The sequence below is a fragment of the Neopelma chrysocephalum genome, unplaced genomic scaffold (assembly GCF_003984885.1).
Source record: "Neopelma chrysocephalum unplaced genomic scaffold, ASM398488v2 Primary Assembly neopelma1_96710, whole genome shotgun sequence".
In the NCBI taxonomy this organism is placed as follows: Eukaryota; Metazoa; Chordata; class Aves; order Passeriformes; family Pipridae; genus Neopelma; species Neopelma chrysocephalum.
This window is the reverse complement of record NW_020925354.1, coordinates 829,919-969,006: the sequence shown is the minus strand read 5'-3', so window position 1 is coordinate 969,006 and position 139,088 is coordinate 829,919. Positions and strand designations below refer to the sequence as shown.

Here is a 139,088-nt window from a genome sequence, read left to right as displayed (position 1 = left end):
GGGGGAAGTTTGGTTTTTCAGTTCTTACCCCCCGAAACTCTGTCTCTGCAGTGGCTCAGTTCTCTTGTCCTGCTTTCTGCTGCTGGCGCTTTTCTCTCTTTCCTTGCAGGAGTTCTCTCTGTGTTGCTGCATGCTGGCTTCTGCTGTTTCTTATCTCTTGGCTCACTGCCACCATTTCTCCGTCCACTGCTGCTCCGTCACCACTCCCAGCGTCTCCCACTGCTGCCTACCAGGGAGAAACTCCCCCAGCTCCTAGCCACAGGTACTCAGCCCAGTCTAACACTGTTCCGAATCCCTGCAGCCCCCCCAGCCGGGGCTGGGGGTGTGGGGGGGCAGAGCCCCAAGGGGCTCCGAGCCCCTTCCTCGTGGCCTCACAACATGGCCACTTTTCTACTAAACCACCAGTACCACTGCTTCTTTTCCGGTCCAGAGATATATGTTTATATTTTACAGGAGCACTGATTGGGTCAAACCCCAAGGGCCACCACCCCCTGGGGGTTACAACTTTCCTAGTTTCAGGGGGAAAACCTGGCTCAAACCACTACATTTAGTGAGCCATATAGCAGTAGGTTGATGGCAGTAACTAAAAACAGAGTGACAGAAGAAGCAGTTCAACCAGTTGCCTTGTTGAGGTCCCTCTTTCATTTTAAGTCCACAGTTTTCCCAAAATGGACAATATGAAATATACAGATAAGGGAGATAAAACCAGATGCCAGAGATACAACTCTGACATATCTTCGTCTTTGACATAGGAAGAATTCATACTGCTGTCATAGCTGAGTGCTTTGCAAGTTTTAATGCCTTTAGCTCTTTATCCCTGTGATAAATTGATTTACTTGTATGGATGTATGCAGCTAACCTTGTTCACAACCAGCCCTAGCTAAGCTCAAAATATTGCAAATATTGGCCATTTTTTTTCACAGAAGAAAAGGTACAAAATCCTCCCTTACAAAACCACACTTACTATGATAATTAAGATATCCGGTCCTGAACACCAGAAGGGAAGTGTGATCTCTGCTGTCTGGTCCTCATCTAGTTAGGTGTTTCCTTCTAAGACATAAACAACCCCCTCAACTATCTCTATCAAAAAGCTATCTCTGTGGGTATTTACTAGCATAGAACTAAAGCTTTCAAATACCCTTTTTAGACTAGATATGAAGGTTCTCCTCATCAAAAATTGTGTTATTTATTTTCCTTGAATAAACAAACCACTTCATATGTAATTTTCTCTGATCAAATTAAACAATTTCTTGCTAAGGCCTAGATGTAAGCTAAAGTCAAACATATGAATTCAGGAACATTTTGTTCTTTCTGACAATGAAATATTACCACAGCATTCAAAACAATATAAATCAGTACACTATTTCCCAATTAAGATAATTTTGTTAAACAAGTTGATTCAGTTGGCACCATAACAGATTTTCAGTCTTTTGTATGCTTTTTTTCTTCTTAATAGCAAAATAATTTAATTTTGATTAAATAGTCTTGGTGAAGGTGCAATTTCTCTATTTATTCTCTGATAAAACAGGAGTCAGAGCCACACTGATTTGCAATCTCAGCCTTATCTAGTCTCTGTGATGTATTTCCTTTGCAGCTCTGGGTCCCAGGACAATCATAAGGGTCCTGCAGTACTGTTAGCAATTCTGTCACTTAAAATCCTGAGTTCTTTAAGAATGGGGAGAAGTTATTTGTGAGTTTCGACTTATTGCTCATTTTGCTTGTATTACTCCTGTGTCCTTTGCCTTTTGGCATTGAGGAACACATTTGGTGCAGGTAGCTCAGTATGCAGCTGAAGTGTCAGCTGCAGATTGAGCTCTGGGTACAAGTCCAAGAGAAGAGCCGTGAACTGCTGACCCTCTTAATAACCAAGGGCATGAAGAGCAGTGGTACCAGTCAGGTGGATGGACACTGGGAGACACAGCAGGAGCAGAAGACCTGGGAAGAAGAGCAAGACTCGCACACACTTGGACTGTGATGGTGTAAAAGCTTAGGGGTTCCTTTGTTTGGGGTCCCTCCTCAGAGGCACCAGCTCAAGCTGTTTCTGTTATTGTGCCAAGAATAAATGGCTTTATGGAACAAGACATCTGAGATTCTGTCGTGGGAAACCTGGTGTGGACTCAGTAAGGAAACCTGGTCTGACTGTTTGAGGGATGTGTGGGGAGCCCAGTGGGAACCACCGGGTCACTGGAGCTGCCCGCAGTGAAGGGGCTTCAGTCCCAGTAGTGAAATTCTCTGGCTTTGGGAGTGTGACTGCCACAGTCTTGTGAATGGTCAGGCTGGGAAGTTTCCTCAACATCAGTTTGATACAGATTCTCTGACTTGCTCTAGAGAAGGATTCTGATAAGAACTTCCCTACTACTTCTACTAACAGAATTTAAGTTACAAACACATTAGGAGGGTCATGAATACACACATAACTAAATACCTGCACAACAGTTCATATGGCACCATACTATTTGCTGAAAACAAAAAAGCTTGAAGAACAGGCAGGATTCAGGGTTCCATGTGTCAGGAAATAAATTAAACCGATCCACATACAAAGCAGTTACACCATATTGTAGTTAACGTACTAATGAACTTGGGCAAATTTTAATGTCCAATTGAAATTTTTCAAAGTTTTTGGTTTGTTCATGTGCAGCACAATTTAATGTATCAGAAGTCAGCAAAATGCACTGAAGAGTTCTTATTATTTAGGAGCACTTGGAGATTGGTGGGGTTAATACTTTAATTTTCCAACTCTTTGAAAGCTATTCAGATGCTCAGGCAATGAATGTGGCTGTGAAAGGGTATGGAGCTATCACTGAGTCTATACTCCACATGTGAAGTAAGAGTAGTTTCTCATCATTTGTATCACTTTACCTCTGCAGCTAATGCATTTCTTTTACTGTTTAAGTACTTAGTCATTCTTATAAGACTCTAACCTCAACACTTTTCAATAGAAATTACTTACTACTCTATCACAAAGCTCTGTGACATTTCACTTTCAACAATAAAATATATTTGGAGATGCACAGATGCATATGATTTTATTAAATAAGATTAAATACAATTTTGTGTCTGTCTTTATACATATAAAGGTTGTCACACTTGAACAAAACCACAGTTTCAATATATGGAGAGCCCAAGAGGCACCTTTTCTGTAACAACAGTAGATTCTTAATATCAGTAATCAATCCAAACACCTCCTTTATACACCCAGTCCATGGCCCTTTGCTGTTCCCTTCCCTCCCACTCTAGGGACTTTGGCTATGAGGGCTCCCAAGTTCTCTAGCTTCAAGTAGAAGTCATGGGAGAGGGGGCCTGTGAATCATCAGACTGGCAATAATTATCATGTACCTGTATTCTGATCATAAGGGGTCTCATACTTTTGTTACAAAAGTAATGTTGACAGTATTTACCAGTAAGTATTTACCCATTGAGTTCCATTGTTTTGACTAGATAAGATGGAGATGTTGTGGATATTTCTGAAAGTGGCACCAGAGCCACTTCCCTCAGCCAGGAACTTTAACTAGCATTGGTAGCCTCCATATCGGGAGATTTTCAGGATAATTCTTCTAAGGACAGATTGATCTCTGAAGGGAAGATGTAAGGGTAAGAAAACATGTGTGAAAATGAATGAGAGGAGTTCCTCCAGCTTTACCAGCTTGGCAGTAGTGATGAAATCACTGAGAACAGTATGGAGAAAGCTATCAACATTGTGCTGTTATGAAGAGGCAGTTTGGGGTTACAGCTGCTCTGCCCTTCACGTCCTTGGGTGAAGGGCTCAGCATGTACCTTGAAAGCTGTTCTAACAGACCAGCAGCTAAAAGGATTCTGTGACTGGTGGGAGGAGGGAGAGGTACAGAAGTATTCTAAATCATAGATCTTAGAGATGGCCTGACAATTTTAATGTGTAGCCTCCATGCAAAACTGACAGTGAAGTGGAAATCATAAATATTTTTTAAGCTGTGTGTATGGTGACATGTATAAAAGGGTTTATATGGTTTTATAATGATGAAAAAATAATAGCATTCAAACCATCGTGACTTCACTTAGGAACTCAGTAGGAATATAAATTCCAAAAAGGTTAACCTCAGATAGGAACTCAGAGAATCTAGCTCTTAGGAAGGGAAGAAACTGCCTGTAGTATTTTCCATAACATTAGAAAAAGACGGTGAAAACCCTGTCTTAAAAACAAGTGAGCTCTCTGATAGTCTAGACTGAGAGACATGGCCTTTTCTGCAGGGCAGAAAAGAAATAACACATGTTATGTGAATCCTTCTTACATGCTGTAACATTATTTTATTACAAAAGTCTTCTAAAGGAGGATCTCTAGGACCTGAGGATTCAAGACTTTAAGAAACAAATTTGAGCTAGCCTGAAAGGCATTTCAGGTTATCCCTCTCTAAAATTAGAGTTGCATTATTCTTGAAATGGAAGGCATACAGAACAAAATCCCGAAAAAATAAGAAAAAGACTTACTATTCAGCCAGCTGAACATGAGCTAGCAATGTGTCCAGGTGGCCAAGAAGGCTAGCAGCATCATGGCCTGTATCAGTGTGGTCAGCAGAACGAGGGCAGTGATCCTCCCCTGTACTCCACACTGGTGAGGCCTATGTCCAGCTTTGTCCCCTCAGTACAAGAGAGACATTATGGTGCTGGAGCATGCTCAGAGAAGGGCAATGGAGCTGGTGAATAGTTTGGAGCAGAAGTCTGACGAGCAGTACCTGAGGGAACTGGGGGTTTTTAGCCTGGAAAAAAAGGAGGCTCGGGGTGACCCTATTGCTCTCTACAATTGCCTGAAAGGAGGGTACAGCCAGGTGGGAGTCAGTCTTGTCTCCCAGATAAGAAGTGACAGGACAAGAGGAAATGGCCTTTGATTGGATAGTAGGGAAAATTTCTTCCCCGTAATGATTGTGAAGCATTGGAACAGGCTGCCCAGGGAAGCAGCAGACTCACTATCCCTGGGGGCATTTAAAAGATGTGTAGATGTGATGTTTTGGGATATGGTTTAGTGGTGCACTTGGCAGTGCTGGGTTAACATTTGGACCCGATGATATGAAAGGTCTTTTCCAACCTAAATGATTCTGTGTTTCTTTGATTCGTACACACACTTGTGTGATACAGCGTATCCACAACCTATGAAAAGCACTGAAGGACATATGATATGTAATAGGATATGTTAAGAATAAGAGCATATCAAAGTGTCATCGGTATGTGGTAGTTCACTGTGGAGGGAGGCTATTAAAAATCTTCACCTTGGCAGCCTTTTGACCTCCTGATAAGAGAATGACTGAACTCAGATGCTAAGGAATGTTTCATCTGCAGCTTGTGCAAGGAGAAAGCCTGTTCTTTATCAGCTGTCTCTTTTCTACCTGGTTTAGCCAGTTTGTCTGGTTGCCTTACAGATTTTTACACTTGGAATTTACTGCTCAGGTGAAGTTTTAGTTTTGTTGTTGTTGCTGTTCATGACATCTGGTTTTGTACAAATAGTTGGTGTGAAAAAACCAGTCATGGATAATGCATCCTTCATACTTTTTTATGTTTCTCTGGAGTTATGCTCTGGAAGATAAGACACTGCTGTATTATGCAGCACATACACCAGTGGTATCTTTGCCCATTTGCTGAATTTTACAGCTCAGTCTTGGCTTTGAAAAGGCACTCCTCGGATTTCTTAAAGTTTTTCCTGTATGGTAATCCAAGTGAAGGTCTGGAATGGGAAAACACAACAGTATAGGCCAACTTACCTTCTGGAGAGCTAATGACATACACAGGGTAGGGTTGTGTGGCAGTTAGTGTCACAGGAAGGATGCCAACAGGCATCCTGGGAAATGTAGTTCATGACATTCTATTGCACATGCTCCATGGAATACTTGCATGTGATTGGTTGAACATCATTTGTTACTCTTTAAACTGCGTATATAAGATGTCGTTCTCAACAAAGCTGATTTGGATGCTTGTCACCTCAAGCGTCAGGGTCTTTGCCCACAGTGCTGTCAAATGGCGCCCGAACAGGGACATTGAGCAAGAGGCATCAGGTGGATGTCTACCGGTGGCACCCCTGGCTAAACTAAAAGAAGAAAGGAACTCCTAAAAAGAATTGCGTGTACAGTACCTGGAATTGGGAGGAAGGAATCTTACGGTAGGAAGGAATCCTATGTTAAGAGAATCAAGTCACAAAGAAAAATAAAGACAGCTTCAGCGATTGGGTATTAGGTAAGCAGCCAGGATGGGGGAGAGTGCTTCCCAAGAATTAAAGAAAAATGCTGAAGCCTTAAGCCAAATACTTAAAAAGTACTCGCAAGAAATCAAGGAAGCCCAATTAGTCGAGCTATTAAAATGGATTAACAGAGCTGTACTGGGGTTCCTGCTGGCTGGGACTTTAAGCATCACTACTTGGCAAAAAATTGGAAAGACTTTAAGAGATAGAACAATGCTGGGAGACGTGGAGGCATTTAGAAACCTTACTACCTGGATGGAGGTCATGGAAGCCTTAAAGTGCTCACAGAGGAGATCCAATCCCTCCATGGAAATAGACTCTAACTCTCCTGTTCCCCCCATGAACCCTGACAGATGTAGAATTCTCCTAGAGACTGGGCTTAGAAATGGGGGTGGGGGGGAACTGCCGGGAATATGGGAAGGAGAAGGCACGTTCTTGGAGTTGGTATTGTATTCCCACAGCCAAGGAAGGGAGGGGGATGTCACGGGTGGTAACTATGTGCTGAGTTTTCGTGGGCACGCAGGACCTGGGGAGCGAACACGTAATTCAAATGGTGAGACCGTTACCGGGGGTGGTTCCCAGATTCCCGCCATGAAATGGAGGGGTGACCTTGGCCACACGGCTGCTGCAGAGCTGCGGCCACGTGGCAACCACATGGTTGACTGGGACTGCCATTTTCTCCTAGACACGCGGTGGAAGAGAGTCCTTCTCTTCCAGTCCAGCGGCCATTTTCTCGCATGCCCTTATTGGAGACCGGATGCCTCGGTCTGGTAGGGGGTGAAATAATGGAGGATGCTGGAGAGGGGTCAGTCGTAGTCCCTCAGATTGAGAACGGAGGCGTGGGTGCAAGTGTTTCCGTAAGCAGATGGGAAAAGTTTCGGGAGAAGGCATTACGAGCTGGGGACTGGGAAGTGATAAATGCATGTAGTCTTCTGAATGACAGGACAGAATTTTAAGCAATCTTCTGGATTCAGAAGCTGATAGAGGATAGCTGATAGGGATGATATTACATCCCTTACTATACTTTGTGCTCAGGCATTTGATTTCTTAATTTTCAGTGATCTGGCTATATTCAACTGTCATTGTTGAGATTCCAGATAATTTTATTGCCAATTTCATTTTTATATCTTTTTGGTTTTTTTCCCTAGAAGTGTAATGCTGCCTCAATGGCTTCTGGAGAGAGAGAGACATGGGAGGTTTTTCACTGGCTGAATTTTTGCACAATATTCACTTAATGTCAGACCGATTTTCACTTATCTCAAAACCAATCTTCCTTTTATCATTAAGTTGCACCATGGTAGGCTTAGATTGGATATTAGGAACAATTTTTTTCACAGAAAGGATTATCAAGCACTGGAACTGGCTGCCCAGGGAAATGGAGTCACCACCCCTGGAGGTATTCAAAAGACATGTAGATGAGGCACTTGGGGACACAGTTTAGTGGTGGACTTGGTAGTGCTGGGTTGTTGGTTGGACTCAGTGTTCTTATAGCTGTTTCCAATGTAGATATACATTCATATTTATATATATGTAGGTATCTGCATGAATGTGTATATATACACCATGGCAACTGATATCAAATAAATGCATATTAATAAGAGATCCACATGTTGTTCAGCATGTACAAAAAAGATGCTGAACAAGGTCTCAAATTCTGGTATCTGGGTAATGTCATTCAAAATCATCATCTCTGACAGAAATGCTTCTGGAGTCTAACACCCACATAGATATGCAGATATATTTCATCCTACATAGATAGAAAATCTGTGTTTGACTGGCACAACTTGAAAACCAGAAACACTTCTTGACAATAAACCCTGATTATCATTGCAAGGCACCAAGAATGGCATATGCGACTCTACTCCAATTACTGCACGTGCAGTATACTTTTAGCTCCACACAAAGGCTTAAGTCACTACTCACTGAGCTGGTGTCCACTGCTGTGAACTTCTGCGTCAGCACTTTCAGAGCCCCACACTTGCCCATCAGGGCTGCACAGAGCCCATGGGGCTCTGACACATGGAAGGCATCAGTGCTCTGCTTCCCAGAGCAGCAGTGGAAAAGGGTAATTGCTGGTCTTCCTGTATATAGGTTGAGAAATTGATCAGCTGAGTAAGTTGCTTCTTTTTTCAGGAGACAAACAATCCCCTGCTGAGATGGTCCTGGTCAATCAAATTGTAATGCTACAGCAAAGCCAATGTACTCAATTCATGCTGAGATGAAGAGAGCAGTGGCTTCTAGCAAACTTGCCCTGAGAAAATCTTATAACATTGGCCCCTAACCTAATAGCAATTACTTTTAAAATTATTGTAGTCAATGCAAGAAAATGAAATAGATTTTTACACTCTATACTTCTTTGGGTGTTGCTCCAAAATCCCTGCCCAGGAGCTGCTGCCCAGCCACTACAGTTGGGGGCAGACCTGCAGTTTCTGCTGTACTCATGCTGATCTTGTCTCTGCCCTGGTCATGGAGAATGGGATGTTTTTCTTGGTATTGGTGAGGGAGCCCAAGCAGCACTCTCAAAGACCTGGCAGGTGTCTAGCTGGTGGGTACAACCTGTCACACCTCTACCCCAGCATCCTGCACCAGGAGCATTGCTGGCAGGTCTTTCAGGACCTTGTTCAGATTTCATCTGACCAGTTATAAAACTGTCCTAAAGCCTCTCTTGCTCAAAATGCTTCCTTACTTTTAGAAGTATATTGTTCAACAGTTACACATCATTCTTGTGTAATAATTTAAACAATTATATTATATTATATAAATAAATTATTTAACTGTTTTCTGAAGTTGCCTTCCGAGGAAAGACCTAACCTCTGGAAAAGATGCAGCCATTCACACCCCCAAGGGACGAGGCAAGTCAAACTCCATCACCCCTGATTTCTTTCTGGTGACTGGCTGGAAGACAGAGCAGTTTCAAGACTAAGATCAAGCCTAGTTACTAATGAGCCCAATTTCTACCTGTCACTGGAAAAGTGCCACAACACCCACAGGCCCTACCAGGAATGTCCCCTCACGTGTTAAAAGTAGTACTTGCTGAGCAGTTAAGCAGGAAAGTTTAAAGTTGTAATTTTCTTTACATTACCTGCCCTGTTTAATTTTCCCTGTTCATTAAGAGTAGGGCGGCATCCATACCATCTGTACGAAGAATGCCTGCATTAAGAGGTTATGAAAGAAGTTCAAGGTTCTGTTTTTGCACACGAGTGTGATTAGTACTTTCACATGAACACCAGCAAATATCCTGACCACAACCAGCTCTACCTGCAAAGCTTGAGCAGGGATCAGCAGGGAGGAGCACTATGTTATTGACTCCTTGGGACTGGGCTCTGCTGCTGTCTCTCATTGCCCTGGACATAGAGGTAGGGGACCCTGACTAGGTTATTCTCACTTGTGGTAGCTTGCCCCCCCATTCAGCAGAAAAGCTGGTTTTCTCTGCTGGCCTCTGGTTCTGGCAATACTTTTTCTCAAGCTCTGCAGCTGAGCAGGCTCATAGAGTCTTTTTTTGCTATTGCCATCTCAGTTTAAATGCTCTGAGTGCAATAGAGATGGCTAATGTGGTGCCTGCTTGCAGAGCTCCTCATGTGTAGCCAGTGCCAAAGTGGCAGTTCAAGCCTGGAAAGACTGCTGGCCTCGTGTGCTCTGCTTAGAGGAAAGCAGTTCCCAGTGTGCACTTTCTGGCCAGCAGACATGATCGTGATTGCTCAGTTTCTAGAAGGCTCACTCTGTACTACCTGATAGACAAAGCTCAAGGTCTGGTGAGTCTGAGTTCTCCTGAGTCTGAGTGTTGCTGCGAAAAGTAGGTCTGTGATGGAGAACACAGGGTTCTTGTTAGTTGAGTTTTTTTCTTCAGCAAGGACACCTTGCAGGGTTTGGTATCGTTATTTTCTCATCTGTCCCTGCTTATGCTCACCATGTATGACTGTCATTAACCAGGGTCACTTCAACATATAAGCAGCCTGGAGGGAATGTGAGCCAACAGCAGGCAAAGCTGGGTGCCCAGGACATGGGTTGCTCCCCAAGCTGTACACAGTACCCCTGTTGCTTCTGTCTTCAATGCAGAGCACTACTTCTCTGCACTGTGAACTGCTGGACTGTATCACATTGTCTGCTCCCTCCCCTTACCTGCGAAAGGGGAAGGTCTGTGCAGAAATCAGCTGATTTAGGCTTGAGTTTTCATGGAGTTTAGGGTGAAGAGGGAGAAGATAAACTGGTCTTGCTGATAGTGGGCAAAGACCTTGGAAGAGTGGAACAGACAGAAGTGGAAAGGAAGGCCCCCACCTCCAAACTCCCCCAAGCACAGACATGCTGCTCAAACACAGATCCATTTGGCAAAGTAGAACCTGAGTAGGTTCTCCGTGGATGTGTTCATCCTTGCCAGGTGCTGTCTTGGCACAACAGCTCAAGGTATTTGGGGAATATGAATGGTGAAGAATTTAGTTAACTTTATGTAGTAGCTGGACATAAAACCATTAAGAGACTTATATTTGTATGATTTGGTTGTCAGAAATGCTTAAAGATCTTGCTCCTCCCTACAATGTTTCACTGATGGTTTAAAATCATTCAGGTCAAAGTGTATTAGCATAAGCAGCTCTCATGAATTTAACCAGTAAAATATAAACATCTTTTTATAAAGAGTTTCAGGGTTCTCTTAGTGGTTTATGGAAGACATCCTGGTCTCTCAAAACTTTGACTACCTACCCTGAGCAGGAAACAATACAGGATTAAAACTCCTCCTTAGTGTAAAACAGACAGTCCCTTTCAATGGATTGTTAGGGTGAAAGATCCTCCCCAAAGTGCCAGACAACCACATCCAAATACATTAAAGCACATTTTTTGGACAGAAACAATGTATTATTTAGTAAAAATACAACTGCTTTAGTTGTATTAGCTCCCATGTCAACCCCCCCCACCCTATAATCCACATGAGAACAGCTTCAAAAATGTAAAGATTTCACAGGAAATTCAACACCAGCAACTTATAGGACTATTGACGGAACATTAATTAAAACAACTGTTTAAAAATTTGGAAAGGAATATTTTTTTGGCATTCTGGAAAAAACAAACAAACAAACAAACTCTAAGAGCTCAATTCTAGCTTTTTCTACTAGGATAACAGTCTCTATCTTCTACATCCCTCTACTTAAATGGTTGTTATAAATTCACTAAGAAATTTATTTTATTTTATCATCTCAAAATGAGTTCAGGGTATTAAAGTGTACTACAGTGGAGAACAGACAGCTGCTACGTAGTCTTTATAAGCCTTGTTTTGAGAACAGTCCTCTTGGGAAAGCTGCAGACTTGGCTGAGCAGTGTTTCTGGCTGTTAAAGAGTATCTGTAGCTGCCAGAAACTCACTTATACTAGGATCCTTACTACAATTAATGTCAGTGAAACTGAAGCCTCTTAAAAGAGGATAAATAGATGCCCCTGTTTCCCTCCCCAATTTTACATGGAAGACAACACAAATAACTATTTAAGACCAACTATTTTCATACTAGTTGATTTAATTTAATCTAATTTAGCCATTAAATCTGATCAGTATTGATTCCCATTTGAGACACACCTGCCCTAAAGCTTTTCTCTCCAGAGGTTCTCTGAGGAAACCTACAATAGATGCCCAAAGTTCAGATGGATATATGAATCCCAATCCAAATACATATGTAAATAAGTGTCTAGTTCTAACCCATGAATACCATGAATTTTAAATAAAGTCTTGCCAAGTCTGTCAGCAATTCATAAAGATGAAAGCAAACCTTCTGAATTTAACTTTGAAACCAAAACAATTAACCATTCAAGATCTGCCACTACAAAACTTCCAGCCTTTTTTTTTTGCCACAGTTTGGTATACTTTTTTAGACATAGGTCATTGTAAAAAAAGGGCAATAGTCATAGTCCTGCAAGTTTTTTAGAGAGTCACAGAATCATGTCCAGGCTGTACTGATGACAGGAAGAAAGCCTTCATACGGGAGCTCAACTCACCCATTATCTGCAATTGTCCAAAGTGAATGCCAACTACATGATTTAAGGACCTCAAAATAACTACTTTGTATCAACTTTGATTTACAATTTGTACATTGTTTCTTTGACTTGAGTCCCTGTAAGGGCAGGTACTCTCATAGACCATAGCACCCTCTCCCTGGCTTGGCCTGATGGGAGGTTTATCCTCACGCTCTTTTCTTAAGCAGAAAAAGGCGCTCAGTTATGCATTGCCTCTGGAGCACATTGCCTCCATTTAGTCAGCAAGTGATTACTCTGCACTATAATTCTCTTTCTTGACATCTTTCTGTCACAATCCTTCTGTCAGAAATCCCTGCTTTATCCTTTCACATTATTCTGTTTGGCTCCACAGGCTAATGTGATATCAGGTGCTACAGAAACCCCTATCCAATGTACTCTTACTTCTTATCCTTCACACAAGAATGTCTCCTGCATTTTCTCCCTTTCCTAGAGGCTATCCTCTTTCCCCTTTGAATGGGGGCAACTGCCACAGCTTGCAAAGACAAGCAGGGACCTCAGTTCCACACTATTCCAGGGAAGCACAGAGCACAGACACTAATGAAAGACAAAAGATTTTTCTTTGACAATCAAGCAGAGAGGTAAGAATAGGATTCCACCTCAGCTGTCCCACGCAAGTAATAGAAAATTCAAGGAAAAAAACCTAAAAGTCATGGATCTGTTTCCCCTTTTTCAGATTCAGAAGTCTCCAGAAGGAAAACAGATTCTGACAACTTCTCAATGTTGCAATGGGGTTTCACACACCAGGAATACTGGGCATATAACAGCTTCTGAAGTCCACCAGGACAAAATTTCCAGATGACACAGCGGAGGGTATTTGGATTGGTAGACCAAATCCCATTTAGGTGCTCAGGTAACAGGTAAGACTCCTGAAGTTAGGAAAACTTGTTTCAGAAAGCAGAATTCCATTTTTTTGTCCTGCCTATGTAAATCAGTAAATTTAAATTCAGCTTTGCAGTGGACACAAAACCAATTGGTATCTCTATTGTAACTTACTATTTGAGTAGCATATCGAACAAAAAACAGAGCAGTTTTAATATAAATTAACCAGAAAAGATAGGAAATAGAGCATTCATACTGTAAGGTCCACCAATTTACCAAGTAGCTCAGAAGACCAGCAGGGTTTACACAAGAAAATATATAATTTTGTGTAATTAGATTGATTCCAAAGCTCCCAGAGATATCAATAACGAAATCAGCAGAGAAAGACTTGGGGGGGGTTGGTTAATGGAAAACTCAACATGAGCCCATGTTGAGCTGGGCCCAGAAACCAACTGCATCCTGGGCTGCATCAAAAGAAGTGTTACCAGCAGGTTAAAGGAGGTGATTTCGTCTGCCTACTCTGTCTGGTGAGACCCCACCTGGAGTGCTGCATCCAGCTCTGATGCTCCCAATGTAAGAAGGACATGGAATTGTTGGAGCAAGTCAAGAGGAGAAAGAGTCACAAATGTGACAAGAGGACTGGAGTACCTCCTCTACAAAGACAGGCTGAGAGAGTTGGGGCTGTTCAGCCTGGAGAAAAGAAGGTTCCATGCAGACCTCATAGGGTTCCACTATTTGAAGGGGGCCTATAGGGAAGCTGTAGTGGGACTCTTCATCAGGAACTGTAGAGATAGGACAAACAGTAATGGGTACATACTGATGGAGGGGGAATTTAGGTATAATATTAGGAAAAAATTCTTTACTGTGAGCGTGGTGAGACACTGGAGACGTTGCCTGGGGAGGCTGTGGATACCCCAACACCGGCAGTGTTCATAGCCAGGTTGGATAAGGTCTCAAGCAACCTGGTCTAGTGGGAGGTGTCCCTGCCCATGGCAGGGGTGGTTGGGACTAGATGATCTTTTAAAGTCCTTTCCAACCCTTAACATTGTATGACAAGTAACTTTTCACTTACAACATGTATCCAGAACTGGACATGAGCTTATCTGGCTCTTCCTCAGATTTCCTTAAAAGACAGTGACTGCTATAACTCAACAGCATACAGTGGTTTGGGTTGCGGATTTTATTTTCCAGGCAAGGCTTCTTTATTTTCTTCTGCTTAAACTATTAAAATCCTAGTTTGTAAAAAAACAAGACTCTAAATTGTTTCATATTCACTAGATGCTAAAACATTTTGATTGCCATTGGCCTTCAGAGTACACTGCATTTAAAAAAAGGTCCAGTTTCAACTGTGATCTTCTATAGACATGAACTCCTCAAAACACATTCCACTTTCAGCCCTTTTCTTTCAACTCACAGGAATCTGACTTAAAGCAGCTTCTACTTCAAAGATTCATTATGCAATAGACACAATGATTATAGTATTATCAGTCTTATTCACTAGAATAAACCAAATAAGTTGCTTCCACAGCCTATGGACAATCTAATAAAATTAATGAAAAATACGGGAGGAATACTTTCCATTTGGGTTATGAAAAGAAACTGATTTCAAATTTTGTGTTATACAAAAAACAAGTTTAAACTTTCTTCAGAGCATAAAACCAACTAATAATAGGTGGCAGAACATCTAACATTTTCTCATTGTCAAAAATGAGAAGTTTGCAATGTTCCTATGTAAAAACTAATACAGATGGATTTGAAGCAATTTTATTGATGTGACTAGAATCTGGAGAAAGATTTAAGCCAAGCATCTTTTCCAAGTAAGGCTTGAGAATGAACATTATAAACATAAGAGACATAAAAAATCTAATTAAGGTGGGCTGGGTGTTATGAATGAAAGTTTTGTATCTGTCCCTCAGCCTCTTTAGACATTGTGTTTTGTCTAGACGTAAGTTCTATCACCTTGAGCAAAATTTTATTGAAAATAAAGCCATATTTAAACTCATACTGCCCCCTCTTCTACAATCAAGTTTAATTCTGAAAATCTCCTAATGCTCTGGAACAAGTTAAGCCTAACATAAGCTATATAAGTAGCATTAACCTAATTTTACATATCCCTCCACCCTGATTGTAGATTCTGAAGAGGTCATTTAAGCACCCCAAAAAAGTTCTCCTTATATAGTCTTATATCCACTTGACAATAAGAAAATTGAGTTTTGAGAACCACGTTTACATCCTCAAGTACATAACACCATTAACCTTTCAAGTGGGATTTTAGTAAAACCTTAATTTTTCCCACACAGTCCCATGACATCAGCACTGAGTATTCTTCATACCATGGCCTCAGTGAGGTGTGTAGTGAATCTGGCTCATTCAGCTTGGATGCTCTATGATTTTCATGGTACGAAAGACCTGACACGGACAAGACATCTCCTACTGCTAATGTGTTTGAAGAAGTTGTTTCTTTAAACGAGTGACTAAATCTAGGAAGGTATTCCTAGCTAGGATTATTAGCTGACATGTGCTTCTCCACAGACTGAAACTGCATGCTTACAACTTCTCCAAAAAGGAGAATATTTGATTTTGCATTCACTAAACACTGAATTTGCTATACTAACCATAGACTCTGATTTTTTTTAGCCTAGAGGCTACTCTTCTACCAACTGCAAAGTTCAGAGCCACAATGTTTAAATTTCTTTATGAAACTGCCCTCTATAGGACCTATTAAAAATTGAGTAAATTTTTAGATTAGGAAAAAAAAAAAGCACCAAAACTCCACAACTCCCAAAACATCAGCACCAAAACAAAAGCAAAACAAAACCAATCAATCAATGAAAAAAGAAGATAAAAAAAGGCAGAAAACACAACACAACAGAAAAGCCCCATAACAAAACAAAGGTAAGGTCCCAACACCACTGATACCTTTGCGATGGGTGGAATACAGGAAGTCCAAGTGTTGAGCTGACCAGATGATTATAGCTTAGAGTTAAAAATGTAACAACTTTTGCCAAGCAGTTGCATGAATGCAGATGTAGTTCTTATTTTTGTGTTTATAACTTTCTTCAGTGTGTCTTCTTTTTCTATTCAATGTGCTTCCTTTATTCAACACTCTGCAAACACTCTAATCTAGCTATAAAAGGTTTTATTCTGGACTAGTATGTCTAGTAATTGAGAGTAAATTAGCATTCTACAGGCATGCCTTAGCTTTTCTGTGAGCTAAGATACCAACTATCTCTCTACTGTTCTTATGATAACCATAACTACCATACTGATAGTTCAAACCATGGTAATTAAGTTGACCTATTTGCTGGGAAGCATCAGGTAAAATTACATGCAACTATGGAAACATTCAACCATGCCATATTGAAAAATAACTTTGAACATTTACTTATTTAATTGCTGAATCAAGCCCTGTAAAAAGATTTTTTTTCTTCCTTTTTTTAATGTTGGGATTTTAAAAGAATGCTAGAAGTACATTAGGTATAGTCCCCACTGAATTTAATTAAGTAACTAAGAAGAGAGTGAGTTAATTATTAATCAAGCCTGTATTTCATAGCATTTAACGGTATTATTTTATCACTGGTGAGAAATTAAGATTAAAGTGGTTTATTTTATATTTGCTATCTATATTTCAAAAGACCCTTTCTTTCCAAGACAGCATGTTTAAACTCAACTTTTTTGTTGATATTGCTTTGATAAATCTCAGCTGAAGGTTCTTTATTGTGCAACTAGAATACAATGCCTAATTCAGCAGTTGGTAGCACATGCATAATACGTGATTTATTCCTTCGAAGTGAGAATCCATTTCAATGCATCACAATGAACATTTCTACATTTAAACCAGAACATACTTCATTCATCATCCTCTGTTATTCTGACCTTGTTATTTACTCAAGTACCAGATATGAACATGTGCAAACCTCAGTAGTTTAGAAGCAAAAAAACTGCAGCACCAGAGCAAATATAAACATTCTTTGTTGAACTACGCATTGTAAGAATATACAGAAACAAAAATACATGAAACATTAAGATTAGTAATAAAATAATTGCAAAGTCTAAGTTGAATTTGTTATAAGAAATTACTTATTTTACACATTACTTTGCAAGGCATTTTAGAAGCAAAACAAGATCTGATCCTCGTACATTTTTCTGGCCATAAAGTGCTACACACAGCTGTGTATTAGATCACATACACAACAATCTTGCGTCAGCTTTCTTTTGACATGCATTTTTTCCCAATTTTTGCTAAAAACTGATGAGCAAGGACATAAAAACCATTGTACAGTGATCTTTCACCAACAGATTAACATCTGAATGATATGCACAAACAAGAAGTTTTTTGTAATAGATTCTAAGTAGGCAATTCTTATTCAAAGAGGAGCTTTGTCATAAAACCAGGCTAATTTATTATTGCTTACCTTAAAAAAAATATACATCTATTATCAAAAAGATGTAAATGACCTTTTCTCATAACCTATCTATGTAAGTTTAGCCTTGTGTGCCTAAACTTAACAAATTAAATTTGCTCTTGTACATATTATAATTCCTAGTATTATTGAGAAAGGCTATATCATCATAGGGAAAATGCTTTGCTCAGTTTCAAAGTCTCAGCACAATATTCAAAATTCCCACGAAGATGAGCAAGTGAGGTGAAGATTATAAAGAGCAGTTAAGACTAAATCAGAGCTATATTTAAGGCCCAGTATAGCACTCAGCAGAATAAAAAAAAAACAAACACAAAATCAAAACCACCCCCCCCAAAACAATGAACCAACAAACCAAAAAAACCCACAGACCTTTTGTCTGAACTCTTAGCTACAGATCACTTAACTCAGACATAATGTCCTAAAATAACACTGCACCGATGACATATTGTATAGAGGAGACACGCGCTTCTTCTGCAGCGTTTGGAAAACCAAGCATCTCTTACAGCTCTATAGAGATCTACTTTAAGTGAAGGGTTAAAAATTGCTCTCACATGTACTGTTAGTAAGTTGGAAAAAAAATGTCCAGAATAAAGCTTAAAGCAAAGCAAAGCAACGTGTAATTTTTCTAACAAAGTTTGGAACCACAGCACAGAAAAGGAGACAAGCCCTAAATAGTACTTAACAAACTAAGTGTAACATACACAGGGCAATAATATTGACTTCAGAAGGCTGAACTGAAAAAAATAAAGTTGTTTTTTAGTCTCCCTTCAGTCAGTGACATTACTCATGGAAAAAAGTACACTGTGACATGACACTTTGCACTAAACTTTCAAAAAAACACTAATGAAATACTAACTGGAAGACACTTCCCACAAAAACCAGAGATCAGAAACTACTTTATGCTCCATCCTGAGAGTCTGTAGTCCCAGTTCTAACTCTTCTGTAGAGTGAAGTACTATTTGAAACACAGATTACAGAAATTTTACCTGCAATTGTTTCCACCACCTTCCACAGGAAATTGAAGCAGTCTCATTTGACTGCCAATATCCAATAATCAGATCAGGCCAAAGTAATCCTAAACTGCACATGTAAATGCCCACTGATGTATTAAAAGTATTGTCTGTTTATGCTGACTACAGCTTACAATCAGACGTATAAATGGATAAATAGAGAAGTCAGTTGGCAGCATACGCTACTCTCTGTTTTGTACTTTAGCTACAGTCAGTAGAGTATATTTTAAAATAAGCATGCTTATTTTATCAGTGATTCAGTGTCTTGGGTATCTCTAGCTTCACACCTACACGTGTATAATTTTACACGATAACTTAGTGACACATTTACAGTAGGCACAAATCCAAACCAGTGAAGAAAACAGACTTTGGATCAGGTTTCCACTTTGAAAGAACCATTTTGTTTATTTAGCTAATATTTTTAAACCCTTACTTGATCTGTAAGTATGCCACTCTATTACAGAATTATAAGCAATTAAATGACCCAGTTATTTATAAAGTCATAGAAGAAAGCTGTGCTCTCAGTCATTTGAGAATAATAATGATTGCATTTACATTACATTGACTGTTTAATTAGGAACTTCAGTTACTCATTTACTAAAGATATACTTTTCACCTACTTCTTTTGTCCCATTTTTTCTTAGATGTGAGTTTAGGGCAGCGAATCACATACATGAGCACAGCTGCTATGAATTTACATGCAGAAGTAAATATACTGGCATTGATAAAATATGGAAATGGACAAGTTTTGCAGTAACTAGTGAAAGAACAGTTACTGAGTGTATACTTAAATTAAAATCAAATATATTCTTATTTTTTAAAATAGACAGATAGAATCTGCGTATCTAAAGAAATCAGAAATTCAATTTGATACTGCTATTCCCATATTATCACGAAAAGAAAAATGCATGCACTTATAAATATTTCAATTTTACTACATATTTTTGGTAGAAATAAGATTAGAATATGTGCATTTTCTTAACTGCAATTTTAAAAGTGGATTCCCTTTTCGATGTACAATCAAATTCCATTCCCATAATTAGGAAAATATATATGTTCCTCAATTTTTTATTTATTTTTGTTGGTATCCAAGAACAGAGAATACCAAAAAGGGTGCTAGTCTTCATATATTAAAAGATTGCTTCAAAAAGGAAGAGAACAATCCTTTCTCCAGATCTATAACAGGGAAGATGGGAAAAAACTAGTTTCAGTTGTACCAAGAATTACTTGGGGTAGACGCCAGGCAAAATTTCCCGGTCTTTTTCCACTGGGAAAAACATCCTATGTAAGTTGCAAAATGAATGTTTTCAGTGCAAGCTTTTTTTTTTTTTAATTGTTAAACAAGTCAAACAAGTCTGTCAGGAACAACTCAAGACTGTTGATTCTGCTTCAGAACAAGGATAACAGAATGATCTCTTATTGACACTTGTAGCCATGCTTTTCTATGAATGGAAAATATCCCCTGTAAGGACTTACTTCGAGTGAAATAGACCTACAAACACAATATAACTGTAGTCCTGCTTAGACTCCTCTGACAATGTAAAAATATTGCACTTTAGACAGGTTCATTTTGTTCCCAAAATGAAATTAAGTCAAAGATGACAAATTTTTTCCTCTGGAACACAAATTTCAGAATAGCTTATGCCAAATGTGGGTAAGGTTATCTGCTTTTTTATTCCAGAAGCAAAAAGGTCTCAAGTGTACTGCAGAAAATCAAACTTTCAAAAAATGCTAAATTATTACCAGTTCCACTGCTTAACCAGAATCTGTTCTCATATAAAAAAATAGTGTTTGCATTAAATTTATTGCACCATCTTTTTTTTTTTAAATATCCCCCATTTAAGTCAAACATTAAATTATTTTTATCAAACAAAATATAAGGTCTTCTTTAAAATAGCAAGTAGATACAGTGTAGGCGCTATACAGAAAAAGAAGTCTATGGGAATGATATACATCAAATCAGAAATGACAGAAAATAATCATTATGTTCTTTTCTATGATTAAAAAAAGATTGCAAAAAGATTGTGTAGGCTATTTATTGTATGCATGAAAAGTATCCCTCCTCATTCAAGGTGTTGAAGCAGGTGACATCTTCAAGCTGTCAAGTGCTGCATGAATTCTGAAGTGCAACCTGGACTCCATAGAGTATTCTTTGTAGTTGTTTCTGCAAAACATACAAGTTATTTAAAGAAAAAGATGTTTAAACTGGATTATTTCTACTTCACACATGCAAGGAAGTACCAAAGTTAACAGCCTTCATTCCTTCAAGAGGAAACAGAGGTTGACACAGATACAAGTTACGAGACATTCAAAGCTTCATCCACAAACTGAGCAGATAAGCCTTATATCAGTAAAAAAATTAAATGTCCTGATAAACTGAACCCATGTCTTACAGCGCTTTCGCTTATTTTGATCCTTTTAACAGTCCTCCCAATTAGTGCAGTTTGCTGTGAAAAGACAAGCCAAAATACTACAGAAAAGTAAGGCTATTAACTGAAAGTGTATGTTCTGCCTCAAAACACAACTCAGCCAGAGTAATAAAACACAGAGAAACCACATTATGTAAATGTACCCCCCATCCCACACCCTCCCCACTGAAAAAACCCCAAAAGCAAATACAAACTGCACCGGGCAAAAAACTATGTTTCTAAAAATGCTTTTGTTTCTAACTCACATTTACAACACCATTGCATGATTGGTACACTTCTCTGTACACACAAGGGACATTCTACCCCATACAATCTACAGATGATGCAAACATGCTGCTCCTACAGTAAATTTAGCTTCAGCTGCTCTTCTGTGACAGGACGTGAAAGAGAAAAGGTGTGTGGTCAGACGTGTACTGGCTTTTAATCTACTTCTACTAACACCTTTAGCGCAGCAGGTTTAGGCCTCACAGCTGCTCTCTGGGACAGAATGGTACAGATCCTTTCTCTGGACTCTCCAGCTCCATCCCATGCATGCAGTGGAGCTTCAGCATCTCTGAAGCCCAAATGAAGAGGAAATATTTTCCCTTCATACTGTGTCTTTTTTGATTCTGTCTACACTGTGTCTGAAGGAGAGAGTTTCATGAAAATGCAAAATTCAACTATACTGGACAAGTTCTCCAAACCAAGAACACAGATTTGTAAAGAAGCTGTCAGGAAGAAAAAAACCACACGCCTTCATTGCTACAAATATTCAGCTATTCTTAATTTACAGGGTAATAAAAAAAATAAATCCACTTACTTTGCAGTTTCTATGTATCTTATTGCTTTTTCTCTCTCATCCTGTTGTTTGTACAGAAGACCCAATTCATATAGGGTGAACGGCACCAAGTAACTATCGTATTTTATTTGCTTCTCACTAGAAACCAGAAAAATACAGAAATGGTTACTTACAACCTTGTCTCAAGCAACCAGTTAACTTCTAAATGCAATCACTGCCTCTAAGAGCATGTAGCCAGAGAAAACTCTCTGGAACCTTTTTTACTGGTTAGCTCTGTACACAGTAATTATACCTGTACACAGTTGATGTAAAATACTGCCAACATGACCTTCTAGAAGTACAAATTTATCTTTCCTACCTTACTTTTGTATTGTCATATGTTACCCAAGCTACAACAAACACAAGACAAACAATGATCCTATTGTGTGACACACAGTCCAAAAAAAACCAACAACCATTCAAAGCCCTACCCTGAGATAAAAACATTCATTAGGTTATGCAGTATAATACAAATACTGTATTTCCACACACAGAATTAAGACTGCTTTACTCTAGCTTGTGTGAACAAATTCCAGAGAAGTAAGAAAATTCAACTTTTCCTCAATACAAGAAATTTTCAGAATTACTGAAGGCATCCCTGAAGATCATCCAATCCAATCCCCTGCTCAAAGTAATGCCAACAGCAGCAAACTGTCCAGGACTGTGGCCACGTAACTTTCAAATATATTCAAGGACGGAGACTACACAGTCTGGAGTCTGTGCAACCTGTGCCAGTGTTTGACAAGCTTGACAGTAAATTAAAACAAACAAACAAAAAACCAACCAAAACCCACCCCTTTACGTTTAAACAGTATTTCCTATATTTTAGTTCCTGCCCATTATCTCTTGTTCTATCACTGGGCACCACTGAGGAGAGTTCTCTCCCTCTCTCTCCCTCCCTCCCTCAGTCTTATGCACTCTTTTTAGGTCTTCTCTTCTCTAGGCTGAACACTCCCTGCTCTCTCAGTTTCTTCTTATAAGAAAGATGCTTCAATCCTTTAATCATCATTGTTAGACTTGTTCCAGTGTGTACATGCCTCTCTTATAAATAAGTCCAAGTCTAGAGATGGTACTCCAGATGTGGGCTCACCAGTGCTGAGATGGGAGGAGGATCACCACCCTGACCTCCTGAGGACAGTCTTCCTAATGCAACTCAGGACACTTCGTTGCAAAGGCACATTATTGACTCATGCTCAGCTCCAGGTGGAATATGACACCCCACATCCCTGAGTCATTTTCTGACAAGCTGCTCTCCAAGCAGTCAGCCCCCAGCCTGTGGTGGTGCATGGGGATATTGCTCCCCAGGGGTTGGAACTGATTCCCACTGTGGAACTTCTTGATATTACTGATAGCCCATTCGTCCAACCTGCCCAGGTTGCTCCGAACGGCAGCACATCCTTCTGGCTTATCAATTACTCCTCCCACTTTGTATCAACAGCACATTTGCTGAGCTTGCATTTTGTTCCATCATCAGCTTCTTAATGATGACGCTAAAAACTACTGGCCCCAGGACTGAACTCTGCATTGCTCCACTGATGACTTCATGCTGCTTATCACAGCCCTTCAAAACCAGCAGTTCAATCAGATTTCAACTCACCTCATCATCTACTTATCTAGTTGAGATTTCCATCAGTTTCTTTGTGGTGACATTGTAGGTGACTCTTAAAAACCTTTCTAAAGTCAAGATAAAGAACACCCATCATCTACTGAGTCATTCATCTTATTGTGGAAGACTATAGGGATGGTTAGGTATTATTTCCCTTTCATAAATCCATCCTGACTACTCCACCTTCCCAGGGACTGATGAGAATTTGATTGGCCTGAAGTTTCCCAGATCCTCCTTCTTGCCCTTCTTGAAGATAGAGGTGATGTTTGTTTCCTTCTGGTCTCCACGAGCTTCCCCTAATTGCCATGACCTTCCAAAGATAATGGTGTCACAACGACACTGGCCAGCTCCCTCAGCACTCATGGATATATGCCAATGTCCTATGTACTTAGATACATCCAGTTGCCATGGACACATGTATGCCTAGTCTGTTCACACTTTTCCTAACCTGACCCTCCTCCATCAAGGGTAACTCTTCTTTGTTCCAGACTTCCCCACAGGTTTCACGGATCTCAAACTCCTGATCTTGCCACTAGAGAATGAGGTGAAGAAGATTATCACGTTATCTTTGCCTTTCCTGTGCCTTTTACAACCAAATCTGATTCTTATCTGGACAGAACAACATCAACCAATACTGCAGAACAAAAAAAGTTCTTAACAAGTACTGGGAAAGCTCTCGACATTTTCAGCAGCACTTCTACAGAGGCACCTCATCTATCAAGACAAGTCTTGATGAACACAAAGCATGTCTTTGAGCAGGGGGACTGCTGATGTGATAAACAGTCTTAAAGCACTGTAGCAGCCCTAGATATGTAGAAAGTAAAGCTGAACAAAATGTATATAATTTACCAGAAACCTTCTCCTCCTCCCCATGCAAAACAAACACTTTATGAAGAACTGTTGTCTTTAAATTTTTTTGAATATCTCAGCTCTAAAAGCCTGCACACTGCCAACTTTGGAACAAGGTTTTCCAGAAATACCATACCTTTTACTTGCAATCAATCAAAACCCACTGCCTTGTAATTTGCAAAGTGTTTGACTAAACTCACACAGGATCTTAAAAATGGTAAAAGAAAACAAAATGGCAAGAAAATTAAAACATCCAATACAATTATACATAACAAATTCTCCTGAAGTATTAAATTTTGTAAATTACTTGTTAGAAAAATTGCTCACGTAAAAATGCTTTTTCAGCCCAAATACTTTAAAACCAGGACATTACTCATGTTTTACAATGAGAAGTTATTACAGGAGATATGGATCTGACACCTAAAGCATTTAATAAATCTGTAACACAGGAAAATCAAGTTTTCAGCTGAAACAAGTAGCAACAACAACTTCTCATCTACATGGGGAAGCATTAACTAAAGTACTAAATCCTGAGAAAAACCCCAGGAAACCTAAGTGAATTATCTTTACTTCTGCAAGTACAATTCCAAATGCATTTGGATGTGTTTGATTTATGTGGTCTAAAACACAACATATATAAAGCTATATAAATGCTACATTGCTACAGAAAAATACTAGCAAAGTTTTGTGGTTCTCTGACTGCTTTCAGAGGTATTTTAATTCCAGATCCTTAAAAGGATGCTGAAATTTAATTATTCAAAATTCTAACATGACAATTTCCACAGAGTATCAGAAATTTCACCAAAAGCTATAAAATATAAAGATTTAAAGTATATTTCTGTTACTTTTTTACCTTTGAATTACTTTACTGAAACACAGTTCAGCTTGCATGAGTCTTCCCAAGTGTTTCAGGCAGAGGCCCTTCAGTAGCTGTAACATGCACACATCATCCATATAATACTCATTTGGATCTAACAGGAAAAGCAAGATATATCAAATTATAAGGCCTTGTGAAAAGGAAAATTAGATTTTCAGTACGGAATATGTATTCAGACTCAGGATGTTGTTTCTTATGTTTTATACCCCAAAACATACAAAACCTTCATGTACAATTTAAAATATTGTCTACTAAAGAAGATGTGTCCATAACATCTGCATCTTTCTCTTTAAAGAGAGTCAAAGAATAAGAAGAAATTGAAACAGCCAACAAACAGGCACAGACTGGCATTAAAGATTTCTGTACTTATAATATCTAAACCTACAGTGACATAGGAACCACCACATAATCTTAATAGCTTCCCCTGTTACACAGCACTCGCAGACCTCCAGTAGCACCAGTAACATGAAAAAGCACAAAATCACACTATGACTCTGTCCTATAGAGCTTTTCAGAAGCACTGTTTTGCAGTACAAATTCAAGAAACCATACGAATTCCATCATCTCTAATGATTAAGAAGACTCAGTATAATGAATAACATTTGAAAAATTCAATAAAGTTTTACCTTCAATAGGACTAAAAATACCAGTTGAAAGAAGGTTTTTGAATCAATTCAAAATTTACTTAACAAGTCTGGTCCTTTTTTGTTCCCTTAGTTTATAGCATTTGCTGTGTGCAAGGAGGGAAAAGAAAGGAAAGAGAACACATATGGATAGACAGATGGGGGCACATATATTAACAATTCCGGAAGCAAAACACTCTCCCTTCAGATCATGTTCTTTACAACTAATTACCAGCTCTCTAAGGTCACGTTAATTTTTTTCTTAATAGTCTGCCAAAGAAATCCTACATAAACAGCTCTGAAACATGCAAGACTAACACATTTTAGGATTCAACAAGTGCTTTACCACTACATTCACTTATTTCTGTCTGTGTTTAAACCTAGAAAGTCTCAATAGATAGTAACTCACACACTGCACTTTTAGTGGCATGCAGAAGCACAGAGGATAAGTACTTTGCATTCTCTCTAGCCTGTTTTGCTAGGCTAAGGTACTGACTTCATGTGACTATCTCCTGAAGGACTTATTCATCGAAATCACTGAGGGCATGCACTCATGTTAGTAAAGGCTCACCAGTCTTTAACAACTACAACTACTATCTCCCTGGTTTTTCCCAAAAGAATAAAAGCTATTATGCCAAAACAATAACAGTAAACAACAACAAATGCACAGATTTAGTACAGACAATCTAGCAATCAACCTGGGAGAACCATCTTCTTGCAGTCCTCTACACCGGAGGAATTATCACTATCCAAATTACTAAACAAGAAACAAATTAATTTTTCTTGAAGTTACATATTCCTTTTTAATACATTGGAAATTACAACAATGGAAAAATAAGATTTCAAGAAATCCTGAGGGGAAAAAAATGAAAAAACCACATCTGTAATATCTTTCATCTGTTCCTTCTACCATCTCTATTTTCAGCTCTATACAACATAAAATTACTTGCAATCCTTGAGAGAGTCCTTGCTGTGACTGTTCATGTGAAGCAAATGAAGTAAAAACAGCCCTCTCTAAGAAGACTCAATCCCTAAATGACCTTTATGTATAATCAACACACTTTTTTACAATACTTTAGCAATCCTTCAACACTATCTAGTACTTAAAACTGTCTCTTAAAGTAATATTGTAACCTTGTCATGCTCTGCTAATAGCCTTAATCACTTTTGCTTTGGGTCTTAATTCAGCAGCAATTCTGGTAATTAGAGTCTTTATCTTGTCTGAGTCTATATCTTTAAAAGCAAATCAGGGTCACATAAGCAAAGTCCAGAACAGAACTATATTTGGCTGAAGTTATTACTAAAAAAAGACATTAAGACATTACATCCTATTTGCAAACAGCATATTTCCACAAGAAAAACAATTGTTTTATTTCTGTTCTTTTATTTTGGTACCTTGTACATCTCTACTTAGGGATTTGAAAGGACATTTACTTTATCATTACAACTGATTAGTATTTATAGCACAAGCCTCTGCATGATACAGCACTGGATTCCCAAGAGGTTCTGCCAGAAGCCTCCATGCAGAACTCATGAAAACATTATTTTATTGGCAAATATCTTGCATATCACTATGCAATGTTTCATTATGACAACAGCAAAAAAAAGGCAAACCACTTGAGATTTAAGAGGGACACTACTGATTCTGCAGAGAAGCAAAGACCATAAAAAAGTTAAGGGATCCAATTTGATCACGGCCTTCCAAGTTACTCTCATTTGGTTTATTATACTATCAGGACTTTACCCCTGTGTATTTCTTGTATGTCCTTGTATAACTTTTTATGCATCACCTCAGTTCATACTGTAAATCATACTTAGATATATTTTATGAACCATAATTGATGTTTTAACCATGTGGTAAAAGTAACTTGCTATTGTTGATAAGTGTGACTAAAATCTGGGTTAAATAGAAATTATTATTAATGAGTTATCATTTAAAAAGCTTCACGTGCAAAAGATAACATTTATTCATTCTAGAAAAACTCAAAGGAGTATTCTACCAAGAAGTTCACATGACAGATGACAGCACCCACCTGATAAAACCAGGTACTTGTGCACTAAACCTGTTGCAATAATGGAATTTAAATTCTTTCAGGAGTAAGCTATGGGCTAATTCTCTAAACATTAACCTGAACATCTATGCTTCAAATACATCAAGATGCAAAAAACTATGGTCAAATTTTAATTGTTAAGTATGTTTTATTTTACAATTAGCAATCATGTTTTATTTTCCCAGAAAGTAAAAAACCAAACAACCAACCAAACAACCCCAACAAACTCATTCATGCATAGCACTTCATCATATCTTTTATACTTTGTCATATTCTGCTCAGTATGTGTCCTCTGTAGTAAAGTTAAATGTGGTGTAAATTCGCTTAGAAAAAGTATTTTTCAGACATTTAAGAAATTATTGGACTATACTCCAAGAATACTCAGAGACTGGAACAACTTAGCAAGAACCACCCATGTTCTGTTACTAATAACCTCACATCCTTGAGTTTTCTGTATTCTTCTGCAGCATCAATGCACCCAGATAAATAACATATTGAAGAACCACTCCTAACTTTCACATGGTTCCATATTTAATGGCACATTGCCCAAATCAACACTTACCTCACAGAATATTAGTATACAGAAGCACAGAAAAATGTCAGCATTTCTTATGGATTATTAATTCCACCTTAACTGATCACTTACAAGTTTCATTTTGTAGAGCAGTTTCTTCTTTTTCAATTGTTACCAGTAAGTTTTCAGTAAGGTCTGATCTTTTGCCCACAATTGCAAATCCATTCCAGACATACATCATTTCCTGACCAAAAAAAAAAAAGAAAAAAAACCACCAAACAAAAAAACCACCATAAGACAAATCATGGAATTGCATAAATATTTAACTAAAGAGAACCTCTGATAAGACTGTTCTGGAACATAAAAACACTATAAAAAATTGTTTTAAACAATACCAAAGTTCTACAAACAGGAGACGAAAAATTACTTTGAATGTGTGTTGACAAAGTTAACCTGGGTTTGTAAGTTTTAAATGTTTTGATACCTTTTTAATGGATTCTACTGTCATGTATTTTCACAGATCTTTAAAAATTACTGTCACCCAAGTAACACATCAGCAAAATTGTGTACTTTAGGTTAATTTGTCGCCTTTACCATATGAATTAAAGAAACAGCTGAAAGTAGTTATAGGTAAATTTGGTATGCATTTCAGTGTGTGCATGTATACATTTATATGCATGTACCCAAACACACACTCATGTGTTTATATATATATAGATGCTCTAATCTGTAGATTGTCACCTTCCATAGAGCAAAACTGCAAGTAGACACAACTTTCTGGATAAAAATGTGGTTCCAGTATGCACACCCAACACATGCTTTTAATATAATTCTACAAAATCTGATTAAAAAATCCCCAAGGCAAATCCTGGGCACAAAGCTTCCCAGATGCTTCAATACAATAGTAAGTAATATGCTTGTTTTGATACATTATCACACTGTAAAACTTAAAGAGAATGAGACAATACACAGAGTCAGTGCTAACCAACATTAAGCTTTGCCAAGATCTTTACTCAGTCATCACAAAAAGGAGTATACTGTATTTGAATTGTAATTACACCTCTGAAATATGAAGTCTAATGTCATTCTGAAGTTGATACAATACATTGTTGAAATATTTGCACTTGTATTTGTGCTGTAAATATGTGCAATTTAAGAGAGAGAAAAAAACCTGGCTCTATAAAAATCTGAAGCAGTGTTATTGACACCAGCAACTACATCATGGTAGATTTGTTTCAGTTCTGCAGTCCTGTCTAATTTATGCTTACTGCAATAAACCATACACTATGCTTGGTTCTGCCAAACCCATAACGAAAAAAGTTCTTAAATTAAAAGATATTGAATTTGACAGCAAGACCAAATATATATATATACTCAACTGCCAAGAACTGTGCTGTACAAACCTAATACAACTTTATTACTTAGTCCTTGACATGCAATTTAGTATAGAATGTAATTTAGAACTGTTAGATAAATTTTTTTGACTCCTCTTTCTATATCAATGAGCTTTAATGTAAGAATCTCCTTCTCCAATTATGTTTTCCATCTACAGTTGTTGGTAAATTATGCATGTACGAAGACTTTAGTATACACATATGAAAAGTATCACTGCTGTGCACATATAAACAGAATACTAATGTCTCTGAAGTGAAAATATGGAAAATTAGAAGAGCATTAGTAAAGTATCTTTAACTTCTGCACATTTTACTCAGATTAAATATAAGATAAAAAAACCAAAACCCAACCATCACTCTTCATTTTCATCAGAATACAAAGTACTGAAGTACTCCTTAACTTCCTAATGAGTCTAGAAGACAAGGACTGAAATACTGCCAACTTAATAACACGAACAGGTTCCTAACCGAAGGATGACTTTTGGCCTCATGTGGCAACAACAACCAATTCTCTCCAAGACTGAACTTCCATGTGAAAAAACTGGCTCTGGTTTTGGACTACTACTAGTTGGTAGCACAATCCAGTCTCTAGTACATTTCACAAAAAATTCCATTGCATGAATGCCATACTTCTTTAAAAAAATAATTATAAAATGTAGACACATAATACCCTGTATAATGAACCATACTGTTTTCTTTTCTGTTTGAAAAGGATGAAAACAAAGCAAGAACAAATACCAAGGCAGGTAATATCAGCTTCACTGGTTGAGAACTTGCATAGCGTCGAGCTTTCCTCACTGCAAACTTCTCAGTTGGGATAGATTTTCCTGCAATTCTCTGTTTTAGACCATCCACTTGTCTACAAGAAGGGAGAATGGAAAATAAAAATTACAAAAAGCAACTTCTATTTCATCTCATTTCATTTAGTAAGATTTACTGTTTGCCTCTGAAGTACAACATCTTAAATTGTTCCACATCACTCAGACCACAGCTGTAGGATGTGTGTTTGCTGAACAGCATTTTAAATATTCTGATGCTAAAAGTAAAGAGAAAAACTGAAAAGTTTATGGTTATAAGCAGGAAGTAAGTCATGCAAGACAAAGACATGGGGGGAAAAAGACTGCACATCTAGTTGCTTTATAAATTTTTACCTGAATAAAGACACAATGTCCTCACCAGTCCTCTTCAAATCATCCTCTGGAAGCATACATAGAATTGCTGCCTTCTGGAATACATATATTGCCTATTTCAAAAAGAAATAGCAACATATTATCACATCTAATGCACTGTTTTCAGTCAGTACACTAAGGACTCAAATCTCTCACCCCAATTGCTGCAGTGAAGTGTTTCCAGTAATTCTTAGGCATGGTGAACTATAAAGTGTAGCATTCCCTTTGTCACATGATTTATGCTATAATTTTATTTTCAATGTATTTATTAATATTTTAAGTTAGTGAGTCAGAAAGTTAAAGGTGTCTCCTGAAAAGAACAGGAGAATTTATTATGCAAACCACTGTTAAAGAGATGAGGTTAAATGACATAACTATGCTAAAGTTCGTTACTGTTACTACATGATCTATTATATGTAGACACATGCCTAAAAAAAAAAAAAAGAAAATATCTGAGTACTGACTCAAGGAAAATCTAATAATTGGGTTATTAGATTAATTAATAGAAACATCCGTAATTCTATTCAAGACATTTGCACTTCCTGTTTAACATACTATTCTCTTCCTCTTTTGTCACAAGTTGGATGTATATCCTTTTTTATTAAGCCTAATAAAACTGTAGTCTAGATAGGAACAGACAACAACAATTCATCAAGAATTATTGACACATAGCGCTTGGTTCATACTTTGAGAAACATTTTTACAAATCAAAAGCTGATAGCCCAACTTTCTCATGAGACTCTGTCTCCAGCAGCCTCCTCATGTCACAAAGCATCTGCTGAGTAGGTATGCTCTTTGTTTATAATTAACCAAACGCAGTCTCTTCAGTCAAGTTTTACTAGTGAGTGCTAGAACTTGACTTGAGATTCAAGTCATCAGTTTTCCCATACATCATCTTTTTCACAGCTCTGGTAAGCACCTCCATTTTTGGAGAGGGCAAAACACTGCTGCTTTATGGCTCTGGTGCTTCAGTAAGTGAAAGAAAAATTCCTCCTTAACCACTCAGTTAAATATACTATTTTGGTTCCATTGTGCCTTTACTTATGAATTTTACAAGAAGGCAAAAATTACACCTATTCTGCAAACTGAAAAGTAAATTTAACTGTAGAGAGACCACTGGTATATCACAACAACGTCCACCTGCCCATTTACCTTAGACCACCTGCTCTCTCTGCTCAGCAGGTCTGCATATCGATATGCTTGAAGCCAGTCCTGCTGGAAGGTGTAGCACCACATCAGTTCCCAGTAACAGAGATGATGAATCTGTTTCCACTCTTGCTGGGCTGCTATGCAGTCTTGGAATCTTAACTGTGCCTACAATGTAGTTAAGTAAGAATGATGAAAACTGGCTCAATTACAGCTCCATGTGAAAGCCATGTCTAATCACAGGGCAAATTCTTAGTTAACAGCCAAGTGGAGAACACCTGATAGTAAAATGAGATAAACCTCCCTTTCAGTCTCACAGAGAGAGGGCTGGAATCAACATGGACAGTGAACATGAACTGAGTATAGTTATCAGTCCAACTAAAAGAAGTTACTTAGATGAATTAGTTAATTTTCCTCCTCAGTCTGAACACTAAACAAACAAAAACCTTATAAAGAAAAAATTTATTTACCTTTTCAAAATTTCCTTTCAGTATATCTATTCTAGCAGCATAAAATAGAATAATGGAACCCTTCAAAGGAGATGAAAAAAATAACCAGTTAGGATTTTAAGCTTAGGGAATTACATTGCTCTTATAAAATTTATTGAAAATACACACATTTGGAAATTTCTGGAGGTAGGGTTCAAGAAGACTTTCTGCTTCCTGAAGGTTGGCTTCCCCTGTACCTAGAAAACACAAAAAAACCAACCGCACTCAATGCACTTAAAAAATCCAAGTTTCATAGAATAAGATTTTTTTCCAAATTATATTATGACTGCAATAGATCAAGGGATTACTGCTTTTATGAAAAAGCAGAATTATTTCATCATGCTGTGTTTCTATAAAACTAAATTCTTGTCCCAAAGGTACTAAGTGCTTTTAAGATACTAAATGTCTGTAAGTAGAAACAGACTAGAATTACAGGAATATTCATTAAACTGTTCCATTATAGATTCTAGTTATATTTTTAAATCCCTGTAATTGCTTTAGCAAGCCAGGAAAACACTCCTCAGCTGCCTCTTTTCCTAATTTTGAGCTCAGTAATGAAGTACAAGTGATACAGAAAGAAATGAAGTTCTCCTTAATTTCCTGATGAGCCTGAGGGACAAGGACTAAAATACTTAAAAATGAAAGAACATGAAAATATACGGCAAAAAAGCACACAGAATTAATTATAACTTTTAGCTCTAGGTGGCAAAAGCAATTCTGTACATGTATGTACTTCCAAGCAAATTGTTTGGGTGTAGAGGCTTTTTTTCTGGACATAGTTTTCACAATATCTGATGTTAATTTATGCATAATGACTTCTCTTAGCTTAAAACTGTTTTGCAATATTTTGCTGTCACATGTTGAGACAGCCCTGCAAATGGAGCAAGATGTTGGTATAATGTCATCTATCCGCACTGTTTCTGCAGACATAGCTTTGCCAAGAATATTAATTTCAGATCATAATTAAGTACATAGCAATCTCCTATTTGGCCACAATTTTGAAATTCGGTTATAAAATTAAATCACAATATCTATTATAAGGTGTAGCATGACTGAAAAGCTACACAGTGGGTCTCACCAAGGATTAAGGAGACGTAAGTATGATAAACCAACAGGGTGAAAGTACACAGAATGGCCCTCAAACTGCTGCCAGATGCGCCTTCCCGTAGTTGGCAGAGGCCCAACTCCTAAGAAATATCACAAACACATGCAGAATTAACTATCAGTATACAGAGTTACTACTATTTGTTTCTGGCTAACCAAAATCCAGCTTTCCTTTCATATATAAGTATTCATAATGCAGCACTTTATCATTGCAAATTCAACACAACCCACTACCAAAACAATTTTGTCACAGCTAATAGCACTCAGGAAGGAGAAGACTAATCTAACTCTGAATAAAATTACCCATGCACTTCAGTGCTATGGTGAAATGAGAACACCACATGAACCATGCAGACACACAGGTCTACATCCCTTCCCCATTTTTTTCTGGATATGATCCTGTCAGAATAACATCTTTCAGTCTGTGTTCAGCGAGAACCTCTCCCAACTGCTCCAACGCAACTTGTTGGTGTGAGTCTTCCTTCACAGAGAACCCTGGTTATCTTCCATTTTCTTCCACCAAGTCAGCCACTATTTTGAGGTTATGATCAAAATACTAGCTCTGCTGATACATCAATGACTAAACACAGATCCAGATTCATGGAGACTTATTCAGTAGTAAGACATGAGATTTCTTCCACTGCTTTCCAGTTTAGGCCAATTACATGACAGCTTCACTGCTTGGGGGGTGTAGAGACAAGCTGAGAGTTCACCTGCTCAAGAGCAGCAACTCTTCAGAAACATATCAGAATTTAAAAATTTTGCCTCAAAACAAATATTAACATATCAGTTCTATTGCCTAGCAGCTTGATGAGTTAAAGGAGAATTCAAGTACCACACAAAAAAATGTGGTGATATTCCAAATTTGTTTGTTCTTTTCCTTTCAGTTTTTACTGCCTTTTCAGTTAGGGCAAACATGTTATGGAAGAGCTTCAGTATGAACCAGGTCTTTCAGAGGAAGAAATGAACAGGTCTCTACAGAAGTCTAATTTTACAAAAGAAGAGCCATGTCGTGGACAAGCTAACAGAATAAGACCATATGGTGGCTCTGTAGCATTAATAACTTGAAGTTTAGTTATGTACAATTCTGTGGGTTGTTTTGATAGGGTTCTTTTACCTTTTTTTTTTTTTTAAATTTCTTATGGGCACCAAAAAGAGTTTTAAAGAGCTGTACAAAACAAGGCTAGGTTTAGAAAACAAGGCTATGGTTACAAATACTTTGCTCATCCATGAGAAAAAGATGTACCTAGACTTCAGGGTGGCATATGATATTGAGAAATTCTTTTTTCCAAAGAAATGGGCTGGGATTTTGGATGGAAAAATGTAGAACTGTGATTCTTCCCTCAGTTACTCTTATGAGGAACATTAATTTCTGACTGAATCAAGGTATCACCATTTGTGCTTTTATGCCTCTTAACATCTAGTCCATTTGTCTTTTTAATAACATTAAAAGACTGATAAACAATAGCAATCATTATACTTTTACTGTGAAATACATGACATTAAATCCATCCAGACTTTATCTGAGAAAACATTAATTTGAAAAGGTAAGTATCAGATCAAATACCCTATTGCCAGAAAATCCAATAAATTCTAAAAGTCGAAGGATCCTTCCTGGTAGAAGTGACAGCATCTGAAATAAATTAGAAAAAAAAAAAGATAAATAAAACCATACACATTTCAAAAAAAGTTAAAACTATTATAAACTTGAACCAAAAAGGTCAGCTACTATGTTACATGCTATTACATATTAGAAAAAAAAGTAAAATGCAAAAGAATTCGAAAGGGGCCATGCATGCTCAGAGTTTTGATGAACATCCAATATGAAAAAAGCAGAACAGAGACTAGCTGTGTTTGTTCAGATAATGACAGTTTTCCATCTTCAGCTGATCAGAATTGTTTGAAAATTGTGGGTCACTCAGAATGAAAGTATTATCTATTTTGGTAGTACTTACAACCTACAATTGCCATCTTCCTTTACTTCCAATAAAATGGTATAATGGAAGTCCTACTTGCTCCTACCATGGGAGCACCGAATTAGCAGACCAGTAAGCATAACTGTTTTAGAAATACTACCTATTGTTATCATCCTTAACCCTCTATTATATGCATTTTCGTTCCCCCATTCGGAGAATATGCATTCTCTACATTCTACACAACAGAAAACTTAAAAAGATCATAACCACCTTTTCAATGAGCATTCCAAGAAGGTCTACTTGGAGATACTACTTTAAAAGCTCCATTTACCCTAATACGTTCTGCCAAGCAGAGACTTCTTCTGTTAAGTTTTCTACTGAGGAGAATACATGAACAATAGGAAAGGTCAGAACACTTATGAACAGACATCTCCCAGTTGCTTGAATTTTAAAGGCTGATGCAGATAGACCTGAGTTCTTCTGACCATATTAAAAATTGGCCAGCTCCAGTTCAGAATGATACAGAGATGAACATACCAGCAGAAATCAACTCTCACCATTGCCATGATGGATGTGAAAGGGTAATCATAATAAATTGTGAGGAAAACAGAGTCTTCACAGTCTTCTTTTGCACAAACTCAATAAACTACTGTTCATTCTTCCAAGTGTAATTATGTATGCAAATCTATAGTACCAGTGAAGCAAAAGAATGGTATATATGGGGGAGTTAGAAATAAACAGTCACTCCAGGTATCCTGTAACCAACAGCATAGGCATCCTAAAAATTACTCCTATACACAAGTATATGTATGTAGCAGCGTTTCCACTTCACAATTACATTTATTAGTTACTTCAAGAGAATGAAACACAGTTCAGAATAAACTAGTAGAAACATCCTAGAGAGCATGCATGCCAAAAGCCTCTGCTATTTTCCTATTGCATAAATTCTCCAAGGCTTGCATCTCCATTTTACAAATGGGCAAATGTTAAAACAGAGTTAAAGTACTGCATATGCAAAGAAAGACACTCCTACAGACTTATCCCAACGGCCTTTCTGTAGTGTGAGGAAGTCATACCAAGTTGAATGCTCCGATTCCAAGTTTTACTCCTCCTTCAAACTGGTAATAAGTTTCATTTCTGCTTTTGTTCCCCTGAGTCATCTGTAGCACCTGATGACATTCTCTTTTGATGCAGGAAAAAAAAAGAGGAAAGGGGAAACATGACTTAGAAATTATATGGAATATAATCACTACGATTGCTATAAAAATATTTCGTTTTATTTTGGGGGCATTACTAACACTCCAACTGCTTATATCAATGTTGAAACAAAGTGTTTTCTAATGGCTTACTTGTATATTTGGTAACTTGTCCTAATTTTGAGTCCACCTTTGATAAAGTTGATCATATTTTCATCCTGGAAGAAAAAAATTTAATTGTACAAAATAGTGCATTCAGCAATCACACATAACACATACATGAAAATGTTCCATCTTTTATTTGTATCTTCCATACATTTATTTGTAACTTAATAGTCATTGGAAACATTAAAAATGCTTTTTAGTTACTAGACTCTTTTCTAAGACTAATGTTAACACTTGCTTTAAGTTGTCAGGGAAACACTTCTCTGGTGCATGTTACAAATTTTAAAACTTAAGAGGGAGGTGAAAAAGAGTCAAAGAGTTACTTTTAACAGAATTTCCAATGCATACAGAGAAAGCTTTCCACCAGATGGTGCTGTAGGAACTTTTTACAAAATTTTGAACTGGCAATTCTTTCACACACACAAGCAAGCCCATACAGAACGTGGAAAAAGACAAACCGAAGAATGCTCTGAACAGACGAAATCCCATTGCTGATCAACATAAACCACATATACTACCCAGAATATGTGTTCACTAATCTCTAGAAAAAGCAAAACAAACCCACAATTTAATAGCCATCAAAACTCAATACCTGAAAAGCAAGACAGCTAACAGTTTAACGAGATGTAATTTTTTCTCTTAGAATTCACACAGAAAGGGAATATGTACAGGCAATTCAGAAATGCATATTTAAATACTCAGGGACAGCATACATGATATGGAAAATGAAAAAGCACTAAAAAAGAAAAAAGGCTTAGAACCATCAACCAAAGGAAATTCTGGCTTCCATAAAAGGGTCACCATTTCAAAAGACCTCATCTGTTTTGTCTGCAAGTCTAAACACTGAAATGCAAGTATTTTAGTACAAGCATTTTAGTTCTGCCTTTCTGAGTGGTTACAGTTTCATTCTCATCATCATTCTCAGAGGAATCAAGGTCAGCCAAGGATGAAACATATGGGGCAGGACTACAGTCAGCAGAGTCGGGTACTATAGTTAGCAGCAATAGAGAGGTGCTGCTTTAGAGAAAATATATATCTAAGGATTTTTAGAATTTATTTTATACATTCCTAAATTCATCTACTTCAACAACTGTTTGAAAATTCCTTTCATGCTTAAAAAACCCTCACCCACACAATAAAAAGAAAAAGTTGCTTCCATTTGGTTGGTAAAGGAGAAAGCCAGGAAGCCAGAAGAAAGCCAGTTATAAGCATTCCATTAATACTATTTCCTGACACTTCTGGCCAAAGTACTGTATTAAGTGGTTTATAAATATCTGCCAAATGAACTTATCTGATCTTAGTGCCTTGCTCCTTTCTCATAATTTATATCAGATTATCTAAAATATATTCAATAAATTTGTAAAACATTTACATACATTAAAAAACTATGATTAACAACTCCTGTTTTCAGCAATCAAATTTCAAATCAAATCTGAAAACACTGTAGCATGAAGTCCCTTAACCACAATCTAAACCAGTAGCACCAGCACTGTATTAAAGACCAGATCTTTCTGTGGACTGAACTGTTAGTTGAGCAATGCTAAGGGGTATGCTTATTTTATAATCATTCATTACCATATTATTCCTGACACCATGTCAAAAGTGCATAGAGAGCAAGACTGAATTGGAAATGACAAGTGTGCATCAGCTAAAGTTCTGTTAGTTGTGAAACATTCTATTTGCAAAAAAAAGGCTTGCGCTTTCAAACAAGATACTTCCTCATACTTGAACATATTTTTACAGAAGCACTGGACACTGTACAGTGTGATGCAAGTCATTTAAACATAACACCTGTATAAACACTACAATATCCCTTGGTGATACCTTGGTACCTGGATATTAATAACACCTTTGGTTATTCGTATAAACAAAGAGAGGGCTTTGATGAGTAGCACAGTATTTACCATACTTTGAATCACTGCCATGAAATAACATTGACTAGCAAAAAGTTTGGTTTTTAAATACCATATCTAGTGTTGGAATGATGTTATACAAATACTAATCTCTCTCCAGTACACTGCTATACAGAGACACAAAATCAAAAATTGACTTTACCTGTACGAAGGTGAGAGCTGCTTTCTGTAATAAGCATTCAGCATAGCAGATTTCAGCATGCATTTCCTCTATATAAGAAAGAAAAGTTATTTAGTATCAGCAAAGTTACTGTCAGCATTTTCTTCTTGGGGTCAATGGAACAAATAAAATGCTGCCAAGACAAGGAAAAAAAAAAAAAAAGGCAAGATTCTGATGTTGCCATTTCGATAACTGCTGAATAGTAGCTGTAATACACAAACCCCAACAGAAGTCTTCTATTTCTCTTCTTCTCAGACAAAAACTTTGAACTTGACAGAGCTGACTTTGGTCTGTGGTAAAAGCTACTTGTCATTCTGGTGGATCGTCTCCTGTACTTTTCATTGATCCTAAGCTTAACAGCCTACAGCAACTAAGTCTTCCAACCCTCCTTCCACGTCTTAGAAGAAACTTTTTCAGGATAATGGTAACCCTCACTGAGGTTCAGACTTTTCCTACATCTAGTAAGACATTATGAACAGGTTTTCACCAAGTCATGCTCAACAAACTGAAAGCCCCAGGCAAACTTTCTGTCTTCATGCAGGACTAAAGTACACTTGATTTAACACACATGACACGAGTTACTCTGCACCCATGCTGCAAGACCAGCCACATGCACAAGGCTGCTGTATGTACAGTGCATACGTGGTGAGTTTGATGTGTCCAAGTATTAAAGAGGATTCTTGTGCCAGGTTAGAAAAAAATGCATACTTGATTCTGCCTGAATCAGAAATAGGAGATCAGCATTTTCAGAGCCATGAACAATGTACTGATACCATTTCCCAAAACACCTTAAGGCAAAACAGACAAGCACAAAACTTGTTAATATATTCAGATTCCAGTGCAACTAATGATAAGGACGTATTCCACTGCATCAATGATTCTTAAAGTTTTGGGAGCTGTCTTACGTCAAAAAAAAAGGAGATCTTTCTTCAGTCCTATAATGTGTTGTGAAAGGCATTCCTTCCTTAATTCATGCATGCTCAGAGCCAAAAAAAAAAGTTAGGCTGAATTCCCCATTTTGGGAAGCTTTACGTTCAAGTTTAAGAAGGTGACCACGTAGGTGGTTTGTACGTTTATTTGTTACTGTAAGACACTAGTCAAGTTACAGAGTCACGCATATTCATACACATTGGTAAGGTAGTTTTGAGCTTTTTCCCTTTTTAATTTTAACTGTATTATAAACCACTTACCTTCACTCAACTGATCCACTGACTGTTTTGAAACTAGATTGGACAAAGATTCCACCACTGTGCTTCTTTTCCTGAATCTAAATCAGTTGTGCATGGAAGAAAAGAAATCCACATATTTCAACACAAAACTGAACTTAATTATTGGAATTCTTAACCGTTTCCAACTAAAATTAATAGAGATTACCAACAGTTTCAATTCTTTGAGAAGTCTAAACACTTTTATGCTTCTAGGCTCATAAGCCTATCCAACCTTAAATACATGCTCACAACATCAATTAATCTACTTTAAGTGTATAGTAGCTTCAACCCCACTTCCACGCACCAGCTGCAGAAGTGTCTCTGATGCTGAGCAAGACACCTGAACAGGACTTCTAAGTTTCACAAATTGCTTTTTTCTGTTTCTTAAACTTGGACACAAAATTGGAATAAAAAAAAAATCAAATGGTGCTCTTTTTTCAACATAAATGCTACAGTATTTAATGGTAGTTTATGCCAGATAAAATACCAAAACAATCACATAATTTACTTCCAAATGATCTCAACTGTACATTATAATTCCAAAAATTAGTTTGTTAACTATTTACAGACAACTCAGCTTTATGAAGAAGCTAAAGAAAAAATTCTACATTCAGAAAAGGAGTGCATTTTGTAAGCCAGAGAGTCACTGATTATAAACACTAAGCATTAGCTTATCATTTGTTTACACTATTCTGCACATTGACAAGCGCAGGATCCTGACAACAAGATTATGACACTACAGGTTACCATAATAAATACAATAAAAGAGTCAGGGAACATGTAGTTCTGGCAATTCTTCACATTTGAATGTTTGATCGCCTTTGTCTTGCATTTTTATGAGTTTCGCGACAGACTAGACCAGAGTACTTATGCACTAGAGTTCATATCCTGCAGAGATGAAATTCTGCAGGAAGCTGTCTAAACTACAGGAGCATCTAATCTTCAGACATACTAAAGAACACAATTCAGATGAAACTGCAAATTGATAGCACATCTGAAAAAGATGCAGAAACTGCTGATCTTTTATTTTCTTCAGACTGACATGTGGCAGTCATCTCCTTGAAGACAATTTTTGACAAATGATGGCCTAACCAATATGATGAAGAACCAGTACAGTAGAATTCATTTCTATTTTTGTCAGACCCTTGTTAAACACTTCAGCTTTTACAAGGCATTTTGTTGGTTTTTTTTAAGTAAAAAAATAAAGGTAACTAATAACTTTTATTTTCTGTTCTATTTCATTGTTGTTCAAAGAAATACCAAAAGCAAAATGTTCAGATCATTTCTGATGGAAATAACGGCTCTTTCATTTTAAGGTAAGCTAAACACATTTGTATCAATAATAAAAAAATTTGTTTTTTGGAAAAAACCTTAGTACAAGCTTAATTGCATTAGATATTACTGGTTCCACCTTTGAAAACAACTTTTTCAAAAGACTGTTTTCATGTTGGAAGCGAAAATTCAAAATACAGAGCTTTTAAACTGGGGGGTCACTGCCGGCCGCTCTGTGAAGGTTTTCAGGGCTGGGATCACCCCCCCGCCGCCCGTCCCTCGTGGCAGGGACAGGCAGCGGAGGTACTTAAGCCAGGAGACAGAGACCACGTAGCACGCAAGGAATCCAGTAGCGAAGAGAGCTTTATTCAAATTTCCCGCAGCTTATAAGGGCTGCTGGGCAAAGGAGGGGATTGGCCATTTGGCTAGCCAATGCAAGGAGACAATATAATAACTATGGCAACACAGAAACCAATGGTAGACAAGTGAGTTAACAACTTCAAAACCCCGGCATTAAACTGTTGGAAAACAAAAAGTCACAGTTGGCAATAGCTCAGACAGTTCAATCATGTAATGTCTGCTTACGTGTAGGTCTACAAAGTCAACCAACCATTTAACTTTAGCAGCTATTAATACCCAGCCACAACAAGCCTGTTGTTTCCACGATACTCTGTGGAAAAATATCCTCACCAGTAATAATTGTGTAGTAGGACTTACTCCACCTTTACAAATTTAGGCCACTATCATACTGATAGGAATCAGTTTTAAAAGCATAGAGAGAGCTGGGGCACCTTACAAAGAACACTTAGTGGATTAAGTATCTCATAAACGTTCAGTGCTTGGGCATACCTTTGGCAGGTTTGCAAAGCCTCCTTCATTGTAGAAATTCCCATTTGTATATCCTGCTGTTCAAAGGTCATAGCAGCTTGCATAACTAAAATAGTGCTGTATCCAAGTGCATGGTACATGCTATCTTTGGACCTAGGGAAAACATAAATCTTGTGCATTTAAGCAACACTTCACATTACAATACAAAACTAAATGCAGAGACACTTGCATTAATTTGTGAAAAGACAGAAGAATGAAGCAGGTAATTAATAGACATGAGAACATAAACTAGCAAGTATCATTTTCTATTGGGTGGTACAAGTCTGCCATCACAGCAAGTTCCAGAAAATGTTCTACTTGAGTTACACAAACATTTGCACTTAATTAAATACCATTTATAGTCTGCTGGTATATCTTTTTAATTTAGTTAACTAAGTCTTGACATAAATACTTGTTTGTATGCTTTCACTTGACCTTCCTCTAAGGTAAGGACCTAAGTAAGGACCTCCTCCTAAGTAAGGACCTCCTTCTAACATTACTATGTGATCCAAAGACAAAATCTGTATTTGTGTCATAGAAATGTCAGTACACAAATGCTCAGTTCTACATAAAAGACTACACTGAACTAGTCTGGCTTTCACAACATAATTATACCATTACAAAAAAAAAATTGTTGGAAAGTGTCTACAGAGGTCACATACTCAAAACATACTAACTGCAACAAACAGCACTATTGCTAACATCATGTCAGGCAAACTCAGGTTTCACCTAACCAAGTTTCCAGAAGCTCAAGTAAATGAAGACTGCATACTGCTTCAGCAGCCTCTCCGGTACTGTACTAGCCAGTGTCCAGTTTGAACCTTCTCAGTCTCAACTTGTGGTGACTGACTCTTTTTTTACTATCTGATACTATGGGGAATGGTGCCTCTGTCTTTGCAACTTCCCTTCAACAGATTCAGACCACTACTGGATTAATGCCCAAGTCTCATTTCTGTCAAACTAAAACAAACCCTTCTGAATAAATCATTCGTTCCAGTCTTCTAGATAGGCTTCTAGTTCTTTGTTGGATGATCTCTAGTTTCCCTAACATTTTTTCTTCCTTCTAAATCAAGGAGCCAACGACCAAACATAGTTTTGAAGACAGAAATCCTAAGCAGAGTCAAGAAAGATGACCTTTGGGCTGTCTTTATTTCTCAAACCTATCAACACTTATCCTAAAATTTTTACATTATTTAAGGACTTAAGTTTAACTTTCAATAAAAGGCTATTTTTCAATAAAACAATCAGACTTTTGTTTTTAATAGGCAACTTTTTGGTTTTTTGCAATAGGTCAACATTTGCAATGTGCTATATAATAAGCTCAAAATTTATTAGCAAACATCAACTACAAACAAAAAATTTGCTGTACACAAAAACACCATGACAAAATAAGGGGTTTTTTTGGTTTTACAATGCAAAATGAAATATATATCAAATGCACAGAAAACATTTGGGCAATATGTGTGTGCGTGTATTTAGCAATACACTCATGCACAATCCTTGCAGGTAGAACTTATTATTTTGCAATATTACCCAAAAATAGTTTTAGCATATACACAAGTGCAGGTGGGCCTTCTCAAGGCATTTCTCTGTTTCAAATAACACTATACAATGCTCAGAGAAGAGAGTTGGAGAGTAAGTGTAGCTAATTTTAAAAGCCCTCCATACTACTAAAGTATGAGAGCTCTCCATACTACTAAAAGCAAACACTTGATAGCTGTGTCATCCTACTGAAGTTTCATTTAACGGTGTTCTTGAACTCGTCCATATAACACCAACCTATCACTCTTAATCCATCCTTACTAGCACTAAACTGCAGAGCAAGAACCTTACCTTGCTCTACTAATACAGGCTACAGATCCCTCTTGCCAAAACATCCCTCAATATCATACGCATCTTTGAGACACAGGTAAGAGAAGAACAGTGAATGGGATTTAGATCCCAGTCCTGAAGATCAGCCACCCAAGACTGCCTCCCCCAAAGTCACAGATAAGCTAGATTTGCCCTATGAACCTCTCCATATTCTTTAATTCCTTACATCAGCACTGCCACTCTTTTCTTCTCAGTGGAAGAAAGGCAACAGGGAAACAAGCAGAATTAGTCAGAAGATCAAAAGATGGGCTTTAAATGTGTGACTCAAATGTAATATAAAAAACAACAAAAAGAGTATTCTGGAGTTTTGTTCCAGATTTTCCCTCTTGTCAAAAGCAGTTCCACTGTACAAATTCTCTAATCAAAGATACATTAGATAAGGTCTTGCTTCCCTGCTTTTCCCCTCTGCACGAGGAAAGACAGTTCGAATGATTAACAGAACAATTCAGTGGTTCATCAACAGGTTTTGAGATGGCCTTAGGGAGACAAGCACACTGCTAAAACCCCAGTATACGGATAAATGCTTTTGGACAAAAGGGAATAAATGAAAACTACTATCTTCAGAGGCCTTAAATAATCTTCAGGTACTAGATAGCATACTTTACACTATCTGTTTATAGTAACTTCAGCAAAAAACAGGACCTCACCATGGACGAAGTAGTTCCAGTGCTTCGGAGAACTTATTGTTTAGAAATAAGTTCAGTGCCATTGAACATTCTTCCAGAGCACATTTGAGATCCATCTTGGATGCCCTAAAAAAGATTCTTAGTTTACTCAAACTGTAAATATAAACACAAAATGAAAACATGGCTTTTCCTTATATAACACTGAAGGTCTTTTATAGCAATTTTATTGTTTTCAGAATCTACCTTTTCAAAAACAGTTTATATGCTTAACAGTTTATGCATGCTACACAGGTGTGCCCCCTTTACTTATTTAAGTGATGTTTATGGCTTAGCTCTCCTTTTCTTACTAGACCAATTCTCAAAACTTAACACTGTGTTCAAGCTCTCAATTCTCCCCATCAATACAAACACTGTTTAGACTCTGTATTCATATCTGCATCTCAAAGAGGTGACAAAATATTTTAATCCAAAAAAGTATTAAACAGATGCTCCCTCTGCAAACAGCTATGCTAAAAACAGTCCTTTCAGAATTCTGTAGCTATGCCAAAAGCCTTTGTTCTTCCTAATTCACTACAAGTAAAATCACTTGTACTTGCTTAAGTGGTAGTCATCTAACAAAACTGCTTCTTTGGCCAGTTTTGTCTGAAAGACTCAGGAGCATTCACAAATTGCTCCATGGGCAGACCTAGGGACAAACTGGACAATCATAGTAGTGACTAACAGCTAGAAGCTACACAGCCATCAATATGCACAGCTGGAGCTGGAAAAGATAATCTCTCTACAGCTTTAAAACAGGTTTAAACTTGATAATGGGCTTTATCCAAGTAAGGTTAAGCAGTGGTAAGCAACAGATCCTGTCAATGAGATAAATATTTAAGAACTGACCAGAAGAGAAGAACTCGGAAGGAGGAATTTAAGAAGAGACACAACAGAGGAGTGCAGCTGCTCTTAATCTAACAGTAACACACACACACACACAAAACAAACAAAGAAAAATGTGCACGTGACAATATGACTGGACAGGCGGGTTTTTTTACTCTCCAAAGAACAGTGCTAAGAAATTCAAGAAAAATATTTATAACGACTAAAAGTTTTAGAAAACACTCATTTTTATTAGCTAATTCTATGAGTATCATCTGCTAACAAATAATTTTCAAATAACTAATTTTAGCTAGATTTAAAGTCTGGGGGTTTTTCCTAGTACACAAGTAAGGAAGGACCTGACTTATTCTGTCAATAACACATCATCACTACCACTGTGTATCCCCATGCTTCTGTAATCTTTTTTCAGATTTGTGTTTTAGAAAACTGTTCTACTTAGTCTGTGCCTGGTTAAATTACACGTTCCATTTGCTCTGCCTTTTCTAACAGGAAGAATGTGTTAGCTGCCTTCCATTTCTCAAGAAGGGGAAAAAAAAAAGGGCAAGGGGGGAGGGTGATATCTACTAGACAGCAAGAATGAATTTTTACTCTTTCATACTTGCACACTACAACTATTTTGTTACTAGCATCAAGGCAGTGCCCTGTTTCAAGTGTCTTCCCATACAAATGCCAGAGACCATATTAAAGTATGTGGAATCTTCAAAATTACAGAGGACAGATGGACCTTCTGGTCCTCCCCCCCTTACAGCATGTTTATTAGTTTTGTTGTGGGCCAAGAATTCTTGTCAGCTATGGGAACAGAAAAACTCAACGCAAGGCAATGATCTGCTATACAGAGTATGGAGAATTAAGAATAGTCATCTGAAGTAAGGGAGGGAAGCAAATGGCAAGGGAGACATGTATAACCACACAGTTCATAAAACACTCTAGGGGAAGGTAGATCATTCATAACCACAGTTAAATTAATAGTTGATGACTGCTTTATACATTTAGTTACAAGGTATTTGTGTTAGGCCTAGAAAGAGTAAGAAAGTTTCCTACTACTTCATGTGAGAAGTAACAGCAGATAAATATATTAGTTTTACAGAATCCCACCACTGCAGCATTTTCTGAATGCAAGGATCAAGGTGTAAGGGCAATGTCTTGTTTCTAACTGCTTGACTGGGCCTCATTGTAGGCCCAGAAAAACATTTCCTGTACTTGTATGCTGTAAATCTGCACATTTCCTATCCTGCAATCAGAAACTGCAGGAAATTCCTCTGGAAGGAAAATCTAATCTTTATTTTGTATTACACAGCCATGAAGATGCTGGCTTTTTAGGTCTAAGTGAGGAGTGTTTGCCATCAGGCTCCCAAATGCCATCACACTCCCAGCTCTACCATCAACACCATCACATATCAATATTTGTAAAATGATTCCATAAACAAGGCTCTTTAAACAACCTGGCACCATGTCAAAACTACGTTTTCCTACTTAAATGGGTAAGCAGCTGATCTCTTCAGCACTTGGCTGTCATGTTTTCTTTCCTGTATTACAGACTAGTTCCCCTGAGGCTGACTTTATGTGTGACCAAAGCCTGCAGACAATGCAAACAGCATTCCTTATGTTAATATATGTCCTGTTCCATACATCAAGCAAGCTTATGAAGTTATTCTGACACTTCAGATATAAAACTTGGGAAGTTAGCTTTCTCAAACTGTTATTTCTGGTAAGTGGATCATACTCTCTATCAGAGTGTCGCATTGTGTTTCATTAATCTTCATGTGTATTTTCTACTGTTTTCCTACATCCTGCAGCAGAGGAAGATAACCAAAAGGATTCACTCCAACTCAGATTCATAATTTGATACCACAACAGTCAGAAGAAAGGAGCACACTGACTCAGAAGGAACTTGGCTATCTTCACTGGCATTTCTACACAGAGGCTCAGAAAAAGCACATTTTCTCCTCAACTCCCAAAACATCATAAACCAATTTCTACAGTAAGTTACCAGACTGATGAACAGTTCAGCAAGCAATGCTGACTCACTCTTTCTGACTCATGTTGTTTTCCTTCTAACTCAGTATTATATAGGCAATCTTATTTTTTCCCCTACGTCCACATACAGTTTTCCTAGAACTGACAGAAACTTTACACATTTTATCACATCAGATAAGCATATTCTTTTATTTACCCCACATTAAATTAACACTACTTCAGTGACATTACTACACATTTTACAGCTACTAGCACAGTTTAACCCCAGTCATCAACCAAGTCCCACGCAGCCGCTCACTCACTCGCCCACCAGCAGGATCAGGGAGAGAATTGGAAGAGTAAAAGCTGGAAAACTCTTGGGTTGAAATAAAGACAGGGAAAGCAAAAGCCATGCGCACAGGGAAAGCAAAACAAGGAATTCATTCACTGCTTCCCATGGGGAGGCAGGTGTTCAGCCATCCCCAGGAGAGCAGGGCCCCATCATATGTAATGATCATTTGGGAAAACAAACACCATCACTCCAAATGTGCTCCCTCTTCCTTCTTCTTCTCCCCATTTTATGTACTGCATGTCATATGGTACAGAATATCCCTTTGGTCAATTTGAGTCACCTGTCCCAGCTGTGTCTCCTCCCAACCTCCCATACCCTCCTGGCCCCCTGGCCAGTGTGGCAGTACAAAAAGAAAAGGTCTTGGCTCTCTGTAAGCTCTGCTCAGCAATAACAAAAGCATCTCTATATTATCAACCCTGTGTTCAGCACAACTCACTCCAAAGCACAGCCCCACACTAGCTACTGTGAAGAAAATTAACTCTACCCCAGCCAAAAGCAGCAAAATACTGCTAACTTCTAGGGAGAAAAAAAAAGAATGGAAAATGTGCTATATTGAGTGTTATGCAAAGAGAATAATGTCACATTACAAGGAGAATGAAACAACACTGTGTTACCATCAAGGTCCTAAGGATACTTTTTCCCAACACACAGCTTTTTTTATCTTCTCACTTCTATTTCAAATACGTTTTATGAAAAAAAGAGTTAATGTTCTGAATTTCAGCAATAGTTTGTCTATCTTGAGCTTGGTGCTCATGAAACTGTTCCAATACAGTGGAGATATATTGTCCATATGCAAGTTCTTCACAACTTTAGTAGGTTCTTCTAATCAACTACTTGGAGCTGTAATAGAAACACAGCATAAGAATGCTGACTTGAAAACCCTGAGACGTATTGGAATACTCACTATTAAGATGACAATCCTCGAGATGCACAAAGAGCAAAACCACTCACAATTTAAAATGTTAATGTAGATTATAGCTTAAGTCACTTTCCTCGCCCTCTCCCCCCCGATTAATTAAAAAGGGAGCATAACTATTAGCCTAAACCAAGTGAAAAGTCACTGCATTAGTATTTAAAAGTTATTCAAACACGTAATGAGTTATACAATATCACCTATCTCTCCACACCAGGCCTCAGTGTAAAAGCATTCCTGAAATGCCATTATATAGCTAAAGTTACACATTAACTTGATGCATGCCACTGTTTTTGTATCTACAGAAGACTTAGTCAGCTTTTAACAATCATTTCAGGTGCAATGATTCACCAACTTTTCTCTTAAGAAAGGGGATTCAGGAGCTAGAAATGGGAGAATTGCAGAAAAAATTACCTTTAATCCAACAACACTTTCACATTTTAAATCACGTACTGAGTTCCATATCACTTTATTAACATCAGCTGCACTTAACGTTCCAGCAACATTCTGCATAAATAGGGATTGCAGAATTTAGTTTTTAAACTTCTAAAACCTTCTGTCAGCTCTGTACAACACAGGCAAAATAATCAGCCTTATCTCATGAACAAAATTTAATTGCCAGCAAATTGGTTTTGTTCAGCTACTGTTCTTATTAACTGAAGTCTCACTGGGCTACTGATATTGAAAATACTTGTAGTTATTAGTGGGAGCAAAGCAAACCTTCAAAGAATAAAGACCACAAAAATGTGAAACTAACAATAATAATTCAATTTTATGATAATCATATTAAGATGGAAATATGATACAAAGAAAAAGGAGTGAAAATAAGGTCTTCTAAAAATTCAGGGATACAGAGAGGATGCTATTTTGATTATAAGTATCAAGGAAACCAGATGCATTACAATTAAGACAACACTTTCCCAAGGCATAAATACTTCAGCAAACAAATGACCCTTAACATTTACAGAGGCTTCATCAGAAAAATCTTGTAGAGGCATTTGTTTCCACAAACTCAAATAAAAACCATCCTGTGTGTGAACTACAGTATCAACAGGTAGGGCAGAAAGAAACTACCATCTGTAGCACTCTACTTGAACAATTGTCCTGGGTTAAAAAAGGGTTTTCCCCTGGAATTGGAAAGTGGTTAACTCCAGGGGGGTGGTGTTTCTTGGTGTTGACCCAATCAGCGCCCCTGTAAAATTAAAACATATCACACCAGACCGGAAAAGAAGGATGATGACATAGCTGGAGAGAGGCAGCCATGGTCTGAGCCACGAGGAGAGAGGGGCCAGGGAGCCTGGCTGGGGGCTGCGGAAGCCCAGAACAGTGTTAAAACTGGACCGGGTGCCGTCGTCAAAGGCTGGGGGAGCTTCTCCACTATGAGTAGCAGCAGAAGACTGAAAGCAGCGGCGGAGCAGCACTGAACAGAGAACTGTGGTTGAGAGCCAAAAGAGATAGCAAGCAGTGAGATGGTACATAGCCAGCTGAGAGAGACGCAGAGATGTTCCTGCAGGAGGGAGAGCTGGCAACAAAGCAGAGAAAACTCAGCAGAGACTGTTTTGGGGGTAAGACTGAATTACTTTTCCAAAACCCTGAGACCTCCTAGAGAGGAGGGGTGGACTTCCAAACTCTTAGGGAGGCCCGAAATGCAGTAGCAGCTAGAGAGAGAGAGAGGAGCTGAGAGTTCAGAGATGTCCTGAGAGCTGGACCAGGATGGAATGCAGAGAAGGTGGCCTTGCCCCCCTGCTGCTGCCACGCTGGCAGTTTGAGACAGAGCAAAGGAGCTCTGGTAGGACGCTTGGGGCAAAAACTGAACTGACAGCTGCCCTAAACGTTCTGACTTGAGGGAACTCGACCCCTCAAGGAAGGGACTTCCATGGGATGTCCTACACCCCATGATATGACCATGGTAAGGCGAGTTTTGTCCCTGCTTTTGCAAGCCCATGGGAGAGAGACCTTCGGTTGGAGCCGAAGGGGCAAGAGGGGTGAGAGAAGACCCCCTTGTGTGTAATGGAGAGAGGGAGAGAGACAGAGAGAGAGATTCCAGCTACGACAAATCCAGCTACAACTGCTGCATTGAAGAGGAGAGACACCACTGCCCTGAAAGTAGAAAGGATCTTTCCCTTCTTCCCTTCTGAACTTTTATTGGAGGGAGAGGAGGGACTTGGTCTAATACAAACATTGCTTTACCATAGGAAAGATAGTTAGGATTGTGTATATAATGTATTATAGTATTTATTTGTGTAATAATTGTAATGTAATTCCCTTCCCCCCATATTGAGTCTTGTGTTATGTCTGGAAAACCCTCTCACACTGAAGCAAATTGTGGGAGGGGGGCTTGGACTTGGAAATTGGATTTTTGGGGGTCTCAAACCACGACAGCAACATACAGGCATGCATCTGCTAGAGTATTTACTGCCAAATTAATGATAACAAAACAGCTTTAAAACGGATTGCTCTCAGTTGGTTCTTGTCTTCTGCAAGAAGATTAAGTCAAATAGTCCTCATACGCTGTCAAAATCTGATACTGTCACTATTCAGAATGTTTCTATACTTTCTGAAGTGGATCTTTCCCTCTGCAGCAATGAATCAGAAAACTCAGTATTGAACTCTTTATGTTTTACCTTGTCAAAAAGAGTAACTATCTTGTCATGAGTCTTAAACAGCAATGACATGAACTCTTAATGACAAATAACAGCCAATCCTCACTAGAATATACTCTGTAGTTCCATTTTCTTGGCTAGAAGGCTCGGGATATTTTTGAACACTGCTCTACTTAAAGTGTACTGATCCCTTGGAATGTCCAAGAACAGCAGTCATTTTAAAGCTTTTTAGCTGATAGGGTCCGTCTTCTCCTCTTTCCATTATTCAGGGGACTACTGTGAGACATACTGTGGCATGAAGCTCTGTGCTGACATGTACTGCCTTGCATGCTTCGCATAAAATAAACTCAAGCCTTCAACAGAAGCCTGTGAGGGCTGGAACCCACTGTCTTCCTGGAGGACTTTCTCCCAGTCAAGATCAAAAGATGTACTAAAACTGCAGTATCAAAGGTCACAGTTAACAGCTTACAGAGATATCACTAAATCTTCATGTTCACGTCTTGCATGGCTTTACATGCCAAAATGCGCTTGATGTCCTCTTGGCTGGCTTTAATATATAGCAAAGATCCAAAATGTTTGAAAAACTGTCACCATCACATCACCAATCATTTTTTAAATTCAAATGATCCATATCCTTTGTGTTACTTCAGCAAAGGACTTTGTCACTGGCATCCTTCTTTTTGCTGTTTTAAATTTAAACTATGAATATTGGGTCTGGCTGAGCTGGAGTTCATTTCCCCATAGCAGCCCTCACAGTGCTGTGCTTTGCACTGGTAGCTTGAAGGGTGTTGATAACACACCGGTATTTTGGTTACTGCTGAGCACAGCATCAGTAGTGTAATATTCCTTCCCCAATCAAGGGCAAGATCCTGGGAGGGGACACAAGCAGGCCAGCTGACCCAAACTAACCTAAGGGATATTCCACAGCACATGATGTCAATTCAGATATAAAAGCTAAGGAAAGGAACAGGAAGTGAGGGGCATTCATTGCCTCCAATGGCTAAGGAACCATTATGCGTGCATGCGTGCTGAAGCCCTGCTTCTCAGAGGCAGCTGGCCATCACTGCTGATGGGAAGTAGAGAATAAACTTGGGGTTTTTTGCTTCGCTTTTGCATCCACAAGCTTTTGCTTTAATAAACTGCCTTATCCCAACCCACAAATTGTTTTCCATCTTACTCTCTCCCCTGTCCAGATGGGGAGTGATAGAGCGCCTGGGTGGGCACCTGGCATCCAGCCAAGGTCAACCCACCACACTATGCCTCAAATTAGAAGTGTATTCCTAGAACAAGGATACTATCCTCCTTAATTCTGCAATATTTAAAAATTATTAAGAACAAGGAAATTTTTAATGAACAGGTTCTTCGCTGTTGATCCCTGACGGTCATCAAGTATTCAAACATTGGAAGTCCTGTAGTAGTCTACTACTATTTCTGTCTCTTCAGTCTCAGTGAAATGGAAACAGTTATCCTTTACTATGATAAAGACATCTCCCTTCTGCCTAACTCTATAAAATAACTATAAAAATCTATAAAAAAATAGAGGGCTAGGCCTGGAGCCAACATGGCTGCAACCATGCAGAGCACATGGCAGGGAAAACAGTGTGTCTGGGCTGTCAATAAGGTCTGCCTGGTGGCCTGCCCACACTGGGCCCTCTGGAGCCTCCAATTGGTGGTGGCACCCCTCACTTTGGCTGGGGGGGACAGTGAGTGGCAGTGAGCCAAAGGTCCCGCCTAGGGGAAGTGGTCGAAGTCTATAAACAGACACCCACATGGTCTCCATCTGCCCTTGCCCTCTGCCCTCCTGATCTGCCAACATGTGACCTCCAGAGTGGTAAATATGTCTTTCTCCTCTCTTTCTCTTTATTCTTTCTTCTCTTAATCTCTCTTCCTTTACTCCTGTGGGCAACTTAAACACCTATTTTCTGTATTTCACTTAAGTTATGGGTTTTTCACTTAAGTTGTATGGACTTTGTGTTTGCTGGGTGTAACAAAGGTTCCCTTACTACAGCAATGCTTGCTAGTCTCAGTAATCTGTAGTAATGTTTTTGAGAAGTTGCACGTTATTTCTGTAAAATCCTTTTTGCCAAAATGCCTACTTTCTCACCAAATTAAAAGAAATCTCTTAGAGAAAAATGTGTCGTTTTTCTCTGGATGTGAATTCGAGGTATCAAAGAATCAAAGACTTTGCAAGGATTCACGTGGGTGAAATCTCTCAACGTCTAAAATGAAAGTGTACAACCAATAAAAGCGTGGAACTTCTGGACTGGGGTGAAACAGTATCTTATCCCTCTCACCCATCACTTATATAGGAGCCAACAGTAATACTTCACTCTTCTGCTTAGTGCTGTGCCAAAATTTAATTTGAATCATTTCATAAGGGACAATGTTATCTGCTATCACTTTTATCAATCATTTGCACAGAAACTAAGTTGCAACACAAATCATCAAACAGAAGCTGAGATAGGAGTACTACCTACCTACCACAGAGCAGCAGGTTGCACTAGTCCTCATGGCAAATATCCACCAAGAGCATTATGACAGGAAGCAAAGGTCAAAATAAAATAAGCTTATTGCCAAATCCTACTGAGATTTTCTGTTAGGTCTACGTTTAATGCTCTGGATAGTTTAGTGAAGGATGGCTGAAGTCAGTACAAACCACACACAGGACATGAACATACAGGAAATGTTCAAAAAGTAAAGAAAATAGCTTTCTAGATGTGTGGAATTTCCTTCCTATTACAAGGGACTACTCTTAAACCTCACAGCTGGGAGACTCCTGTATGGTTTGGTTTTAAACAACTACAAGCAGAGATACATGACCCTCAGGAACAATTTCTGTATAAAGTCTGAAACTTTCATGAAAGCATAACATACATCATTCTATGGGAGTACTGATCTATGTAAGAAACTGCATACACACCTCAACCCCACGCTATGCTATTGCTGGCATGTCTTTCAGTATCTTGATGGATAGGTACAGGATACAGCCTCTGAAAAAGCCAAGCACATCAGGAAAGCCTCCATGAGGCTGGATTTTATTCTTCTGCCTATATGCATGCTATGCATATTTCCCACCCGGAGAACAATTCAGAAATGCAGAATCAAAGTCAGTAACCTTTCTCACATTTGGACCCTTCTTGCTGCTAACACATTAAAGCATATTAAATCCTTGACATTAAAGGCATCTCAGTATTTTTAAATGGCCAATCACATCCAGTTTATGAACAAAAAGGATTCTTAACATTTTTTTGTTAGCTTAAAATGGTCAGGGAAAGATATAAGATCACATGATCAATATTTTTTTCCTAAGGCAAACAGAAAAGTTGTTGTAAACTTTTTTACCATTTCATCTAAAGCCCAGACTTCAACAACTCTTATAATCACACAACAGAAAAATCTTAAGCCATATGGCTAGGTGTTTGAAATTATTTCCAATTTATATAAATCACTTCCTATCCCAGGCTATTATTATCAATATAGAAAATCTAAAACCTTCAGCCATCTGATCAGTATAGCAAATGATAACTTATTTTACCCATATAGTAAATCCACTAGTCATACCTCCACAGCAAATTCTGCATTTATTATGTATACATCTCTTCTTATGAGAAGCATGAATTTTAGGTAAGTAAAATATTTATGGTAAGGATTAAAAAAAAAATTCACGCTGATGCAAGACAGACTTTGTTCCTTTGAAGGTGCAGTGTCTTCCCTATTTCAGAACTTCACTAACACATCCTGTAGTCTGTATCCTAAACATTCATTTAAAGAAACCCAAGTGGCAGCAAAACTATCCAGTGCTGTGCTAACCAAATTTACAAACAGGCAGAAATTACTTTAAAGCTTACTATATTAGTATGCATTCAACATCAGGCAGATTAAAAAAAATCAACAAGCAAACAAAAATAATTTAAAACCCCACACACAAACAGAAAATGTGCAACAGGTAAACACACCCTAACAATGGTAATTTAGTTTAAATTACATTAGTTTACATTCTGGCAAAACCATCATGGTAACACAGTTGTTTTCACTTATTCCTCCCTCAGGACTTCCTCTCACACTGTATTTAAGATCACATTCTACAGCAGAGAGAGGCAAACAGCATTGTTCGTACCTGAGCCCTTCCTGGGTACTAGCTTTCACTTGAATTTTTGAAGACCTGTCACCTATAGGACTGGAAACAGCATAGGATGGAAACGCATCACGCTACAATTCAGTTCAGAGAGATTGCACCTTCCTCCTCAACCCTACGCGGCTATGAGATAGAGATTTACAAATAGCTGGCTAAATGCTGCTATCAGTGAATCCCTGTATTGTTGCCACAATACCAAGGGATCTGCCTATACTACCTTTGAATGATCAAGCCATCTCACCACTAGGGCATTTTCCCTTTCTTTAATAGTGCTGGGGTTTTTGTTTCATTGTTTTGAGGGTTTTGTTTATTGTTGGGCTTGGTTTGGTTGTTTGGAATTTTTAAAATGAGATTATTTCCTCTTGCTTATCTTACAGCTGTGGCCGAAAAGCTGATGAAGAGCAAAGAGAAGAAACAACAGCTATTTGATACTATACATTTGTATACATAAAGAGAAAGCATTGAAAACTATTTTTCAAAAGGTACAGGTGTAGATATAGAGTTGGAGCTCTCAGAAAAACAGAGGCAGTGAGAAGGGAAGAGGTAATTGAGTGAGAAAAAAATAAGGCAGTAGCCCCTCTTGCAAATCAACCATTATTAAAATTATATGCATAAAAATGAGCTGAGAATGACTTCACAGTTTTAGCTCCACCTTAGCATTGTCAAAAAAGGTCAAACTGACAGCTTTTCAAAGACTACTGGAATTTCACTAAGAGAGCATTTTAATTGATCAGTTGTTACACCTTACCAGGTATAATGTTACATGTAATATAACAACAAGGCAAGGCAGACAGATGGCAGATAAAGCTCTGTTACTTACAGACCAGAAGTCTGGGGGTGGGGGGAGATACTAATATTTAAGGAAAAGTGTTTGCCCTCCCTTCCTTTTTTTAAAAAAGAGATGGAAGTTCCAGTTTTAGCTCTTCTAAACAAAACAGATTTCTCTAGAGGTGACAATTGTTTTCTTTTAGGAGTTATTACTGCTCACAGAAGCAGAAATATTTGTAATACTGTCTTTTGACTGAAATGCATTAAAGACCCTCAAACACACTGAAAACCTTATATGCAAACAAAAATTGGTTCTTAGAAGTCTTATCTGATCTTAAACTTTAAATGTCAAGATCACTACCTGTCAGGACACCAATAATGTTTCTTTTCTTTACATTCTGCATATAAGTCTTATTTGTGGTCTCAGACTTTGAGTGCATGGACAGGATTGTCTTTATTCTAGTCAAAAACCAGCCTAGCATCCACAGTGCTGCTTCTTGGGAATCTAATAATGAAATACAAGAGATTTATTTAGCTTCCAAACATTTCCATGACTGAGTGGTGATGAGATAAGGGAACTTTCCTAGTGGTCTGTCTTATTGAAAACATGGATTTTGTTTATTTACATATTTATTATCAATGCCATATTTGAACACCACAAGAAAATACTGATTGCTGTATCCTCACATATTATTACTACTCTGCAGATGCTACAAAGCAACTGAATAAGCACAAATGAAGAAAATCTTGGCAAAGTTGATCATCTGCCTGACCCTCAGGTGCCAGAGGAAATAGTGCCAAGACTAAGCTCATCTTGCTGGCTGACCATCACTCACCATTGCCAAGAGTCCACTCCTCTAAAAAAACCCACAGGCTATGTTTCTAGCCACTTTACTGTCTTATTTTTATTTTTAAATAAAAGAGACATGAGAATTTCCAAATGTTTCAGTTTTGGATTGATCATTAACCAGATTCAGTAAGCTAACAATCAATTTATTGCAAGTTGGGTGATTTTATTGTCTGAAGGGAAAAGAAACACTGGCAGCTTTATCAGACACCAAGTTCTTAAGTTCAACAGTGAATTGCACTTCATGTGAACAGAAAGGGAGACTCAAATTTTCCATAAGGACTCAGCGATATTGTGAGATATGAGAACTACCTGGGTTACTATTCACCTACCTGAATATACACATACACTTAATCTGATCACTAAAGTGATTATAAAATAATCCTATTCAAGCATATCAAGCTACTCCAGCATGAATTTGACACAGCACTGCAAAAATACATGAAAGCCTAAAAACTGTCAGCAAAACAATCAGATCACAGGTATTTAGAACTGACCCCAGTTTGACAGAGTGGGCAGGGGAAAAAAAAAATCAAAGAATTATCAATGTTGATTTGCAGGTAGGAGAAAAATCTGCTTTTCACTATTCTGTTCAACACTAATGGAAAGACACAGCAGTATAAAAGATTATCAGATTTATTGATAGAACTCAGTGGTTCAACAGTATTTTTAGATGTAAGTTTTAACACAAGATCTTTGCAGGTAAACTGAGAACTTACTATGTTTAAATATTCTTTATCAGACTAATAGTTTATATCAAATAATCCAGCTGAGATCAATATATGCAATACTGGGTACAAAAATGATCACCTGAATATGGCAGAGAGGAACACTGCCAAAGCTTAATATACAGCATGTAGATACAGAAAAATAGATGTTCACCATAAAAAAAAAATATAACTTTGATCTGTTCAACATTTTCCCTGGAGAGGAGGTCTAAATAAGAAATGCTGACAAGAAAATAGATTGAGAAAGATCCTCTTTGAAGAGCTAGCATGTACAAATAATAATGAAAGCTTACTGGCAGTTTTACATGAATCGAATAGAAATTTCACTTATGCTCCCACGGAAAAAAAAGAAAAAATAAATCATGCTGCAAGTAGGACACCAGATCAGGCCAGATGTTTATGGGACTAACACTGCGTCACACAAAGACCGGCTCAGATCCAAAGAGACAATTTGGACAGTGTGATCCTAGCAAGACACTCTTTCTAAACTTCAAACTAATTTACTGGAATTTATTACATAGTGACCGTACAGCTCATGCTGGAGACATTCTGAAATTACTAAAGTCTCTAAAAGGACGCTGTATTATACTTAACATTTAGTACTTACAAAGCACAGCACTGTGTTCTACGAAATAAATGTTTAAGTAAAATAATTATATAACCTCAAATGGTTAAATCAGCACAGCTACCAAGAGCAGACGACAGTCTATAAATAGAGAAAATAACTCTAAGTCTGATACTGTCTTTAAATTACCACATTTTAAAGAATAGCATCCCAAAATACACACCTTGTGGTGTTCTACAACCTACAGCATCTGAGCTGATTAAGCACTGATATCAGCAGAGAAGCTTCTGCTCTCTAAAAGCATTGTTCACCACTGGAAAGGGTGGAAGAGAAACAATTACTTCCTAATCCTATTGTGATTGGTTTTCCTTTACTGGTTTTCCTTTATCTTCAAGGAAATCCAACTGAAAAGAAAATGTTGTAGTTTGACATACCTGCCAAAGTAAATTTTCACAGATAAAATCCCATAAATCTTACTACCACATTTATGATTTTAGGGACTATTAGGCAGATGTAATATACTTACAGGATTAATTCAGTTAACTTCAGGTAGGTAAATACAGTCTCTGTGCAAAAATAAGTGCTGCTTCTCTCACTCTGTCTTTTTCCACCATGCACACAGAGAGAGAAAAAAAAAAAAAAACGAAGAAAAGCAATAAAGAGAAATTGATTGTTTTATTTCTCAATATCCATGAGGTTTCTTTAATGAATTATTGAGCAAAAACAATAAAAGTTCACATGCTAGCAGCTGGGAACACAGGCGCTCTCCATAGCCGAATTCAAAAGAAATGTCAGTGAGTGGCAGCAGCTACAGTCAATGCTGGAAGCTGATGCCTCTGCGGGAAGAGGATGCTGGGAGATTCTCCCAATCTGTGCTGCAGCCTAATTCTAATCCATCACTCCTAACTGCAAGAAGAAAATGGAGACTTGAACACAAAGTGATTTATATTTGAAGACAAAAACAGAGTTACCTTAGTACTTCCTGAATATAAAAAAAAAAAAAGCCACAATTAAAGTCACACAGAAAAGGAGAAGTATACTAATGCAACTGCAGTAAAACTGGACCAAATATATGAGAGTTGATAGCCAGCAGCACATTAAAAAATAACTAGCTCATGTTTGATTTTCATCATTTGACAGTACTCAAACATATCAACACTTTTTTTTTAATTAACCCTTTGACATTTTTTCCCAAGAAACCCAAATTTTTAGCTAGAGTTCCAAGACCAAAACAAATCACCAGCACAGAGAGGCAGCTAATAAACAGTTCTCTTCACAAATATCAGCAGCAAAAGGAAAAAGTAGGAGTGAGATGCAAAACAGCTACAACAGAGATAGTTTCATCCTCTTGGTCTGATCTCTCTAGACAAGGTATTATGAAAGCTCAGCACATGGGAGCTAAGCAGCAGAAAATTAAACTATGTCCTCCACCTTCAAACAGTATCCTTTGAAGCCGTACCACCTGGAGTAACAATACCTATTTCTAGCTATGTTTACTGTTATGAACTGAGATTTACTCAAAAAATGTCTCAAAGAAATCCTTTAAAGCACAATGCAGGAAACAACAGGTTTGCATTTACTTATTTCAGATGTGTGCTAAGTAGTAGTAGTAATAATACTTCAACCTATTTAAACAACTTACTTTTGAAAAACATTCTTACTTGTAACATACTGGGAAAGGGTTGTATAGTATTTCCTAAAACACCTAAGGAAACCTATGATCAGGTAAAAAAGTTTTTGTAAACCTTGTAAATCTTTCAAAGAGATGAGATGGGCAGCATCTGGAATTTATGGACAGCAGCACCTTGAAAATCAGGGCATTTCTACCTTCTCCATAAAACTGTGCTCAGTACTGTTCAAGACGAAGGAGTTCAGAGATATCCAAGTTCTCCACCACATGACTTGGGAGCAGTGCTTATGTGTATTATCAATTAATATTAGGGGTAGGGAAAGTCAAAGTGCCAGAATTTCTGTTATCTTGATGGTACATGAAAGGCAGAGGAGTCTAAATCAAGGTTGACCAGTCACATAAAAATCGACCCACTTCCCCTCCGAAACATAGAGTGTGCTGTTTTTAACACAGCATAAGTTGCAGACAGTCCACACTTGATGGCTCAGAAAGTATCTTCCAGAAAAAGCTGAGTGAGTCAGGAGCACATTTCCACAAAACTGAAAAAAAGCAAGCTTTCTGTCTGCAAATATCAACCAATGCTTAGATTTTTCCTGGATTGTCTTAAAAAAAAAAAAATGAACCAGTACCCACTCTAGACACCTTCCAATCTGATTGTTTCCCCAAATGCTCTGAGACAGCTTTTAATTATTGTGGGGGAGAAGGGAAGGCAGGGGGGACATGACACAACCAAACCAACAAAACATCACATCAGTAAAGACCAGAGAAGTTTTGTTTGCTTAATAGTTTAAAATAAAGAATGAGGCAAATCTGGTTTTCAATCCTTTTTTCCTAAAAACAATCCTACTTTTCAACATGTGAACAAGTCATAGCCAGCAATTTATTGTTTTTCTTCATCAATGAATTAAAGCTCATCTTTCCATTTTCTTACTTAAAGCATATTATGTGAGTTTAATGCCATATTGTTAATTTATTTGTAATGAAAGAGCAAGCCACAGGGCAGTAAAACAAATATTTAGACTCAATTAAGACACATTTCTTTTGGTGAACAGGGGTTAACAGAAAAAACAGGTTGTGGTATCTTTCTCTGCACCAGCCTTTGAGTAAAGGTTCGCAGGAGTAGCAGGGTGTGGAAGGGATGCAGAGTTTTGGGCAGTTCTCTGTTAAATGTCCCTGAGTTGGTTTGTTTGGCTTTCATTTTTTCCTCTACCTCCTCTCCTGTTTTTTCCGTTCTTGCTTTCTATGAGCTATGGACACAGGTAGAATTGCACATTTCAAAGTCAACAGAAGATACCAATACAAAAATTAACACAATGTGGCCTGAAGTCTTCTACTCAAATACAAACACAGAGAAATCTTAAACCACAGGCAAAAGGTGTGGTTGCAACAAAAACAGAAGTGTTAGGAATGGCATAATTACTGTCCAATTAAAATCCTTTAAACTTAAAAAGTTTATAATCCTAGAACTGTTTGGGGTAGAAAAAGATTAGGGAAATAAGGATACTGTATCGTTACTGCAGTTCCAAATCTTGAGATTGACAATATTAAGTAGCTACTGTGTCATATTTTTATATTTATGTAGCTAAGAAAATATTACCTGCTAGATACAAAAATTACCTTTACTGGACATTTTTTCCATTGACCTTGAAAGTCAAACATGAGAAAATAAAATCTGATCATTTAAATCATCACTGCTGCTTCTCACCATCTTAAGACAATTTCAGAATCCGAGTTTAAATTTAAGAAGGCAAGAACTGTTCCTATAAGTTTTTGGCTCCCTGAACTGGGGTTGCAGTTGGCCAAAAATCTGGGAGCAATAAAAAGAGGTTTTTTAAATATATTAATGGCAATAAGCAGTATAGAAGTATCACTGGCCCGTTACAGGATGAGGATGGTCATCTCACAAACAGGGACAGAGACAAGGCAGAGGTGTTCAATGATTTCTTTGCCTTGCTTTTCAACATGGATGATGGACCAAGGGGATCTCAGTGTCCTGAGCTGGAGGACCATGACTGCGAGAACAATCAACTCCCAGTTGACCCTGAAATTGTGTGGCACCTGCTGCTCCAGCTGGATCCCTAGAAATCTGTGGGGCCTGATGGGATTCATCCAAGAATCCTCAAAGAGCTAACTGGTGTCATCACAAAACTTCTCTTGATGATTTTTGAGCCATCTTGGGAATCCGGAGAGGTCCCAATTGATTGGAAGCTGGTGAACATTGCCCTGATTTTCAAGAACACCAAGGAGGAGGACCCTAGAAACTATAATTAAGTTATGGAGAAGATTATTCTGTGAGGTATTGAAAAGTACCTGAAAGACAGCACTGCCGCTGATCAGAGCCAAGCACGGCTTCCGAAGGGAAAGTCCTGCTTATCAAACCTGATTTCCTTTTATGACAAGGCAAACCACCTAGTAGATCAAGGGAAGCCAGTTGATGTAATCTTTTCAGATTTTATGAAAGCTTTCTACACTGTCTCTCACAGGATCCTTCTGGACAAAATGTCCAGCACACAGCTGGATAAACACATCATGCAGTGGGTGAGCAATTGGCTCACAGGCCTGAGCACGTAATAGTGAACGGGGTGACATCAGACTGGTGACCTGTCACTAGTGGGGTTCCACAGGGCTCCATCTTGGGCCCTGTGCTTTTCACTATCTTCATAAATGACTTGGACGCAGGACTGGAGGGTACATTAAGCAAGTTTGAAGATGACACAAAATTAGGAGGAGCTCTTGACTCTCTCAGAGGCAGGGAGGCCCCGCAGAGAGACCTTGACAAATTAGAGCACTGGGCAATCACCAACCAGATGAAGTTCAACAAGGAAACTGCCAGATTCTGCACTTGGGATGGGGCAACCCCAGATGGACAGACTGGGGAATGAGATGCTGGAAGGCAGTGTCATGGAAAGGGACCTGGTCAATGGTAAGTTGAATATGAGTCATTAGTGCCTTGGCAGCCAGGAGGGCCAACTGTATTGTGAGACACTGGATTATTATATTAATTATTGTCTCTGACCAACTCAAGTGGTGGGGGGAAGGGGGAAGATTTAATTTCACGAAGGTGAAGTGCTGACCTGCTCCACACCCCAGCCCCTTGGAGCCTCCTTGGGCAGCACCGGAGCAGCCGTCAGCCCATGGCACATCATGAGCAGTGTCCCACACCATATCCCAGAGCCCCAGCCCAGGCCCATATGGGATGGCACACTGGATATCCCACCAGCAGGGGGATGGCCACAGGGGGCCAGAGGAGATAAAACCAGCACTACGAGGCCATCATGTGGTCATGACCCTACCATCTGGACACGCTATAATTCTCTCTTTTTCTCTCTCTTTCTTTACTTCCTCTTCTACTCCTAATTTCCTTTCTTGAGATTTGGGTAACTTAAAGCTGGATGGGTTGAATTTTGCTAAATTGGGTTAGTGTATGCTAAGTCAATGCTTTTCACAGAATAACAGAATCAACTAAGTTGGAAAACACCTCTGAGATCATCAAGTCCAACCTTTGACCCAACATCACCATGTCAACTAGACCATGACACAGAGTGCCACATCCAGTATTTCCTTAGATACCTCCAGGGACGGTGACTCCACCACCTCCTTGGGCAGCCCATTACAATGTCCAATCACTCGTTCTGTGAAAAACTTCTTCCTAATGTCCAACCTAAACCTCCCCTGGTGCAGCTTAAGACTGTGCCCTCTTGTCCTATTGCTGGTTGCCTGGGAGAAGAGACTGACCCCCACCTGGCTGTCAGGGAGCTGTAGAGAACATCTCCCCTGAGCCTCCTCTTCTCCAGGCTAAACAACTCCAGCTCCCTCAGCTGCTCCTCACAGGACTTGTGCTCCAGACTCTTCACCAGCCTCAATGCTCTTCTTCAGACACACTCCAGCACCTCAATGTCCTTCCTAATCTAAAGGGGCTCAGAAGTGGACGCAGGCCTCGAGGTCCAACCTAACAAGTGCCAAGGACAGGGGAAGAATCACTTCCCTGGTCCTGCTGGCCACACTATTTCTGACACAAGCCACAGTGCCAGTGGACTTCTTGGCCACATGGGCACACTGCTGACTCATGTTCAGCTGCTGTCAGTCAGTACCCCCCCCAGGTCCCTTTCTGCCTGGCTGCTATGCAGCCACTCTTTCCCCATCCTGTAGTGCTGGGGTGTGGCCAAAGTGCAGGACCTAGCACTTGGCCTTGTTGAATCTCATACTGTTGAATTTGGCCCATCTCTCCAGCCTGTCCAGGTCCCTCTGCAGTGCCCTCCTACCCTCCAGCAGATCAACAGTACCCCCCAGCTTGGTGTCATCTGCAAACTTGCTAAGGGTACACGATCCCCCCATCCAGATCATCAATAAAGATATTAAACAGAACTAGGCCCGACACTGATCCCTGAGGGACACTGTGAAATGCTTTATATTGCTTGAATGTTGCTCTTTAAGCTTTTGCCAAGTTCCCTTATTATCTAAACTTTGCCAGTAAAAGTGTGTTATTTGACCTCCTGACAAAGGTGTGCAGTGTGTTCTCCTGTGTGCTCTCTCAAGTTATTAAAGAACTGAAGGCCCTTTTAATAAATTTGGCAGGCAAATTTTTGGAGCCTTGTATATTCTTTAAAGTAAAACCCCTTCAATGAGCTCATAGCTTGAACTTGGGGTCTTACACATGTCTTGAGGGGGCATCAGGCAAAGCATTGCCAGCCGGTTGAGGGAGGCGATTGTCCTGCTCTGCTCTGCACTGGGGTGGCCTCAGCTGGGATATTGTGTGCAGTTTTGGGCACCACAATATAGGAAAGATATTAAGCTATTAGAGAGTGTCCAAAGGAGGGCAACAAAGATGGTGAAGGGCCTTGAGGGGAAGCCGTATGAGGAGCAGGGGCAAGCACTGATCTCTTCTCTGTGGTGACCAGTGACAGGACCCACAGGGAATGGCCTGAAGTTGTGTCAGGAGAGGTTTAGGTTGGATATTAGGAAAAGGTTCTTCACGCAGAGGGCGCTTGGGCACTGGAACAGGTCCCCCAGGGAAGTGCTCACAGCACCAAGCCTGACAGAGTTCAAGAAGCATTTGGGTGATACTCTCAGGCACATGGTATGACTCTTGGTGATGGTCCTGTGCAGGGCTAAAGGATTGGACTCTATGCTCCTTATGGGTCCCTTCCCACTCTGCAGATTCTGTGATTCTGTGTAAATTTGAACTTAGAGCATTTCCTCAGCTTTTCAATTTCATTCAGTAGCAAAATACTCACATGTGCAGGTGTAACGGGAATCTTAACTACACTTCTGAGATGATAAGGATAACCTGCTCTAACTTCCTTACACACTTCTGGCCCTTAATCTGTCACCCCAGTAATACCACACAGAGCTGCTTTGGTAGGATCAAGGATTAACGGTATCCAGCTTTGGGTAGGCAAAGAAAATGCAAAAGAGAATCAATGAAGCATTTCTCTTTTTGCTGAAATCGATAAAGACAGAAAATCCTGAGTACTATAATTGATCAAAAATCATCTGTCTGCTTTTCTACAGAATGTTAGCTTCTACTTTTTCAGCATTTCATGTTTTAAATGTGTTTAAATGAGATCTCACTATCTTTCACCTAATGCTGTAACTGAGGGTCTGGTGTCAGAAATCTTTATATAAGTAGGACAACATGAAGACTTCCTCTGCATATGAACAGCTTGCAACAGTCAGGCAGACTACTGTGTTTCTTCCCAAAGACAACTACAAAGCATCTTCTATAAATATATCCATGCAGCTACCATAATAGAGTTACTCTAAATGCTGCTATTCATTTGCATAAGCCTCTGATATTTGGGTAGTAAATAAAACCACCATCTTGTCTTTACCTCAAAGAGAAAGACTGCAAGGCAACCTAAGGAAGATTGCATGGAAAAGCACAACTACTTGATGGCTACTTATTCCTGACACATACAGATGACATTTTAAGGAACAGTAGTAAAATAAGATGGGAAGAAATCTCAACAGAATTAACATTTCATACAAGTTCAAAACAAATTGAGACCTTCAGAGGATAAAATACATACAGAAATCAAAACAGCAGTGGCAAGGTCAGTACATACATAATACAGTGATGGTTAAAAACTGTCAGGAACTCAAACCACTTTTAATCTACTTGTAAAACCAAAGACAAGACAATTTACAAAATTATACTCTGGCAACAGAAAACAGGAATATCTGCATTCTAAAAAGAGATTTTCTGAATAATTCAAGGAAAAAGTAAAGTAGCATTTTTTCAATATGTTTCTGCATAGAAGCTGAGAATTATCTTATTCAGTAAGATTAAAATTACAGTTCATAGTTTTTCCACAGTAAGATTCACGTACTGATGAGGCATTTTTAGCAAGAATTAAATAGAAGAATAAATCACAAATAAATCTGTTCCATCCATATATGTTTTTGAACCTATAGATGCTTGATAGGCATTAGGTAACCTTGTGAAACACATTTGCCCAAAACTTAAAAATAACCAGACACTCCAGTGGAAATATGGTGAAATATCTGGAAAAAAGCAGCTTACCAACTTCTTGGTAGAGGCTTGAATTTCCACAACAGAAAGAACAGTTTGACTCCAGTTCCTTTGTTCCTTTTACAACAGAATACACCAATCTGAAACTATTTCTGAGTTAATGCAACCAGGTAATGGTGAATTTAATTTCACATATATGCCACCTATTCTCTTTGGAAGGTTGAAGATACTATATTAAGCCAATATTATCAAGCCAATACTTAGAAAACTGAAAACTTAGTTAGTCTTATTGGCAGAGAAGATATGAAATTAAATGTTAGTGTTTGCTTTAAGTAAAATGGCAAACTGACCTAATGCAATAGCCTTTCTTTGGCTTTAGCACCAGTGAACAAAAAAAATTCATGTAAAGTAAGAACTCTATTTAAAGGTTCCTTCACATTTCTACAAAACAAATATTTTGGGCTCATTACAAAACCTGCTTTGAAGTTTACCAGAAGAACATCACAAAGGAATCCAGACAGAAAAATCACTCACTGCCCTTTTAACAGTTAACCTGCACAACCCGGAATCTATAGGTAAGCAATATTTAAGGAATAAAGCCAGTGAGAGCCAACTTAGATTAGTAAAACCATTTGCTAGCATTTATTGTTGCAAAATACAGAGCAGTATTATTCCCTACATATTTTACATGAAGAATTGCAGAGTGCTGTATCAAATACAGACCTATAAAGATCTGGTTGTCACACATTCTTTCCCAATTCTCTAAACTAAGAAGATGATCTGACAGAATTTGAACCAGAACTGATCTTATAAGCAAACATCAGTCTTTGTAGACACAAGTCCCTATAAAAAAGATACATTTTAGTTATATTCAATTAGGTATAACAAACTGCAATAAACCACTCAAACCAATGCCAGGTATATCATCACAGAGCTGTAATAATGCCACTTTCCTATCCAAAATAAAAGAGACTGAAATACTGACACACAGAAAAATATTGAAGTGAATGTTATCAACAGCAAAATCAAAAAATTAGATACAGCTTCCTAGAAGGGTAAACCTCTGGCCATTCATTGTTTCAAAGTAGTCATGTTCCCAAATTTTTACTACTGTATTCTTAATAGAAAAAACTACCATTAATTCTAGATAGAGAAAGGTCAAGAATAACCAGTGGGGCATTAGATTTAGGAGAGGCTTCCCTTCAGAAAATTTACCAGCATAATTTGAAAACTACAATCAAAGTGTTTCAAGGAAGATAAGATTGAAGACTTCCATGAAACATCCCAAGGTTTTTTTCAGTTCCTTAGGCATATTTTTTTAAACAGCTGTACCTTCTAAAGAATTTGAGGGGGTCTAATCTACTGAAGAATCCTGGCCATCTATGAAATATACACATTCACTATGTTCAACTAGTGACCCTAAGTAATAACACAATTTCTGTCCCATTAATATTCTCTTCATCATCCTGCATTGACTCTTCTAAATAATAGTTATTACAGATGGAACCAAGACCAGTAAGAATAAACTAACATCAGCCTAACTTCTACAGCACTATAAAAAGTGTCTCTGTATGAGAGCTATGAACATAGGAGACACACTCAGGAAGAATAAATCAAAGCTCTGCATGCCAATAATAAACAACCATGCCCAGCTCAGACATCAATAAAAACAATTTAACAACTATCTCATAGAAAGAATGAGTTTTGGATAAATATTCTCATAAAATAAGTATTTGAAAGTCATCCTCTTCCCTCTCCCAAGGGAAACAAGGGCCAGAGAGAGAAGTTACCTGATCATACAGCAACTGCTAGGCAGTCAAAGGAAGCAAAAGCAATCATTAACATGAAGAGTTCTCAACACGAACACATCAGACTCTTATTTCCTTCTGAGTGTCAGGAAACAATTTAACTTTTCTCAGTGTTACATAGAGAGCAGACCTTACTACTGTAGGTAAGATACAAACAGAATGTCGGGCAAATCTGTAGAATATAATTTGCCAGGACCATGGAAGTTTTAGCAATTAAGTCCAAAGCTACTGCTGAGTAGTGTTTTAGAAATCCGAGGATACCACTCGAAGTCCCCTTCTCATGTGCTCCATGGCACAAAAATGCAGAAAAATCCTAGAGAAAAACTAAAACCATTTACGAACAGCATCATGTCTTTTCATCACACTGTAAGTAAGGTGTTGCTTCAGCATGAAATTTAATGCCACAGAAGTGACTGTATCTCACTTCATTAGGGAAAAACATCTGTGCAGCAGGACATCATGAGGTATGGCAATTTCCATTTGAAAATCTTCCTTGGATGGTCTTGCACAATGTGTGATCCACAGTTCTTCCATCATGTTAAGCAACTATTTCTTCAATACGCAAAAATGTCTGGAGCTATCAGTATGTAACTAGAGTTACTAAATTTCCTATTTTTAATTCTGTACAACTTTCACATTTGTTGACAAATACTTCAACCTAATTACACTTCTGTTTCCCGAGTGTTGGGGACCTTAACTGTTCTGAAAAATGTGAATGTAGTCAGTGCATATAAAATGATATTTCCCTGGAATGGTGTGCTTGCAGTATTCCATATGTATAAATAGTTTTAATAAACACACATTTACAAAAATTCTACTTACACAGGGATGTTTTCAAAGGCATCTTCAAAGTTTTCCTGCAGAAGAAAAAAAGAAAAGTTCAATCTAATGTGCACGTTTTGTAACACAGCAGAAAGTTAACATTACCAGACAGCACTTAATTCTGTAACATACAGCAATAATCAGAATATTCACAATCCACTGACTGTTAAGCTTTCAGTGCAAATCATTACACAAATAGATTTCCTATGGGCCTACTACCTCAGACTACCATCAGTTAAATTAAACCAAAGACATTTTCCTTTTCAGACTCTGAAACTTCCACCATATACATCACGGAAAGCAATACAAATTTATGCCTAAGGAGTTTATGCAGCACATCTGTTGTATTCAGGATGCACTAGTTGAACAGTATATCTACACATGAAACAAAAAGTGTTCTATACATGTAACTGATAAGCAAGTTCACCAGAGTATATATACTAGCTCCAGGATGCAATACAGCTAGTGTGCATATACAGCCAGCTCACACATTAATGGCAGTTATGTGAACAGCTTGGTCCAGACATCTAGAAGATGTTTCTTTCCACCTAGATTCAAAGCTCTTTCAACCTAAGTTCAAATTTCAAATTAAAATAAAGGAAGATACACAAATGTAAAAATGAGCAGAATGGCTCAGCTTACAGGTCATCCATTTCTGTATCCAGTTTCCAAAATTGGTCTGTAGAAATGTGTAGCAAAGACAAATGAGCAGACAGTCCTCCTTCACACACCCTTCTCCACTCCACACTTTTCAGCCTTTGGAGACTCTGAGAACTCCAGACACACAGTTTGGCATCTGGTGATTCAGTAGATCTCTGTTCCAAGTACCAGTTCAGTTTCCTCAATCCCATGTAGACTCCCTTTAATTCATGAGTTCATAACATTAGTAAGGAATTTCACAAGTCTGCCATCCATTTTGTGCAAAATAATTGCACAAAATTATTTCTCCTTGAACCTGGTTCTTAATGCCTTTGCTCAAAAATCCCTAGAATTGTATATTCAAAAGCAGTGAAGAATCAATTCATACTTGCTCTTTCCTTGACACTTATAATTTTGAAGGCCTTTGTAATATCATTCAACTCATCTCTTTTCCAAGTCAAAGACTTCTACCTTATTCAGCCACTCTTCAAACAGAAACTATTTCCTACTTTTAACTGTGTTTTCCGGTCTTTCTGTAAGAAAAACTGTAACCATGATGGAACAGATTTTTAACATATGCCAGGAAGATACCTAGAAGAGACTGACCCCCACCTCACTACAACCTCTTTTCAGTTATTTGTAGAGAGCCAGAAGGTCTCTCCGGAGCCTTCTTTTCTCCAGGCTAACCAATGCCAGCTCCCTCAGTCCTCCTCACAGGATTTGTCCTTCAGACCCTTCACCAGTTTTATTGCCCTTCTTTGGACGTGCTCCAGCACCTCAATGTCTTTCTTGGAATGAGAGGCCTATACTAGAACACAGTATTTCAGGTGTGGCCCCACCACTGCCAAGTAAAGGGAGAACTTGGCAGCAGCCAATGAAATGATCCTCCTGATCTGAGGAGAACTGAACTGAGTTTCAAAAAGCTGAACAAACCCAAAAGGAACACCCTGAACAGAAATCCTTACCCCTATCTCACCCCAGACACTGAGACGTTACCAGTGTTCTAATAAAGTCCTTCTCTGAAGACTGGATGCCTCCTCTAGTCACTTGTAGACAAGAGGAGAAATTCAGCAAAATGAACAAATAAAAAACACTTAGAGGTTTTTGAGCACACTTCCATTTCTCCTAGGACAACAAACTTGACAAGCAAAAGTCAAGGTACTTTTAACTGTCAGGTACTTAATAAAGAACAGTAACAAGCAGAAATTTACAGAAAAATGCAAAAATATCTGTGACATGAACCCTTGCAGGCTCTTTCCAACCTTTGTACATGAGCAGCACCTACATACAAGAAGAAATGGAGTGAGAATTTGCATTCTGTCTAAACAAGTACCTCCTCTGCCTGGCTTCCTCTGAATTTTGATCCCTGTTATTCACACTGGTCAAATTCACGTCTAAACATTTTAGCATAATGAAGTACAGCCTTGGTATTTTTCCTCACATACCAAGGCATAGGGAATAGTCACAGTCTCTCACGAGATTCCTCAAGGGAGCTAAAGACATCACTGAAGGTGACTTCTATGCTAAACAAAAAAACCACCAACCAACCAAAAAACACCAAACAAAAAATCCAATCCATAGTCTTTTTCTGAAGTTTCCCATGCATTCCCATTCCCACTGCATGTAAAATAGGTATTAGAAAGCATTCCACTTGATGTCTTGGTCCTATTTCTCCTGACTCAGACAAGTCTGCAGTTGTCTCTACAGACTCTGAGATTCCCTATAGAATAGAGGGAATACATAGAAAAATGCTGGAAGCACCAGAAGAGAAGTATAGCCATTTTCTACTCCAATCCATGCCCATTACAACAAAAGTTATGCCATTCTAAAGTGTAAAGAAAAAAAGACTGCAACTGAAGTACCTAGAACAGCTCCTCCCAGATTAAGTTCTAGGATTCATCATATTCCTACCAAGATAGAAAAGGTTTGAACAGTACTCAGAACATAATCACTTGTTTCCAGTAGTCTGTTAAAATCTACCTGTAAATTAAAACTGTTTGACAAAAAAAATTTAGTGAAGTGTTACATAACATACACAGCATCTTAAAGACCTTAAACTATATTTAGTATACAAATGTATATAGGTATGCACATAATACATGCCAATATAAAAAATAAAATCAAGTGATTGATAAAGTTTATCTATTCCTCAGAGTACAGAAGCAGCCCAAAACGATGGACACTTTCACATTCAGTTGAAGACTAGTAAAGCTCTCATTTTCAAGTGCTCATTCCAACAGTTCAGCTTCCAGCTGACACAACTGAAATGTCACAACCAGTCTCCAGAGGTGCTTGCTTATTTTAGTCTACAGCAAAGAAGACTACTGAACTCCAAAACAGTTTTACTTAGCACCAATGATGGGCTGCTTCCCTCGAGACTGAAGTTGTGTGCAACTACATCAGCTGTATATGTGACCTACAGACTTCAGCACAGTTATCACAGGAACACCACTTCCATTATCCACATGGCTGGAGAGACTGAGGCTGATGCAGTTCTTCATTTATTTCCTTCACCTAACCCAGGTTTGTCCTGCAGCAAGTCCCAAAGGTCCTGCTTCAGTATGTCCATGTTATAACGGCCACCCACATACAGCAGAAAACTTCAGGAAATATGAACTGCAGTTAAATCCACAAAAAGGACAATAAAGCCTTTTTTCAGACATTCTACCCATAAAAAGAAATACATGAACATTTAAGTCAGTACCAAGAGAAATACTTAAACAACTGTATGCCTCAGTACAATGATGGCTAATGCTGCAAGCCACAGATTTTTACCGCACCTTTTCCAGAGTACACATCAGTTCAACAATTTAAAACACAGGAATAGAAGTAAACCTGCCACTAGATGGCACGACAAAAACTGACTCAGGCTTCTCCACAGATTTCAGAAAATCATTGACACAGGATTTAACAAAATAAAGCTGTCTCAAAATGACGTTTCTTGAATTATATAATTTTTTTTCTGCTTGATAACTGCAGTATTTCACATCTTTATGACGCATCCTTATCAAGATTCAAGCAGGCTTGAAAACAATTAAGTTTACACAATTTAGAGATACTGATGTTTTGCAAAGCCAAGAAAGTCCATCTCACAGACATTAATGGGCACAGTGTACTAATGCAGAAAAAGTTAAGAGTTCCTGTACTGTAGCAATGAGAGCAGAAACCATTCGCAGCAGACCACAATTCAATCCTCAAGCCTCATGCAAAACAAAGACCTTTATCAGTGTCTACCTTTTTGTTCTAATGCACTGGTAGAAAGTAGAAACAACAGTTCGCCTTGATTATTACAGAAATCCTAGTATCAAATGTGAGCTCACTTTCTCCACACCCATAATAAATCATTTAACTCTAAAAATATTTCAGACTATATCCTGTGACTGCTAAATTGTTGCATAAAGTTTGCTGATTGTTTAAACACTGCTCTTTTCCAAGTGAAGCAGGAAAACTAATCTAAACTATTCCTTTAAAACCCAGATTTATGACAACATATGACTACCAAGTAAGGTATTAACATCTAGATTCTCCCCACTGATAACAACAAATTCAGAAAACTAAGTCCAATAGTATCTAGAAACACCAGCCACAATTTGGAGTCCATACTGAATCACAGAATCTGCAGAGTGGGAAGGGACCCATAAGGAGCATAGAGTCCAATCCTTTAGCCCTGCACAGGACCATCACCAAGAGTCATACCATGTGCCTGAGAGTATCACCCAAATGCTTCTTGAACTCTGTCAGGCTTGGTGCTGTGAGCACTTCCCTGGGGGACCTGTTCCAGTGCCCAAGCGCCCTCTGCGTGAAGAACCTTTTCCTAATATCCAACCTAAACCTCTCCTGACACTTCAGGCCATTCCCTGTGGGTCCTGTCACTGGTCACCACAGAGAAGAGATCAGTGCCTGCCCCTCCTCTTCCCCTCACGAGGAAGTTGTGACTGCAATGAGGTCTCTCCCCTCAGTCTCCCCCAGGGTCAACAGACCAAGTGACCTCAGCTGCTCCTCATACGGCTTCCCCTCAAGGCCCTTCACCATCTTTGTTGCCCTCCTTTGGACACTCTCTAATAGCTTAATATCTTTCCTATATTGTGGTGCCCAAAACTGCACACAATGTTCAAGGGGAGGCCACCCCAGTGCAGAGCAGAGCAGGACAATCGCCTCCCTCAACCGGCTGGCAATGCTTTGCCTGATGCCCCCAGGACACGGTTGGCCCTCCTGGCTGCCAGGACATTAATGACTCATATTCAACTTGCCATCTACCAGGACCCCCAGGTCCCTTTTCTGGCACTGCTTTCCAACATTTCATTCCCCAGTCTTTATTTACATACAGAGTTGCCCCATCCCAGCTGCAGAATCCAGCACTTTCCTTTGCTGAACTTCATATCGTTGGTGATTGCCCAGTGCTCTAATTTGCCTTTGTCTCTCTGCAGGACCTCCCTGCCTTCAAGGGAGTCAGCAGCTCCTCCCAGTTTTGTATCATCTGCAAACTTGCTTAGTGCCCCTTCCAGTCCTGCATCCAAGTCATTTATGAAGATGTTGAAGAGCACAGGGCCTAAGATGGAGCCCAGTGGAACCCCACTGATGACACGTCACCAGTCTGATGTCACCCCATTCACTGTTACCCTCTGTGCTCGACCCCTCAGCCAATTGCTCACCCACTGCATGATGTGTTTATCCAGCTGTGTGCTGGGCATTTTGTCCAGAAGGATCCTGTGAGAGACAGTGTAGAAAGCTTTGCGAAATCGAAAAAGATTACTAATTGGGCAGGGAAAAAAAAGCCCTACCAAAAGTGTTATCTCAAAAAAATAAAGATAACATGAAGAAGACTCATATTAACTCAACAGACAAATGAGACCACATAGGATAATCATGAAAAATACTACCCAGAATTTAATACTACTGTTACACCACATTACCTGTCCAGTCATAGCTTTATTTTGTCAGTACTAAATAGAGAACAGTTTTAAAATGACTTGAAAAACCATAAAGTAGTAACATCTCTCCTTGGAAAGTCCACATATTAAGATAGTGCAAAACATGGTAGTCTATGACAACATTTAAGTATTTAGCAAGCACATGCACTTTGAGATGCCTTTGTCAAAACTTTATTTGCATATGGACACATCTAATTATTTTTGTACTCATTTGTCTTCTGTAATTCAGCCCCACACTTTCCTTCTCAAAAAAGCAATCAATTCTAGGTCATAATGATCCTGCAGCTCCCCGTGGGAAACTCAGATACTAGTTTGGAAGTCACTGACTGGATTCTACAAAAAGAGAAAGAGGCTTCATTGAGAGATCTATAATTTCTCAACCCAAGAGAAGGTATAACACATCTTTCACTGTGTTTACACTAAAATTGCCACTCTGTATAGCAATACATCTCACAGGACTTAAGAAACTTCAAATAAAACTTCGCTGACAAGCTCAGAAGCAACTTTCTAAAATCAGGGTTGAGGCATCCTGCCCCTAGCAAAAAGCCCACAGATTCAGATAAAATAGCAATAGTACATATGTTGCATATGGGAGTATGGATTAAATGTCTTTTCCCTTGTTGATATGGAATACAGAAAAACATGTGACTATGGAATAGAATAGAGGAGGCATAAGAAGAAACTGACCTACAATGCTTATCATATGAACAGAGATTACAGAAAAAAGACCTTCCATATAGAAGGAAAACAGTTTCCTAAGAGTTTCTCTAAATCAGCTGTCCACCCCACAGTTTTATTACCAAATGGCACAGAATATAAACATATATTTTGAACAAATAGAAGTAAATACACTCTTTTTTCCTTTTCTGTTATGCAACTATGTGAATTTGCATTTCTTTTTAGCTTTAGCCAGGACTACATTAAAAATGATTCAAAGAAAAGCCTAACACTTCAGACTTGACAAGCCATTTTTTAATTGCTACACCCATTTAATTACTAAGAGGTACCTGTTAAAATATACACTACACTAAAAAATATCTGAGTAAACGAGAAAAAGTAGTTGTCAGTAGAATTTCATAATTAAATTTTTTCTAACCGAATTCCTCCAAGGCTTCTTTCCTTTCAACACGATTTTTAGTCAATATTCTCAAAACACACAGAAGACTAACAAAATGTTCAGCTATAAAGAATTTGTGAAATACAAATCAGAATACACTCCCTGGAAGTGACTGGGATCATAGAGTAAATCAATCTCAAATGAGGAGATACCCATGTAAATTCAAGGAAATCATACACACAAGTGGAGGTTGTATGGAAAGCAACAATACTAAAACAGAAAGACCATTTTGATAAGAAATTCAACACAAATTCATGTTGTTAAGGTGAGCTTTAACGTGCTATTTTCTACCTTTTGCAGATTAATTTTTAACGTCCAACACCAAGATGATGAAAACGGTAAAATTCTGTACTTTCCTAGAGTTCAGCTTCCCTGAATGTTGATAAATACATAAGGAAATAGAAAAGATCCCATGAAAATAGTGCAAGAGCTAGAACACAGGACACTGTAAGAGCTACTTGAAAGTTCATACTTTTTGATTTACCAGATGCAAAACAGCAGAAGTACTTTCTATCTTTGGCTGCTATAAACAAACTGGCAGCAACAAAATCAGTACTAGACAAAACATCTTAGGTTCTTGTAAACATTAGTTTACATAATGTCCTTTTTCCCCTGCATCAAGTTCACATTTTTCAGGGAGGTGCTAACTACTGAAGGACTCCAATGAGAATAACCACGGACAACATCTTTTTTGTCTCCAAATTACAAGTCTGAAAAACACACAATCCTACAGTTTAGCTAAGCAAAAACTGCTCGGTTTAACACCAGCCAGGTTTCATGGAACTGATGTATTTTGCTACACAATGTTACACACTTATCCGTAGTTCTGACCTTACTCTGTGGAGCATTTGTTCCACAAATTTGTTCCACAATTCCCAGGCTACAACTTTCAGCTGAAGATGCTTTTATGGTACCAAATTTACTGTCAGAATCCCTTTCATAGAATCAAACCAATAATGCAAGTACTGATTCCTTTTTGAGTAGTTTCTGAATACTGTTGTTTCCCAGCAAAAGTACACTCTCCTTATAAAATATGTTTCACAGATTACATGGATTTCATCTTGTTGCTTTAACCAACATCTGCTTGCTCTCACCCTCCAAACCAGTCCACTTGTTGCAAAATGTGTAATACGTCAAAATTATCTTAAGTTAGGATGATCTTTGATGTTTGATCATTGTATACTTTTAAGACTGATCAGCAGGAAAGAAGACAAACAGATAGCAGCTAGCATCCCTTAGTCAAGGAATTTCTGGAGCTAATGTTCTAAAGATGAAGTAAATCAAGATGTTGTATGTCAGTAGAACAAGTGGTAGTTAGCATCCCTCACTCAAGGACAGCCTGGAACTAACAAGCTTTAAGGATGTAATGTATGTCTATGCATATGTTGCCATTTTGGCAAAAGAATCAGGGTCCATGTATCCTATAATTGACCTACTTTCATTACAATACTAAAAATCATGCCTACAGGTAAAAAAGACCCCTGCCCAGGTAAAGACCCTTCCCTTGAGCATGTGTAGAAGTTAGCTGGGATTATGTAACTTGTATGGAAATTACTAATCAATCATAATAGAGGGGCTGTACTTGGGCAGTCACTAACACTGAACTTCTGTGTATAAATAATGGCACAGAAAGTCCATGCCCAGGAGGGGTATGCTTGATTTGTAGAATGCCACTGAGCACCCAGCCTTGTCTAACTCCAAAATAAATAAGTAATCAATGTCTCCCTTGACTGTGTAATTATTGGCTTGTTGCACATTGGGTAATGAATCTGATTTTTGTGGACAACACTCTGAAGCATTAAATATCAGAAATGACTACTTCACCAAAAGGAATGATGGAGACGAACAACAGTGCGAGCTCTTTGGTCTAAAGTTGTGTAAGTTTAGCTTGCAAAACTACTCAGTTCAAAATAAATATATTCAGCTATGAATTATTTTTTTTCATCTACAGTAACAGTAGCAGGGTAACAAACCTACATGCATCTACAAACTTCAGATAGTACCTTCATGAACTAAAAAAGTAATTCTGAGAATTTATGAAACATAATCTGTTAGGGACATCTTTCCTGTGTGCTAACAATTGGATGACTGTGTCACATAAGGACAGAATTCAACTGCTGCTTAAATGAGCAGTGGCATGAGAAAACACTACCCACGACTGCATATTTTTCCAGATGTTAAGAGAGAAAGCAATTCTCAGCATTACAGCAGAACCCAGAAGCTAATGTGTCATGTCTTGAGCTAATTCATAAAGTACTGATGTAAAGAGTTAGTGTTTTGATGAGCCAAATAACATTTAAATTTCATTTCAAAAATATAGATTCACTTCCTAATATTTATGCAGAACTGAAAATACTTTGCAATATAAAGAGCTTAAAAATCCCAAGTTTTTAGCTATCATTTCATTAGACTTGACATAGTAATTTCTTATAGAAAAAAGCAGTTTACTTTACAAACCAATAGAAAAGTAACCTGGAAATTAAACTACATCTTAATGTTTATTGTCAAAAAGAAACACCGAACATGAAAGAAACCTCATTTCGATGTTGTCTTGGCAGAGAAACAACTGGGGGAGTAGACCAAGGAAAAGATACTGCTAACTCTTCATCTCTGTCACCTACACTTGCTATATTTGACACTTTGACACCAGATCCCAGTATTAACAATTAATAGCCTAGGAACAGAAACACATGAAAAACACTAAGTTCAAAGGGGAAGGAGATGATGAAGCTCTTACAAAACAGGAAAATTATTTCCCCTTGCCAGAGATAGAAATAGCCTTGAGGCAGCAAGAACGAAATGGAAATGCACAAGTTCTGTTCTACACAGTACAACCAATTTCCACATAAAAATAAAAAGTGAAATTCATTTCTCTAAAGGACAAAATGCACATATTTTTGTGCTTGCATATTATTTCAAACTTATCAGTTTGAACTGCAAACATATCCCATCTGCTTTTTAAAAATTGTTTCAAGATTATTTACTTAAAATATCAGTGTTTTTCCAGAGACCTGAGTGGACAGATAGTGATGACTGTTTTGGAGGAGCTGTGTTTTGCTAGATGCTTTCCACTGTAGATGAAGAACTTCTGTAGTCAGAACAAAAAATCAGACTTGGTAATTCAGACTTACTTATTCAATCTCATATAAATAGAACATGTCGCATTTGAGACATTTACTAATACAGGTGATTTGGCTGGAGGTCATGCTTTAACAGAAAACCAAAACCAAACCAAACAAAAACCAAAACAAAACAATTTAAAAAAAAAAAAGACACCAAAGAACATCAATTCCCAAACCACACCCACACATCAAGAAGAAACCAGGAGTTGGTAAGGTAGAACTCAGCTTTGCTGTAAGTTTGGTTAACTAAAGAACTGCTGAACAATTAGAAAGCCAAACAAACTTTAGCACCATTTAGCTCAAAAATGAGATGTCAGTAACCACAAGAACAAAGGTTGCTCCATTACAGTTTGGAAAGCAGTGGCCTTTCAATGCAGCTGGTCATCAAAAAATTCCCAGAAGATACAGGAAAACTGAGTCTGAAAAGAATCTACCCTCCATTTTTTTACAGAGAAGAGGTATTTACAATGAAAGCAAGTGCTATAATTAAATGCAGCTAATCAACATGTTTTAAAAAGTGGGGAATTTCTGCTTTGCCTTCCACTGCATGCAAGGCAGACTATTCTTAAAATCACACTGTATAAGCCAGAACAGGACTGAGAAAAACCTCAACTGAAGGAACTACAGTCAACAATATCAGATGTTGCTGGTCGGGCCACCTACATACCAGAGGCAGCCACAAAATGAAGGTTTTCTGAACCTGATTGTAAAGACAGGGGACAAGGCAGTCACACTTCAGTAAACTGCCGTCAGTCTCACCCCAAACAACTGGTTGAGCTTCTACTGTTTTAAATGACACCTCTCCCTCACTGAAAAGTGGAAATAAGCAGGGTCAGTTACACACTCAGCAAGTAAAGCATCATGACATGCAAATAGATGCTGTCAATAGTTATTCATGTTCAGATTCATATCCAACATGCTGCACATAAAAGTAAGAGTACGGTTTCAGATAAAGTTGATTAAAACACCAAACCAGTTTTTTTTACTGTTTACACTGGCACCTTCCTGCCATTTGACTTGCAGTTGTTTTTGCACAAAAAGCACTGCTAAGAGGTAGAGGAATATGATAAAACTTCACTGAGATCAAAGGAATGTCATGTAGGTTTCCACTTGGTACCAGAAAGAAAAAAAGGTAACAGAACAAACCATATACTCAATCAGGAGTTCAACATTCACTACAATCATACCAGTGTAGACTCCTCACTAAAAATCTGTATGGAAATTGCATATGTCGCTATTTTTGGTCAACTTCACTACATAAAACTGATTGCAAAACAATTCTAAACTGAAAGGCAAATACAAACAGATAACACCTTATCTGGACACATCTTCCTTTTCAAACTGTAAGAAGAGAGATCTGAGAAGAATGTGAAGGCAACTAAGGAGCCTGAGAAGGCAGAGAAAATACATAATCATCCTTCTCAAAACAGATACTACAGTAGGGAAAACACTGTTTGTCGTCTCTAGTCATAAGAAAGATTATTCCATCAAAATAATTCTTCTTGCAGCAGACATGCCTCTGAGTATTGCAAGAACTGAGTATTGTCAAGCTCATTAGTTTTTGTAAAAACTTCAGTATCATCATTCAGTCATTTCACAGAAATTGCATAAAAGCCCACTGAAATCAAAACAAATTTTAGGATGCTATTTATTATGCCTATAAAGTTGGCAAGATCTTTGTTACGTCCTTCTAGACCTAATTCTTTCAACACCATAACCAGTAAGTACTACGTACATCCATATTTTCCAGGACACCAGACACAAGCATGGATGAAATACCACTGGAGAAAGAGAAAGCTGGTAAAGACTTTCCTACTTTTAGTCACATGGCTTAACGATTTGCTAACTTTTAGCAAACTTCTATGGCTCCCAAACAGACTATTCAGTTAATATTTCTCATTCAGTAGAAGAGGTTAAGACACAACGGGAGATTTCAGAGACACAAGCAGAGGGTACTTTCAGACACTAATTGAAGGTAGAGAAACAGAAACAGAACAAGTGTTTACTCTCTTAACTTGCTTGTATGCAGTCAAGGCATGAGCTACTTAAAAGTCACTGGTTTACGTCCCTGCAACTCAAATCAAAAAGCTTGGTCTTACCAATTCTGGCAAAGTTAATATTTCACAGCCAGTAACTTATCATTCATTCTATTCAGAACTAGCCATCTCTCATCAAGTTTAACTTTCCATAACTGGATAACTTTCACAGAAACTTCAGTTCAGTCTAATCAAAGGATCACTAGACAGTTTGCTGCTAATAAAATGGTATCACTTCAAGACAGGATATTAGTGCATAAGAAGCCAAGATGGTTGTTTGCACTGACTTGAGTCAACACAACCTACCAAATAAAATAAAAGTTACCATAAAGGGGAAAGAAAAACGTGGTTGGAAGATCTATTTGACAAACACCAAACAACACAGATCTTCTTGGAGCTGGAAAATCATGATTCTTCCTGTCTCACAAGAGTAGCTCTACTTAGCAGTCTCATCTAATCTTCTCACTTTCAGTCCCATATTTCAGTGCTCCTTACGTGACTGATGAGGCAGAACCTGACAATTTTTATTTACATATATCTCACAAATATCAGGATGGATCAAACAGAAAGACATGGCTGAGTCAAGCTGCAATTACAAATTGACAGACAGTCTCAACTCAACATAAGAAACAGACTCAGTGGAGTCCACTTCCCAGTAAAGGAAAAAGGGTAAAATATAGATAGCTAAGAGCACATTGTGTTGTCCTGAACTTTACTAGGCAATTTCACGTAAAGATCCTTGATACTTACTGCTTCCGTAGATATCTAAAGGTACCAGGAAAAACCTTAGTTATGGTTCACTATGCACTTACCAGAGACTCATCCAGACAAAAGCAAATTACAGCTCCCCCTAGAGAGATACTTCGACAGTGTTCCAGAATGCTTACCTATTACAGTGTAATCAACAACCCTAAAGAAATCTCATTACAGATGTACTACTTTGCAACTGCTGATATCCATACTTTTCAGAGGTGACCTCAAGCTGAGGAACAGAACATGTTTACGTCATACTAAAAATGATTCAGTGCATGATCTGCCTACAACTAATAAAAAGAGATGAAAGGGGCATTAATATGAGCATCTTCAGTTTTAACCTTACCCTGTCTTCTTGAGGTTAAATACCCTCCTCTCTATGCAGCTGGTTATTCAGTTGTACAGAATGCAACAGCAGTTGCTGCATTCTTAGTACCAAAAAGTTCTATTTTATAGTGAAACACAATTTAAGTAGTTTTTCTTAACGGGTTCATTTCCTTTAAAAGAAGGTCTTGCTGCAATAACAGTAATTCCAACGATCCTATTTGTGATAATGTGGTTCTCACTTTGGAACTTCAAAGTTTCCACAGATATTTTCCGATCTATCAGCAGTCCTAACTGCTATAACAAAAGAGACCTTTAAAAGTCAGTATTATCAAGAGTTAAAAGTGGCTGTAATACAGAATTAAAGTAATGACTTTTGTCCAGAGTACAGCTTGTTCCCTCAGTTCCATCTCTCCTAGAAAAACTTTTTTTTTCATTATAGAAAAGCATAAGGACACAGCAACTTAATTTCATTACTACATTAATTAATTATTAACTGATTTATACATGTGTTCTAGAGAGTTTGTTCTTTTCACCAGAAAAAAAAACAGACAGACAGATGAACACCTAACAAAGAATACAGTATCACATTCAGACCAAGTGTCACATTAAATTACACTAAGCAGAATCAGATCTTGACTTTACCAGCCAGTAAGCTGAAGCGCTAGTTCTTCCTAGGCTACTTACAGGAAAACATCCTCATTTGAAGTTATGAGGACTTGGTTTGTAGAGAATGTGGACTACTTCAGTTTCATCAGCATCTACTAGCCAGGTGAGCTAGAAAAACCCTAAAGATCTGTTTAACATACCTCACTATGCTGTGAGGCATGTGAGGCATGTTTGGCTGTGGTAAGGCTAATTTTCTTCACGGTGGCTAGTAGGGACTGTGTTTTGGATTTGTGCTGAATAAAGGGTTGACAATATAGAAATGTTCCTGTTATTGCTGAGCAGAGCTTACACAGAGCCAAGGCCTCTTCTGCTTTTCATACTGCCACACTGGCCAGGGGGCTGGGGGTGTTTAGGAGGTTGGGAGGAGACACAGTTGGGACAGGTGACCCAAACTGACCAAGGAGATATTCTGTACCATATGACATCATGCTCAGTATATAAATTGAGGGGAAGAAGAGGGAAGAGGGGGGACATTTGGAGTGATGGTGTTTCTCTTCCCAAGTCACCATTATGCGTGATGGGGCCTTGCTTTCCTGGAGATGGTTGAGCACCTGCCTGCCCATGGGAAGCAGTGAATGAATTCCTTGTTTTGCTTTGCTTGTGTGTATGGCTTTTGTTTTCCCTATTAAACTGTTTTTATTTCAACCAGTTCTCTACCTTTTACCCGTCTGATTCTGTCCCCCATCCTGGGTGAGTGAGTGAGCAGGTGTGCAGTGCTTGGTTGCTGGCTGGGGTTAAACCATGGCATGCACCTAAAAAGACTCTTTACCAAATCCACAACTGGTAATTCTACATCTACATAGTACTTCCAATGCCAAACTCGCGTTTTGCCACAGGACCTTAGAGTAGCCATTTAACAGTGAATTACTATTTGTACTACTTAAAAAAAAAAAAAAAAAATTAAATATTTTCCAGTCCTGGAAACTTACTGTGTTTGCATAAAGGAAAAAAAAAAAACAAAACATGACACAGACAGAAGTTCAGTTAGCTGCCCCACTGGATTTGGTAACAACAGTCCTAAGATAAAACATCTTCTTCCTAGTCCATTATTTCTTGGTGAAAATAAAATCCAGTGGGATATATTCTACCTCTATAATTACTATAATGACACTTCCCTCAACTAAACCCAATAGGAATGTTTGTTCTTTCCTCTGCTCACCTACTACTAGTTACAGCTAAGTATTCCTACTCACCTACCAAACACTATACTTTTTATAACAACCAGTACTGCCAATAGGTGCCAGACACACAAATTCCTATCTTCAGAAACAGGTTTTCGGCAAACCTCCTCTCTGTTGGATGACAGACTGTCCTTGTACACCCTTCAAAAGGAGGATTTCTGGAGAGCAAGAGTGTGTGTGATGTTGATTTCTGGGGAAAAGAAATCAAAGCAGTGCTGCATACCCAAACACTGGCTTGCAAAAGTTTATGTAACACTCTATTGCACAGTGAATGCATAAGAGAAGTGGAATAAAAACATGATACACTTACTGCTTCAAAACAAAAAATATCATTGCTACTAAGATATTAAATTATCTTGCCTTACTACTTGGTAGCAACATTACTTCCTCACTGAGAATAAGATGACAGGCAAGTCTTTACTTGCTTGATAAGAAAATTTTAGCACCCTGTGTTTGAGCGCGAGTCCATAGGTCTGTGATATTTACTTACTATGGACCTAGCTGAAACGTTTTTTGAACTTGAGAGGGTTTAGAAAAGCAGAAATAAGTTTTAGCACTCCCACACAAATCCTCACATTTCCGACTATTTAAGCACACCCTCGACCAACTACGGCACAAGGGTGTTGGCCATGTCAAACCTCTAATCAGAACATCAATAGCAGCAGAGATGAACCTCTGAAAGCTGATTCTCAGGTCTTGCACAGTTTTGCTCCCTTTTCAAAATGAGTGCAATGATCCACCATTTCTGCTCCCTCTAATATAATATTGTTTCTATTAATCCATGAGAAACAGCATGTGTTAAAATTACTGTCCAACAGATGGACATGTGTGTGGGTTATATTCCTACCAGCCTGTTACCAGCAACTGCGATCTTACCTCCACCTTCTCTGCTGGTGTCACACAGGAAGAGAAAGTCATACTACTTGTAATAGCAAGGAAAGTTTCAAATAAGTCGCTATGGTTAGGTAAGCTATAGGAGACTTACTTAACAAGATAGGAGGCATAAGATCAGACATGCTTATCACCTACTCTTATATTGAGTCATCCTGGTCCGTGCTGCTAAGTAACATGTGGTCTGCCAAGAAGCAACTAAGTTCCTTTTCACTTTCAACACACAACCTTTTTGCCAAGAGAGAGGCCCAACAAGAACCTTTATCCAAACCATGGCATCAACCTCTATCAGTTCCAACAAGCTCATCAGGTCTAGAGGTTTTTCCTAGCACACTGGGATCAATATGTCAGCAAACAAAGAACAAACATTTACAGAACCAAACATGCTTCCACAAAGTCATAATTCTCACATAGATTGACTGGAACAACAAGAAGCAATCCATCCCCTTTACGTTTATGTACAAAACAGACCTGTCTTTCCATACAGATTGTGGATGAAACTGAACCATCTTTCCAGGGCCGTGGATGCCCGAACCCTGGCAGAGTTCAAGGCCAGGTTGGATAACGCCTTGAGCAACCTCATCTAGTGGGAGGTGTCCCTGCCCTTAGCAGTGGGGGTTGGGACTAGATGTCCCTTGTGACCCCTTAACATGCTTTGATTCTATGATTCTACAGTGGATGGCAAGCTTTTAGCTAAAACTACCAAGACAATTGTACCTGTAAAGGCAGTAACTTCCACCACTAGAAGTAAAGGCTACATTAAAAGATATTAGATGCTACTTCCCACAACAGAATAGCGGAAGTTCAATATACAAACAAACCCCAAAACCTTAGAGAAGAAAAGTTGATTCTTCCTTTCAGTTCTGCAATTTTCCACCCATATGCAAATAAATATCATCATATCACATCCCTCCCGCTCCAAAAAAAAAAAAAAAAAGAACCCCAGGAAAGAGAAGTAAAGCAAATTTACTTCTCAAATTCACTTCAGAGGTACTAAGCTCTCCCAGCTTATGTCAGCTCTGCCTCCCTAAGAGCCATCCAGTGTTTTTCATAATAATCCTACTTTTTCCCATATCCCCTGGACCTTTTATCTTTTACCCTGAGGAGAAACAGCACAGAGGTTAACCAAAGTGAATATTAAATAAAAAAGTTTAATTGGAACACTACATACTCCTCCTTTTCCTCTACAGAAAATAAAGACTTGGGTTTTTATCTACCCAGCTTTCAAATTTGGTCACAGTCAACCAAAGGGCTTAAACGCATGACTCTAGGAAGCCAAATAAGAAATGAACAACAAAAATAAGCCATCTCGGAACCACATAGGTAACAGAGAATTGCAATACAAGTCCTTACTTTGAATAGGTAGTCACAAGGAAAAATAGTACCTCTCAGCAGGTATATCCACAGCTAAAACAAAGTTTATTTGAACTTAAGAACCTCAGAATCTCAGAAGGAGAGATGCCAACCTAATTTTATTTAATTAAGAAGAAATTACTACTCATGTTAATTTTTCCCGTTGTCTCATCTGTGCTGCTGAAATCACTTATCCCTCATCTTAGATATAGATGTGCTCTGACAGCAGGCAAAACCAACAAAGACCCAGGAAAAACACGAGCCATATGCCAAAGCACAAGACTTTGCAAAAAGCAGACAAAAAGAGTCTTACATTCTTCAGTTGACCAAGTTATACTTCTCAAAGAAAGAAAACTATACATGTCAGATTAGGATGTTTAAAAACAACAACAAAAAAATCATCCTTCATGAGAGGAAGCACTCCCACTACCCCTTCCCAATTCCGTATTTCCAACACATTCTTCATTTTTTACGGTAAAAAAGGTACCAGAGTAGCTTGTTTCCAGCTTCTCAAACTCTCTGTGGGAGTGCGGCTACCACTGTTTCTCACCACTGAGACTCTTCTTCCAGGCTGAAATAACCAAACAAAATTTGTGAAGAGTCCTCAGCCAGTGCTGCACAGTTCTATAATTTATTCTAAAGTGCAATTATTATATTAAGCTTCTGATGTAAAGAAGCACAACCACTAGCAAGTTCTTTGATCATAATGCAGCAGCTGCTAGAGCAGTGGATGAAACTCTTGAGTACTTAAACCAAGTACTAACCGGCTTTTGAGTAAAAGATGATGCTGATTTCATTTGAAATTAGCTCTGAAGATAAACTGTCCAGGCTGATAAAGCCAGCCTACACAGTGTTTATCCCTGCTTGGGCAGTTCAAGAGAGTACAAGATGCATCATAAGACCTTCATTACCTACATTTTCCTTAATAGCTTATTTTAGAGATGAGGCACAGATTAGCTGAATTGACCAAGCTGTCCTTAATACAAGCCTGTCATGGCTTGTACCCACAACTAAGCTGGCAACTATGTACCATGCAGATGCTCACTCACCCCACCACACCTCACACTCCCCACCCCTGTCCCCTCAGCAGGGCTGTGTTTCCACCCCGAAGCAGTCAGTTCTAGGTGTACTTGACAGCTCTCCAAGTGAAAATGAACCATGGCCTACATTCTGCTGCAAAAGGGCTTGGGAAAAATGCATTAACAATATCAATTGTTGCATACCAAGCGGCTACCTTTGACTCCAGCCCCTATGGGGTATGGCAGCACTCAGCAGCAATGTGACTTCATTCAGGCCACAATAGTCTACTGTTAGTCTCCACACTCCATTAGATTTCTTTAACTGCCCTTATGGATCTATCGGAGGGTAAGCAGGTCCTGCTTGACTACAGAGTCAACAAATCAGCTTCTGGATGAGAATCTCAGAGTCTCTGCTGATGTGATACTGCTGCCAGTGTACTCTTGTGGTAGCAATCGGCAACCGTTCCTCTCTGACCTTTAGCAGCTCCACAAGAGAAGGATCCTCAAAGAAACCAGGAAAGGTAGACAGCTGCTTAGTTTTCTCCATCTCCAAGGCAGCAAGATCAGAAGCACACTGGTACCCTTCTGGGCCCTTGAAATATTCTCTCCTAAGCTCGCCTGTGCCGAGGATGCAGGGAGACTCTGCAACCATCAGAGTAAGGTGCTTTTGCCACTCATTCCCAGTCAGACTTACTTCAGCCTCCAACACAGTCAGCTCTTGGGATGTCCCTGTCATTCCAAAAATACAAGTGGATTCTGCCTCTTTATAGTATGATGGCATTAGGGTACACTGTGCACTGGTATCTGCTGGAGCCTTGTATTCCTGTGAGTCTGACATGCCAGGCCACTGGGTCCACAGTGTCCAGTAAATATGGTTGCCCCTCTTCTCCACCAGGCTGCAGCAGGGCCTCTCCAATATTGTCCACTTACTCCATATAAAAAAAAAATAATAAATTTTTTTTCCTTAGGCTCAGGAGTAAAATCCGTCCTTCCACTCTGGGGAACTGCCCACTGTAGAGTGGAGCAGCAACTTTTCTGGAAAAAAGAACACATTTGTGATTGCTTTTCCCTACAACTCAGGTACCCATGCCTCTAGGGTTGAAGGTAGGTTTTCTATCCCACTTCCTCATGTCCTGTCCATGATCCCTCAGGTAAAAACACAGAGCAACCCACTGTGTCTACCCTCTACAACTTCTCTCTTGAGCAAAAGAACACATACTGTTGATAGCTGAGATACTGGGCTAGACAGGTAGGGAGTAGGATCACTCCTCTTTTTGTTGCTGGAACTCCTGGAACAGTTTTTCCTACATTTCAAGCAGTTTTTCAGCCAACTCCATAGGGACTCCATATTGCCAGAGCTGGCAAGCCATTCACCCACTCTAAGTACCTCTTTGTCTCCCCAGCTCATTACTACCAACACAACAATGCTGCGCTCTGCACAAATTGCCACCACACTGGACTTCATCTGGATCTGTGGGTAACCACACATTGTTCTGGTCATAACAAATCATCTCTAGGTATTGGACACTTGCTTGTAACACCTCCCTTGAACAGATACTTTTCCTTCATACTTGACAGGAGTCAACTCTACAGGCTGAGGATTTATGCCCCTTTTTTAATTGCCTTGTTCATGCCTCCTTTCCTAGAAAGCAATCTCAGCTGCTTGGCTTCCCTATCCTGCAATTCTAGGCTACTAGCCCTGTTATCCCAGCATCAGAGCAGGCAGGTAACAACGTGCACACCTGGATGATAGCTGAAATCTCTTCACATACCTGTTACCAAAATCTCAGAAAACAAAGAGAACCCTCTGACATCAGTGCAGCTATTCAGACAGCAGGCACTCTTTATTGACAGTGCCAGAAGCACGGGGGATCCTTCCACCTATCATGTGTACTGTCAGAGAAAAATCCTTCCCTTTTTATTTCATCTATGCAATGTACATGTAAACTTCCAGTATCTTGAGCCAATCTGATCAATGTTTTCTATTGGAACATCTTGCTTTCTATCAGCATATCTAGGTACAACCTGCACTTTATTGCTGTGTATACTATAGCTAGAATTAACTTGTTCTAAACTCCTTTGTTCTAGTATAGGGTTATATTCTGATTTTATCTCCTTGCTTGCTTAGATAAATTCTCCCAGATCAAACCCACAGCTCACTCAGGGATAGGTATCGAATTGTTATCTTTCGTTCTGCCTCTTCCATCTGGTCTTCAGACAGCCCTGCTTCATCTTCCTTTACTATGAAATGACTACTGTGTCCATTTCTTCTTATGTATAGGAGCAACTGATACAGATATGGGTTGGTTCAGCTGCAGTGTCTGTCACTGGAGTTGGAGTATCCACACTGGTAGTCACCTCGTTGTCAGATCCAGAGACCATCTTTTCCCTTTGAGGGTACTGAGTAGGACTTTCTCCTCATGAAGCCACGCTGGCTCTGACTAATACCTGCATTGTCCTTCAGGTGTTTTTCAATAACTCCCAGAATAATCCTCTCTGTACCTTCACCAGTCACTGAAGTGAGACTGACAGGCCTTTAGTTTCCAGGGTTACCCACGCTGCCCTTCTTGAAAATTGGGACATTAGCCAGATTCCAGTCAACTGGAACCTCTGAAGAGTCCCAAGACCATTTAAAAATCATTGAGAGAAGTCCCACAATGACATCAGCCAACTCTTTTGAGTGGTCTTGGATGAATCCCACCAGGGCCCACAGATTACAGGGATCCAGCTGGGAGTTTATCATTCTCACAGCCATGGTCCTCCAGCTCAGGGCAATGGGACACCCTTAGCCCATCTTTGGTGTTGAAGATGGAAGCAAAGAAAGTATTGAACACCTCTGCCTTGTCTGTGTCCCTGTTTGTGAGGTAAGCATCCTCATCCTGTAATGGGCCGATGTCTTTTCTGCACTGCCTTTGCTACTGGCATATCAAAAAAAATCTTGTCTTTTTATTGTCCCTCCACATTTCTGGCAGTTTCAACTCCAGTTGAGCTTTGGCTGCACAAATTTTGTCCCCAGAGTGGGGAGTAGCACCCCTGTATTCCTCCCATGTCATTAATATAAAGAATGCTTCTAACAAATCTGTTTTAACATCTTCTAGTCAGATTTGTGATTACCTGAACTCATCATGCCTTGCACGGGGCACCAAAAAAAGGCTGTCGTGGCTTAATGCCACTCAGCAATTCACACACACTCACTGTCCCCTGTCCCTGATAGGATGGGAAAAAGATCAGGAAAAATGTAAAACCCATGGGTTGAGACAAAAACAGTTTAATAACTGAAATAAAGTAAAATTAATGATAATAATAGTATAGAAAGGGAGAAGGAGAGAGAAATAAATCCAAGAAAAAGAAGTGATGAAAAATACAATTGCTCACCACCCACTGACTGATACCAAGCCTCTCCTCAAGCAGCGATCAGCCCCTCCAGCCCAACTTCCCCCAGTTTATATACAAGCCATGACATTGTAAGGTATGGAATATCCCTTTGGCCCGTTCCTGTCACCTGTCCTGGACAGTCTCCCTCCCAGGTTCTTGTGCACCTGCTCAGTGGCAGCACACCAGACACCGAGAAAGTCCTTGTCTTAGGGTAAGCACTACTTAGCAACAACTAGAAATCAATGTGTGATTCCAAGGATTCTCATACTGAATCCAAAACACAGCACTGCACCAGCTACTGTGAAGAAAATTAACTCTATCCCAGTCAAAGTCAGGACAAAGCCTTAAAGTTAACCACCAGATCACCTTCAGATCTGTGTATAATCCTTAGTCTGGCTCCCTTTGGCCAAACAAGGAATTTTTTAGCACTTAGATCTTTCTTGATCATAAACCTTTCTGTCTGACCACCACCCTCACATGCACAAAAGCCCAGGTTGGGTTTGTGGTTTTGATTTTTTTTTTTTAATTTATAGGGAATCCCCAAGTAACCAATTAAGCTGGCTTTAAGACTTTGAAAAACCAGGGCAGCAAAGAGTGAACTTAATGGGAAGCAGATCTGGCCCGCTATTTTAAGTAATCTTTAGACAGTGCGGGGGGGGTGGGGGTGGGGATGGATGGGGAGAAGACAAAGTTTTGCTTGAAGACTCTGCAGTGGCTGCAAGTGCCTTTGCCCTTAAAGTTAAGTGTATCTGTCCTAGATTTGCAACCCACTCTAAAGGAATACCAGTATGAGTTATTTTAGGGGGTGAATTCAGTGTCATATAGTGGTTTAAGTATTGATACCATATCACATTCTGAGTTCACAGCTAGGTACACCTCAGGTGGATACTTTGACCACGTAGCAGCCAGGAAACTGCTTCCTAGTAGAGAATGACCACATACACTCCAACACCAGGGAATCGATACTGCACAGTAAAATCCTGAGTTTAACAAATATTTGTTTTCCAAGGTGGGCACACTTGTAGCACTATCTCATTAATACAGTCTCTTAGTCTTGGGTCTCCAGTTCCTCAAGGTGGGTTTCTTTTCCTTTAAGTAAAAAACAACAACAACAGACTACTACACTTGCATTAGTTGGGTTAAAAAAAATCCAATTATTTATTTACACTTCATACCACTTTCTCGCCATTCCCACCACAAAGCCACAGCTGCAGAACTATGAGACATAAATCAGCAAAAAAATCAAATATAGATAAACATGGTATCTGGCACTTCCTTGAGCTGTGAGAAACATAAGGAAAGCGACAAATTGTATTCAAGGACTCCCTACAGCAGGGGGCAGCTACCTGGTACCTTATCCTTGGACTTTAGAAGCAGGATTCTTGCTGGTCTATTTCCTGTTAAGTAGGAAATAACTTCAAGGTTTAGCTTAACATATCTTTCTTCAAAGCTTCTGGGGTAAAGAAGTATTCACAAGTTCCTGCAAAGCAAAACTCTATGCTAAAAGCTATGTTCATAAAGTACTAAGCAAGTACACTTAAATCAGGAAGCAGAGTTCCCATCTGACATGTTCCATGTAAACATTATTTAGATGCACAGAACTCTTAAAAACAAAGTTCTCTTACTTCTGTTTCTCAGCATTGTAACCATTGCAAACACTAAAAAAAAGCTAAGACTTTAAAAACAATTATCACAAGCATGAAGTGCTGAAATCACATCAGGCTTATTAGTAAAGAGACTATAGTGAACCTGTAGGCAAGGGCAGTCTACAGTGGTCTACATAATTTCTGTTACAAAAGCAGTGATTTTCCCCAAGATCAAGCCACTATCTGCCCTCCCCTCCTGAACTCTGAGATCTCACCAGGAAAAAATCAAGAGTACTCTCTCTGTTGCCAATACAGGTCTACTTCAGACTCCACAGAATCAAGCATGAGTCTCTGCAAAAAGCATGAGGTCTTTCAAGCTCATCTGGACAAAGCTTTACAGTTTTTGTAGAGTATTGCTCAAATAACCTCTGTTTTATGTGTATTTATGCCTACCTTTCCATTTTTTTTGCATGGCAGTTGCTTTTCCTCTAAGAAAGCATTGACCCTTAACATCAAACACTATGAAGTATATTCTTCCCTATTGTTCACACAATGTTGTAGCTAGGCCACAACAAAGTTGCTGAATACCTCTTTTAGTAATTGTGAATTCCAACTACTTTCTTACTGAGAGCAGCAAGAGTTTATAACTTTTACCCCCCTACTAGCCCTTAGAATGGAAACAAACCTTGGCTCCCCAGAGATCACTATGATTTTTCAGTGATTCACACTAGCACACAATGAGATTCAAGCTTTTCACATCCTCTTCACATTATACCACTACATATAACCTTAGGAAGCAGAAACTTTAATAGTGTGTGCTGAAATACAGGCTAACATATATCCCCACCTTCTAAATGAGAACAAGCTAGTTCCACTGAACTACACAGCATACCCAGACCTATGTAGATATTTGTATGAAACACTGTCCTGCCTCAGAAATGGGACACTGTAAAAAACCCAACCCATTAAGTACTCATATGATCCATAAATTGTTTTCAGCAGAATTTGGGCTGAGGTATGCCTTACAAATCTTTCCGAAGAAGCTGCTGGATGCACACAACACTAAAAATCATTCATTACAGACTGCGCAGTCAGATATCAAGTCAATATTCCCATACGCACATGCCAGGACTGCAATTTACTGTGTTTAAAAACACCCTCCAGATAAGACTGCCTCAGTTTGGCAGCATCCTTCTCAAAAGCTCGTCTAGGACAATCCCTTACCGTCACTAGTTTCCGACAGGTGTTGTCAAAGAACCCTGCTCCTGTTTTTCTTTAGACTGAGAGGACACAGAAAAAACCGTCAAGTACAAGCGGTCGTTTTAAGGGATTCGCGTTTGGGCTGTTTGAAGCCCAATGGCGAAATTATAAACACATCAACTACAGTTCTCACCAGCATTTCCCAGACACCGAAACTGCCCCGTGACTCCGCGCACACGGGGCCTTCTCGGACCACCCCCACAGCGGCGCCCCCGCCGCCCGGCAGAGCTGGGAGTCGCCGCTGCCCGCACACCTGCCACGCAACCCCGCGACCGCCCGCCCGCCCGCCGGCAGGGACGCGCACCGGAGCGGTGGCGCGGCACCACCGCACGGAGCACCGCAGGAGCTGGGGGCAAAGAATTTTTTTTCATTAAAAAAAGGGAAATTAAAAAAAAATACATTAAAAAATAAACTAAAGGCGGGGGTCGCGGGATGCGCGAAGGGACTGCCCGCGGCCGGGACAACTTTCCCCAACTCCCGGTGGAGGCGACTCGCCCCACCTGCGGCCGGGCCTGCCCCTCCCTGTCCGGCTGGCCGCCCACCGGCCCCACCGTAGGGCAGGTGGGCGACTGGGGCGGCCGGTGCAGCGGGGCCTCCGCCCGCGTCTGTCCCGCCGCCGCCGTCGTGCCGGCAGGGACGGCTGCTCGCTGCTCGCACGCCCGGAGCCCTCCCGCCGCCGCCGCCCTCCCTTTACCTCCTCGCCGCCGCCGTTCTCCTCCGTGCCGTTTCCTACGCTCGCCATGTTCCCGCTCCTCTGCCCGCCTCGCCGGGATCTCTGCGACCGCCTCGCCCCGTCCACCGCTCACAGTTCAGCAGTGATACCGCCCCCCGCCCTTCTCGGCCGCTCCCGCTCGGCTGGGCCCGGCTCGGCCCGGCTGCTCCCACCCGGTCCGTGCAGATACCCGCCCGCCACCGCCTCCCGCCCCGGCCGCCCCGCTGCCTGGCGGCCGCGCCCCCTCGTTTGCATGCAGGGCCCGCCCCACCGGCCCTTGGCTCCCGCCCCCGCCGCACCGCCGGCTGTGCCGCTTGGATGGGGCAGCGCCGAGGTCCTGCTCCCGGCGGACCCTGGGAGCGGTCGGAGGTGCGCCTGGCCCGGTCGGGGCAGGTGGAGAGTCGTACCAAACTCGTGCCGAGGCCCCTTGCTTCCTCTGTCCTGCCGCCTCACGTCCAGCCACGCTGCGGCTCCGCGCCACCAAGACCAGCTGCACTGGCTGAGGCGCCGCAAATATTCTTCCCCCAGCCGTTCCCGCGGTCTCCCTCCAGTCCTCGGGTTACCTGAGCGGCATCTCGAGCCGGTTCAGCACACCTGAACCAGCGCTGCCGGTCTGGTTTTGCGCCGGCGCCATCCGCCCCCGCCGGTATCCGCCGCGCCGCCCGGACAGCGGCTCCAGGGAAGGGCAGCGCGGGCGGTGCTCGTGTCTGGAGGGGCCTCGGGAAGCACTGGGTGCAGACCCGTCAGTCAGCTCCAGGCATTCAGTACCTGATGTCCGGGAGAAACGTGCACCTACAGTCAGTCCCTCAACTCCTTGTGGCCAGGATCTGTGGAAGAGCGGCTTCATCACCACGCTGGGTAGTGCTTGTAAAGAAAGTTAACACAGCGGCCAGCTCCCTGAAGTCTGTTAGACTACCCCGCCCCGCCTTGTTCTGTGATTAGTTCACAGTACCATAGTGTTCTTTGCTAAAAATCTACCAATTTCCACTTCTCCCCATTCTGCCAGCCGAGGTCAAGGTCTATTAAAAGGCATGATCCCCATGTCCACCTCCTATCGATTCCTTTCCTGTCACTGCCTTTGTTAAAAAATACATGTAGTTTTGATTTACTGGCTTTCATTAGAACCAGAGAGAGAATTGAACAGATTCAGATGACCAGGTGGTAGATACAATCTAAGAGTTTTTTGCAAGTTGAGAATACAGTCTAGAGATAAGCCAGGTCCTTCAGTCTAAGAAGAAGCAGAAGTACAGGCTTTTAGTGTAGGCCAACAACTGAAGTGTCCCTATTAATCTTATATAGACTGTACAGCTGTATCTGCTATTTTTACCCAGCTGAGCTAAGTAAAAAAGGGAAGGGAACCCAACATGAATATGTTCATCTGTCCTGCAAAATTCAGTCTTTTCAGTAAATGCACCACAGACACACTGTTCTCCCTTACTCCTGTTGCATTTGAATAAGTTTCTTCACTGGCAACTTGATGAAAGGTACTCTAGTGATATTATTATTTTTCCAGGACTGATCTAAAGCACATGAAATATACCAGTACTGCACAGGGAATAGACAGGCTCGTACATGCTTTGTATTTCACTCACGGTACAGTCATGTCTGCCCACACAGCTCCACCTGAAATCTTTTTTTATACTGTTCGCAAGTATCATGCAAGTTATCGTCCTCTGTTGAAGACATTCTTCCCTTTCTATTTTTCAACTCCAAAGGCAATCCCTTTGAGATATCCTTTAATTTAGACCACCATACTACCTCCATTTCAAAACCAGTTTTTAACCAGTATTATTTAACAGAATACTACGGGATACATAGTATATCAGTAGGATAACTAACACATAAGGTCTCCAAGTTCTAGGAAGATGGCCCTTAAAGATGAGTACCAGTTATGGTGTTCAGTAGAAGCCACACACATAAGCAGTTATGCACTGCCAGTTCTAGCTACAGAGTATAAAAACTTAGCACAATCCCTTATGTTCTTGTAGAAACTGTTAATGGACTATAGCATCAACACTTTCAGAGTTAGGTTGGGGAAATCACACTAATGCGCAGTTTGCAGTCATGAGTAGTCATTCTAAGTGTGGAAGACATAGCTGCACATGTCAGAGGTTCAGTCAACATGCTCATCAAGTTCAAGATTAATGTCTAGATCAACACTTTGTCAAAATTAGCTCTTTATAGGCTTAATTTATATTATTGTATTCTTTCCTCTCCAGCAAGTCCTTTAGCTCATTTATACTCTTTTGTGCAGATTTAAGGCTGTATCTATCAATGACCTTTCTCTAGTCAGAACAAAGATGCATACTAAAATAATCATGGGAAAGATAACTACATCAAATCACTGCTTACCAAGATAGCTAAGGCATGATAATTGCTACTGAAGTCCGAATACAAGCCCTGTGAATGGTAGAGCCATTACTGAGTTTTGCTTGGTCTTTTACAAGCTGCCACAGTGTATACTCCCATTGAAGTCATTGTAATAATAGTCAAAAAGGACATCTCAAAGCCACACTCTAGTTGGCTTTAGTCAAGTTTAATCATTCTTCCCCTTCTCACTTGAAATTTAAGCATTAAAGAAAAAAAATCCTTGTAAATTCCTTTTACAGTTTTCTGTGTGTAAAAAACTAAACAAAACCAAACATACCACTTCTGATGGAATATGTACAAGAACTAATAGGTCTTAATCCTCTGAGAAGAAAAGCCTGCAGCAGTTCTCAGCCAATTCTAGTTTCTATCCATTTGACTGTAGGTGTCTTTGCAGCAAGAATTAGGAAGATTATGAGCTGATTACTAATCTTTCAAAGAGCATTCAGGGAACATTCCAGTGAATGTGTTGAAAAGATTTTGCTGAGATCTGAGGAGGCAAGACCTTGAGAGTGTGTTCTCTGTCTGGAAAAGCTGTATAGAATTCCCACACAGGAAAAACCTGCCTACATTTCCCCCCATCTTCAGAGCCATCACCTGCTTGCTGCTGTGTTAACACTACTTGGATACTTGATAACTCTTCTAGTATATCTTTCTGCAGTATAGCTATTCATTGTGAATTTGCCTTATTATAAGAATTCATGGGACAATTTGGAAAAATATTTTTTTTTTGAGATTCTGTAATCAAAGACAGATCTTACAAGAATGAGGGGCTATTCTCCCCCTCATCATCAGATAATACAGAAGAATAAAATCAACCTCAGTATAAACATTTGGTACTGATACAGTTTTCTTGAGGATTAGAAAATTGTCCTTGAGAATAGGCTGTCTGTAAAATAAGCCTAGGCAATTGCGTTAACAGTCCTGCAGCTCCTTTCCAGTAGAGTTACCCTGTCTCAGACTCACACAAATGGAAGAACTGTAGATAACACTCATTAAACAATTAGCAGATTCCCCAGTGGAGGTAGGGCAAGTGAGCAGGACAGAAACCAAGTCCCGCCTAGTTCCGGGAAATACTGTTCCATAAACCACGTATTAGAACGATGAGTACTCTGAGCTGTACAAATTGTATATGACTCTAACTACAACAATACCCTGTAAAATATTTGCTGAGAGAGTCAGAATCACCATAGTTGAGGAATACCTTTCAAGATCAAGAGAATGAAATTTCTTATTAGAAGCCAGCTAAGCAAACAAACAAAAACTTGCAGGAACTTGTCAGAGATACTAGTTCATAAAAAACCTGTAACAAAAGCAAGATGTAACAGCCAAGAGAGAAAAATTGCTGAGAGTGTATTTCCTTTTGGATTATATCTGCCATGCTATAACCTCTAGGCAATTAGGTTTTTTAGCCAGCATTTATTTTGCCAGTGGAGATGAAGCAACACCTCTTTCTGACAGGGACCAGTATCAAAATATTGCTTCTTCACAGAAGCTGAGCTAGTCTGTGGCTCAAAAACAATATTTCAGACATTACTATAGCAACAGCAGTAATCTCTTTAAAGTTAAAACACATATGAGTGCATTGATGCATACCTGTAGTTGCATGAGGAAGCTAAGATAGACTTTAAGATTATTTCAGTTCCTGCACACACACAAACACATGTGCATGTGCACAGTCCTTTGCCACTATCCATTCCCGCAACAAGTTTCAGGTTCTACCTTAGACTCTAGAAGATATATTTACTCTCAGTCCGAGCACCCATTTTCCCACATCCAACTATAAGGAGAGTGTAGCAAGCCACAATGCAGCCCACCTAGTCAAGTAAATACAACAATTGAAGCCGCTAAAATAAGGAAAGTCAGTGTCCACAAAATACATGCTCTGTCTTGGGTCCCAACAAAAGGGCGAAAAGGGCTGAACCAAGAAACTGAAACAAGCACACCAACATACATTTCTTATGAAAGACCTAAAAGAAAGGCTGTCAAGGATACCTCTCGGCATGCATGAAGGCAGTACTACAGCCTAGAGTATTAATGTTCTTCAGAGACTACAGATACGGATATCAAGTAAAGCTTGAAGTACTGGGTTGTTATAGTTAGGAGTGAAAGTGTTGTACCCTCAATAAGCTGCTTCATCTAAATCCTGTTTGTTAGACCTCTCAAGAACTTTATTTGGAAGTGAAGAACATAGGTGTTACTTCTTTGACAAATATATCTATGCAGTAATTGTATTTGAATATTTAGACTCTCACATTCTGCTAGGCACTCTTTTAGAGAGCCACAGTAGTTTCAAACTCCAAGATCATGTTTCCATATTTGGAAGTGGCAGCCATCTTGAAGCAGAGCCACTTCTTTCAGTCAGACATATTTCCCTTCACTCACCATACTAGCATGAAGCAAATATTGCAGTGGTGGAAAGACATACAAAAGCCTAAGATTAGGAGAAGGTAATGAGGCAGTTACCAGACTTTTCAGCATAAACAGGGTCTTGAACAAGATACATAAGAAAGCCTCCTCTACTCAGGGAATCCCTGCCTCTTTCACAAAGCCAGGGAAAGGACATCAATGAACTTTGGACACGGTACAGAGGTTTACCTCAATTACCATGTGACTTGTTCCTGTATATCTAAGCCAGGTTGTATAAGTGATCCTCAGTGAAAACATAATGCAATTAACTCAGTTAATTTTCAGGCATCCTCTAGTTCTTTTACCAATGTGTCTACACAGGCATTATTTGCATAATAGTTTCTACCAACTCTTCTACAGGTGCCACCTCTAACCTATGGGCTATATTTAGATTATTTTGTGTATCCCCTTATAATTTCCTTAAGGGAAAACCCTGAAAGATGCCACTCAGAATGACTCGTTAAATCTTTTAGGCCTAGAAACCGGCATACACCCTAACACTTACATGGCACATGTTTCCTGGAGACAAGCTATTCTTAGCCTCACACCATTTAAACTGGATTTATCCACAGCCAATGCATAACTTTTCACAAGAGTGTAATATAAGGTAAATCACAGAATACCTGATCCACCCACTGCTGAACACACAACTAGGCTCAAGGTTAGAGCAGGCTGCTTATATTGCACTAGATACATGCCTTAAGGACATCTAATACACTATGTAAGTACAGACCTCTAAGCAAAACATCAGAGTATCGGGTTAGACTCAGTAGGATGATACATGAGGAAATTGGTAAGCCGTGCAGAGTAAAGAACACCAATAAACAAAAAACGTGCAAACAAAAAACCCCAACAACAAAACACCACAGCATTTATTGTCTTTTAGGAGGCTTAAAAGTCACCCTGTTTTCTGTGAGTATTTGACAACTAAGCCAAAGACATATCTGCTATTTCACTACATTTGAAAGTGCAAGTAGGTTTCACATTACCTACACTCCTTCTCCTCCTACCTTTACTGGTCAACATTCTCTCTTCTCAACATTCATATCCCATTCTACTCCACTCCCACTCTCTGATATTCCATTCCATTCCAGCCCATTCCCCTTTCTCCTCTCAAAGAAGAAGTTCCCTTTGCTTTTGTGTGTTTGTTTTCTTTTCTGTTTATCTCACCCTCTGCTCGTTTATCCAACCAAGAGTTTTCTAATAGGTGCTGAAGAGGTCTCCCCTATAACTCCTTGCATCAGGCCAGATGATTAATCCTTTTGTGTCCTACAGCAGATGGAACAGTTACTTACCTTAGGATGGTGATGTCTCATCTCTCTCCAGTTTTCTTCCCTTCTCACCTTTACAGCCAAGCAGTTCCCTGCTATTTTAGCAAGAAATTCTCTGTACTTCTCCCAGTCTTATCTTTAAACTTCTTCCTGTCTTTCATCACATTTCATCTCATTGGAAGTATTTTGATGTTCTTTTTCCCAGCCTCTAGTCAAGGAGCATGTTTCAGAGAGTTATAGAGTAATAAAGATCAGAAATTACCCCTGCGACTGTTCTCATTCAACTCTCAATTTTTTTAAGATATAAAAAGCCACACTAAGTTATGGTATTGGTTTAGAAAGCAAAATACATTGATGTGCCATCGCTACCTCTCATATTAACATGAAGCTTGGTGTTTGCATGCCATATTGTAAATGACTGAACACCTCTTCCTGCAGAAGCAATACTGTTAAATAAACCTGTAAGGACGTTATTGCATTGCTGCACCTGGGTTAATTTTTAATTTGCTCTTTTTTCCTTTGGAAATCTTTACTCCTATTAACAGTCTAAACTGGTTTTTGTAATTTGATACTTTTATTAGCTTCAAGAAATAAAGCAGTTTTCCTGTAAATCCTCTAATAACTAGAGCTAACAGCACCCTTGAAATTATATTATTTATGTAGCTGAATCCTTTCCATGTGCTTTTTCATTACAAACGGTATTATTTGTACCAGAAAAGCAAAGGTAAAATCTGTAACTTCACCTTACAGAAATGTTCTTAGTAACAAAAGTTTTCAAAGATAGGTTTGCCAGAAAATATGTTACATTTTTTGTCTATTCATTTTGTTATTGTTTCATTGCTCTGAAAACATGTTTGGGATTGAACTAGCTGAACAGATGGTTGCTATGTGTCGAAGTCATCAGGGAATAAAAATGACAGCGTGCAATCCCTTCCTTTCCCCCCACCAAAAAAAAATATCCCTGAAACCAAACTCAAAATGTCACATATACAAATCAATATTCTTGTTCCCACAAAAAAAATGGATCCTCACTCCTCTCTGAGTGAGGATCCTATAACTTAATGATAAGACAGCGTTTTATAATTGCTAAATTGTACCCAAATGCCTTCCCTTCACTCTGTTGGAAAATACTTTTATTGATTTATTTATTTACGTACTTGTATTTTGACTCCTCTTAATTGATGTATTATCCATGTTAAAGCTACTTTCTAAAAAACAAAGACCTACAAAAAAACATGTGATTCCTTCTTCTTGTCTTGAAGGCTGCCGTGTTCAGAAGATCCTACTGTAAGGCAGGTCTATGTCCCTCTGTTCAGTGATGAGATTTTGCTGTAGATTGGCTAGGAACTGTCTATGCTTTGCAGCTAAATGCACAGATTTAGCTGAGAAAAGCCTAAGGCGTCTCATCTGAAAACATAAACCTTGTTCAGTACATCATGGCATTTGGCCAGTATATTAGTAAGAGCTCTTGACACTTGAATATAACTTCTGGCTCTAAAATTCTGCATTAGTCAATGGAGAGAGTGACATATGTTAAGAATAATGTGAGATGTTGTATTCTGCTACTAATATTTATTAGAGTGAGCAGTATTTGTTAATAACTGAAGTGCAAGAACTCTAGGTTTCAAATACTCTGTTTCTTGATTTTACTTTGAATTTTACCTACATCCATTATTTAATTAGTTCATTCAAGCCACCTGTTATTTAAGAAGTCCTAAAAGTGAAAGACTTAGATAACAGATTTCTTTAAAATGTTATTATTTACTTTGTTAGTTAAAATTTAATAAACAGATTTAGAGTATGGACAGTTACAGATAAACCCAAGCTTGCCTTGTCCACATTTTGTGCTGATTGTATCTGATCTAACTCTAATCAAAAGCCCAGTAAGCATGTTAGTATGATACTGTGCCTAAACTAACATGCTTCCATGCAGTAGTTTTCCAGTGTTTCTCCATTAGAGTTGAAAATACCCATTCTGTATTAAAGCATTCACATAGTATTTTGTAGCAGTTCACTTGTTCAATGATTTGGCAGATGATCTGAAAGAACTGAGAAACAAAGATAAATACTTCACAAAAGGATCTGAGGATAAGTGCATTTGTGGAGGACTATGCAGAAAAAGCATCTACTGAATTCACAGTCTTTTTGTAGCTCATTTTGGGTTTCCGAGAGAAATGAGCTAATATATCTTGTAGAAAGTGCTCCTGCAGCTATGCTCTTCGTGAAAATATTTGTTTTAGCTGTATGCTGAGTATAGGCCACAGGCAGACCCTGATGGGGAAATCAGTGTACTATGGGTATACATTTGCTTTGATTTGGAAAACCATAAAACCATTAAAATTTCTCCTAGATAGATGGACTTCACATGTATGCTTCTGTTTGCAAGGAAGATAAATTCTCTCAAGTAATTCTGATTTGATTAAAGTCCTCAGCACTCTGTGGCACAAATACGGGAGATGTCATAACATCAAATAAAGTGTAGATATTTCCTGAATGATCATTTCCATTACTAGCCACAAATAACCAAAAGAAAATTTCTGTTTATGCACAAGTAAAATAACAAATGTTGAAGAGCATGTAGTCAGGGATTAATAGACTGTATACAAGCTATAAAGAAAATGTTTTCCGAGTGCCTCAAGTTTGATTTACAGAAAGATGTGAGGAGAAGCTTTCTTCTGAGAAATAGATGGGCTAGGGCACAGAGGTATTCTGCTCCCCTGTCCTAGTTAGAATGGCTGGGACCAATTCATCACTGGATGGGTGTAGCCCAAAACTGTGTATTCTATGGCCTTCCATGCCATTTCCCAGAAACTGTTATCAGTAGAGGCCTGCGAGATAGGAAGATGTTCCTGTCCTCATACACTTTTATGGAATTCCCCGCTCTGAGGAAAGGACTGAGCATCCTCATACCCTTTTATGGAATTCCCTGCTCTGAGGGAAGGACTGAGTACTCCCACCTGAACTGGAGAATATATAAACTGGGAGTTTCAGAACCTTTTTACCACTCGTGGGACCCAGAGGAAGACTGCAGACCACCGCTCTCAACCAGACTGAGACCACCACCCTCGACTGGACTGCAATCACCACTTTTTGACCAGACTGCAACAGCTCTCCCACCAGCAGGTTTTTCCCCTCTCCCTTTACTTTGGACTTGGGGAGGGGCCAAGGAACACCACTTTTGTTCATGCCCCAGGGTGCTGGGTTATACATTTGGGTTTTGCGGGTTAAAACCAATTGTCTGTCTGTATAATTGTACTTATTGTATTATTTTAATAAATTGTTATTCTGACTTATAATCTCTCTTTTGAGTTGAGTTCATTTCCCCTGCTGGTTAACTTTTAAACCAGCACATCCCCCCAAAAGAAATATATTACTGTGTTCTTGTCCAAGTCATACCAAGATAAGAGATCCTTTTGGGGACAAGGTGATTTGGCATTCCTGTCAGTTATGCAAAGAACAGGTTCTTTGTAAGAAAATTAAGGCTTATACTAATAAAGAAACAGCTCAGGCTTTTCATAGTATTTATAGTTTCCATACAAAATCACAAAACTATTTTTATTGAACAAGGAAATTTTCTAAGAGGACATATCACATTTGATTTTCTGTGTTGCAGTGGAATGTAACTTGTGAATAGACAAGATAATATTTTGCCTGTTTCTAGTTTCTCTATTGATTAACTAAAAATGCTTTCAAAATTAGTTTTTAACTAAGGAACATTTTTATTTCATTTAGAAGGTAAAGTTTAGAATACTTTCCAGCTTTGTATGAGCTGCTCCAGTCTCATTTCTCACTTTTAAAAATCCTGATGTTACTTTCAGATTTTTAAAATTCAGTATTGTCTTCAGTGTGCTCACTCAGAGAAACACTTCAGCATCATGTGACTAAGCTAGATTGGACCTTTTCAACTCCAGTTATGTGCCGACTCATTCTCAGAATGTGGGTGCATGGACAAGATACCATGAGATATGAATGCATACTGTTAGTTAGTTATTACACAGGCCTCCCCATACAGATACTCTCAGTTGTTGAAACTGCAAGGCAATTTTCTGGTGAAGGCCAGTAGGAGAAGAAACTTCTCATTCTGCATGGTACAAGTTATTGTTTCCTAAAATATTGTAAATCGTCAGAGATTTCTTGCGATGATTTGCTTATATTAATGTATCTGATGTGTCCTTCTCTCTATCCTGTCTGTCTATCACAGAATCACACAGAAGCACAGAATCACAGAATCAATTATGTTAGAAAAGATCTCTCAGATCATTCAGTCTGATCTATGACTGAACACCACCATGCCAACTAGACCATGGCATGAAGTGCCACATCCAGTATTTCCTTAGACACCTCTAGGGACAGTGACTCCACCACCTCCTTGGGCAGCCCATTCCACTGTCTAATCACCCTTTCTGGGAAGAATTTCTTCCTAATGTCTAACCTAAACCTCCCCTGGTGCAGCTTAAGACTCTATCCTCTTGTCCTACTGCTGGTCACCTGGGAGAAAAGACTGACCCCCACCTGGCTACAACCTCCTTTCAGGTAATTGTAGAGAATGATAAGGTTACCACTGAGCCTCCTTTTCTCCAGGCTAAACAACCCCAGCTCCTTCAGCTGCTCTTCATAGGACTTGTTCTCCAGACTCTTCACCAGTTTTGTTGCCCTTCTCTGGACCTGCTCCAGCACCTCAATGTTTTTCTGAACTGAGTGGCCCAGAAGTGGACACAGCCCTCTAGGTGCAGCCTAGAGCTTGACACAGCAGTGTCAAGGACAGGCAAAGAATCACTTCCCTGGTCCTGCTGGCCACACTGTTTCTGACACAAGCCACAATGCCAGTGGCCTTCTTGGCCACCTGGGCACACTGCTGGCCCATGCTCAGCCAGCTGTTGACCAGCACCCCCAGTCCTCTGCTGATGGGCAGCTTTCCAGCCACTCTTTCCCCACCCTGTAGCGCTGCATGGGGTTGTTGTGGCCAAAGTGCGGGACCCGGCACTTGGCCTTGCTGAACCTCATCCTGTTGGAATCAGCCCAACTCTCCAGTCTGTCCAGGTCCCTCTGCAGAGCCCTCCTGCCTTCCAGCTGATCGACAGTCCCCTCCAACTTGGTGTCATCTGCAAATTTGCTAATGATAGACTCAGTCCCCTCATCCAGATCATCAATAAAGATATTAAACAGGACTAGGCCCAACACTGATCCCTGGGGGATACCACTAGTGACCAGCCACCAACTGGATGCAGCACCCATTCACCACCACTCTCTGGGCCCGGCCCTCCAGCCAGTTCCTAACCCAGCAGAGAGTGCCCCTCTTCAAGCTGTGGGCTGCAGCTTTTTCAGGAGAATGCTATGGCAGACAGTGTCAGAAGCTTTGCTGAAGTCCAGATAGACCACATCCACAGCCGTCCCCCCATTCACCAGGTGGGTCACTTGATCATAAAAGAAGGTCAGGTTGGTCAGACAGGACCTGCATTTCCTAAACCCATGCTGACCCCGTGTATGTCCCATGTGGTCGCACTCAAGATGATCTGCTTCATAACCTTGCTGAGCACTAAGGTCAGGCTGACAGGTCTGTATCTATCCTGTCTGTTTATCTATCTGTCTCTCATATGCCCTTTTATCTGCCCAAAATTTTTGGCATATTTGATTTATTTAACCAAGCATTTCAGTTAATGTCTAAGTGGTTCTCATATTTCATTAGGTTCATAATGCTTTATTCTCAGTAAACTCAGGGGACAAGAAATAGTTAAGCTTAAGCAGAACAGTTACATTTTACTTACCAGTTCAAGCAAGTCACAAAAGCATGTGTCAGGCAGGCAACAGACTCCCCAGGACTTCAGAAAAAAAGGAGAAAGAGGCTGACAGCAATCAGTGAGATGCCCCCCACTCCAGCATGCACAGCATGCATTTGCAAACACTTGTCACAGAGATGTTTTTTGTTCAGACTACCTCTCACCAAATGTCTTGGCTTCTTCCATGGCAGCAACAATTCATGTTCTCTCCCTCTGGCAGTGGCAGTGGTTTTGCAGTGAACAGGAATGCAGGACAATCCCAAGAACGCTTCAGAAGCTGCATGTGGCCATCAATTCTATGATGCAACCATATGCTGGAATGTCTTCATCTTTGTGGCAACCGTGGAACTTCCTTCCCTGTTGAGCAAATTTACCTCTGTTAGATGTGGGCAACATGTCTTTTATGAACACAGATAAGCACATGAGAATTTCCTTGTCATGGAGGTCATAAAATGGTAAGAACAGCTGTGCTTTACACGTTCCAAAAATGTGTTCTTGTTTGATACCTGAAATGTGAGTGCACTCTTTAATAACATCTTGTAAAAAATACTGAGACCTAATTTGATCCGAATTTCGTCCTTTGTCAATGACATCTATGGGAAATCTTGGGGTTTAAGACTTTTTGCATAATCACATTCACAAATATATATGTAGTCTAGCAGAAGCATAATGGAGTTGCAAAATTTTGTGGTTCTTCCTGACACTAGCACTGATAAGAAAGACTGCTGAGATAACAAGACTGCTGACAGTCTGAAATCAGCTGACATGGAGAAAAATAGAGTTCCCAAATGCCAAATGGAGGTGCCCCCAGCACCCCTCACACACTGGGGAAATTAATGGGTATGACTTTTTCTTGTGTACATTTTGACTGGGTCTTGAGTATCTACTGGCTGTCTGAATATGCAACCACTGCTAGAGGACCAGGAAGGATTTGTAATAAGAAAACAAACTAGCAATCTTTTCATCTACCAGTAATACAAAGGCATCTTCAAAGCACTAGTTCAGAGAACTGCTAGACTGCAGAAAAAAAAAGTATCTTTGCAGACAGTTACATCTATATGGAGGCACCCTGAGACTGCAATATATGGAGAGTAAAAGAGAAAAAAAGAAAACTTTGGAGCTCTGGTACTGTTTACAGACTAATGCATGTGGGCGATCTCTTACTGTAAACACAGATGGCTGTGAGCCACACCTAGGTCATGCTGAGAAGCCCAGCATATATTTGTGGGCTTTCTATTTCCCACTGAAGCAATGATTTTTCAGCAGAATGGCATATATTTGTAGTCCTTAAAATAAAATCTTCTTGAGTAGACAATTTTGAATTAAAATACATTGTAGATGCAGCAAGTTTAAGCTTAAGATTGGTGTGTCTGATCATGGTTTCTTTACTGAGGGCTGCAGATTTCGGTTTCAAATTTTTCCTATAAAGATGGAATAAGAAATTCAATGTCATGGCACACACGATTGCAAGATTTTATGCCTGCTTGAGCTACTGTGCAAGGTAATCAATCATAGAAAATAAGGTAGAGCACTGGGATGTAGCCACATAAAAAGACAGATAAATAGAAAGGACGACAGAAGGTAGAATTAAGGTAGCATTAAGCTTGAGTAACCAGTTCTACTGCCTGCCCTTGTACATACTGACTGTGCTGGCTACGCAGTCTTTCCATGCCACAGTCCTATAATATGAGATAACAAGACTAGCTTGAATAGGAGGGTGTCATTAGGTTTGATACTCTCATAGGTATTTGCATAACCCCATAAGACCATGTAATTACCTAGAACATATATACACTACCTACCTGTAATAGGTCTGTGTACAGTAGCACAACCTACAAAGGTCAAAGGACTTATCCCCAGATTAGTCTTGGCTTATAACTGCATATTACTCTCACCGAGAGCTGTGGCGTGCAAGGCAAGGAGAACCACAGAGTCTGTCTTCTTCTATCCCCAGTCTCTCCCTGGGTCAGTCAAACCACAGCACCAGCCTTAGTAGCTAATACTAACCAAATGCCTCCTAGGGAGCAGCAGTAGTATTTAAACCTGTGTCCCCATACCTTAAAGTCCTAGGACAGCTAAGATGGCAACAATTCATTTACTTTGTATGAGTCACTCCATGCAGTGGCCACACAAATAGGATGCCATCATCTGAGGTTTCTGCAGCACAAAGTTATTCTTTTACATAATGGGAAACACAGGAGAGTGCAGGGAAGAAGTTGACCAAACAGCAGTGGTTTAGTTGTTCTTTCCCCTTGTGTTGCTGGATTGGTCCATGGCTCAGAGGAGGATGTGGAAAGCATCATCAACTAAGAAGTTCAATGCGACATAGAGCAGGGTTCTGCCAGCTGCTGGACAGAGGGCATGTTGTCACTGGGAATGTGAACAGCAGACATCCTGTGAGCCATACAACACAAATCCAGCCAGGGAGAATAGTATTTTGAGGACCAAATTAGAGTCATTCTCTGAGGACACAAACTATCTGCAACCATACTCCTTTTCATACTGTTCTGTTTATCTCAGAGTGTCCAGTTATATACAGTAACTCTCAAAGAATTCCATCAGCTGAAACTGTCCATTTAACAAAATGCAGATTTATTTGCATAAGAATGAGAGATACTTATTAAATTTTATTACTGGTTGAAAATCTTACTAATTGAAGGATCACATAAGTTTGCAAGTTTCCATTTGTCAGCAATTGAACAACTTTTCAGTTGGCAACAGAGCACAACACAGCTGCTTGCTCTCTCCCCCACCAGCAGGACTGGGAGGAGAATGAAAATGGTAAAAGCTAGAAAACTCATGAGTTGGGATAAAAACAGTTTAATAGAGAAAGCAAAAGGTGTGCATGAAAATGAAGCAAAACAACAAACTCATTCACCACTTCTCTTGTTCAGCCATCCCCAGGAAAGCAGGGCTCCATTGTGCATATCAGTTACTTGGGAAGACAAACGCCATCATTCCAAAAGTGTCCCCCTGCTTCCTGCTTCTTCCCCTCACTTTATATACTGAGCATGATACAATACGGTCAGGGATATCTCTTTGGTCAGTTGGAGTCAGCTGTGCCAGCTATGTCTCCTCACATCTTTCCAGGTATCTCCAGTCTTATCACCATTGTAGGAGTATGAAAAGAGGAAAAGACCTTGCCTCTGTGTAAACACTGCTCAGTGTTAACAGAAACATCTCAACACTGTTTCCAGCACAAATCCAAAACACAGCCAGATACTAGCCACTGTAAAGTACAGTAGCAATCGATGCTCACAAGGCTGGTAGGAGTGAGTGGGTGCAGAGTGTGTTTGGTGGGGACCTTAGAGGGAAGAGAGGGCCCTGTGTGATCAGTGGCTCTGGTTCTTTTGAGCACCCAGATGGCAAATGGGGGGCCCCTCCACTGGGCTGCTAGGGCCAAGCACTTGGAATGTGTGGCCTTCTTGTGGCCAAGAAGGCCAATGGCATCCTGGCCTGGATCAGGAACAGTGTGGCCAGCAGAATCAGAGAAGTGATTCTGCCTCTGTACTCAGCACTGGTGAGGCCACACCTCGAGTGCTATGTCCAGTTCTGGGCCCCTCACTTCAGGAAGGATATTGAGGGGCTGGAGCAGGTCCAAAGAAAAACAATGAGGCTGGTGAAGGGACTTGAGCACAGGTCTTCTGGGGAGAGGCTGAGGAAGCTGGGGTTGTTTAGCCTGGAGAAGAGGAGGCTCAGGGGAGACCTCATCACTCTCTACAACTCCCTGAAAGGAGGTTGTAGCCGGGTGGGCATCAGTCTCTTCTCCCAGGCAACCAGCAGTAGGACAAGAGGGCACAGGCTTAAGCTGTGCCAGGGGAGGTTTAGGTTGGATATTAGGAAGAAGTTCTTTACAGAGAGTGATCAGACATTGGAATGGGCTGCCCAGGGAAGTGGTGGATTCACTGTCCCTGGAGGTATCTAAGAAGAGACTGGATGTGGCATTTAGTGCCATGGTTTAGTAGGCAAGGTGGTGTTAGGTCAGAGGTTGGATTGATGATCTCAGAGGTGTTTTCCAACCTAGTTGATTCGGTGATTCTGTGAAGAAAGTTGACTCTACCCTAGCCAAAACCAACACATTCTTCAACCACAAAGTGTAAAAAAACACTCAGTGGGTTTTTTAAACCTATTTATGTAAAAAACTCCCAAACAAACAGAATAATCAGCATGGAAAAACACATGCTCTTGGTTCCATGCAATGAACACTGAAATTTACAGGAATACGAATCCATTTGGAATAACCACCCACAGTTGAGTTTTTTCTGTCTGTGATTCTCTGGATACCACAAATATTGAACAGGCCCACTGAGAGGGTATTTATCGATACTCAGGATCGGAGGTCAGAACGCTCAGAAGAGCAGGAGATTTGTGTGCATCTTGCCCCATCAACATAATTTCACTCTTTGCAGGAGTCAGCTTTAACAAAAAGGTTTCTACAAAAACCTCAAAATACAAGGATTACTCCTTGTGCCAGATGAAGTGACAGTGTACTGTAGAATGTTGTTTGCCTATTGCTAGCATTACAATCCATGTTAACCCTGTCTTTTCATAAGAAAAATTATTTTTTCCCAAGCACTCTGATTTTATGCACTGTTTACTAGTGAGATAGAAAGTAGCTGACTTGTGGACAGCACTGCTTAAAGATAACTTGTCTCTATGCTAGAGTTTTGGATGCTATATAAGATAGAAGACTCCATCACACCTATTAAGTTATAAATTCTCACAGAATCATAGAACCAGTTACGTTGGAAAAGACATCTGAGATTACCAAGTCAAACCTTTGACCAGTCACCACCTTGTCAACTAGATCATGGCATTCATTGACATGAGCAGTTACTTGAACACCTCCAGGGATGGTAACTCCACCACCTCCCCAGGTCAGTCTGTCCCAATGTCTAACAACCCTTTCCATGAAGAAATTCTTTCTAATGTCCATCCTGGACCTCCCCTAGCCCAGCTTGAGGCCATTTTTGCTCATCCAGTTGCTAGTTGCCTGGGAGAAGAGGGTGAGATGAGTGCAAGTGCTGTAAGAACACAAAAATGCCCACAGTATCCATGTGGCCTTGTATCCTGGCTCTGCCAGGATACTGTCAAAAATCACAAGCTCGCAAAGAACATAAGAAGAGGGCTAGTATGTATAATTCTTTCCCCAGTTACAGAGAAATCACCACGGTAGCCCCCCCACTACCAAAACTTTGTCACATAAACCCAATACCAGAATTTCTTGAGCACTTTCCCATCAATTTGTCTGGACTTCTCTTTAATCACTGTAATCCTTCAGCATCCACAACATTTTGTGCAGCATAACTGAAGAAGGTTCTTCCAAAGTAGGACATGTGCTTTAGCCCTTCAGATTCAGCTCTCACAAACCACTTATTCAGCTACTCAAGACAAACCAGACTTACTGGTCTGGATATAAGGGACAAATATCATGAGTAGTGCAGCACAGAAAACAGCCTAAGAGGCCTGAAACACCTTTTTTGGGATGTCCCTTCAGTACTCAAGGCAATACATTCATGTACAGGCAGACTGGCTTGCCCTCATGTTGATAGGAAGCCTGTCACTGACATAATCAGAGAGCCTGACAGCCTCAGTGGAGTTTCCTAATTAAAATTCTAACTATACATAACAGGTGCTCTTATCTTATCTGAACCTGCCTGAAGCAGAATTTTCCCAGTCAGCTTTTTTATCTAAACAATGCCATGTTACTTCATAATCTCCTCACTCAGGATTCCTCTATGAAAACACAGCAGTCATCCACTTCAGAAACTACTTTGCTGTAAGAGACCACCAGGCACAAAGAAAGAATCAAAAGTGGTCCTCTGCAAAGCAAACTGAAAAATTTTCACACTCAGCTTTTATGCCAGATGCAGACACTTATGACCAAAAGGCTGTCCAGAAGGTACTCTGTTAACTGACTGTTGGTGGGAGAAGAATGAATGTACATGGACAATCTCTGGCACTCATTCTGGCAAATTGAATATACATTACTTATTTTCCCAAGAAATGGCAACAGCCTGCTTTCAACAGAGGTTGTATCATCACTTGGTGTAATAGGAAGCCCTTTAAATTGCACAAAAATTGTTGATAGGGGTAATTTGTGGAGATGGTACAAAGGCTAAGATGGGGACAAGACCCTCCGGTTTTGTCAAGAACAATAATCATCAGGCTTAAATAGGGCTGGAATAGGGAGGTACTCCTCAGTAGGACATGACTGCTGGCACCCTGGGCAGAACATTGTGCCATAGCTGTCTACTCAATAAAATAACTGCATCCACAATAATTCTGTCCTCTTTCTTCTATTTGCAGGACAAAAAGGGGTCCTTGCTCACAACTACGACACTTGGAGGAGAAAAAATAATTACAAAAAGGAAGAAATAATAGTTTGTTATCTGACAGATTAAAGAATATACTTTAAAGACCTACAGGAACTTCTATAGGTAGATTTGAATGCCAGAAAAACAATAAGCACAATATAGTCTACAGGCTACATCCACCTCTTTGAGAGGGCACCTTGACCACAAAAGAATAATAAAATTTATGGTGTTACAACCTTTCTGGAGTGGTTAGAATATGCCCTTCAGTTCATCCTCTTCTCAGTTAAAAAGGCAACAAACACCCCTGTCTGTTTTCAAGTCAGTCTCTGTTCAGAATAATTTCTTTCCTTTTCTGTCTTTTGTTTTTTTTAATTATACCAAAGTGTACAGATAAATATCTGGTGATGACAGCACAAAATAAGTACAAGAATTACCTAACTGGCACATTGAAATAACTTTCTGAAATTAAAGATAGAAGGATGTTATTTACTACTCAAATGTCAAGGCAAATTAGTTGAAATTAGCTCCTTCATTTAGGTTTCACAAGTAAACTATAACAATTCAAAACAGGATTATTTTTAGATAGATATAGTCTTGTGTATATCCAAGCCCATGACATTTACACTGATATAAAATGCATCTTACTTTTCTTTGAAAGATATTCAAGAAATAAACCAGGACAACTTCTTTTTGCCAGAGAAGTAGAGTGTATTTCTGTGATCCGCCCTCCAAACCTACAACACAGAAAATAATGAAGTATAAAGTTGTGTGACAAGGTTCCCTTCATACTCTGTAAAGGAAAGTTTAAAACAGGAGGGAACAGTTACGCATCATGCAAATAAAAGATTTGTTACTGAGTCTTCAGGTAAGGGGAGATGATGGATCAGATAAGACATCTTGCAGAAGCTCAGCTTTAGTCGCTTGGTGTCCCATAAAATCTTTGCATGCTTTAACTAGGAAATACTTCTCCTAGAAGGAAAAAAGTACCTGGAAGAAGTTTATAGTTCCTTAGCTCTTAGTACAAAAACACCGGCAATTTACACTGGCAAAGGGCTACGTAATTCTGTTGTAGTGCAACCTAGCCCTGCAAATCTGCACCTTTTCTGTACTATTTCACCTTCTAAGGTAAACTGATATGTAAAACTGTACCAGTAAACATTTTCTTAGTCTTTTGTTAGATATGTGAAACAGTTAGACTTGGAAAAGGTTCCTATGTCATAAGAAGTCTGTAGTTTGGCTGCAGGAAGTGAAGTTTTGTTGACTGTCATTGAGACGCAGATCAAATTTTCTGGAAAGAAGACTTAAAGTTTTGGTAATTTAAAAATTTTGGCAAAAATTTCCTGGAAGAAGAATGTATATGATAAAGACTACTGTGAACCTTGAAAAGAGATGCCACCACAGTGGATCAATTACTTAATATATCTTATATCTTTCTCACAATTCTTAAATTTTAAATGTCCTCATGGCTGTGTTATTCCCCTGATGCAAGAAGCAATTCATGTAACATCCTATTCTGTTGCCTAAAATTCTTTCCAGGCACTGCCCATGATAACATTCCTCTACAACTAAATCTGAAAACTCAATTAGTTTCACAAAGACTCACTTTTCACAAAATGAATAGTGTATCTGAAGAGGATTTGACTCTCAGGCACTAGGGAATAAAAACAGAGGTTCTCTGGTGTGTAGCTAATATGCAAAAGTGTTTCACTGCACAAACCAGCTTTGAAATGAGAGTGCTGGGAAATTACTGCCGGAATATAAGTTTGGTACAACTATAGCAATTGAGTTCTTGGCCAAAATTTTCTTTATGGCTGTGCTAGCTCATGGTTGAAAATAACATACAATATACTCCACAATTGTAGATGGTGCCTGCTCTGTGATATTACTTCTGCTTTATGTTTGACTTTGTTCCTTATTCCAATTATATACCCGAATTCAGCTGTCAGAATAATGTGGTTCAGCAACATTTAAGGCCTAAAGACTAGACCTCTGTTTGGTGTGGTTTGGATTGTATACATCCCTGTCATCATCTTTCTCTTACACTTGTCTTCTTTAACTTTCATCAGTTTTAATGGCAGGCAGGAACAAGCATTAGAGATAGATGAAAACCCTTCAGGGAAATAATTCTAACTGTAGTGTGTAGGTCTTTATATGATAAAGATAAGCAGTCTGCTCTCCGATAAGGTGGAATCAAAGAGGCTTTATTTAAACCTCGTGCTCCCTTTTATCCCCTAATACCATGTGACCTTAGAACCAATGGGGTTGTCTATTTAGGTGCATGCTCCCTTGGGCTTCCCTGCCCCGGTATGTCCCCCTGTACCTTTGGACACGCCTCCTACATCTAACTGATAAACATTCATGAGAGGAAAGCATCCTGTACTCATTTTATTCTCAACTGGGTTATGTAAAAGCAATATTCAGACATGAAGTAGTTCAGAAATTACCAATAACAGATGTTTCCTTCCTTTTTTTTTTTAATTGTTTCTGTGTACCTTGAGTTTATCTTGTCTTTGGACAGAATTCTATTTTAGTTACACAGCTTTTAAATTGCCTGCAGTTTTTCATGTAACCTGTTTAAATAAAGATCTCTACAGAGCCTTTATGACACTTTGTTGTGTACTAATATTTTATTGTATTTACTGTAAAAGTAACATAAGTTGTGTTTGTTCCAACAATAATTACATTTTAGGAATGGATCATTCCTGTTCAGGTGTCATAGTAAAAGATGCTAGTGGCTAACTTTTGGAGTCTTTGATGAAAATATTATTGCATCCCCAGACCATTGTTCACTGGCATGGGAAGCATGTTTGGAAGCAGTGACAGGCCAGACTTTGCTAGGCCTTCCCTTTTGTTCCCAGTCCTGGTGAATACCAGGCTGGCTGATGCAACCCTCTGTGAGATTATACTATAAACACTATGGCTTAGCTTAGGCCAAGTTAAAAAATTCTCGTCCAGAAGGGCTGAGGGAGTGCTTTCAACTGGGTTTGATCGGTGTTTTGGGTGCTGCTGTCCAGAAGTCAGCTGCATCCTCAGAACAAAGCCCAGAAGAAGAGGGTATGACAAAGAAAAAACTGACAGCCGTTGAATCCTTATCTCCTAAAATTACAGCCCTGGAACCTTCCCATATCTCTGTAATTGCTGTGCTGAGACAGTCAGTGCTTAAAAGACAGTGACAGTGTTCCTTATCTGCTAAGGTACAAAGATACTGTAGAGCTCACACCATAGCACTTGTTGTAATGAAGAAGGAGAGAGACAATTCTAAAATACTGATTAAAAATAATGCTTAACAACAGTTTCCCAAAGTTTTTTTTAATTCTTGCAAACATTAAGCTTGTTTGTCATGAAACTCTTGTTGAAGCTTAACTGATGATCATGGTGATCATTCTGCATTGGAGTGGAAGCCCAGGGTACTTTAAATGACTTTTGTAATTTCCATAATGTGGGCCAGGGCAGAGAATAGCATAAAATCTGATTTATGATTAAGGCACAAAATTACCCTATAATAAGCATTACCATGTAATTATATTAAGATTGTGTCTATTAGAACAAGTACTATTCAGTACTGCCATGGAATGTGGTTGGCTTCACCAATATCTATGTATTTCTGGGACTGTGTGAATTGAGAAAGGAATGAAGGGTGTTCCTTGTGATAAAAGACTAAGAGGTTTAGTCTTCACTTTGACCATTTAGGACTGACTTTTCAGAATGGTTATATATCCACAGCATGACTGACTGTAGCCGTAGTTGTGCACATGAAAGCTCTGAAATCAGCCTCTTAAGCTCACAGGATACCACTGTACTGCAAAATACAGGCTACCTCATTACTTCAGTAGCACATTAGTTACAATTTTTTTCGACTACTCTTGCATGTACAGTGCTTTTATTAGTTTGTCTTCCAGCTGTCTTTAGTACTATCTCCACTACTCCTCTAAGTCCACTGTTCTTTCAATGATTTTTGGATTTCAGCAATTCTTAAAGAACTCAGCTTAATACCTGCCAAGTTTACACTGCTTGAGTTCTTCATACACCCTTCATTGCTTTACTGTTGAATTATTAAAGTCTGTCCAGCAGAGAAAAGTAAGTACCTCTTGGAAACCTTGAAATGCCCATGTGCCTTATGCCTAGTATATAATAAAGGGCAGATTAATTCCAAGCTATAAAAATAAATAGCTCTCTTTGTTCTTAAGAGGATTTGGATTGAGTGGAGTGGCTTTGTAAGTATATGATTACTTAGTATTGAAGATTGGAAATGAAACAGAAAACATCCATTCACAGTTAAAAATAATCAGCTTTAGTATTTTCAACTTAGCTACTCCTTGAGCTTCTACTTATCCAGTCTTCCTGCTTGAGGTTTATGTACTTTACAGTTTTTTTTCTTTTTAACTAATACAGAAGAACTCCAAATTCAAGCCTGCCATGGCGAGAAGGAAGAGAGGCAGTGAGGGAAATTCATAAATCTAACTGAAAAGCCCAAGAGGATTTATTCCAAAAAGAATGAACAATTGCAGCGCAGCAGCCTCTTCCAAAGCACACTTGCCTCTGTGACAGCACTGTGGTTGGCAATGACCACTCTTGTGCCGGGGCATTCTGTGATGTCACTTTAGTGTGGTCATACAAAAAAATTCAGGCCACTGATTTCCACATAGTTTAGTGTGTTTGTATTTCCAAAGAAGATTTTTGAAATAAGTATCTTATTTCCTTTCTATGAACACTAAAAATTCCTGATACCTTTTAGGATAGGGTTTAATCCTGCTGCTCTTGGTCGAAATTGGTCCTACGTGTTTATATCAACAGTGTACTTAGAACAATATAGCCCTGTCACTTCCACCCTAGATGTGGCTACATCAGATAAGTGATGGAGTGTTTTCCAATTTCAGGCAACGTTGCAAGTACACAAAGGGGAAAGGTATGTTCAGAACGTAAACAAAGTATAGGTGATAACAACAAACATACAAAAAGGCAGGCATGGTCTTGAAAATTGGAATGAGAATTCCTCATGGAACAATAGGTTTCAGGGAGGATACAACAGGAAGGGAGGGCAACAGCCCTTAATCAAGAGCTTCTTCGAGAGCTGGGGAGTGTCAAGATGCACAGAGGTGATGGATGAAGAAAGCAGAGGGTGTAGCTGAAGAAGAGAACAGAGACTGTCAATACTTACAGAAAAAATGAGCTGAAGCTTAGCAGAATTTTCATAATGAAGAATAATAACTGCATTTAAGAGGGAGAGGTGAGTGAGAGCTAATAAAAGAATTCAGCATTAAAATGCAATGCAAGTATAAACATACTTGCAGTACAAATGTTAAGTGGGGAAGTTGGAAGGGCTTTACACCATTCTGTTATTGCTAAAACATGCAAAATACACTCTTATATCATCTAGCTGGGCTATTACATTCTTACCTCCCCCTTTATTACTTTCCTTTATGAAACTGCAGGCAACTGTCATGACCACCTTCTCTCTTGGCATCCTGTCCTTTCCACACAGCTTGCAAAGACCCAGTTTCCTTTAATGAAATTTTTCTGGTCTTATCTTCACCCCTGGCTGCAACAACCCACCTGCTAACATGCCTTTTCTTTGAGTTTTATTTTCTTTTATAGAGAAGTAAGAGCTGGGGTTGTTCAGCATGGAGAGGAGAAGGCTTAGGGAGCCTTCATCATAGCCTTCCAGAACATGAATGGGACTTAAAAAAAGGAAAGAGAAGGAGTTTTTATACAGGCAGATAGTGACAGGGCAAGAGGCAATGGTTTTAAACTGAAAGAGGGCAAGTTTAGATTAGATGTTAGGAAGAAATTCTTTACTATGAGGGTGGTGAGGTGCTGGAGCTGTGGATGCCCCATCCCTGGAGATGTTCAAGACTGGTCTGGATAGGGCTTTGAGCAACTTGGTCTAATGGAAGGTGTCCCTGACAATGGCAAGGGAGTTGTAACCAGATGATCTTTAAGGTCTCTTCCAACCCAAACCATTCTGTGAATCTGTGATTCCATGAATATTTTGGCCTGAAGCAAGTGCGAAGGCTGTGGTTCAACTGGTACATGTAACAAGTGTATCAGGTTAGCTCAATTCAGATTACTTCTGCCTCTTTCTTAACAGGTTGTGCTCATGGTAGCTTCGTCACACTATTCCAATGGGCATTCCGGGTGGTTGGCACATGCTTTAATATGACTAGTGCTAGTAAAGTAAAAGGTTATGTATTTCATCAACCTTGTTCATCATACTATAAAGCACCTTAATGCTGTAAAAGGAAAGGTTTCCAAGGCATTAAGTTTTCACTTTGGGAGGAAAAAATGTGATTTTTCAATAAAGTAGAATGAAAAGAGGTCATAGCAGGGTGGGAGTCAGTCTTTTCTCCCAGGTAGCTGGCAATAAGATGAGAGGTCATAGTATTAAGCTGCACCAGGGAAGGTTTAGGTTGGACATCAGGAAGAATTTCTTAACAGAAGGGGTGATCAGATATCGGAATGGGCTGCCCAGGGAAGTGGCGGATTCACCGTCCCTGGAGGTGTTTAAGGAAAGACTGGATGTGGCACTTAGTGCCATGGTCTAGTTGAAGTGGTGGTGTTAGATCACAGGTCTATGATGAGAGGTCTTTTCCAACCTATGTGATTCTTGATTCCGTGTGAAAGTGTTTGTACCGTTGTAAAACCACGCACACGGCGCGGTTCTAACGACTTAAGAAGTTATTTCTTCCGTGTTTTTTTTTTGTTTTGTTTGTTTTTGGGGTTTTTTTTGGTGGTTTGGTTTGGTTTTTTTTTTTCCCAAGTGAACGCTGCCGGGTGCTTTCCCGCCTGGGAGCACCGCGTCATCACCTCAGTGGCGCACCACCCTCACCAGCCACTCACCGCCCCTGGGGCGGTGCTCGCCCTCAGCCCGCCCGGCAGCCCCGCCCGCAGCCTGTGACGCGCGCGGCGGTGGTGGCGCGGCCCGCGGTCCCGGCGGCGATGGCGGCGATGGCGGCGATGGCGGAGGTGGCACCCGAGTACGAGTCTGCGGAGCTGTGCACGCGCGCGTTCCGCGTGGATGCGCTAGGCCGCGGGTGGCGGCGGCAGCTCGGCGCGCCCGACCTCTCACTGGCCGAGGCGCAGGAGGAGAAGGAGGAGGCAGACGCGGCCGTGGCGGCGGAGCTGGGCTGCGCGGCGGACACGGCGGCCGAGCTGCGCGCCGTCTGCAGGTGGGAAAGTCCCGGCTGTCTCCAGGCGGGGATTTACGGCGCCGGTGCGAGCGGGACGCCTGTGGCGGGAGGTGGTCGGTGCCATCCCTTAGATGCCGCAGCGGTTCCTCAAGAGAGGTGGGAGGTGCACTAGTAAACCCGGTTCAGAGCAGCCTTTTCGGGGCCTTTGCCGTGTGTTTAACGCCCAGGTAAATCATAGAATGTTAAGGAGTCAGTGGACCTTACAGACCATATACTACTAACCCCTATGCCATGTGCAGGAACACCTTTCATCAGACCAGGTTGCTCAGAGCCCCATCCAACCTGTCCTTGAACACTGCCAGAGTTCCGGCATCCACAGCCTCCCTGGACAAGCTGTTCCAGTGTCTCACCACTCTCACAGTAAAGAATTTATGCCTAATGTTTAATATAAATTCCCCCTCTTTCAATTTGTACCATTACTCCTTGTCCTGTCACTACAGTTCCTGACAAAGGGTCTCTTGCTGATGTCCCTGTGGGCCAGATTTGCAGAGGAGAAGGAAAACAGTTTTTCTGGAGAATAGTGCTCAACTGGTGGAAATTTTATGTTATGGCCTTGAATTTGTGACCAAACAGTTCAGTGCTTAAGAAGTTACATAGGTGAATACTTAGCAGCATAGTACTGTTTGGGTAAAACTTAAGGTATCTGAACATCTTTGTGGTTTTAGGAAGCCCCAGTTGCAAAATGAAGCATATACCTTATATGAAGAAATAAGTTTGTATTAACATGGAATCATAAAATCGCAGAATGGCTTGGGTTGGAAGGAACCTTAAAGATCATCTCATTCCAATTTCCATGCCATGGGCAGGGGTGCCTACCACTAGAACAGGTTACTCAGAGCTCTGTTTAGCCTGTCCTTGAACACTTCCAGGGATGGGGCATCCACATCATGTCTGGGCAACCTGCTCCAGCACCTCACCACCCTCATAGTAAAGAATTTCTTCCTAATATCTAATCTAAACCTACTCTTTCAGTTTGAATCCCTTGGAAACATCATTTAGATGAGTTCAGATAGCTTGGCAGCATACAGTCAGTACCTGTTGACCTTCTCTGGGTCCTTAGTTCCCATTGACCTGTTTTATTCAGGGCTGGTGGTGAAGTCAAGAGCTATGCGAGTGCTTTTTGTGGGTTGAAGCAGCAGCGTGTAACATGCTATAGCTGGAAGGCTTTCAGGTCACATGGATAGTGAGACTCATCTCTCACCTGTAGAAGAGGCCTGATTTCAGGAAGTAATTCCTGTAGAAAGCATCACATGTCGCAATTTATCTGCAGCTCATCAGTAAGGAAGATATGCCAGAGTTCTGTTCCTGTCTGTACAGCTTTGTGCTTCAGCTGTCAGAGTTCTGGTGACTAGCATAATTTTTTACCATTTAGGCTTAGTAAAAGGAGAGGCTGACATTAGTTTTAAAGGAATGTATTCTGCTGTGCAGGAACTTTAGGAGTTGTTCTCTAAGCTCTCCCAGTGTAGATGGGATAGTCTCTTGATGGCTCCTGTGCTGCAGCTTATTCTCTGCAGTGATGGTATTGCTTGATCCTGTCTGTTGCTATTTTCATTTGAATTCCAAGCTGGTCTTCCATGCTTTCTCTATTTTTCCCTGCATTCATTTTGTTTTTTTCTTCTGTTCTGCTTTCTTCAGTTTACAACTGCTGCATTTCACCTGCTGTCTGCATTTGCTAGTGTTACAGAGCGATGCTGTCTGTTTGATGCTGCGTGTACAGTGAAAATTGGTCATTTGGGAAAAAGGACTGGCAGTCTATGAGGGGGAGAGAACTGATCTTCTGGCAGCTGTTTGTTGGCTTTGCAGGAGAATGAAGATAAACCTGCACATCCTGGTGTGACCTTTCCCCTGTGCAGGCTGGAAATCCCAATCCCTAATCTTCATGTACTTTTGCTTTTAAATTAAATAGCCCTAGCCTCTTGAGTCTCTCCTTAACATTGGCCAACCTCAAATCACTACCTCTGATCCCTTTCACTTGCCTTCTCTGAGCTGCTCATATTCCTCCCCCGAGGAGAGATGAGGACAATGGGCTACACTAAGATCTATTCTGATATCCTGGAGTCACATTACTGGCATAAATATAACTTTATAGGTGCTGAAATGAACACATGCTGGATATAAACACAGATTTTTCTGACTGTGAATTATTTCTAAGGGAACTTCTGACAAATTAAGGAGGTTTTCTCTGGGTAGAAGAGAGAGAAGATGTGGATACTCCTATATCTATTTTTAAAAGTGTTAGATTAAGAGAATCTTTCATGGACTCAGAATGAAGTTTTTCGATATCCACAGTTAAATATTTTTTAGAATATAGTGACATAGTGTACACTTAAGTATTTTGACAATTCAGAGTCTTCTGGTGAGGAGCAATGGTGTAATGTTTAAATGCTGTTTAACTCTTTGGGCATCTCAGTGTTTTGTGGTTGTTGTTTTTTTTTTTTTTTTTTAGTTTATTTATTTTATTTTCTTCTATTTTTTTCTGTAATACATTCCTGCAAACAGAATGCAGGAAAAAGTTTCCTTCTTCACTCATTTGCATTTGACTCAGTAAGAATGCCTTCCGTAGTGCTCAGGTTGTATGCAGATAATCATTATGGAAATTGGTTGCATTTTCCCCGGACTTTGGTGAAAATGGTGTCCTTAGCTAGGAAATTCCATCAGTAATTCTCTTAAATAACCGAAGTGTCAGGAGAGTAAAGTTCTAGGTTTTGTTCAAATGTCTCAATGGTCTGTGAGTGAAGTTTACCTTGGGATTCATTATTGGTATTTGACTGATTGAAGTTCTCAAATGTTGGAGATGCTGAGTTATGTTACTCTATTTTGTCTTCTGTGTGATTTGTTGTGTGCATGTATGGGGCAGGCTAAGCCTCAAATCACTGTGGATTTTAGGTGAGGTGAGGCTTGCAGGTACCTTATTTCCCTTCAGTCCTAATGGACCTTCTTGTTTTATTAGAAAGGGTAGTTGTAAATATCTCTAGGGATGTGTTATAAAGCTACATTAAGCCAGCATTAACCTCTTAACGTATTAGTATTCAACATCTTGTGGTATTAGTGTCTCAAAGTACTCCTTTAAAATATGTGCAGTATAAATAGTGATATGAACACTGTATCTGCTTATTATAAAACTACCAGGCCAAATACTAAAATATCTTTGAATTTCTAAAACTGAGAAAACTCACTGTGCTGCTAGAATATTCTGAGAAAACTAAAGTTGCAATGGTAAAGGCTTCATTGGTAGTCTATTTCCTTGTCCACATTTCCACAGAGTTGCTTCTGGGCTTTTTATTTCTAGCCACCTTAAAGTATCTTTCAAGGAGACATAAATTCATGTAACACTTTGCACTTTTTTTCAAGTGAGATCTTCAGTGATTGTTCCTCATCACTGTACTACATTTCGCCTTGAATTCCATTAAACAGTGTGGCAAATGCTTCCACCGCTGTTGTAGTGGAGTGCTCTGAGTGTATCTGTCTTGCACAGAGAATAGTCTCTGTGGGGACACTGTACTATGCCTTGCTTGTGGCAGTCAGGAGTGAGGGGTGCCCAGTGCAAACTTTGTATTGCCTGCACTTTTGTCTCTTAGATATATGGCACTGATTACTTAGCCTTAATTTCTGGAGGGTTTAGCATATAATTTCCATTTGTAAAGCCTGGTTTCCTCAGGACCGTGGACCAAATATTGGTTGTGTGGTTCCATTGGCAGCAGTGGAGTTACTCAGGAGGAGCTCCAGTGTGGCCTGTGTGTAAGGCCATACTGTAGCATAGTCTTTCAAGGCTTCAGTGCACGTGATTACAATTCATATGTAATGAATTATTAGACTGATCTTTAATAATGGCTTTTCCTTTAGAAATTGAGGGTTTCTGACTTTTCAGGAGTGAGAAATGGTGGTATCAGGGCTTGGAAGGGTCCATGAAACTTGTCAGGAGTTCAGTGGCAGTTCCTCTTTGCACTAGCTACCTTTCTGTCCTTACAAGGATAGAGAAGAAGCAACTTACATGCCAAGTACTTTACACAGTGTCTATTGTGGTGTAATTCCCTGCTTTCTGGGGAATGTTTGTTACTTTCCTGAGACAGGCAATTAGTGAGCATGGTGTGGATGCTACAGCCAGAAATCCCTGGCCTAGGGCAGTGGAAGGAAGGAAGGCACAAGTACTGATGGTGAGTTCTGACATTGTATGCACAGAAGGGAAATGGGAAACTGTCACCTTTGATGCAAGTGAAACTTCACAATGATAGGTAACAGACATTTTCAATGCAAGTAACATATGTGATGTTTAAAGAACTGAATACATAGTCATTTTTTCAAAATGGTAGGTCTTCAAGTGACAAGGGCTCTTTGGTGAATGGGATCACTGATCCATGTGCAGGAAGACTTAAATAGTCTAGTCATGCTGTCAGTTCTACAGAAAGGGTGAGTTGTGAGTTGCTTTGTGAGTTGGGGGATATGTTTTCCTTCATTAGGTAAGCTGTTCATAACATGACTCTATGCTGCATGGAGAACTGCCCCATTTGAAAGGCTAGTGCTTGAACTGTATTCTCCAAAGTGCTGTTCTCCTTCTTTATGTTAGTTAAATTACTGTTTCTCAGCTGTGGTTCATTCTGCACTTAATACATGACTCAGTTGTTTCTGCCTCCACTTCCTCAAGTGAGAATCTAAGTCGATTCTGTTTCCAGGAGGTTGTAGCTAATTGCTGCATAGTTCCTTTTAAAATGGTGCTTCTGAATGAATCCCCTTTTCTCAGTAACTTAAAAAAATTTATTTTCTTTTTGGGATGAAATCTGTGAAACAGAAAGGTTAAAACTTTGTATACTGTTGGATGGTAAGAAACTAACTAAACAATAATAGATTCAAATTATTGTGAATACAAAGTGACTCTATTGGCTCCTTAGAACGAGGCCATCTATGCACAACCTGACTTTTGTCTGACTTCTACTTATTGTCAGCTGGTAATGGTTGATTCCAGACTTCTATTTCTCAATCACGGCATATTCCTGCGCATTTCGACTCTAAAGGGTTATTCATTACAGCATTGTTGACATGGGGAACATTATAAGATTATAATGAAGACAAATGTAATGAAATAATAAATTGTATTGAGAATAAATTGTACAGTCCAAACGTTTTTCCTGGACTTCACTAGTAATTTGTTTGTCCCACAAAGAAATGGGTTTGTACAAGAGTTTGCTTGGATTCAAACTGTAGGTTGACTTAGGCAGTGGTATAAGCCCTGCACTTATATCGTGTGCGAAAATGGAGAGACAAAAGCAATTGAGTCTGATTCAAAGCAGGTGATATTTCTCCGTTTTAAATATTTTTTTCTCAGACTATTTTTAAGCTTGATAAAATTCTTTTGTGATTAATAGAAAATGCTCCTGGGAAGGACTGCAGAGGGATTGCATATATGATTCCCCTGCATCTGGTGTGCAACACTGTACAACCTGAAATGGGAACCCATAAATGGAACCTGGTGGTGAAGCCACCTTCAGGTTCCTGCCTCTCATACTTCTGCCATTCCACAGACCATGAGAAATCAAAGAGGATAACTGTAGATTTAGATTAGTTATTAGGAAGAAGTTCTTTACTTTGAGGATGGTGAGGCACTGGAACAGGTTGCCCAGAGAAACCGTGGATGCCCCATCCCTAGAAGTGTTTGAGGCCAGGCTGAATGGGGCCCTGAGCAACCTGGTCTAGTAGAAGGTGGTCCTGCCGTTGGTGTGGGGGTTAGAACTATATGATCTTTAAGGTCTCTTCCAACCCAAACCATTCCATGATTCAGTGATTCTATGAAACTAATAGAATTCTGACTAACTTTGAGTCAGAATTACTCTGTATGTTTGTAAAAAGGTGATTGATATTATTAATATGACTCATCTGAAACCTGCATCACTTAATCTGTTTGTGGATCTTTGCAAACACAAGAAAAGTGAGGATGAAAAGGGGCTGAGGATAGAAAAGAGGATACAAGGTAGAGTGGACCTGTTGCTTCTGGAAGAAGTATTGTCATACTCCTACTGGAAGAAATGGGGCATAAATTAGTGCCTTAATAGAGCTACAACAGCTCTACAAGTGGTGGCTTGCCTATGTTTGTACTTGAGCAGGGGTATTAGCTTTGCCATACACATTGAGGTTCTTAATTCGTTTCGATTGAATCTCTTGTGCCATATATCATCAGAACATCAGAGTAGGTGCACAGGATTTGAAAAAGTGGCATTTGTAGTTCATACAAGGTATTTGACGCACATGTTGAACTTAGAGAGCTTGTTAAATCTCTGGAGGCAGCTGTGCTCCATTAGACAGAATGCAAAATAGAGATAGGATTTACCCAATCTCTGTGAAAACCAAATATAAAGGCCAGATATAAAGGCCAGATATAAAGTCTTCTGGTTCTTTATCTTAACAACCATACTGCCCTTTTGCCCTGATTTAGGCTATAAAAGCTATATCTTGTTTATTCACATTTTGCTCTCTTTTTTCCTTTTAAGGGGGGAACAGTTTTCCCCCCTAGAGGTACAAAATGGTAAACCCCCAGGGGGTGGTGACCCTGGGGTTAAGCCAATGAGCGCTCCTGCAAAACATAAACATATCACTCAGACCGGAAAAGAAAGTACTTGTAGTAGTTGTTGTTGGAGAAGTAGCCATGTTGTGAGCCACGAGGAAGGGGCAGGAGCCCCTCTGGGGGGCCACAGCCCCCAGCCCCCAGTTGGGGGCTACAGGGACTTGGAACAGTGTTAAAACTGGACTGAGTATCTGTAGCTGAAAGCTGGGGGAAGCTTCTGCACCGGGAGCAGCAAAGGGAGCAGCGGCAAAACAGCACTGACCGAGAAGCAGTGGCAGAGAGCCAAGAGATAAGAGCAAGCAGCTAGAGACAAGATGCAGCTAAGCAAAGAGACACAGAGTTGTCTGAAGAAAAGGAAAGCAGCAGCAGAAAGAGAACTAAGTCACTACAGAGAGAGAGTTTGGGGTAAGGACTGCAACCAAAACTCCCCCAAACTCCTTTGAGACCCCTCCTAGGAGGAGGGAGATGGACTCTTGCTTGAGAAGAGTCTCAGAGTGCTACAGCAGCTGCTAAGCTAAGCTAAGCTAGCAGCCAGCTTGAGGCAGAGCACGGAAAGCTCTGCAAATGGGGCTTGAATCCCCTGAAGATACAGACCGTCGTGAAGACCCCTGCGCTTCGTGATATGACCGTGGTGGAGCGACCTTTGGGTGAATGCAGCCCACGGAAGACCCTTCGCTTGGAGTCGAAGGGCCGAGGGGCTTGGATACCCCCTTTGTGTGTACTGGCAGAGATCCAGCTACAGCTGCTGCATGGAGGACAGAGAGAAACTGCTGCCCTAGGGACTGCTGCTCTAAGAGTGGAAAGGATCTTTTCCTTCTTCCCTCCTGGACTTTTATTTGGAAGGGAAAAGAGATTTGATCCATTGTAAATACTGCTTTATCATAGTAGAGATAGTTGAGATTGTGTGTGTGATGTATTATAGTATTTATTTATGTGTACAGTCTTGTAATATAACCCTTCCCCCCATTTTGAATCTCATATGGTGTCTGGAAAACCCATCTCACACTGGGTTGAGATGTGGGAGGGGGGCTAGAACTAGGGAATTGGATTTTAGGGCTCTCAAACCATGACAAGAGATTAACTGATTTTTGTAATGAGGTAAGAAAAAATGTATAATAGTTATTTTCTTTTTTTTTCTAGCATTGATATGTTAATGTCTTCTGATAAAGAAGAGGACCCAGATGTTATTTCTGAAGATAGCAGTCTGCTAACTCTTCGGTATGTTGTTATGGTACACTCACACTACCCTTATTTGGGGTGGAGTTGAAAACAAGCACAAAAGTATGGCTGGCTGCTTGTTCTCTTTCCATGCAATGGTGTGTTTTCTGAGAATGTGTGCAGAAAAACTCTAAGGCCGGAAACACCAGATTGTGATAGGATAATTAGTATGAGCCTTCTGCTTGAATGTTGCCTAGGAATTTTTTATTAAGATATATAGAATGTTCCGTCTTTGGAACATAATGGAAAAGCTTAGGATTTCTGGACCTAAATACTTTTTAAATAATAACCAAGTTTGGAGCATGCAGAGGACTTCTCATAATCATGTGTGTGAGGTTCCTCTCCAAGGCCTTATGAAAGAAGTATGTAGGTTTTGCCTTTATTAACGCAAAGTCACATTGAAACAGCCAGAGTGTTAAGTACTGATGCAGTAACCAGATAAAGAGGTTATCTGAACCCACTCTGTATAGAATTCATTGATACTACTAGTGCATTTCAGAGGTTAAGCAATATATATTAAGTTTCCATCAGTTAGAGAACTTTGAACTACTTGGCCAGTTCAGGGATTTGCTGTATTTTACATAGTACTAATGTAAAGAAATATGTTAAGATTGTGATCAGTATTAAGTCTGATTGTTACTGAAAACCATTAGGAAGGTTTAGAGGGTAAGTGGACTTGTCCTGGAAGTTAAGGAATTGTTCATGCAGTGGTTAAATATATGTATTTTAGTAGGTATTCTGTGTATGATACTCTTTCTTCTACAAATGATACTGAAGTTTTTTTGATTGTTTTAAAGTCTATGCCATGGGGCTGAGAATATTTGTGGGGTTTTTTTTCCTTGTGTTTTGCTAGAACATGAATCCAGGTTTTTTGAAGTGTGGAAGGGATAGTTGAAACAGCTTCCTCAAAGGTAGCAAAGTGTTCTTTTCTAAACAGCCTCTTCAAACAACATTTTGCTGTTATTTCTTGTAAATATAAAACTGCCCTCAAACAACCTGTAACTTGCACATAAGGGGAAAGAGAAACACAAGCTGAAGTCAACAAGCTGGCCTGTGCGCTATCAGGTTTTATGAGAGTTGGGAGACTAGTATTTTAAGTTAGTCTGTCATACTAAGACAGACAGGAATCTTGCTCTTCGAAAGCTGCTCTGTGGTAGCTGATGTCATTTAAAAATATACCTAGAGATTCTGCATGGAAGTTGTTGAATGAAATTTTGTATTGTGTTTCTGCCCCTCAGAATTAGAAAGAAGGCCTTAGAGAGGAGAGGAGAAACAATTATTGTGGATCGGGCTTGCAGACAAGAAACTCTTGCCTATGAGATGGTAAGTTCCCTGTCACCTCACAGGCTCTCAAGACAGCCAAAATCCAACTTCTGTCACTATGAAATGTACACTGAAAAGGTTGGTTTGCAGATACAAGTTTGCAGGTAATGATTAAGGTTAAAGACATTTTATAGAAAGATAAGATAGGAAATCTGCTCTTTAGAGGTGATTAGAACCAAGTTAAGGAGGAATTCCAGCTCATTATCACTGTATGACTACTTTTATTTGGTTAATACCGAAGCCTTTTGTAGAGGATCAAGTATGCTGGGTATCACGTGAACTTATCATAGAGCTAGATAAAATGCATAGTGGTTTTGCTCCTGGAGTCCTGTGTTGGAAACAAAGCTTTAATGTTTTGGTGAGCTAGTTTCTGTAGGGCTGAAAGAGGAAGATAGTGGCAGCATGGTGGCAGTAAATTTCTAATTCTGAGCTTTGTAACGCAAGTTTTTCAGCCATTTTGAACTGTCAGGAAACAGAAGTGTAGTAATCAACCCCTCAAAAGGCATATGGGAATTTCTTTAATTGTGTTTAGTACCTTTTTTTATGATTTCCTCACAGTCATTGAAATCATAAACAGGAAAATTTAATTTCATAAATTTTCATAGATTCATAGAATCATTAAGGTTGGAAAAGTCATCTAAGATCATCGAGCCCAACCATTACCTTAACGCTGACAGGTCCGCCACTAAATCATGTCCCTAAGCACCACATCTAAACATTCTTTGAACTCTTCCAGGTACAGCGAAGTGCTGAAGTCCATGACTGGAACAAGCAAGCCATGAATTACTGAAAAAATTAGGGACAGAGGTATAGTGAGGAAGGAGCCTCATGTGACTCCTAAACATTTTTTCCCCTTGACGTTTCCTGGTCTGTTATGAGTTATCATGTTTCAGCTGTTCACAGACTCAGGCACATTATGTAAACAGCATGATGCAACAGCTATGCTGTGCTCTTAGCCTGAGGAATATGTGACAAAATATTTGCAACAGAAACCTTCATAAAGGCTTTCAGTGAGTGGTGTCTTACTACTATTTCTGAAGAATGAGCACGTGGTCAGTTATTGCATCCTTTAAGCAAGCAGTGGTAACTGGTTTGTGTGTCAGAGCTGATTGGTGTCCTTGTACAGGATGAGAACAGTAAGAAACACGAGTTTGGAACGTCTTGCATGAAGAAGAGAGATGGAAGCAACAGAGTCCAAGTATCTCTGAAGTCTCACAGGAGTACATGTTCCTCTTACAAAATTTGAGGAACAGTCCATGCTAGTGGGAAGTGCTTGTGCAGTCAGTATTTTCTCTTGATTTGTTGAAAAAGGAGGAAACTGCCACATGAAAGTGCTCTCTCTCATTCTTACAGCTGGGCTATGTCTTAACACAAAGTAGCATGGAAATGTAGAGATGCTTTTACTTCTTTTCTAAAACATAGTAGTGTGGCAAGGGCAGTGCTGGGTTTTGAGTTTGGATTTTGGAGAAATTGTGGCCTTCAGCTATGTCTAGCTTCCCCAATAAGAGGAAGTGTTGCACTAATTTTAATTTTCATGTACTTCTTCCTGTGACTGGTTTCTAGGTTAGTGTTTCTCATTTTGAGGGTTGCAATCTCCCTTTACATATGAAAGTATTCAAGGAGCATTTCAAAGCATTAAGCAGTGGAAGTTGGTAGCAGCTGGGTTCCATGAGGGGAGATTGACAGCAGGCTCTAATTACTTCATGCAGGTCCTCTCCGTAGCCAAGGAGTAGCCAGATATCTTGTAGCAAAGCTGAGAAATGAAGGAACATGCTTGAAACTGGTAATTAGAGCAGTTTCTCACTTTGCCATCTTGGAGGAAGTGGACTGTTTTCAATTCAGAAGGCTACATAGTCAAAACCGAGGTGGTTAGAACAGCATTTCTCAGACTTTTATCCAGAAGCTCTGATCTTTTTGTGATTGCCAATATAGTATATGTATGTGTATGTATATATTTTTCCAGGAGTCACATGCAATTGGAAAGAGGCCAGACAATCCAACAGATATAGTTGAGGAAGGAGAACTACTTTTAACTCTGAACATCTTCTATCCTGTTATATTTCAGAAGGTTGGTACTAAATTCTCTAGGTTGTATTCTGATGTCTGTTCCCTAGTCAAGTAATATTGCTTTCCTAAGTCCACTGAAGATGTGTAGTAAACCCTTCAACTGTGGTAATTTCTTAAGGCTTTTCAGAATCTGGCTTTCATTCTGTTAGTGGTTTACAGAACGAAACTTTTACAGTAATTACTCAGTAGTTAATTTATTTCACAGAAAGCTCAAAATCTGAAACTAAATACATGAAAACTAAAGTAGTCTTTCTGGATTTGTTAAATGAGCTCAGACTTTCTATCTTTCCTTTGCAGTGGAGAATGTGACTTTTGAGTTTCTGAATATAACTAATAAATGTCAGTCTTAGGAGAAGCTGAGGCTAGATGCTGTTTAAAATCTCATACAGAGAAGTGATGCACCATACGCTGCCAACTGAAGAGCAGTGCTGATGCTGACAAGTAATAATTTATCTGAATCTTGTATGCTGTTTCCTTTGTAGCATAAAGATCACAAACCCTATCAAACAGTCCTTGTACTGGGCAGCCAGAAGCTCACTGAGCTGAGAGACTCGATTTCTTGTGTCAGTGACCTCCAGATAGGTGGTGAGTTCAGTAGTCAGCCAGACCAAGCACCAGAACACATCAGCAAGGTAAAATTTTCTATGTGGAAACTTCTACCCGTAAAGGAGTTTTGAAAACATGCAGGAGAGAGGGAGATAGAGTTTTGTTTTGTTGTTTTTATTCAGCACTACATTCACCTGCATTGCCTGTTGGTTGCACTGCAAGTAAATAGAATCATAAAATCATAGGATTAGCTGGGTTGGAAAGGACCTCTGAGATCATCAAGTCCAACCCTTGATCCAACACTGCCATGGTTACAGACCATGGCACTAAGTGCCACATCCAGTCTCATCTAAAAAACCTCCAGGGATGGTGAATCCACCACTTCCCTGGGCAGCCCATTCCAATGTCTGATTACCCCCTCTGTAAAGAATTGCCTCCTAATATGGCACAGCTTAAGACCATGCCCTCTTGTCGTACTGCTGGTTGCTTGGAAGAAGAGACTGATGCCCACCTGGCTACGACCTCCTTTCAGGTAGTTGTAGAGAGTGATGAGGTCTCCCCTGAGCCTCCTCTTCTCCAGGCTAAACAACCCCAGCTCCCTCAGCCTCTCCTCATAGGACTTGTGCTCGAGTCCCTTCACCAGCCTCGTTGCTTTTCTCTGGACCTGCTCCAGCACGTCAATATCCTTCCTGAAGTGAGGGGCCCAGAACTGGACACAGTACTCCAGGTGTGGCCTCACCAGTGCTGAGGACAGGAGAAGAATCACTCCCCTGCTCCTGCTGGCCACACTGTTCCTGATCCAGGCCAGGATGCCATTGGCCTTCTTGGCCAGCTGGGCACACTGCTGGCTCATGTTCAGCTTCCTGTCAATCCAAACTCCCAGGTCCTTTTCTGCCTGGCTGCTCTCCAGCCACTCTGTGCCCAGCCTGTAGTGCTGCATGGGGTTGTTGTGGCCAAAGTGCAGGACCCGGCACTTGGCCTTGCTGAACCTTGTCCTGTTGGAATCAGCCCAACTCTCCAGTCTGTCCAGGTCCCTCTGCAGAGCCCTCCTGCCTTCCAGCTGATCGACAGTCCCCTCCAACTTGGTGTCATCTGCAAATTTGCTAATGGTGGACTCAGTCCCCTCATCCAGATCATCAATAAAGATATTAAACAGGACTAGGCCCAACACTGATCCCTGGGGGATACCACTAGTGACCAGCCACCAACTGGATGCAGCACCCATTCACCACCACTCTCTGGGCCCGGCCCTCCAGCCAGTTCCTAACCCAGCACAGAGTGCCCCTGTCCAAGCCATGGGCTGCCAGCTTTTCCAGGAGAATGCTATGGGAGATGGTGTCAAAGGCTTTGCTGAAGTCCAGATAGACCACATCTGCAGCCTTCCCCTCATCCACCAGGTGGGTCACCTGGTTACAAAAGGAGATCAGGTTGGTCAGACAGGACCTGCCCCTCCTAAGCCTGTGCTGGCTGGGTCTGATCCCTTGTCCATCCTGTAGCATTACTAAGATGACCTGTTTTGTGCTATGTCAAGAAAAACATCATTATTTGATATCTTTTCACCTTGCTAATCTTACGTTTTCAGCTCCTTCCTCCCCGCAGTCAGACATTGGAAGAGGCTACCCAGGGAAGTGGTGGAGTCACTATCCCTGAAAGCATTCAAAAAATGTGTGGATATGGCACTTGGGGACATAGTTTAGTGCTGAACATGTGCATGAACATAGGCTGGGTTAATGATTCGACTTATGATCTTAGAGGTCATTTACAACCTTTATGATTCTATGTCCAACCAATTCCTAGGACGCAGGGTCTCACCATGCATAGTTGTTGCTTTGGAAGACAAATTCTTTTACCATTAATGGCCCCTGCCTCTTTCCCTCCAGTTCTCTGCTGATCGCAGCATCATGTAACATGGGATGGCCTTTGGGTCAGTTTGGATCAGCTCTCCCAAATATATTCCCTCTCAGCCTCTTGCACAGCTCCAGCCCACTGGCCTTGGGAGGCCTGGAGAGACAGCCTTGAAGCTGTGCGAGCACTGCTCAGCAGTGTATTATCAAGTCTACCTAACCAAAAATGCAGAGCACGCACTACATGGACTGCTGTGGAGAGAAGCTTGACTCCATCCCAGCCTGACCCAGTGCAGCTGATCAGGACACAAAGTACTTTTTGCTGAAATGACAGAGAATTATTGCAGTCCTGGGCCCTGCATGCACACACACAAACAAACGCACAACCATGACATGGGAGCACTCCCTGGTCACATCTATATAAACAAGACAGACATGCAGTTTTGGAATGTCCAGTCACTTCTAGGGTCTCAGAAGAAAATCTAGCATCCTTGAAAATTCTTCCTTAATTATGTAGCTTGTCACATGCAGGCAGTCCATTTGTACCATTCTCCTCTGTCAAAAGTAATTAACAGTTCACGGAACTTGTACCAGCAGTGCAAGAGTCACCAGATTCCAAATCAACTGCAGAAGCTGAACTGACCATTAACCTATGTTCTCCACTAAGCCATATCTCCAAGTGCCACATGCACACCTTTCCAACATTCCCAGGGATGGCGATTCCACCACTTCCCTGAGCAGCTTATTCCAATGCCTGACCAAAAATCTCCTTTTTTTTACTTTTCTTCTGTATGCAGCCTTTGCTTTTTCTCATTATACTGCCTTTATCTCAACCCACAAGCTTGCCTGTTTTATTTTCTTTCTCCAGTCCTGTTGGGGAAGAGGAGTGAAAAAGCAACTGGGTAGCCAGCCAAGGTCAACACCTTGCTGATATTTTAAAAAATATTATTAGTCTTTTTTGAAATTGGTGCCATGCAATTACCTAATTTGTGCAGTGATGCTTATGTTCTTGTTTTATGTTTTTGTAACTGCTATGATAGGGAGAGAAATCAGAGAAAAGCACTAAAGTAACCTGTGGCTGGAGAACAGTATCAGGAGAGTAGCTGCATAGATGGAAATCATATAAGTCTAGTTGTCACATCAGCATTTAAAATCAGTCCAAAACTTTTATTAGAAACCTGTAGAATGAGGTTTCTTAATATAATTTAGATACCTAAAATACTTGGATTTTTGACATGTTCTTGTTTAAGGTGTTTAGTCTCTCATAACACTAATGTTATGAGACAGTAGTGTTACAAACAGTTCTCTCTGTCTCTCAGGATCTCTACAAATCTGCTTTCTTCTATTTTGAAGGCATCTTCTATAATGATAGAAGATACCCAGAGTGCAGAGATCTGAGCAGGTAGGTGCAGTATTTGTAGATGTTGACTAAGAAAAACCTTAAGGGAAAGAAAATGTATTTAGTTCCTGTATTTTAAATACTGGAATATTTAGAGTATAGAGCGGGAATGGACTTTTCATACTGTCTTTTCAGGTTGAATTGATTTTTACATGGACGTTTAACTTTACTTGCTCTACTTGTTCCTTCCATTCACTTCCTTTTTGAAGAGTACAAATCTGTTTTTTTACTGCATATCCTGTTTTGCTCTGTTGGGATGGGATTGCTGCGGAAGGTGGCAGGTACCAGTTTGTACTGGCTTTTTAAGTGCCCTCCCTAGTTATGATGACCATCAAAAGACTGTGAGGTAGAAGATGGGTCAGAAAGACAACAAGCTCACCTGTGTGAAAGTTGCTTGTTCTGCTCAATCTTGAAAATATGCTGAATGCCTTCACGATAAAGTCAACATTGGGACTGTGTGACTGTTCAGAAAAGGAATCTGAGATTTTAAGGAACTATAGACTTGCTTACACTTCTGAGATTTAGGAGATCAAAATGTTTAATATGGCTGATATGGAGGAGCTGAGTTTGGACCCTGTTGTTTTGCCAGACTTGTTGTGTGACTTCAGAGAAATTAGTTATTTTACTTCTCTTTCTGTCTATGAGCAACAATGATCTTTGCAGAAAGGCTTGTGATAACAAACACAGCTTGTAGAACTGAAGTGCTTTGTATGTAGGAGTGTACTGAAAAGCCAAAAAATAATTGAGTGGCCAGTGCCCTTCCAGTGCTAAATTTTGAAAATGTAACTGTGCAGTTGTCAGCTTTATGTTTCTCCTTGACAAAAACCAAAAAGTTTTTTAATACTTTAAAACAAAGTTATTGACCAAAGGAACCAAATAACTTGCTAGTAATTGGAATTATTGGACTGCTTGAGAGGTGTTGTGCTGCAAACAGTCTGACCTGACTGGGTGCTATCAGGAGCATACACTGACTAGAACTCCTCAGGAAACTGTCTGGTGGGGATTTAAAGGCAGATGTTCCACAAGAGCAGTGCACAGTGCTGTGGGGTTGTGGTATTGCTGTGAAATCACCTTCAATTATTACAAAATCTTGTCAGTTGTTTTGATTTACGTCATTTAACTGGTCTCAGTGAAGAGTCTTGCATGTCCCCCCAAGGCATCTTTTTCTGTGCATTCACAGTTCATAGCATTGCTGTGCTGATTGCCTTTCTGTTTTCAGAACAATTATAGAGTGGTCAGAATCTCATGACAGAGGCTATGAAAATCTTCAGTCTGTTAAAATGGAGGACTATGTATTTAATGATGTGTCCCTTAAAATTGGCTTTCCATACCTTTTCTGCCACCAAGGGAACTGTGAGCACATCATTATAATCACAGATATAAGGTAAGTTACTGTTCTTTGGGAGTCCTTATGCAAATGAAAGCAAGCCTTCTGTGGACAAACTTCAGACATGAAACGCCAAATATTTGTTAGACCAACTTATTAACTTTAAGATTATTCTGCTGCCTTCTTCAGGGCTTATTAAAATTTTTATTCCATATACATGTGAGTATCTCTGAAATAGAGTAATCTTCCTTGCTTTTTGTTTTCCTTTGCATAAAAAGACTGCTTCCTAATTAGCATGGTATGACTGCTATATGACAGGAATGGCACTCACAGGGGAAAGCTCTTTTTATGCAGAGCCAGTGTGTGGCAGATATACATACTGACTCTGGAATGGCAGGGAGCGGAATGGTGTAGGCTCTGGCTGGACTCAAATGGGCTAGTTAGCGTGAACTTGAAGCTAAGGGGCAGGAACTGAAAAGGAAACAGAGGAGTTGAAATAGTGGGCTGAAGTGGATAGGCAGGAAGGAGAAGGAGGTGGTGGTAATGACTGTGAGGTGGCACCACATCAACAGTAGAACAATGGTGTATACTCTGCTCAGTGCATTACGGGTAGAGAGCACTCCTTGGATTGTCTGTAGTGGGTGACAGGTCATTTTCAGTTCCCAGGAGCCTGATGTACCAAAGCATTGATAATATATAGTGCCTCCCAAGAGGAATACAACTCAAAGAATGGTATAGGTGTTGCAAGTAGATGATCTCAGGATTATGAACCTCTAGAGATTCACCTGGTAATAGTCTGTTAGCCTGTGTAGGAGAGAAAAGCTTTGAAAAGACCATATACAGGAGATGGTCTGAAGACTTCTGAGTTACTGTGCAAACTGAGTTTACTTGTGACCATAAAATGCACAGGTGGTACAAGTAGCAGTCTATCTCCAGATTTTCTTCTGTGTCAAGGAATGTTAAGCAGAAATCTAGTCAGAGTTTACACAGGAATCTAAATCATACCATATTCAATGTCTGTGCTTATTATCAGATAAATTCCAATGTGGCAGAGTCTTTATTGTATATTATGTATTTCCCTCAAGGCTCATTCATCGTGATGACTGTCTGGACAGGAACCTATATCCCTTGCTAATCAAGAAACACTGGCTATGTACCAGAAAATGCTTTGTGTGCAAAATGTACACAGCAAGGTATGCTACATTCTTGATTCTGTTATCTTCTTAAATAAGTCTCTCTAGGTGCTGCTGAAGTAGAAATCAAAGCTCTGTATGTATTTCATAATAACGATAATAATAATCTTCACTCTTTGAGCAGTTGTTCTCTCTCTAACCAGGAAAAGGCCTCCCGCAGGTAGCGTTCATTTGGGGTTGATGATTCAGGAGGTTCAAAAGAACTGAAATGATGAAAAGGCTAATTATTTGGCTCACATTCTGTTGCATACATAGAGCTTGGCTCTCAATCAGTTACTTTTGAAACTAATGCTGCATTTTCCCCCTCTGCAAGACGTGTTGCAAGTTCATTTACCAGAAGTCATATGGAGCTTTTGTTTAATCTAGCATCTAAGCAAGAATAGATCTGTCTAATATAATAAGATCTAGAGATTTTTAAAAGGCATGCAACTTTTTCCACAGGAATCTCCTAACCTCTACCTGAAAACTGTGTGCTCTGTAGTACTTGAAGGAACTTTTTGTGATGCAGATTTTCTGCAGTTAAGAGAGGAGAATGTGAATATGGTGCTCTTTATACTCTTTAATTTAGATATGAAAAAGACTTCCAATAGACAGTGGAAAGTCCTCTGAAAGAGTTTTATAGACTAGGCTAGGCTCCCTGATTTTATAGGTTGGAAAGACTTATTTGCAAAATCACCTTTTGCCCTTTTTTTCCCCCCAGGGGAGCTTATGCTCTCAGCCTTAGTTTGACACAGCAGCTGCATCTTTGCTATCTTCCTCGTTTGGCCTTAGACTTCCCTGGAATCAGGCAAAGAGCCAATTCCCTTTGTGATGGGAGCCCATCCTAGTGTTCCTAGAAGAGCCCCTAGGATGCCTTCACAAGTGGCTGTAATCTGGGAGGCATTTGGCCATAAGGGGAGGTGGAGCCAAAGGGTCAATATGGTGGAAAGATGGGGTGGGAAGGACATTACCAGAGGTGGTGTAAATTCATGAAATTAAAACCAGAATTATGCACTAAGCATAAGTGAGGACATGATAAACCATGGTCAGCAGAGCTGCTTCGGCTGGCTGTCCTGTGTGTTCTGATCTTTTCAGATAGCATCTGTAATCACTACAGCTGTTATGACCTTTAGAGTGCTAGCATAAATTAGTTGCTCAGTGATATGGTAGGCCCTCCTTTTACATGTTAACTTGTGTTCATGTTAACTTCAGTGCTTGTGGAGTGTGCAGCAGTCCTCTCCTTGTCTTTCTTGTCTGCATCATCCAGGTCCTACTTTTAGACTCATAAATGGATTTGGTTACTTCTCGAAGTAGTTTAGGTCAGTCATGTCTGCTCTGTATCACAGTTTCTTACATTAATGGAAAACAGGGTGACTTTAATGGCCACAGGGTGGACAGAAGATTCCTTTTAATTTTTTATTCTGAGGCACTCCACCAGCTACGCAGGTTTGAGGAATTCCTCAGAAGTGCTGCTGTAGCAGCTGGGATTGACAGTGAATGGGTGTGGAGTTTGGAAATAAGCTGTATGCCTGGGGTGGGAAATATGCAATATCAGTAGTACCTGTTCTGTATAGTATTACTGATGTTTAGTGCTGCCATCCCCAACTGTGAGTAAAATGTTGAGATATTTGTCACAAACATGTTGGACTCATGAAAAACACTTGTGTTTTGTAACCTGCAGGTGGGTAACCAACAGAGACAGTCTGGCACCAGAGGATCCTTGTTTCTTCTGTGATGTTTGTTTTCGGATGCTCCATTACGATGCAGAAGGCAATAAACTGGGGGAGTTTCTTGCATATCCTTATGTTGATCCTGGGATTTTCAACTGAAACTGCCGTGTGCCAGAGTGAATTCAGTGAAACTACATTGTTGAATCTGTTGGTCTGGCTGTTAAAACCACTGGAGAGCTTGAGTTTTGAGCATACTGCTGGGTTTTGGGTTAGGTTTGTAACCACCTGAGGTGGAAGGAGCCCTTTGCACTTGAAGTCGTTCTGTTATGCTTTCTGATTGTAAAAGTTAAGTTAGCATGGAAAAATATAATACACTTTTACAACATTACAGCACTAAAAATACAGATGTTTAAGAAGAGAATGCCTGGCAAAAGAGCCATGATTTTGAGAAGTTCTGTGCATCC

The 139,088-nt window shown here is 39.8% G+C and overlaps 2 protein-coding genes and 1 long non-coding RNA gene across 11 annotated transcripts in view; 1 reads left to right on the top strand and 2 right to left on the bottom strand.

Moving 5' to 3' along the window:
• Positions 1 to 19,477: 19,477 nt before the first annotated feature.
• TTC39B (tetratricopeptide repeat domain 39B) lies at positions 19,478 to 94,299 on the bottom strand. Of its 7 annotated transcripts, none has more exons than XM_027709206.1 (19): positions 94,160 to 94,299; positions 69,210 to 69,244; positions 44,750 to 44,854; positions 42,213 to 42,344; positions 40,074 to 40,150; positions 38,866 to 38,933; positions 36,799 to 36,863; positions 36,526 to 36,631; positions 35,101 to 35,166; positions 33,508 to 33,616; positions 32,559 to 32,626; positions 32,412 to 32,471; positions 31,948 to 32,109; positions 30,778 to 30,869; positions 30,365 to 30,485; positions 28,365 to 28,476; positions 25,021 to 25,138; positions 21,695 to 21,811; positions 19,478 to 20,630 (listed from the first exon to the last, which is right to left on the bottom strand). In XM_027709206.1, the coding sequence occupies exons 1-19, from the start codon at positions 94,205 to 94,207 to the stop codon at positions 20,534 to 20,536; spliced, it is 1,758 nt and encodes a 585-aa protein (XP_027565007.1). In that variant the 5' UTR covers positions 94,208 to 94,299; the 3' UTR covers positions 19,478 to 20,533. The 7 variants fall into 7 exon arrangements, with proteins under 7 accessions (XP_027565007.1, XP_027565013.1, XP_027565010.1 ...); XM_027709207.1 differs by having other exon boundaries at positions 20,538 to 20,630; positions 21,691 to 21,811; XM_027709212.1 differs by lacking the exon at positions 69,210 to 69,244 and having other exon boundaries at positions 94,160 to 94,178.
• Positions 94,300 to 102,033: 7,734 nt separating this feature from the next.
• LOC113981697 lies at positions 102,034 to 106,331 on the bottom strand. The gene is made up of 3 exons (XR_003538502.1): positions 106,159 to 106,331; positions 105,990 to 106,043; positions 102,034 to 102,272 (listed from the first exon to the last, which is right to left on the bottom strand). It is a non-coding gene; the product is annotated as an uncharacterized LOC113981697 (long non-coding RNA).
• A 12,941-nt stretch (positions 106,332 to 119,272) lies between these two features.
• The window catches only part of SNAPC3 (small nuclear RNA activating complex polypeptide 3), a 21,286-nt gene continuing 1,470 nt past the window's right edge, over positions 119,273 to 139,088 (top strand). Inside the window, exons 1-9 of one of the 3 annotated variants that reach the window (XM_027709237.1) lie at positions 119,273 to 119,484; positions 127,199 to 127,276; positions 128,515 to 128,599; positions 130,563 to 130,667; positions 131,149 to 131,298; positions 134,376 to 134,458; positions 135,675 to 135,839; positions 136,868 to 136,975; positions 138,636 to 139,088. The exon at positions 138,636 to 139,088 is cut by the window's right edge and continues 1,470 nt beyond it. In XM_027709237.1, coding sequence (XP_027565038.1) covers positions 119,273 to 119,484; positions 127,199 to 127,276; positions 128,515 to 128,599; positions 130,563 to 130,667; positions 131,149 to 131,298; positions 134,376 to 134,458; positions 135,675 to 135,839; positions 136,868 to 136,975; positions 138,636 to 138,783 — 1,134 coding nt within the window. In that variant the 3' untranslated portion in view covers positions 138,784 to 139,088. Of the gene's footprint in view, positions 119,485 to 119,543; positions 119,673 to 120,083; positions 120,103 to 127,198; positions 127,277 to 128,514; positions 128,600 to 130,562; positions 130,668 to 131,148; positions 131,299 to 134,375; positions 134,459 to 135,674; positions 135,840 to 136,867; positions 136,976 to 138,635 lie in introns of those variants that run through there. The other 2 variants (XM_027709239.1, XM_027709238.1) reach the window with 2 other exon arrangements.

Excerpts from the sequence above, each read along its gene's own strand:
- TTC39B (XM_027709206.1), bottom strand. The coding sequence starts at position 94,207 with ATGGCGAGCGTAGGAAACGGCACGGAGGAGAACGGCGGCGGCGAGGAG. Across the intron at positions 38,934-40,073 it reads AGTGGATCAGTTGAGTGAAG|AGGAAATGCATGCTGAAATC; the intron begins GTAAGTGGTTTA and ends TTTCTTATATAG. Across the intron at positions 20,631-21,694 it reads AGATACATAGAAACTGCAAA|AAACAACTACAAAGAATACT; the intron begins GTAAGTGGATTT and ends TATGTTTTGCAG.